Source organism: Strix aluco, chromosome 3 (assembly GCF_031877795.1).
Source record: "Strix aluco isolate bStrAlu1 chromosome 3, bStrAlu1.hap1, whole genome shotgun sequence".
Lineage (NCBI taxonomy): Eukaryota > Metazoa > Chordata > Aves > Strigiformes > Strigidae > Strix > Strix aluco.
The window spans coordinates 21,818,683-21,922,353 of record NC_133933.1 but is presented as its reverse complement, the minus strand read 5'-3'; the positions used below and the strand labels follow the sequence as shown (position 1 = coordinate 21,922,353).

Genomic DNA, 103,671 nt, shown 5'->3' with positions numbered 1-103,671 from the left:
TACCCCTGTCCAAGTACCCTCTTTTTTTGCAACTTCTCTACCTTCCTGTCACTTCTTTGCAGTGTGACTGTGCTGCCAACCAGCTCATCTTCCTCTGCATGCCTAATAGTGATAGCTCCATTTGGAAGAAGCAGTCCTACAGCTGAGTGCCACAAAATCAGAAGAAAACTATTTTCCTTATTATTATTGTTGTTGTTTCTATTTTTCTTCTGCTATCTCTGATGTCCAAGTGAAACTGCCAGGGGTTTTTAAAGAGAATTTTATGCCACAAGACCAGAAAATTGTCATGGGTAACAGGAGAACAAGTCTGGGGATCATCTTGCTCAGATGGTTTAAACAGAGCAGAGATTGCTTCTGTTGAGTTCCCTGGAGAAACAAGAAGCACGCTGATGTGGTGTTAAACACACATGTAGCACCATGGGTGTGAATAAGGCAGCAACCAAAGGAAGATAGACAGTTTTAATTCTACTGCTGGGGTAACAAAGGCAGTTATTAAAATGGGAAGCTATGTTCCAAAACATAAACCAAACCATTTCAGTCTCATCCTTCAAACAAGTATAGTCTCAAGGACTGGTCTCCCAGAGGTCTTAGCTGGAGTTGCAGGCCTCCACCCTCAAGGGTACGTGTAAAGAGGCTGCTAAGAGGTGCTCACTGGAAAGGTGGCTGGGCGATTGAAGGTTCTCCTGTGCTTGGAGGGTGCTACAGCTGGGAAGTAGGCACTGCTTGTACTTTAACGATCCCATCTTCCATCTGCAGGAGCAGGAGGACACCTCCCGTTGCCCAGGCGAGTCATGTCTCAAGCAGCCCTCCTGGCCCCCTTGCAGGGGAAAGCTCTTTGTCATGGGTGCAAGCCCAGGGCACGGCTATGCAGACACTGTCTGACTCTGTGCAAGCCACCTGGCTTCCCCAAGCCTTTTATTCTGTGCCTGTGAAATGGGGACCAAAGCACTTGTAGGCCCTCGTGGGCCGCCGAGAAGGCCTCGAGATGGGACTTGTGAACACCCAAATATACATTAAAGCCTCCTAGCAGTGCCAGAAATGTAGAGCTGGGAGCAAATGATGTACCATTAAGCTCAGTTGTGTTCATGGTGTGTATTTTTTCTGCATTTGATTATTCACGGCTGTTTGGACACACACTTGTGATGTCACACAGTAGTACTGCTTCTTCTGCTTAACTGAGTTGAATATTTATGGTGGGAGAACTCTAAAAAGTGTCATTCTTTTAAATCAAAATGCCATGGGAAACTTGGGAAAGTGACTTCAGTAAAAGCTTCCACTGATGGAGCATCTTCCAACCCTAATTGGTTTGGAATTCCTTGGTCATTTTTAAGTTAAATTGCTGTTCATTTATCCATGCCTCTCTCACATAACCAATGAAACAGCTATCTAGATGTCTGCTCAGAAACCTGAGCTGTTATTTAAAGCAATAATGGAGCCTGCTTTTTTAATAATTCACTGCATAGACTTATCTTTTTAAAAAAATCTCACTTGAGCTGATCACTTAATTCATTTTTTTAAAGACTGCCAATCCCAAGTTATTAACCATAGTGAACTAGATACTCAAAATGATGACTTTAAAAAAAATAAATCTGTTCCTGCATGCCTCCAGGGTTGCAGGCTGGTGTTGTGGATATATGGAATTTTACCTAGAGTTGTGAATGCTATAAACTTATCACTTCTCTGGAGGAAAGCTGAGAGCGTAAAGCAGTGCCAGCTGCTGCAAAGTTGAGAAAAAAATATTTAAATATTAATTAGATATAAGAATTGGCAACACACAACTTTAATTGTGCACTACTGTTTGAAATGGAAAAGTAGAAAACAATATTTCTATTTGGAAAGGAAAAGAAAATATTGGCATCCAGAGTATATAGAGTCAGTTTTGTGCATAGAACTCTTTTCTGAGGGAACTGTCTCCCCATAAGAGACTTGTCAGCTTTAAATGACAAATATATTTTGCATAAAACATAACTTTTTCCATTATAACTATTCTGGAACACCTTTGCATTTGAACAGAAACCTGAAAAAATAAAAAAGGCAGTGTTTAGGAAATCTTCCAAGGCAAAAGTTCTTACTCTTTTTTTTTTTTTTTTCTTTTTCCTTCAGAAGATTTCATTTAGGTTTAAGCGGAAAAGAATTGGACAAGGAAATGAGGGAATTCCATCATGAAAAGTATTGCAAGGCACTGATACAATATTGATTTGTTATGAGTGGTCACCCTCCCTTTTCCCTACATTGCTTTCATATCTCTTTGCCGCAGGTTACTCCCCATATGCTGCACAGGCTGAACACGTTGGCCTCTTAGCTCTGCTGGTGTTTTTCTCCAAGAAAACACTGACAAAGGCTAAGTTTAGGATGTTTAGACTACTGTTAGTTTCAAATCATAAATCCATCTTCTGAGCTATAGAAGTGCATTGGTAGTTGAGGGAAAAATTCCTGAGTAGTGCTGCGTTATGGACACCTGTGCATGCATCAATGAGCACTGTGATAGAATAAGATAGGATTAAAATTGTCCAGTGCTTTTTGGAGGGAAAATGGAGACTTGGTCTGTACAAAAGTCCGTAAAAACAGAGTTTCTCTGGAAAACATTTTTAAAATCCCAGTTTATATTTAAAATAACAACACTTAGATTTCTCACTACTATGCAATAACCTGTGCGCTGCTTCTTGAAGTAGCTACCAGCTTCCTTGGTGCCTGTTTCCAAGTGAATGACATTGGATAGTGCGTGACTGGAATCATGTAGGGCATTGACAGGATTTTCAATCAAAAAAGCATTTATGTACTCTCTCGTTTTGCCATCTTTTCAAAGATCTGGTGAATTTCAAAAAGATAATTCTGATGGGAGGTGATCTCTTTCCTATCTATGAATGGAACTCCATGACTTCTACCCTTGGGAATCCAGTGCTGTATTGTTCTAGTCATTCCTAGGGAGATTAAAAAAAAAAAAAAAGTAAAACTTCTTTTTACTGACTTCTTGAAGAACTTCTGAGAGATGAGATTAAACATGTCCTCTTTAGCTTCAGTCCACTAATTGCATTTGTGTTAGTTCTGTGCAGAGAACTCTTTTCTCAGAGAGCTGTCCCTGCATAAGTGTCTGGTGAGCTTCAAATGATAAATATTTTGTGCATAAAAGATGACTTCTTCCAAGTGGCCTCATTCCAACTATGTTTTAGTTTAAGGCCTCCAAACCAGTTAAACCCTGTGTCTGTGGGCTGCAGTATTCAGCTGCGTTACCTGTGGGGAAAGAAGCACAGTTATTCAGGAGAGCGACTATTAAATCATCTAGACTGTTAAGAGGATTATATATTCACACAAGCTTAAACATAACCAAGTGACTTAGCATTTACATATACAGCTTCTAATTGAATTTTGTCACTAAACATTACAAACACAAACTCAAGAACCATTTGACTTTGTTTTATCCCAAAGTGCAGCCTCTGCAACAACAGCATTTTGAGAAAATAGGCTTTGCCTTCAAACAGAAAGTTAAACAGTATTCCAGAAAGAGATCCGTAAGTGGTAAAGAGCTATTTACAGCTTTCTTGTGCTGGAAACTCACTGTGGTCATCTGCAGCCTGTATCTGGACTGCCTGCATCTAACCGACGCATGCTGCCCGGAGCCTGCAGAAGCTCCTCATGAAAAAACATCCAGGTTTTCTTTTTCAGAGCACAGTATAGCATAATGCCAAGGAGCGTTTTTTTTTAAAGATGAGACACCGACACGTGCGTCTGGTGTTCACAATACTAGATATCCCATGCTGAACACGACAAGAGCTGTTCACAATTACCAGATGGGTTTAAAAATGGGAAGCAGTGTAGCTCTGTGCCTGGCGTGATCTGCCATTAAAGGTGGCACCGGGCTTCTGCTGTTATAGCGCCGCTGGGCACTGGTGTTTCTAGTGCAGCACTGCACGGGACCTTTGTGCCCTGACCTCTTGGCAGTCTCCAACCTACTCATCCTCCCGATCACTGCCCAATGTCAGGCAACGATGACATTCCCCCTTTTGAAGCGCTGGAATTGAGACACAGAGCCTTGTCCCAGGGAAAAGTCGGGGACCGAATATAGATTGTGGAGGTCTCAAGGTGGCATCTTAACAGGGGTTTTGTGCTTTCATTCAAGGGGCATTTCAATCTGAAAGGGCAGAAGCACAAATAGCTTTGGTGGGGTGCATTAATCCTCTTAAAAATGGAAAGATAAAACAAGTTTCAGTGGAAGGTTTGTAAAAAAACCTCATCAGTTGAAAGCTACGGCCACTTTTAAGATTTTGAGCTTTGACAGAAGGGGTGTTTATGTGCAGTTTTATATGAGAGAAAGTAATGAACATAGTTGATGGAAGGCAATAGGAGAACGCATGACCACCTTTAACACAGCAATGTGTAAGAAGTGACATGCAGGTTATACAGATAAAGGAGTTTAAGTAAAAAATTATTGCGTGAAAGAGAATTTTAAGCAGTTCTGTCTAGAATATAAAGTAGGATAATTATTTCCCCACTAAACTGGTTTCTGACAAATCTTTTGGAGTCGATTTCTGCTGAGAAACAATGACCAGTTGTCAGATTTAATGGGACCAGCCTATTCCATTTCAGTCTTTCAGAGGACTAAATGCCCCTTGACACATGGCCTACCACTGCCTCCAGGTAGAGCATGCTGCACGCTGTCTTCATCCATCCCCTTCTCTAATGTGCAACATCCCTGTGGATGGAGATCCAGCCACCAAAAAACAGTGAATTTTCAACTCCTCAACAAGAGGCACAAGGAAATGCCTTAGCTCTGGTAGAAATACTGAGAATGCTGTTTTCTTTTATTGTATAATCTGAAATACATTAAAATTATGTCAATTAAGAAATAGGTCAGACCTTGATTTCACAGCAACCATCCTTTTATGCAGCAGTTTGAGAGCGTACACATCCTGTTCCTGCTTCATTGAAAGCACGTTGGTAGGTCTGTTACTTCCCACGGGGTGGCTCTGTCCTTGTTGTGGTGTGCATTATGCAACTTTCCAAAATCTAGGTGTATTGTTTCTGGCTGAGTGACCCACAGTCAGGATGTAAATTGCTTTGCCTATCCTTGTTTTCAAATTTAGAAACCCAGGTGGACTGGTATAGGTGGTATTCAAGGACAAGGAGGGGGTGCCAGCTAGGTCTTGACTCGCTGGCTGAGAATGCCAGAAACCTCAGAGTGGTGTTTGTGCATCACAGATGTAGGTAGCACTGTGCCTTCTAACGGTAACTGGAAAAACATCACTCCTGTTGTACTGCTTAAGTGTGACCTTGAGTTTTCTTTTGATGGGAACGGCAGAAAATTTACATGTCTCATTCTGTCTTCCTCTGTTCTGTCTTCCTTTCGCTGAAAGCTTTCGGTGTAAAGACTCTGCTGTCTCACTTGAGGGCTGGAAGCACAGGGTGTGGTATGACAAAGAGGTACCTTGAATAGCCCTGTGTCCAAATTGATTGAGTGATACTGGAGCCAGGTTGTTCCTCCTGCCGTGTGTTTGGCTGTGTTCACAGTTGGTCATTACCAGTGTTTTGCTTGCATTGGGCTGTACAGGTGCTGTGCGTAGGTAGAGGAGGAGTCTAATGGAGCAGTCACTTGAGCTACTGAAGCACAACAGCACTAGACGATTATTCCCATAGGTGGACTGTGGCATGCCTATGGCTTTCCCCAGAAAACATAGATCCAAGCCCAACTGCATTAAATGCAAGTAACTTCTGGTGCTATCTTGCAATGCTATTATCATTGCTTACTCTCAAAAAGTTCTTGGGTAGCTGACTCCCACTGAAGGCAGTGAGCATGGGGTTCCTAATTATCTTCAGAGGATATAGGCCCTCGTTAGTAATTCATTCTCTCACAACATTTAATGCTGAGAGGCAAAACAGTGGATAACTCTGTACTTATGTGCAAACACATCTTCCCGGGCCTTTTTTGCTAGCACATGCTTGCAAATCTTGAAGTTGTGTGCATGCTGTGGAAGCAAAGTAAGTCTTTTTCAAGACGTGATGTGATTGTCTAGCCGGGCACCTGGGAAGATAAACCATGGCCAAATTGTTCTTTTCAAAAGCATTCATGTTTAAAAATTAATTAAAAATGGATAGCCAGGACAGTCTTTCATTAGCACTATAATGACAAATGCCTACCCATTCTCTTTCTCATGCATCCAGACCAAAATCATTGTCAAAATTTAAAAGCTATAATGAACAGCATGTGACCTAGATGGACAGCTGCATCAGAAATTAAATTAGAGGAGAGGAACAGAGCATTTGATGAAGTGAAGCTATTGCTTGAGGCTCAAAAATATCTTGGGAGAAAACTGGGCCAAGTATCCTGTATAGGCCTTTATTTCTGTGGGTGTCTGTTTTGAGGCATGATCGTTATTCGCTAAGGGGGAAGATTTTTTGAAAGCCAAGAACAGAATAGGTACTTGGATTTTATGAAAATCCATAGAAGTGTGATTCCTAGATGACACCAATGCCTTTGAAGTCTACCTTTCATCTCTCCAGCCCTGTATTTGTAGCACGGATTTTTAATGCTTTAGGAAAAAGAGTAGGCAAGAGTTAAGACATCGTCACTAGATATGTTTATTAAGGTTTACTCTCATCTAGTATCCGATGGTATGCGTAAGTCCAGCCAGAAGCCCTGTTTCTCATACTACTAGTCCTATATTCTCCTGTTTCTCACATAATACTTTCGGACTGCTTTTGGAATAAATTTCTTTCCCTAAGTAATTTTTCATGGTTTGTTAAACTCTGACCTTCAGGTGTCAAGCTCAAGTCTGGCCCTTCAATTCAATCTGCTTTTATGCAGAAATCAGGCTGATGCTATATCTACTGACCAGGAAGGGTGGGACAAGGTCCAGCGCACCCAGCACTGCCTCTTGCAGGGACAGAGCTGCCGGCGCTGCATGTTTGTGGGCAGGCCTGTGAGCGTGATGCACCTTGTGCCCTGCGTCCTGCTGCATGCTGAGATGTCTTCAGTTCACAGCCACGTTTACCATGTACACCATCCCGCTTCAAAGTCCCTGAGTGCTGTACACAACCGCCTCGTGCAAAATCCACCTCTGCAAGCGGAGAGGAGCACTCCTCCACCTCTCACGTACCTGGGAGACGTTCGTGCTGTCTGCTAGTTACCGTGACACTTCTCATGACACCACGAATAGCTAAAGGTAGAAATACAAATTTCACTTGCAAGAATTAAACCAGACACCAAAGAAAATAGATCAGAAACCACCACATGGAAAGAAAAGCCCTGCTTCTGTCTGTGCATGCTTCCCAGCAGCTCCTGAGACGTTGGAGAGGTCTCTCACGCTGTCACCCACCTAACAGCCTGTCTTTTCAGCAGTCTGTGGCTGGGGTCCAGCCTCTGAGTAAAAAAACCTTGAGTTCAGCGTTTAGTGAAGAAGATCTTGACTTAAACACAATTGCACCCTTAAATGCCTAGCTCACACCCACGGTTAAAAAGCTTCCTTCCTCTCAGTTATTCCTGTGACTCATCACTTCATTAAGTGAACAATTTAAATGTTCCTTTTAAAGGATTACTGAATTACTCTGCCCAGCCTAGAGACACTGCTCTTCCCTGAACACAGCTGGGTAGAGCCGCCTTCTGTCTAGAGGTAAGCAGACTAGTTAGTGGTCTCGCTACTTAATGGAACTCCAGTTTAATGATTAAGCTATGTTGTGGTAAGCACTCCCTCTGAGTTGGACACATATTGTTGTGTGCAGTATTTGTACATTGTATGACTGTATAGTCTGAAACCCACAAGGAAAAAGGAATGGAAATAGTGCGGTCTTGTTTGAGGCCAGAAGTGATGATAACCAATCTCTTTAGACTAGCAGAGATTTTGGGGTGAACATGCTTGGGAGGGTTGGCCACAGTGCAGGTTGCATTTGTGTCTGATCCAGGTTGGAATCAGGCTGGTCCTAGATCTGGCACTTGCAGTGGATCTTCCTGCTCTTTCCAAAGGTAGTAATGGTGGAAAAAGCCTGGTGGTCCTTGTGTTCCTGGGTAGTGTGACAGGGACTGAGTTACTGCTGGAAGATGCTGAGTGAGAGATGTGGCTCAGCCCTGCCGTGCAGTGGCAACCAGATGTTAGATGAGAGGGGGAAGCATGGTAGAGGTTGTTCTCAGCTGCTGCAGACCTCTCAAAAGAATCACAGAATACAGAAAGGGTGGTGGGAAAGCAACAGGAGTGAAAATGGTTGTGTTTAGCCCTGGAAGGTGACAAATCCTATGGTGTTACAAAGAGAAAGTACTTTCTGGCTGCAGGCATTGGTTTTGAAAAGCAAACCACAGAGGCAAAAACCCAGCAGATCTCTCCCCAGAAGTACCCCAACAAATGAGCTTGGAAAGGCTCTGGAGAGACAAGACAACAGCTGGGTTAATGGCATTGTGGTTTCTACAGCTGTGCACCCTGAGGTCAAAAACCAGCTAAACCTAACCAGCTAAACCCAACCCAACTGAACCATCATTGTACTTTCTCTCAGAAGTAGTGCTGGTAGGATTCAGCTTAGAAGATGACACTTCCCTTACCAAAGTTCTCCTGGTACAGTGACTGTGCAGTTTTAGGAGAATGTGAGTGCACAGGGTATATGCAAAGAGGGACATTTGAGCATGTGCCTCTTGCCTCCCCAAGCTCATTCTCCTTCTCTCTTCTCCTCTGGTGGTATTTCTGCATTTCTTCTCTTGCTCCACCTTTGCCCTGGAGTAGAGATGTTGTACAAAATATCTCTGTTGGCCAAATGAGAAGTGAAATGCCAGCCTGCATGAGGTGAAAGCTGGAGGACTTTTCTTTCTTGTTAAAGGCTGGGACTGGTAGAAATCATGCAGTACCTGCCAAACACTTTACACCAATGCTTGCCTCTGGCTCAGATACCCCTGCTCCTTGTCCCTGCCACCTTGACAGCCTTCCCAGTAGTGAGATTGCCCTGGCTGATGTCAGACAACAAGAGAACCCAGAGCAGAGCAGAAGTGTCAGTAGGTGGGCAGAGAGAAGGAATGGAGGCAGGCTGAGGGCATTGGACCTGCAGCAAAACCAGCTTCCCGACCAGTGCCAACAAGGCCCTGGGGCTCCGGGGGCCCATGGCCGTGCCCCCCAGCAGGCGGGGGCCACCACGGTGGGGTGCAGAGGAGAGGGAAAGGCACCGGGAGAGGGGGGAGAAAGCAGCACCCAGAGACAGGGTCAAAGAAATAGGAATTTATTGTCTTTTCCTTGAAAAAAGACTTGCTGCAGCCCTGCTAGTGCTGCCGGCGGGGCGGCCTCTTGCAGGGCTGGGGAGAGTCCTGGGGGCCGGGGGACCTCCTCTTTGGGGGGCGCCGGGACCCCCCAGTTGAGCGGTCCCTGCTGTGGTCGGGAGCAGAGGGGCTGTGGCTGCAGCCCTGGGCAGAGGGACCTGCCACCGCCGCCTGCCCCGGCTCCTCCTGGGGCTGCTGCTGCTCTGCCGGGACAGGAGTAGATGGGGGGCGGCTGGGACCCCCGCGGAGGGCGGCCTCCGAGGTGCCGGCTTGCTCCTCCCCATCGGAGCTTTCAGGGCTGGTGGAGGAGGCTGGGCTGGAGCCAGGAGATCCACCGTGGGAGGTGCTGGGGCTGGGGCTGGGGCTGGATGCGGGGCCGTCGTGCTCCCCTCTGGCAGTGGCAGCATGGGGGTCCTGCTGGCCCACGTGCTGGCGGATCTCCATGGCACACAGGCGCACGGCGGCATCGAAGAGCTGGCCGACAAATGTTGGTGTATTTTCTCCCAGGCAGTTCTGCATGTTCCGCACTAGCACTGCTTCGTCCAGCCCCCAGAGGCAGAGGTGGCTCACAATGAGTCCCTCTGCCGTACCTGCCTCCCACCACTGGCCCTCGAAGAGCCGCAGGAGCTCCCGTCCCATCCACGGCAGCAGGGGCCTGATGTTATTTCGGTGGCTCCTGAAAAAATCTGCCCAGACCTCTGGAGGGAAGCCACCCACCTGAGCCCTGGGCAGTGGCCCCGCAGCCCCCTGTTCGTCCTGGTGGTCCTCAGCCACTGACTCGGTGGGGCCTGGGACGTCGAATGTCAAATAATCATTTTCTGACCAGACCGAGAACTTGATGGCTGTTGTGGCTGACTTGCAGAGGGGGCAGCGTAGGTTCTGCTGTGCCTGGCGCACTGCACAGCCTATGCAAAATTGGTGGAGACATGGCAACACGTAAGCGACATCTTCTTGATTGTCACAGCAGGTGGGACACCTCCACTCGCTCTCGGCAGCCATGCTATATGAGGCGCTGTGGCGCGCTGAGGACGAGGAGCTGCTGCTCCCCCTCGCTGGTGTCACACGCTGCAAAATGGAGAGAGGCCCCGGTCACTCACCGTCCCAGCAAGGGGAAGGGGAGGAAGAAATGCCCAGGCCCTTGGCGAAGGACACCCTCTGGCTCCCCGAGCCCCTTCGCCCGCCCCAGGCCACCCCGGGGGGACGCTTCCCCGCACAGCTCACCTCCGCTGTCGCAAGTGCGCCCGGCGGTGCCCGGCTGCCTGACCCAGGCAGGGCCGGGGAAACACAGGGGATGGCTCCGGGATGGGTACCGAGAGCTGCTGACGGCAGCCCCCAAAGCACCACCCAGCACCAGGAGCAGCCTCGCTCGACCCTCCAGACCTCGCAGGCACGCTCGGCAGGAGTTCAGGCACGAGCCAGACTGGGCTGGGCTGGGTCTCGCCTGGCCCTTGTGGGCAGCGAGGGACGTGAGGTCACAGTCCATCACTCGCTGATGTCACAGTCCACTGCTCGGCAACGTCAGCCTCTGCCCCTCGGTGATGTCACAGTGGGCCTCCCACCCCTGCAGGAGCACGGCATCAGCTGTAGCTGGGGAGTTCAGGCCCGAGACCAGGGGGCACCTTTCCTCCATGACAACAGTCTGGCAGTGGGGCAGGTTTCCCAGAAAGACTTTTGCCATCTCTGTGCTTGGGGGTTTCAATCCCCAGCTGGACAAACCCTGAGCATCTGCTCTGACCCCAGGGTTGACCCTGCTTTGGTCAGGAGGTTGGACCAGAAACTGCCCCAACGTCTGCTCCACCCACATCCATTCTGGGATTGTACCCTAATCCTGAGAGAAGAACCAAGTTTAAGATGGTCATCAGCAGAGTCTGTATCAACATCTTTACAGGAGGAAAAAGAAAATACCATTTTTTGTTTTCATGTTCTATATTTCTGTGGCATTCACCAGTTTAGCATCTGATGACTGTGCCAAGTGTAAAGTTTTCTAGTTGTACAACCTTGTTCCATGGTACGGTGCCATACTCCTGGCAGTGCAGCAGAACGGATCAGCTAAAACTCAGTTCAAAGTACATCCCTCTGGATCAATGAATGGAGAAACTACAGTCGTGAGTGATGTTTGCAGAAGACTAATTGCCTAGACCCAAGGCTTTCTGATAGTCTGGGCAGTGAATTCTGCCCACTTAACTGTGTTGGTAAGAACAGTTCAAAGAAACTTTGTATCTTCATCGCAAAATATTTAATTGTATTGTCTTTGTTTACGCTGTGCTCCATTCAGCGGTACAGAGAGAACGCTGTTCAGAAGAAGCTTTTGGAAGGAAAGTATTTCCTTAATAATTTACTTTTGAGAGAGATCAGCCTCTCCACAGGCAGCGAGGGCTGGACTCTCAGGAACATTTCTGCTGCACAGTGCAAGCTCATGACAGTCTGGCTCTGAATGTTCTCAACACAACTAGGAAGTCTTTTTTTCTGGCCTTGGAGAGTGTAGCACTGGGTGCTGTTTGTGGAAGACAGTGTACTTGATCCATGGCAATGTCAGAATGAGGCTCAGAAGAAGGACTTCATGAAGAGACTGAAATAAGCAAATAAAATGAAAATAAGAGACAAGAAAACTTATTAGCATTTTCTTGTAGAGGTTTTTCTAACAGCACTTTTCATTCTATTAATTTAGTCATTTTACTCCCGTTTTTTAAGTTCCAAGCCTGTAAAATCATATGTTATGATTAACCTCAAGCTCGAATTCTTCCCTGTCTACCCTTTTCTTCAGTGAACTCTCAGTCGCTCATTTTTTTTTTCCCTTTTGAGAAAAGAAACTGGACATATAAAAGTCCTCTGTCACAGGGCATCAAACAGACCCATCTCTTGCTGTTTCAAAAGCACGGGGATAGAACGATTTTTCTTCTGGGCCCATTAATTGTAAAACATTTGTGGATGCTGAGGGGTAAGTAATCAGCAGCATCCGTTTTCTATTTATTGGACACATACCTTCCAAGAAAATACGCAAGGCAACGACAAAGGTTTTTTTCCCCTGGGTCCATAATCTCAAGCACGGCACTCTGGGGGGAGGACTGAGCTCATACTTCTGTGACTCCTATCACATCCACTCCACTGCACGGTCATTTCTGAGCAAAGCTTAGCCTCTGATGGGTTTATGCAGATTCCTTAGTAGGTGGCCGGGCTCCAAAGCAGCTTTCTACTACTGCTGCTGGGGCAGCTGACAAACTCCTGAAAGAGAATAAACATTTTTATTTTAAGGTGCGGAAATAAAAAATGTAGCTCTGCAGGAAAAACATGAGCAGTGGGATTGTCATTTCCCAGGCATTTCTTACTTCTCCAAGTATTTTAACACTGAAAACTTTTCTGTCATAACTTCTTGCTTCATTTGGCTGTACTCTGCCATATGCCCCCGTCACTGGTGGAGTGAGAAGGGGCAGCGTTGGTAGTTGGGTCCTCTGGTGTTTCCTTATCTGGTAGGAAGGTGGAGGGTAAATCGTAAGGCACTGACTTTCTTTGTATTTTGATCAAATAACTGTGTTGCTGATCTGCCCATCTGGTTTGAAAGAGCACAGCAGCATTTCATACCAGCTGATACTCTTCAGGCTTTGGGTGAGCCAGGAGCTAAAACGCATCTGACTTGATGTTAATGAGCGGCCTTACTGCCTTCAAGATTTACTACAACTGACACATGCTTAAGTGTTGAGCTGCACTGTGCCCCTGCACAAGCTACTGACTCCCAGGTTAGCCAGCTATCTAAAACTTCATTGTCATGACTGGTAGTAGATACCTTTGATTCTCCTGTGCGTGCAGGCTGTCTGTGGCACTGACAAGCTGTCTAGGCTGTAAAATTCCCCTGAGCATTGCTCTATTTTCTACTGACCTCCATTTCTTTTGAATGCAAACTTGCCCACAGCTTTGCCATATGTTCAGGTGGCTGCAGTTCTTATCTAAGAATCCTGTATGCGTATGTAAGTAGATTTATATAATGCATATGTGTCTGCTTGTTAGACTGTAAGGGACTTTATGTATTTGCATCTTCTGTGACATCTTCTCTCGTTTTGGGAAGAAAAAGAAAAGGGGATGATGGTGTATTGTAAATAAATTCCTTTGTATTTGAGAAGCCGTACATTAAATGGAACGTGCTAGAAGTTCATCCTATAGTTTTTATGTTCTATTTGGAGTCTAACTGACTCAGATGCAAGCCAGGTTTTCCCAAAAGATTAGTTCCTCTTCAGAGTCTAAAAAGAGCTGGATTTTTTGAAGTTCACATATCCTAGGCAGAAGAATTTATGGCCAGGCTAGCCCAGGTCCTCAGAGATGATCATGAGCTAGAACCCACTAGAGTGACAATGGCAGTTTAAAACTCTCTGCCTCCACCCTTTTAGCTCAGTTGCTGAGGAGAGGGGCTCTGAAGCGGAGGATAGTGGTGAGGGACCCTTCTGAAAGCCTCAAAAAACCTGCAGCAAAACCACAAGCCGAGAAGGCAGGAGCCCACGGAAGGGGGAGTGCCTCAAGCCGCCTCCCTTTGAGCGGGAAGAGTGAGCCGTAACAGGGGCAGTGGGGACTTGGGGTGGGTGCAGACTGGAGTGACGATGCCCAGCGCCCCTCACGGAGAAGAGCAGACCCCAGGGAGCGCGAGCGACCAGGATCGCAGCACAGCAGTTTGCGCAGCATTTTGCATGGGCAGTTCGCGCGGGTAAGGCGTGCGGAGGACAGGGCATAGTCCCTCTCCTGGCTCTAGAGCTTATCTTAGCTAGTTGTCATCTCATCGTCCTCCACAAGTAGACTGAGCTATGGTCTCCACTCGGGTCAAAACCACCACCAGAAAGAACGTGGTGACCCAGACAGAGCTGCCACGCAAACATGCAGCGGTCCAGGACCCGGGCTGCAGGGAGTGCCTGAGGCAGTGTCAGTGCTGGTGTTGGTGCCGGTGTCGGTGCAGGTATCGGTGTCGGTGTTGGAGGCGGTGTCAGTGTTGGTGTCAGTGCTGGTTTTCAAAGTTCAGAGTTGTTCCAGTGGAAGCAGGTTCCTTCCATCTCCATTTGTGTTCCCTTGCAGGTGCTTTATAACGAATAATTCAACAAGTCAGACTGTTACTGAGGCTTCAAAAGTGCAAAAAAGTTCCAGGTACTTACCCACCTTAAGGTGTAGTTGTTTCCAGTCTCGGCCACTGCAAACCCTGTCTAGCGTAGCGTACCGCTTCGGTCACGCTGCTGTTCAGTGCCAGAGCGCATGTCACAGTGCTGAGTTCAGCAAAAAACTCTGGAAAAAGGGGAGGGAGGGAGAAAACATCCGGCTGGTTTCACACAACAGGCACATCTGACAGGCGAGGGTGCAGCCAGGAGCGACAGTAGCAGCACCCTGTCAGTCAGCAAGTCCCACTAAACACATCGTTAATGCAGAGAGCTCAGCAACAGTCGAAGGCTGGGAAGCGTAACAAGCTCAGAGGGCAGGGCACGTGGGAGGAAAACGCACTCACACAGGCACACACACACTGAACCGCCTCCCCAGGCTCTGGCTTTGAAAGGACATCGAGACGGCACGGTAGGTGGGCAGAAGTTTGGGTGTTCATGCTCCAGTCCCTACCGCGTGGCTCCCTCAGGTTTTAAACTGGCCAAATTTGGTGTCTTTCTGCGTGATGCCTGGCAGCACACACCACTGTCGCCAGGGTGGTCCCTTTGCTTCATCCATCCTCAGACCTTGGAGACATCAGGATTTCTCAGCTGAACAGGTTTCAAAAATCTGTCCAGCTTGCCAGGCGATACAGCTTTGGTTTGGGTTGCTCACTGCTGGGCACGTCAGGCAGATTGAAGAGAGCCCTTCTCTCCTGCTGCCAGCTCCAGGCGCCGCGCTCCTCCTCCCACCCAGCAGGAGATGGTTTTTGCGGGTACATCTGGACCTGCCGGGAGGTGCCAGCAGGCTGCATGCCCTGCTCTGTGCTGGCATCCCCTGTGCAGGTGACAGCCAGGTGTGGGAAATGCTCAACCTATTCCTTTCCAAGACATTCCTGCATGACCCGCCTTCCTGCGACATGGGCTCATCCCAGTCCCTCAGGGCCTCCAGCCTCCACCGTGCTGCCAGGTCCCTTTTCAGGAACTGGCCATTCTCAGGTCTAAACCTAACTGCTTTCCACTAATTTTCAACTTCCCTCTTTAAGGGAACTCAATAGCTGAAGGCTAGTCCTATATTCCTATTCCTGAGGCTATTCCTCCTCCTCTTATACCCTATGAATTGAGAAAAGAATCAAGGATGTGGCCTTCTTCATTTTAGTTTGATGTACTCAAATGTCACGCAGTCTGCAGCAATCCTGCATGCGCCAACTCTACATGTGGGCTAGAGCTGAAGGTCACGACCAGTCTGCTGAGACACAAAGGAAAAAAGAAGAACAGCAACAATACAGCTACTCTCCACATTTGCGGGCAGTTTGGCCAGATGTCTCCTGGCATCTCAATGAATTAGTTTTATTTTTTTCCCAACCCATTAGGGGAAGTAGTCCATCAAAGGTGATCATGAACAAACTTCCAGGGATGCTAAAAAGTTCTGAAAGTGGTTTGGGTTTTTTGTTGTGTTTTGCTCTAAGAATTGTGGACGACAGATGTATTTCCTTTAGAGGTAAGAGGATACTGCAAGGAAACGCTACCTAGATCTTCTTTTAAATCTGATTTAACTGTTTGTAGTAACAAGGACTGCCTTTTTCACCTGCGCTTGATGGTAAATAAAATGCAGCACCATAAAAGAACATTGCAACTACTGAAGTTCTATCTAGGATCAAGGAAGAACAGTGAAACTTTAAACGAGGCATACTTCCACCACGATAGACAAAGCCAGTTTCCCCAAACCAGGGTTTCAACAAATTGTTAAATAGCCCAGCTAAAGACAATCCACTTTAATAATTTTAATGCTTGAATTAGCTGAGGAGTTAAGAGATGTCAAGTTTTCATTTGCAGGACTGGTTCATTTTCAGCTTCTATACACATCCTCAATCTCCCTGTCAAGCTATTTGAAAAGAGCTCTTTTAGTGAGAGAAGCAGCACTAAAATTAATATTGCTTCCCAAACCACCCCACTGAAGGAACAGGCTGGCCCCTCTCTGCCAGCCGGGTTAAAGATGCATCATCGAGAATGAGCTTGGCATGTCCCCTTTTAAAAGAAGGGCTGCTTCCATCCCAGCACAGCCAGGTGCTAACTTCGGTGCTGTAGTCAGGAATGAAAGCCATCTGGGAAACCCTTGCATGCTCTGTAAAGCTGAATGCTTAATTTGAGCACACAGATGCACCGGGGTTTCAACTTCTAACAGTATCAAGTTATTTTATCCACCAACTTAAACTTTTCTGTTGGAGCAATTCATTTATTAGTTGGCACGCCTTCCTACCCTTGGAAAACTTCTGTAGTGATCATACATCAACATCTTACACTGAGATTCAAATCCCAAGAAGTTTTCTTCTGAGAGAAAACATAACATGACAGGGAAAAGAATAAATATATTAATGAAAAGTAGAAATGCATATATATACACTATTAAAAAAAGCTATAGAAATTTAATCTTCACCCCACTTTGCAACTAGCTCACATTATTAGAATATCAGTTGGGGTTTTTAGAAAGTCCACATGAAAAGTTATTTTCCTTTGTTTGTTTTTTAAAATAAAAATAAAGGCAACACTTTTAGAAAACTTTTCCTTGGGCAATTGCAGAAAGGTATACCATGCGATTGCTTTAAAATTTCAGCCCCGGTTTTCAGAGTTTTCGTAGCTGAAGCTTTACTAACCCTCACAGGCTTCAAAACGATATGCAGAAGAGATCGGATTCAGTTTGTATTCCTTAGAATTTACATCAGTTGAATGCATTATTAGCAGTATGAATAGCACTAAGTGTGACAAGATGTTAAGTAGCCACAGATTAAAAGAAAAAAATGTTCAGTCTGGTGCATTAACAGTTGGGGTTTTTTCTTCAGTTTCGTTTTGTTTTTAACACAGTCGCCATAATCACAAAACAGCCATGTTTCTATTGCTGAAAATTCCCTGCATTGAAATTTTCTGAGAAAAATCAGACTGATAAAATGAATCTTTGGAATCATCAAGTAAACCAAATTTTAATTCATTCCTGGTTCTTTTAAGTAACGGCACAGTAGAGATGGGAAATGTGTCTGGTTACTGACAATGTTCTTGGTTGAGAACAAGGCAATGCCTTTGCAGGTGCATCAAACCGTTCTGTAAATCAAAAAGGAATCAGTTGGGTTTATTTACCTCACTTCGGCAAAGATAAGGAGTGAGGGACGTGAGGTCACAGTAGAAAGGTGTACCATAGGAGAGAGGTGCTCACGATGTGGCCATCGGTCGCCTCCCCCAGCAGTCCCCCGAAGGTGATGACAGGGGACATGCAGGCACAGTAGAGGAAGAGGAAGGACGCCAGACGCTGCAGCCTCAGACAATCCCAAAAGTCGCTCCAGAGAACCACGGGGCTTTCCTTTCACATCCCAGATCAAACCTCCAAAGAGCCTGGAGAAATGGACAATAAAAACAGACTGTTCTCGAGGAAGAACACATGGAGTTTGCTCTGCTGCAGAAGGGCCCTCACAAACACTGCTCCACAGAAGCACTTGCCTCCTCCCATTTCATACCCAGGAGAAACAGGCCCACAAACACACCCCTCCAACCAAAAGAAAAAGGACCCAACCTGAGAGCCTCTCCCCTCTTATTGCAACAGTCCCTTGCTTTGGGAAGCAGCAGAGCTCTACCTGGAGGCACTTACACATCTGCTTCCACCCCAAATCAGGAAAACCTGTGTGCAGTGATGCTGTGGCTGAGCCCAGCTGCCCAGATCTCCCACCTGCCCAGCCCAGGGGACCAAGCTGGTAACGTGGAGCCCCTTCACTCAACCAACTAACCCCAGAAACCTGCTAGAAGGGAAGGTGCCTGCTCAGATTTGAGAGGCAAACAGAAAAAAACCCCAAACTGTTAAAGCTCACACCTTCCCGTTCGCTCCAGTTCAGGACCGCTGTGTTTCTCTGGCTTGCTGTGAGAAGCACTGTCATCGGGAGCTCCTGGCATCTTCCTTTTTTGCTGTTGAAATGGAAATAGGATAAAGATATGGATTTGCAAGCCCTGGTTTGCCTTGCTTCTGCTCTGGGAATGTGACTGTGTCAAACCAGACCCTGGGAATTCAGGCCCCTGAACAGCATCCCCAGCCGGGCTGCCATCCTGCCTGTCCCCCTCGCACCTCCCTGCGCCGCAGCACCCACCTGCGAAGGGATGTTTTTCGGGGGCTCGATTCGGATCGATGGATCCCACTCTCCTGGCGGCAAGACCGTGACCTGATTCAGGAACTCGTCGATGCCGGCCACAAGGTCAGCCCGGTTCTGGGCTTTATAGGCCACGTCGTGGAAAACCTGCCAACAGGAGACAAGCTGGTGAGAGGACAACCCATCTCGGATGGCCTGAGCAGCGCAATAAGCTCTTGGCTAAATGCAAGATCATTTTTCCCACGTTTCCTGCTGCAAATGGCAGGAAATACTCCCCCAAAAGGAAAAATCTGTGCATCCGGGTATCTGCAATCATCTGCATGAGGCTCCGTCCCCCATGGCACACCACAGCCTCTTCCTTCGAGAGCAAGGCAAGTTTTCCTGGCCCCCACAATGCCAGCACTGGGGACAGCTTGATGGGGACCCCGGGGAGAAGGACGAGGTGCAGGATGCACCCCGGGTGGGATTTCAGCCTCCACGATGTGGGCTGATGCAAATGTGCGTGTTTGCTTTGGGCTGAGAACCAGGGGTGGGCTATTTGGAGAGCTGAGGGCAGCTGGGACAGCAAATCCTCTTCCTCACTACTACAGAGACAGGGAGAGGTGTAGAAAGCCAAAAATGACCCAGAGATCTCTCTTATCTCATCGCACCTCATCCGTCATGACAGTAGCCATGGACCTGCCAATCTCATGGTACTGATGGCCTTTTCCTTCTGGTCCGAGCAAAACAAACAGGAACCTGGGCAAGAAAAACAACATGAGAGAGAAGGACGTGCCCTTGCTCAAAGGGCACCCAAGGAAATTCCTGGAAGCTCCTAACCCAGAGCACAGCTCGACAGGGGACTCATAGGCTCACTGACTCTGTGGTGAACTTGAAATTCACCAAAACTGATCCCAAATCTAACTTTTGGGCCAACTTTCATTAAAATTGGCCAGTGGGTTTAAAACATACAGCAGGGAAAGGAGAAACAATGGTGAGGAGATGTGCAGGGGAGAAACGTGCTTGCTCCCGCTGGCCTTGTGCCCTTGGGACACCAAACTGATGCACACAATCTGATGTTCTTTTGCTGGTTCTTTTCTTTAAAATAAAAATTCTGTGCTTCTCATTCAGACCTTGTCGGGAAGGGAACTTCTGTCATGCCAGAGAGGAGGACAGCCGGGGTCAGGCGGACAAATGCCACGATGGGCTGCTGAAGGAAATCCAGCTCTCCTATGAGCACGTTGGAGCGCCGGCGGGAATTTTCTTCAGGAAGTGCAGCTCCACCTGGGCACAACAAGCAATTTTCAGGCAATTACCCCAAAAACAAAGCTCACAGAACTCTGCAGCCAAGTTTGCAAGAGCAGATCTGGCCCCAAAAGTGTAAGAAAGCTACGAGTGTCTCACCTTGCTTAAACCCATTGTGTCAGTCTCTTGGTTCACCCCATTTTTAGCTTCTGCAGCTGTGGGAGAAGGAAGACGGGTGAGTGTTTGGGCTGGTAGGAAAAAGAAAAACTGTCAGAAAGACAGACACAGAGCAACTGGGATGCTTCCCCTTTACCAGGAATAGTCTAATCGGGTCGAAGCCCTGCAGGAACCCTCACGTGGCTTGTCGAGGACATGCAGGTCTGGCGGCTCCTTGCTCTCATCAGCAAAGAAGTGGACAATGTCAAAAAGCTTGTTCCCTTTGTTCTCGTCCTGATGGTGATGGTTCTTCATGAGAACTTCTTGAACCTTCACCTGCATTTGCTCGTCAAACTCCGTGAACTGTTCTTGCTGGCCCAGGATCATGTCTGGGGATGGCAAAGGGAAATGAAGCCATCAGAGCAGAAACTCCATCAAGTCCTGACCCCCGAAGCCCCCAGAGAGGGATGAGCCACACAGGATACCCTAACGCAGGCTCAGCCTTGCTTAGCAAGACATTTTAACACAGTTCAGCCTTTGCAGCCACAGAAAGAATTTTCTTTTGCTAAAAAACATCATCAAAGTGCTCATTCATCATTCCGCTAAGGTAATTATTTCCCATTCTAAATAATGTAATTCTCTTGCCCCGTCTGGCCGTTCTGACTCTATACAGTTAACCAACTTATAAGCAATCTACAGCACAGACTTTGCCAGAGTTTTCTTGGCCAATCGACTGCAACTTGCCATGCCCACGGTACCTGTGATCTCTTCCATGCTGTTGGCACAAATGTCCAGCAGCACCATGCCATTGAGGATGCAGCTCCTCAGGTCAAGGAGGCTGCGCAAGGACAGCGTGGCTACGTAGGGCTTGCTCCAGCGCTCGCTGCCATCTTCCACGTCCTCCTCGAACTTCAGCCACCTGCAGACATCGGGCACCGTCAGCCCCATTGCAAGAAAACAGCCCCAGCTCTGCAGCCCCTGGGATCAAGCTGTGGGGTGCTGAGAGCAGAAGGCTCCTCACAGCAGCACCTGCAGCTGCAAAAGCCTCACCTCCCACAGAGCAGAAAGCAGAGCCCGCGGGCACTGTCAGCACAGGGACTCCTCACCTACAGCAGCCGGGAGCAGAGACTTACCTTGTTGTTTCCTTCCACTCAGCACCTTCACCCTCTTTCACGCAGATCTCATCCAGCTCGGTGAACAAGTCGTGGCAGACGTGCTGCTCGTCCTCCTCGGTCCCCAGGATGAACTGCACCCGCTGGGACAAGGTGTCTGGGGGCAGAAGACAAATGCCCGTCCCGTTACCGCGCTTGAATACAGCCCGTCACACTCACGTGCAAAGTGGGCATCGGATCAGCACCAGTTCAGCCACAACTATTGGGCTGGGCCTTCTCCCCTGGCTCTGGCCAGGCTTGCACAGAGCCTTGGAGGAGGAGAAGCATCGATTCCACCTCTGCATAGGGATGGGCAGCTTTCCTTCCCCACATTTACATTCTTAAAGCCAGGATCCCTCTAAGGAAGTCAAGCCTAACTGCATTATGCATTTAACTGCCTTAAAGAGAAAAAAATCTGAGAAAAGTTTGGAAAAAGGGGGTCCTGCTAAATAAGGCCTCTTTCCCTCAGAAGAACAGCAAGTCACTCCAGCTAGCCACATGGACCCCAGTGCCCACGTAGCCCCGAGGAGTTTAGTGCAGGCCATGGCGGGACTTACAGGGGTAGCCTGGCTCCGTCGGGCCAGAGTCCTTCTCCCGCTCCTGTTCCTGATGCTTCTGGCTATGGGGTAGGTGATGCCGGTGGCTCTGCCTCACCAGCGGCATCCGCATGCCCACGGACAGGAGCCGGTGACCTGAGAAAATGCAGCATTTGGAGCGCTCTCACTATTGTGGGATGGTTGACGCAGACACCACGGTTAAATCCGTGCAGCTATCCCAGGAGGAAACACCTGTGGGGTTTTTTGTGGTTTTCACTGGATCCCTGAACATCATAGATCGGCCCTTTTATCGAGGTTTATTTTACTCGAGCTTTGCAACAACTGAGCAACAACAAACAATGGCTCTGGGACATTTAAAACTCACACCATGGCCTCCGTGGCAGCTTTTTTCCCTTTGTTAAAAAAGCCATAATAGTAACCTATGTGAAAAGAACTGTGCTGCTTTATTCAGAAGCACGACACATGCAGAGACTCACCTTCCAAATCCTCCCTCTCACAGTGAATACTGACAATGTTGCTCACGCTTCCCCGGTCAATCGCTGATTCTTCGTCATGTCTCTGGTTAGCAATGAGAAGAAGGTAAGAGTTGGGGCTGGGTGTGTAGAGCTCCCTTTCATCCTCCCACCCATCATCCACCCCTGCCTCCATGCGAGTCCACGAGGCCTCTGCGTGCCTCCTCCTCCAGGCACGGCCCTAAAAACGAAGACTTGTAGGAGCCTTTTCTTCCCATACCCAAATAAAACAGCTCATAACATCACCCATATTGTACACAACGTGAATCAGAAAGTATTTACTACAGGGGGAGAGAGCTGAGGGTTTCAGACCAGAAAAACAAATCTCCTGCTTCCTTCTTGTCGTTCCTTTCTAAAAACAAACAAAGAGGGATTGCCAAACTGGGGAAAAAAGCCCCCAAACCCTGCACTTTTTATCACAGCAAGTTTCAGTCTCCAAACGCGATACCTGCAGGACTCACTAGATGGCACTTGGCCACAGGACATGGCCACCAACAACATCCAAAGGCTCTCAAGAGCGTGCAAGGGCAAAGCTTCATCTTCAGCCCTACAAGACTCCAGCTTCCCTTGGTGCAAGGGCTCTTTCCACCAAACACACCATTTTTCTCCTTGCCAAGGACTGAGAGCTAATGCCCTCCTCGCCTGAAGTACCACTGCCGGCGCTGCATGAAGAGCAGTTGTGCCTTGAAAGCCGAAGCAGAACTACAGGGGAAAACAGAAATAGGTCCTTTGGCTTCTCTTTTCCCCTTGCCACCAGGGCTGGGGAAGGGCATTGCCAGGGTTACCATGTTCAAAGCAAGAAAATCCCAGCCACGTCTCACACTCAGGTCACAACTGTGACTTTGAAAGGGCCTCCTGGAAGCACTTGATGGCACCGGTTAACTTGATCGGCAACAGGAACAAACACTCCTGTCTGGAGATGAGTTTGCTGGTCCCCGAGTACTAATTTCAGAGCTGATGTTTGTCGCTACCTCCCCGCCAGCTCCCGGGACTTGCCCATGTTACCCAGCACCTGGATTATCATGTGCCTGTGGCTTTCCCTTCCTCTCTCCGATGACAGCCTCCACTACCCTCCGTCCCTTCTGAGCAACGCCCAGTGCCCTTGTGCAGGGGCTGGCACGGGGCTAAGGGGAGGTCAGGCCTTGCTGAGCTTTGCTCAAATCCCTCATGTTCATATCAAGGCCAGAGATGCTTCTGCAACTAGGAAAACAGGACAGCTTACTCGCCACCACTACACCGGGTGGACATTGTGATGTGGTTATTTCACTCTATTTTCTCATCTAGATTAAGATCCATCAAGATCTTCTAGATGTTGCATAAAGTTTAGGCAGGTTTGGTTTTTTTCCTGGACACGTTCACTCCAAAGTAAAGCAGAGTTCACAGTACAGGAGAAGCCTGGGATAGGGCAGCTCAAACATACTGGACAGGGAGAAACGTATGCTGAAATATTTTTATGCACATGCCTTGACTCCAAAGCCTTTTTCTTCTTGGCTCCTCTTCTCACATCCCAATTTCCATACATTCCACTCTTATTTCAACTCCAGGCAAATCACCTGCTATTGCCAGACCCCGGGCTGGACATATCCAGGAGGGCAACTACACCAGCACACACAGCAACATGGTTTATCCCTGTGGAAATTCCAAATCACATCACTGAAGAGGTCACCACTTGGTAAGAGCACCCCAGGACAGTCTGCAGGCACTAACTTCAGCCACCCAGGCCGGAGAAGCCCAGCACCCACAGGGCCCCAGCTCTGTCCCTGCCTCAGACAGGCTCCTCAGTCTCCCTGCAGCACCCGTCGCTAGAGGCAGAGCCTGGGTAACCCCTGCAAAACCTGCTCCCAGCCCGGAGGGAGGCAAAGCCCCTTGGCCAGGGCCTGATACACCCAGGCAAAACCCTCCTCGGCAGCAGGGAAGAGCTGAGGCATCCCCGTGAAAGGGGAGCTACAGAGACCCTGCGGATCAAGCAGAACGGCACCGGTGCTCCCTGCAAAAAGCAGCTTTACTGGATTCTCTCTTGGCTTTGGCACGCAAAGCCCTCGAGGGGCTCTGGTGTTTTGCAAAACACAGACGTTCTGCCAAAGATGCTTAATTTCTGATGGCAGGGAAGATGAACACCATAGATCATTACTTTTTCTAGCTAACAGGGACCTTGAGGGATAGGAACACACTGCATCCCCAGACAGCCCCGTGGGGAGATGTCTCTGCAGGTGGATGCTGCCAGCCAGACTGCTGGCAGCTGAGCAGAGGGAGGCCACAGCCAGCTTGTCCTGTAGCTTCTTCACCATAACCATGGCTCTCAATGGCTACAGACACCAGGCAGCCCTGTCAAGCTGCCAGCTTGGAACAGCCATGGACCTGAAATTAAAATCAGTACAGGTGTACAGACTTTGCAAGCTGACACACACAGTTCAGAGTGCCCTGCAGGATGGACTACAGCCACCGCTTGCTGACCCAGTCCTGGGCCTCACCATGCTTGGAGATGGAAAAGCCTAAGACAGACCCCTCTCTCACAGAGCTCCCTGCCCAGGTACACGGGTGTAGCTGAGACAGGGAAGTGGAGGGAGGACCAAGTCTCTTCCAGGCTTCTTCCCGAGGATGGGACTTACCGGTTCAAAGAAGGCTTGCAAGCCAGCCACAAAATGAAGCATCAGCCATCTTCCCCAGGGGAGACCTACGCTTTCAAAAAGAGAGCCCAGACGCTGAAATCCACACCACCCCACATGCTCAGGACCATGGACTCAGAGGAGCTATGGGGTTTATATCGCTGCCCCCTCTCCATTCCTGGGGTTGTACACACCCATCTCTGCTCCCTCAGGGACCAACAAGCCCCTCTTGCTTTGCCAACACTCTCTCTGCCCCATGAGCTCCCCTCTGTTTTCCTGTACAATATCCAACTGTCACCAGTAAGTTCAGCTTGGAGCCATCATTCCCAATTCACACTTGGCTCTCAGCTGGCTGCCTGCGTTTCTGACCCCAAGAGGACACATGTCAAGCAGCCCAGGGCGTGGAGAGGGGATCACACTGGCACACAGCCCAGCACAGAAGCAAACCAGCCACCTCAGCACTTCAGACAAGCCACCCTTCTCCATCCTAGCAGGGTCTGACCAAAGCAGGCTGTTGGCCCTGCTCTCTTCAGAGGCACAGGGAACTGTTGGTTCATGCAGGGAGCCGCTCTAAGGGCTGAAAATCCTTCCCCCATCCCCTGGGAAATGCTGCTGACACAGCTCTCATCCTCCTGCAGAAACAAACAAGCATACAGCCAAGGGCAGCAGCAGGCATGCGGCATTATTAACCTCTCTCTTGCTGCAGTGCCAGAAGGACACAGAGCACTATCAGCCTGCATCCCCCGAAAGCCCTGCTGCAGGCTCCGAGACAAAGCCCACAGCACAGGCACTGCCCAGCTTCTGACCACCAGGACCAGAGCCCCTGGGGGTTTGACACAGGCACATCAGAAACATCTTTCCTGGCATCAGTGCTGCACTCACCAGATCGAACCCACAGAATAACTGGGCACATCTGGTGTCTTGCAGAGGACACAGAGCTGCAGCAAAGGCAAAGACAAGGGCTGCAGTGAGGCCCCAGGGAGAGGAGGGCAGTGCTGGCACAGACAGCTTACACCATTCGATGGGAGCATTCCCTTCCCCCATTTTAACCCATGAAGGAAGAACTCCAGCACTCAACAAAGGGACTGACTGCAACACTCAAACCATTTTAGGTGCTATCAAAACATTTTCTACTAAATAACTGCAGTGAGATCACTTACCCAGCTGCATCATCATGAAGTCCCAATCATGAATTCCCAAACAGGCAGCCCATAATCCTCTCTAATCCAAGCAGCGTTCGTACTTGTTTTCTTCCGAGACAGAAGGAAAATCAAGTTGGCTCCTTTTAGCCCTGTTTCCCCTGCCTTTCTCTGAGCAATGCAATTCCACATTGCAGGGGAGAATATGAAATTTTTTGGTAGCACACACATCAAAGCGCAGCCCTGGGTCTGCTTTATTCCTTTTTATTCCCATGTTTGGAATCAATTTTTTTCCTCACTTTCTGTTTATTTTACATCTCACTTCCTAACCCTAAGCTGCGTCTCTACTCCTTTTCTAAATCAAGACAATAACTCAAATGCCTACATTTTGGACACCCTGACATTAGTGGTGTGGCCATGAAATCCAAAAAGAATAAATTGGGTTTTCCTCACTTTTTGAAACAAAGCAAAGTCCTTGGCCCCAGCAAGTGTAATGCCTCCTTGGCCCCGGCAAGTGTAATGCCTCCTAGGTTTTCTTTTTCCATAATATTATGAAACCGTTTAATCCAGCCAGCTGTCTTTGTGTAAATGCAGAGGAAAATTTACAAGCCTCAAGAAGTTAATCACAGCTCAAGGGGAACCTCTGACATGGAAGGTAGCAAGGCAGTAACTGTGAGGCTGTGATTGCCAGGAGACAATGCCACAGGAAGATGGGTAGATTTTGGATGGAGGTTCAGGCCTGACTCAGCAAGGTACTGCCTTTAGGCATCTCAGCCTAAACAAGAAAGTGGACAGATGTCAAGGGCGTTCATCACCTACTGTAAGAGTCAGTCAGAAGATCAGCATTGTCTCAACATTGTCCTCAGGGACATGGACAGGAAGGTACCCGACAACGGCCTGTTTGGAACACAGTTGCGGATCCCAAGAGTGGAACGCGGTGCAAAGGCTCCTGAATACAGAACTGTGTGGTACAACGAGTGCAGTGCTGTTGTTCGGAATACTGGACCATGTGGTACAAAGAGTGCAGTGCTATTCTTCAGAATACTGGACCGTGTGGTACAAAGAGTGCAGTGCTATTCTTCGTACCCGAGCCGTGTGGTACAGAGTGCTGTTCAGTACCTGAGCCTAACTGGAGCTGTTAGAGATGACCGCATAGCTACTGTCAAAAAAGCTGGATCGAAACTGTTGCCATAACATTGATGAAGAAATCATGAACTTCAGATGAACTTTGCTTCATTATAATACCAAAACACACCTCCTGGTTGAAGGCTACCCACCTCTAAGACCGACCATGCCTCGGACACTCCCCCTCGTGCATGCGTGGTAGCCTCGCTCGAGAAGGGCGGAGATCCCTGAGGCAGAGGAGGAGCAAGGTGTGTTACTAAGCATAAGATGACTTTTGGGCAACAAAGCTTTGAAGCTTCCCCGCCAAGGATCACGACGATCGACAACGGAGCGCTGGCTGGACCCAGGACTGTTAGGACATCTTGAGATCAGTGGTGGTAGCTATAACCTCTCTTTCTCTTCTTTCTAAACTTCACTTCACTTTCCCCCTTTCTTTCACCCATCTCTAACTATCACGTGCCGCTTCACAAGCAACACAATAAAGTTGCACTGTTTGATTGATACAATCTCCTTTGGTGTTGGTCGCTTTCATTTTGCACTTTCAAGATCGTAGTAAACGAACCATCACGAGTCCACCGAGTGGACCGTGACACCTACACAGTTACAGGATGCTTTGATAGTTGTTCCTGGGGCTCACAGTACCTTAATCCCAACTCTCCTGGCCTTGTGTTTCCTCTAACAGCTAAAAACCACCTAAGTCCCCACCATATTGAGGGCAGAAACAAGCTGCAGCACCAGCACACTGGAGGAGCAGGGCTTAGTGGCCTTTCACAGTCACAGAAGCAGAGCAGGGTCAGTCTCTCCTCCTCCACACCCAACTCTTCTCCTCAGCTGGCAGGGTCCTGACAGGGCATTCTCCATCCCACCCAGTGCCATGGGGCACCACAGGCTGGGGAGCACCAGGCCCTCCTCTCCTCCACCCAAGGAGGGCACAGAGCCTTCTTCAGAGGCCAAGCACATGGCAGTTCTCTACTACTGGGCATCACTCGCATTTAAAACCATGGCAATACCTGAGCACCCACAGCCCAGCAAGATCCTCCCACGGTCAGCTCCAAGGATCACACTAAATGCCACAAGTGGTCCTTCCCTCCAACTTCTTCAGGCCAAGAAAAAAAAAACCCTAATGTGCTTTACCTGGTCCACAACATCTTGGTTGGCATTTGCAGCTTCTGGCATCACTTGGCAGCTCCATTTGCAGTGGGACAGGTCTCCTTGGCTCCTGGCTTCACAGCAAATCGGTCATCCAAAGCCCCAGCAGGTCCAGTACCTCTCCTGCAGGGCACTTTCAAACACCAACATCTGGGTCTGTGATTTGAAGCAAGGGAGAGGATGATTAGAAAAAACAACAGCTGTAAGTGGGATACAGGGAAGGGACAAACACAGCCCGTGACATGCATTTCAGCCTCAGTCCACAGGAGCCCCTGGTGCAATCATGGCAGCTACAAAGCACCACAGCGTCTTCAGAAGCAGTGGTGGGAAAGGAGCAGCTTGCTTCATTTATCCTTTGTGAAGCACTGAAGGGACAAGCTGGTCTCCTTGCCACTGCCAGGCTAGCGAGGGCAGTTTCCTGCAGCACACGGGCTGTGCCAAGAGGTGCTGGGGCAGCCTGAAGGCACCAGCTCTGCTGGGCGAGGAGGTTACAATGTGAACAAGCATCAAGAAAAAAAGACAAAGTGGAATGTGGCTTTACCTGCTCTGGGCAGTTGCCTTCACAGGTTTAATACAACCGTGCAACAGCCACAATTGCTGAGTTTGAACTCCAGCAAAATCCCAAAGCAATTGCTGATTTCCTTAAGAAGAGACTACTGGATTAGTCAGTATTTGACTGCATTTGTATCCGAAAGTCTTTTGCCAAAAAGACTGGGCGTTTTATTAAAGAACAGCCATGCAGAGGCTGTCCTGAGCTGGAACCTCAGCCAGAGCTTTATGATTTTTAAACAGGCCACCTAGTGCACCTCTTAAAAGAGCCTCTGCTCTCTGCCGTGGAAGTACTGTCAGACTCTACAGCTTTTACGTGATCGAGGCCTCCATGCTGACTCCCAGCACATCACATTTTGGCCACGGCAGCAGAAGGGCAGATTTTCATTTTCCACATAGAGATCTTCAAGCTGAACTGTTAAACAAGCTCCTCAGGTTCTTCCTTTGAACCTCTTCCCATCCTTCACACATCCCAAGAACTACCATGAATCAAAGAGTCAGCAACAAAACCAGCCCCAAACATCTGCAGATTCGTCTTGACAGAAATCTTCCCACTCATGAAAAAACAGCTTTGTAATAAGCATATGGCCTCAAAAGCAGAGTGGAAAACCCTTCAAAACACAAAGCAGGAGTGGAGCCACTCATGAAATTAGACTGGTTGATCAGAAACACTGATCGGTCTGTGCAGGGAGCACCAAAGGCCTGAAAGAATGAATCTGTCAAGTCACTGATATCGTTTAAAACAGCTGGGATTTTAGAAGACAAGACAGTAGCCACATTAAAAAAACAAAAATGAGGATAAAAAATTAAAAGATAGGCACCCCAGTGGGTCCAGAAACAGCCAGGTTTGCGTGTCAGTGGCCATCAGCACAAACACCTGAGTTTCAAGGCTTGGCAGCGCAGGACAGACCCATCCAACCCGGAGCTGTCAGCCTCACGGCAGAGCTTTTGTTTCCCATTACCAGGTCTGTTATAGGAGCAGCTCAAGAGGGTGCAGGTTTGATTTGAGCAGACTCTCTCTGACAAGGATGAAAACAAGGACCCGAGTACCCCATTTGTGACTTCCTCTCACATTGAAAAGTCTTCCTAGTGCACCCTGGCACCTGATCTCATTAAAAAGGAAGAGGGGAAACAGATGGAAACAAAAAGCAGCTGTCAGCTGCCAACCACTGACCCCATCCGACTCCATCCCTCTCCCCACTGCGGCAGCACCACAGCTGGCTGCTCCTGGAAGGACAACAACAAGGCCAGCAGGAGACAAGGAGGATTTCAGGTGGGCAATAAACAGCAGGAGCAGATGAAGTCTTGGTAAATAAGAGCTCCTTTTGTCAGGAAGGAATTCATCTGCAATCAGGAAAGTCAACACGTGAGGACTGTGCCACGTCCAGGACCATCCTGTCCCCGCAAACAGTGAGGCCTGGTGTGCTGGCTGGAACAGACACGATGTCTCAAGCCTCCCCAGCATGTCTCTGCCTCCAGGCACCAGCAAACCCAGCAGCAAAGTCCCAGTACATGAGCTGGGATCCCCGGCAGGGCCTGCAGGAATCACACTCCTATCTCACAGCCTCTAGTTCAGATATTCAAGCATTCTAGGAAGCCTCAGCAGACCCAGGTGATGTCCTGTAAGCAAGAGCATAAGAGAAGGTACGTATATCCACCATCCTTCCTTTCAAGGTGTTTGCTTCATTCCTATCCCCAGAGCATACCCCGTGGGCTCCACCACAGAGACAGTCCTGACACTTTCCCTTACAAAACTGCACAGGGACTCCCACGACAAGCACCCACAGAGAATAGACCTTCTCCATTTCCTTAACCAACCCAGAACTTTTTCCTCTTTCCTATAGATAGACAAAATAAAAAATCCCCTCCATGCCAGAGGCAGCACATACGATGGACCAAGGGTGACACTGAAGGTCACAAATTTGCACTCATCTAATTACAGCTCTGCCAGGGACCAAGCAAGGTGTTTGATCTCACAGACACTCAACTTTCCTACCTGCCAGGCAAGTCCAGCAATACAGATTTGGGAAAAGGAAAAGTCACAAGGGCTAGCAAACAACTCACATTCAACACGGTGCTGTGAATGCTATGGAGAGGCTTATCTATCCTCTCTCTGTAATTAGCCTCTCTGAGCAGCCTAGTGTTTTTCACAACATACAGAATAAACTTTCTTAGTAGAAAATGGTATCTTTTACCAGACTAACTTGACGGGAATAGAAAGTTTTACTGACAAACCTTACCTTCTCCATACCCTTACAGCATGTTGGCTAGATCAGCACTCCTTAAAATATGTTCCTACAGCAGTCCTGAAAGGCAGGGAAAAAAGCATCTCAGCTTTGCAGATAGAACTGCAATGCAGATGATACTGCACAGGAGAATTAAGGTATAAGTTTATTATGCATCAGCTTTTCTCCAGCAACTGCCTACAGGCAGGGTCCTGTCCCACAGAAGACACAAGGTGTCATACTCCCCATTTGCTGTGGGCTTCGATGCCCGGCACATCTGCAGTCAGGTTACAGCTGCCTGCCTCCCGACTTGGCCACCCACCTAAAAACCTTGAAGAGGGAAATGGAAGAGCACCGGGCATCCAGCTGGTGCCTTCAGCCCTCAGCATTCTCTATGTCTTTAGAAAAACAGAGCAGGGCAAGCAAAATCATGTGGGAGACATCGGCCTGTCAGCCTTGCACAGCCTCTGAATCAACAGCTAGGCTTTGATGAGAAACAGGCCTTGGGAGAAAGATAAGAAACTGCCGAGTTGTGCCAAGGTGGCAGGGAAAAACAACGGACAGCTGCAGCACTGAACTGGGAAAAGTTACCGCCGCGTGAACAGCGCGTGAACGAGAAGGTGATTGGTCTGCACAGCGCGTGTTAGAGTGGTCTGATGCTGATAGGAGAAAAAGTAGATAGCTGCCTAATTGCTGATTTGCTAATTATGAAGTAAGAGCTTTAACCAGAGCAGAAGTATGTACTATTAGAAAAATAAACGGCTTTGCTTGATATAACTCTCATACGAGTTGTGCAGGTCCAATATCCTCCCGCAACAAACGCTGCCCCTGATGTCCCAGGACGGAGCGCAGAAGACACCGCAGGAGGATCCCCGATTGGAGGTACTGTCTACAGCGGGGCTGTGGCAGGGAGGTAGGAGAACAGTTGATCGACGGAAAATCACCCGGGAGAGGTGATCAATCGGGGGCAGCATGGGGCAGAACATGTCTGCAGAGGAGACGGCCACTGTCAGACTCCTGCTGCATATACTCTCTAAGAGTAACTTCTCTAACACGAAACTTCTGTACAAAGGTTACTTAAATGGTGCAGAAACAACAGCTATACTGCCGATACCCTCACATAAGCTGTCCTGCCCTCCCCAATATTCAAAGTAGTTCAGGAGGTACATGTCCAATATAGTTGATTAATATTTTGGGGGTGGGAGGGTAGAGGACATGAAAGAATTATCAGGCATACACACAGGCAAAAAATGTGCTGAAAGACATATGATACCAATGTATTTTGAGCTTGACCAGGGATACACTTTTAAAAGATAATTGTTTGTTGTAAGAAGTCATTATCACTTGCAAACTACCAATTTATTCTTTGGAGAATTCAGTTGGCTTGAACTGAATTGGTGAGCATCCCTTCCCATCTGGGGAAGGCAGGACAGCTGCTGGGGATGTCCCTTCGCATCAGGGGAAGGCAGGAGCTCGATGGAAGCCAGGCCCTCTCCTCCCCTCTCCCTCGGGGCTCAGTACAGAAGAGATGGCACCTCTTCACAAGGGGCAGTGGCAGGGGATGGGAAAGAAGGGCCCACACAACCTTGACCATCAACCAAACAACTGCTTATTGGTGGGAGATGTTGCAGGTGAGCCTGCGGGAAGTCCACAGAGTTTGTTCTCGGTTAAACAGGGCTTTCCCCTTGTGAACCTGGCTTGGCTATGACCAATGATGGCACTGTCTCTCAAATGTTTTTCAATAACTCCGAGAACAACCTCCACATGATGTTACCTGGCACTGAAGTGAGACTGATAATTTGAAACAATACATTCGTAGGGTTCAACGCCTTTGTTATGATAATTTTACTCCATTGAAAAAAAAAAGTAGTATCAAGTTATTGATGTTAAAAAACGTAAGGCATCGCCAAAGCACGAAGGTGGGCACAGAAATGGAAAGTTTCCGAAAAAGAGCCTCCTACTAAAAGGCAGAGGCCAGGAGAGGTAACAGGAGTGCAGATGCAGTCGCCTAAGTGCCAAATAAGAGAGGATTTTTATTCTGTTGTTGTTTATTGAGGTGGATCCACCTCCATGGGCTCGACACCATCCTCTGGCGCGCCGCCACGCCTGGGCAGCTGGTAGGAAGCCAGTGGATCCACCTCCATGGGCTGCACGCTGTCCTTTGGTGCACTGTCACGCCTGGGCAGCTGGTAGGGAACCGGTGGATCCAGCTCCATGGGCTCCACGCCATTGTTTGGTGCGCTGTCACGCCTGGGCCTCACACCATGTCTCAGCAGATAGTCACAGTGGGGCCCCATGCTGTTCCCCCATGTGTCCACAGCTGTGTGATGGCCAACGCGGGTTGCATGAGAGCAGACAGTGGTTCTCATGGCACGAAGGCTGGTGTTCCTCCTCCTCCTCCACTGAAGGTCCTCTTTCAGACTCCTGGGAGGTGCCTTCCTCTTTGGTGGTGGTGGGAAGCTTCCCTCTGCTGCCACTGACAAAGGTGGGCGGCCACCTGCCTCACTGCTCTGGTTGCTCCCTGACAGGCACACACGCTTGGGCCCCACGCTGTTCTCCGGTGGGCCTGCATCCAGGTGCCGCTTGCCGCCAGCACGAGTAGCGGGGTCGATCACACCCGTGGCATGAGGGGTGATGATGCTCCTCCTCCACTGCCACTGCTTCCTCATCCAGGGAGGTTGTGGGACGCAGCTCTGTGCTGCCCCTGACAAAGGTGGGCGGCCACCTGCCTCGCTGCTCTGGTTGCTCCCTGACAGGCACACACGCTTGGGCCCCACGCTGTTCTCCGGTGGGCCTGCATCCAGGTGCCGCTTGCTGCCAGCGCGAGTAGCGGGGTCGATCACATCCGTGGCACGAGGGGTGATGATGCTCCTCCTCCACTGCCACTGCCTCCTCATCCAGGGAGGTTGCGGGACGCGGCTCTGTGCTGCCCCTGACAAAGGTGGGCGGCTACCTCCTTCGCTGCTCTGGCTGCTCCCTGGCAGGCACACATGCTTGGGCCCCACGCCATACCCTGGTGGGCCTGCAGCCAGGTGCCGCTTGCTGTCAGTGCGAGTAGCAGGGTCGATCGCACCTGTGGCATGAGGGATGATGATGTTCCTCCTCCACTGCCACTGCCTCCTCATCCAGGGAGGTTGCGGGACACAGCTCTGTGCTGCCCCCGACAAAGGTGGGCAGCCATCTGCCTGGCTGCTCCAGCTGCTCACTGGCAGGTACACACGTTTGGGCCCCACGCCATACCCTGGTGGGCCTGCAGCCAGGTGCCACTTGCTGTCAGTGCGAGTAGCGGGGTCGATCGCACCCGTAGCACGAGGGGTGATGATGTTCCTCCTCCACTGCCACTGCCTCCTCATCCAGGGAGGTTGCGGGATGCGGCTCTGACGCAAAGGTGGGCAGCCATCTGCCTCGCTGAACACACTCCCCCACTGACTGCCCTCCTTCAGGCTCCTGGCAGGTGCCTCCCTCTTTGGCGGCGGTGGGATCGGTCTCTGTGCCGTCCCACGCAAAGGTGGGCAGCCATCTGCCTTGCTGCTCTGGCTCCTCTCCTGTCCAAGCATGCTTGGCTTCTGAGAGCCTGTAAGCTCGGCAACTGGTGGGCCAGCTGCAGGGTCCCTGTTTTTATAGGGCCCCGTGAGGTGGCTGGTGACAGAAGCCATTGTGATGTCAATTGTGACGGTGGCCAATGGGTGTGGCCAACTGTGGCGGGGCTGGGCATGGCAGGCCTGTGGCCCGAGAGATGCCCAAATGTGGGAGAAGGTGAGCCGGCAGGGCGCACTGAAGCCAGTGCCATCAGGTCACCCTGAAATCCAACTCCACACCCTGCCCAGCTCTCTCCCAAGCACGACAGTGAGATTTATCTCCATATTATGAAGAAAGAGACAGTTTTCTTTTTCCCCCTTAGCAGAGAGGAACCTCAGGATGCAGCTTTCTTGACAGCTGTGGTTTATGCTTGGGACTCTTGTTCACATGAAGAGTTCTTCAGGCTTTTCTGTTTCCATACATTCATTTTTCAGATATAATTCTTTTTCCTTTTATCACAATGTTTAAGTAAAGAAATTACAAGAAAATGGAGCTTTAGAAATCCAGCTTGTTATTCATGTATTTGCATTGTTTCAACAGTGAAATCAGAATCACTACTTAATTTCAAGTAGCATCGAATTCGGTATTTATCCACACCAATTTTTAAAATTGTATTCTATAGGTAGCTGCTTCCTTTTCTGACCAGTTCTCCAAAAAGGAAAGTCAAGTTTTACCTCTGCCTATTTGCCACAGAACGCTTATCCAGTCTGTAAGTGACATCAATCAACATACCACAAACAAAATCAGCTTTGACTAAAAGTACAGAATACAAAATCGGAGGAAATAAAAGAGCTCTCTTTCAAAACGTGCCTTATCCTGTTGTCCCAATTCACGGACCATCTTTGCAGAGCCCTCCTGTCAAAGTCTACCTAATCTACTGACTCCATACAGTACACAGTGACAAACCTCGCTTTTCTTTTGGAAAAAAACCTCCTTTTTGAAACCAATTATTCTATTTTACTTCAACATTTTTAGGACAAATTAACAGTGTTGATCAGCTACCAAAACAGTTGAAACGGAGCACCACATACCACATAGTATTTTGTAACACAGGAGGTAAGGCACAAAACTTACTTTACTGAAGTATTCATACAGAGAGCTTTTACTTGGTGTGTTTGAGGAAGCGAAACTAAAGTCCTGCTTACATGAATAAGGCTTCCCACTTGTATGTGATCATCCACATGTGATCTGTAGTTTAGAAAGTTCTTAAACTGTCGATTTCCCAAATCTCTCTAATAGGAAGTTACACTGGGAAAGGACCAACCCATGTTATATATTCTTACACCCTCTCTCTATGCATCTGCTGCTGATACTGTCAAAAACAAGACATGGAGCTGCGTGTCATTTTGTCTGAACCAGTCAGCCCTTCTTACAGTTTACTGTAAGGTCTAGAGTTGGGAAACACAACATTCACAACATTTCCATTAGTCGATCTAAATTGCTTTAAGTGCACTTCAACCACGGTGAAGCGGCCATTTCAGAAGTAACAGTTTCTGCTTCTTTGCCAGAAGTTATTGCCCATTTCTATTACTCCATCAGGTAAAATTTGGAAGTGACTAAACACTATTCACAAGTTTCCACACAAAGTCAGCCATATATGCCCTTAACCTGTCACTAGTTTCAGCTTGTCTTGACTTTGCAGTGCAGCAGGAAAGGATTTTGCACAGTATCCAGCCACCTATCAGATAGCACAGGGAGAGGGACAGTCACCTCCAGCAAAGGCACAGTAATACCCTGAACAGGCATTTGACAATATCATCACAACCCTAAGTTTGCTGGAGACAGTTAAAGGACTTACAGAAGAATCTGCATCGGAATAAATGCACTGAACTGAACAGTTACAATTTTCTTGAATGGATGGAACCAATTTTAAAAAACTCACAGCCTCATACAGTCAGCAATTAAAGAGTGACTTCAGTTCTGACCTTATGCCGCAAAGATTCATTTTCTTCTTGTATGAGACTGCTCCTGAGACATTCAGCTTCAAAGTTCAAAATGACTGGAACTGGTGAAGAATGTTAAAGAAAACCAAGGCAAGAACTCGTATGCACCTGGCTTAATTCTAAAAGCCAGCACTCCACACCGGCCATTTGCCTGAAAGCTGTGCAGTCCATATTACCAGCAAGAAGCCTGTGCGAGGCCAGAAGGCTAGTAACAGCTTAGTTACCTAAGCCAACTTTGTACTTGCTTTGTCCTTTACTGTTGCACAAACTATTTCACATGAGTTTTGCAAGGATTTTTAGATTCTTCCTTTTTACATGTCAGAAGTGGAGGACAGGACAGGTTATGTTACTGCATTAGTGTACACTGAAGAAACAGTTCAGAATGAGATCTGCACAAGATTTCTAGTCACTAGTATAGGGATGAGTTCAGCATTAGCAACAACCACCATCGTTTGTGCCCAGGGAATATAACACATCATCAGATACTTGAACAATAACTATTCCAACATCCTCTGGTAAACACCAGCTTCCTATTAAGTCTTGGCCCTAAGCAACCACCTGAAAGCAGCAAGTTCTGTAATACTATATTCCTGGCACCGCTGTTAATAGTAAGCATAACAGGGCAAGGGAGATTTAACTATTAGTTGCCAAAAGGATATGCATGCCCTGAAATAAGACGCTCAGGAAGTTGTGCAGAGACACAATAATCGTATCTGTCCACTGGCGTGAGAAATAGGTGGCAAAGGTGGGGTTGGAGTCTGGGGCAGGGAGGAAGAGCAGGACAAACCAATCTTTCCACTCCGCCTGGTTCTGGAGCTCGGAAGCCTGCTTGAGGAAAAACTCCTGTGCCTTGTCATTGCGGCAGGTCTGAAACACAGCAAGAACAGGGCTCACACTTCCATTAATGCCACCACACGGGTTCTAGGAATATTCGCTCTGTGTTATTAACGTACTAACAACTACTTTCACCACCCAACAGAGCAAGTGGTTAGAGTTAACAGATTCATCAGAGCAAAAAAATCTCAAATACACTAGGAGAAGCTCACAAAGGCACTTAACACGACCTTCTTTCTAGTCATCACCACAGTCTTGTTTAAAGGCTGAGGCAACTTGAACTAATCACTTACACTGATTTCCAGCTAAACCAGTGTAGTTTGTGCACTGACCCAAGACATGAGCATTCATACACAGGACCAAAGTATACTTCAAATTACTCAAGTCTACAGCAGATGTGACTTTCCTGTCTGAATCAGGTGGAAACGTTTTCAGGCTATATCTCAGGGTAAGCAATGGGCAAAACAAAACATGAAAAAAATGCACTCGCAGAAGTGTGCATTAGATTTTGACTCCTCCACTAACACCCATCATTAAAGATTTTCAGTCAGAGAATGGAATCAAGGAGGAAACATTGCTTCTAAATGGTAAGAAATGAAACATGAATTCCTGACAGGTATTGTCTGCTTGCCAAAGCCCACCCTGTGTAATACATTCCATTGACTTTCTTAGGGTTTCAACAAGATGTCTGCTCCATTTTAAGCTCATTATTTTCTGTTTTATTTAAAGCAAACAAAAAACATTCATTCATTCATTTTCTCTCCCACATTACCTTGTACAGATTTGAAGCCCACTTCTCCCCTCTTTCATAAACTAAACCTCAGCTCCACCAACTTCAAGCCACCTTGTTTTCTTCTGGACTCTCCAACTCCCTTGATGCTTTAAGAACTGTGGTGCGTGAAGGACTGGCTGAGCCCTGCCAGCAGGTTAGAGTGGAAAGAATACAGACAATCCTGCCTGTTGATCACCAGTACTGCAGTAAGGTCCTTCCTTGCACTGCTGCTGCCTGCTCAATTGTTCCTTATTCTGCACTGGAGCAGCTGACTACCACTACCTACATACAGGTGCTTGAGGCTTTCTTCTGTCAGTTTCTTCAATTTAGGAAGAGTGCTCTGAGCACTGCTCTTGTCCTCCTCTGTTCTCATGGCAGTGCCCCATGAGGAGATCTTTACAAACCTTGTGATCTCTCCCAGTATCCAGGTTACTAACACAGGCTGAGCTAGCAGCACAACCATCCTGAGTGAGACCTACCTTCATGTCCAAGTGTGAATACCTTGCTCCCAGTTAACTGTACTTCCTCTCACCTGAGCTTCCTATCCTGATTACAATCTTGTCATGTGAGTCTGCATCAAACTCCTTACTACACTCCTGATACATGACACACAAATTGCTTGTCCCTTACCCACCAGGCCTGTCAGAGGCTCACAAGGGTATTTTATTGTTCTGGTTTCAGAGACCAGGATCTTTTCAAAACAGAAGCCTAAAAATCAAACACTACCTGAACAGCATGGACGAGGTAGTATCGGAATAAGCTGGTCTTCAGTCTGTTCACTGTTGGCCTGTACACATCCTCCAGACAGCTGAAAAGGCGTTGGTCCAGATAACTCCAGTAATCCCTCAGGGCAGGCAGATCATAGCTCTGAACAAACTGCTGCAGCTGGTCCACTATCTTATCCACCTAAAGAGGGCAAACCAGGGAAGACTGCAGTCACATGAGGGCTCTTCCGGCACAAGAGACTTTCTGTAACTTAATGCTGAGAAGCTTTAACTGCACAAACAAGACTACAATCCAGCACTTACGCGTTAGCTATTTTCCTAATCCTGGAAACACTCTGCGTTTTGTATTAGCATTCTCCCACTCTGCGGCACCTTTCAAATAAAAAAAGAAAGAAACATGAAAGCACATAGATTTTGACAAAAAGATCACATTTTGTTAAACACAGTTGGTGGGGGTTTTTTGCAAGTAAGCAAAACTTTCCACTTCTTTTAAAAGAAGTCAGGTGATAATGAAGAAACAGGAACAATGTGATTAACTGTTGAAAACTCAAAGGCAGCATCTGGAAAATAGTATTATTTTTAAACTGAAAGGAAAAAACTGTAGCCAACAGAAAGAGAAAGAAAGACCCATTGTACTGCAATTTTTGAAGTACCTTTATCTTTAATAACATCATTTACTAACAAGACAGGCATAAAAGTTTGCAACAGATTTTTTTTTGTCATTATGCCTCTTTGAAAGTAATTTCTGCAATATGAATAAGGCAGAGTAGTGGTGTGGGAATAGAACTTTAGTTCAGTGATTTCTGATGGACAAGACAAGCATCAAGAAAAAAAAAAATCTACACTCTACACAAAACCCAACTACCAAAGTTGTTTGAATATGTGGTTTGATCCTCCCTCATCAGTTAATGTCTTAGGACATCACCCATCCTCTAACTCTGTGGTTTCCTACAGATATAGGCAATAGAAGTCTGTGACCCCAGTAGAGTCCCTCCTTGGACAACATAATTAAATCAACTGTTTGCTGACCTCTAAACATTAGCAAAGTGCTTATGTTTTAAAAATAAAAGCAACATGCCTTAGGAGTGATAAAGGAGTGGTTACACTGCTGGTTGAAGAAAAATCTGACCGTTCAAAACACTACTTCAGTGCCCATAACTGCCGCTACAGGAACAGAAAGCTCGACGGGCTGAAACTGTATTTTCGAGGCTGGCAAATGCTGCACCAACATCCACACATCTAGCAAGGTAGCTGGTGCTTAAGACATCCCAACTAAGGAGTGGAGCTGTAAAGCCACTGGATAAAAAAATCTCACCACCACGCAAATAGATGTCCTCCAGCCGCTGCCCTCTCGTAGACGCATCTTCTCCGTTCCTCTCGGCACGATGCTGAAAGTTCTCTGGTGGTTTACAGGTCGGGCGTAGGGTCAGTAGACGGCGGTTTCGGACAGGCCGAGCAGACCGCCGGGCCGGGAACGGCAGCCGCTGGCTGCGGAGGGAGCCAGGCGAGGGGCTGGAGCCCGTCGCCCACCGCTGCTGCCCTACGCTAACGCCGCTTCGGAGCCAAGCGGGAGGAAAGCCTTCGCCCGGCCAATACCCCCGCGCCGGGAGGCTGCGCCTACACAAACGGCGGCAGGGCCGGGCGGCGGCCCCCGCCACCGGGATGCGGGGGGTCCCGCCTGCTCGGCCGGCCGGACCCCGGCGCCCGACCCAGGGAGGGCGGGGCGAGAGCGGCCGCCCCGGAGACGAGCTGCCCCCGCGAGGAAGCGCAGGGGCTCCAAGAGGTGCCCCGCCGCCACCCAGCTCACTCCCCTCGCCCGGCCCGGGGAGCGGGTGTGCGGAGGGGCGCCCGCGGCCTGCCCGGGGACCGCGTCCTCCCCGGGGGGCACCCGCACCCAGCGCCCCGCCGAGAGGGGGGACACGGCCGCCACCCACCCGGAAGCCCTTCTCCCGGTCCGCCTTGACCTCCGCGTCCAGCTGCTTCAGGGCGGCGGCAAAGCCGCGGAAGAGCAGATACTCCCGCACCAGCTCATCCGTCCGCTCCGCCACCGCCGCCATGGGGGCCCCGCGGCGCTGCCGGCTCCGCCCGCCCACGGGCGGGGAAGGGGGAGCCCGGCCCCGAGCGAAATGGCCCGGCCCAGCGCCGTGGGGACTACAACTCCCAGCATACCTTGCCGCGCCCACCCAGCGCAAGGCACGCCGGGGCTTGTGGTCTCCGCCGTTGCACATGCGCACGGCCGGCCTCACCCCGCCTACTCCCTCCCTGCCGGCGCCTAAAGCCCGCCTTTTTTCCGCTTTCTTATTGGCCGCCGCCGGGCGCTGGCTGCGTCCTGATTGGCCCTCCGCCACATGCGGCTTAGGTATGGGCGCTGGCGGGCAGAAGCGCGGCGGCGGGGCTATGGGAGGGGGCGGGGCGGGGCGGGGCGGGGCGGGGCGAGGCCAGGCCGGGCCGGGCCGGGCCGGGCCGGGCCGGGCCGGGCGGGGCGGGGCTGGACTGGCCCGGGCAGGGTGGGGAGCGATCGGTCGATCCCCGGAGGCGTCCGGTGTGGGCCCCCACGGACTTCCCTGGGCCGGCCTTTCCCCTCCCGGCTGCAGAAGAAACAGTAGGGCCAGGCTGTCCTGCCTCTAGGCAGTACTTGCGGTCGGTAACGGGGCGGGGGGCATCAGTCGGGCGGCCGGGAGGGGCTTCCCCAGGCAGGCACCCAGGGCTCCGTCAGGCCGGCGGGTGGCTGCAGCGGGCCCGACTGGCTGTGGATCTGGCCCTCTCGCACATCTGTATGTCAGGTATCATTGCCTGCTCCGATGTCACAGTTAATGGAGAAAAAAATTCCAATGCTGTGAAAAAGTCTGTCTTTTAGTAACGGCGGTAGGAGCTGAGGAGCCTCAGCACTTCGTGAAGCTGAGCCCTGGATATCCCATGGAAATGAAGCATCAAATCATTGCAGGGAAGTGTGCAGGAGATGGGAGCTTGTTTCAGCTGTGTTTCATGCCATGCAGTTTATCGTTAGTGGTAAATTAGGTTTTAGTACTTAGAGGTACCATCCCTCAAGGCAAAGAGATTTCAACTCCATGACTTCCTATGGAAAAATGAGCTGGAGTGCTCTGCCAGTCACCCAGACATTTCCTTTTTTGTCTGTCCCCTACGCAGGCTGTAAGATTTTTCTTCGCTGACATATTTATTCAGTATAAATTAATGTTGCATTGTAGCTTTTGATGGAGACAGCTGGAGACTGTAGGAAGACAGATGCGAGAGTGAGTCCCAATCCCCTGACACACCTGCAAGAGATAGAACCCTGCGTGGCAAAGCGGCGCTTGTCACAGGCATGCCACCGGGCTACGCTGGCAAGACTCTTAGGCAGCTTGCGGGGAGCTGATTTATCCCAGTCAGACAACTCGGCCTCAAAGGTGCGAAGCAGTGACTATTTCTCTATGCATCGCTACTGTACGTGGGTATGTTTAAATTTAACCAGGTTTATTAGGATGACCACTGTATCTTTACACATGCCAGTGTGTGTCTAATTTCACTGTGTGCAGCTTTCCTGGATCTCTTTTACTTTAAAACTGCCAGCTCAACATAAGCAAATTGTTCACTTTGCAGTCTCTGGGTCATGAGTTTATCATGTGCCTTATGTGCACTTCTCTTACGGGGTTTTTGCAGCCTGTGGCTTTGCAGCTTCTTTATAGTGTTTTGGAAACAAACCAAGGGATCCCATGATGAAATTACCTTGATTTCACTGCATTTTGCTGTGAAATTGGGCTAGTAAGTTTAGGGACAGAAGAAGTTATAGGGGAGGGAGTAATTCATTCAGCCTTATGAGGTGCACTCTATCTTCAAGACACTGGAAAAATAAGTCAGGAAAAAAACAACCACCAGTACTGGTTATTGGTCTCTTCTAAACTAAGAAAATATTTAATCAAAACAAAATTGTTTCTAAAGATGAAATTGACCCAAAATGCTACCAAAAAAGATGGATATTACCATGCTCATGGCAGAGGAATAAACATCAGGAGTTCTTTTATCCTCAACTCTGCCACCAGTTCATTTAGTTAGATTGGTTACTTTCAGTTTTCCAGTTTAAAATGGAGAGGGTAATGACTGTTTAGGACAGGAATTGTCCTTGTAGAGGGAGGCTCTGAACATGCAAACTGTTGCTATCTGGGGCTTGTGCCTGCTGAGCCCTTTACCTCTCATGCAGGTTGAGGTAAGAGTTCAGTTTGACATGTTCTGAACAAGATGCCAATTAAGCTGAAGTCACTGTGATCTCCGAAGCCAAGACTAAACAGGTACTTGTTTTGTCTAGTCTAAGGGGACTATCTTCACATACCAGTTCTTAAAATTGCTTTTTCATAGTATCAGGTGCCCCTTGTGTCACTTTTGGGGGCCGAGGAAGTTCAATATTTTCCAAGAACCTAAATACAGAAGTTCACTTGTAATCCTAGTGCTTAGTGTCTGGCTAAAATATCCGGCGTGAAAGCTTTGCAAGGTATTCATCCTGTCTAAGGCGATTGTGGATCGTCTCACCAATCACATAAATCTTGAAATATTTTTGAGATGTGTATGTTTAAATGCATTTGCCATACGTTCTCAGTTATGTGCGCTATAAATGATGAAAGAGTGATATGCAGCACTGAAGTTATTACAGTTTACATCAGTGTAGCTGAGAGTAGATTACGGCAAAGGCTTCTCCTAGCAAAATTCCCCTAGGAAATGATTAGTAAAGTCTTATGCCTAAAGTTGGTAGACATCCAACAAGACTCCACAGCATCGTATTTCTGGACATGCTCCAAGAAGAGAATGATCCAAACAAGACCGTTTGCTGATGAAAGAAGATCAGAGTTAAGTAGCAAATGTCTATGTGACTGGGTGTTATGTGTATGTATTGCATATCATATACCCAAATATTTATATTCTGTATTTAAGTTTGCTCTGGTATTAGTTCTTTCCCTTTTTCACATGGATAAGGGTAGCTGGTGAAACAATGCAGTTGTTTTCACAGAGACAGCAAGATAACTGAAGGTCAAAGTGAAGGAAAAGTGAAGAAAGCAACCAAGGCATGTTAAAACATGAATCTAGTCAGAGCAGAGAGCAATCAGTTCTGATTTCTTCTTATGTTTAGTATCAGGTTTTGCGTAAGACTAAGAAATCTATCCAGAAGCTGGAGCGAACCTTGGGTTCTTTGCTAAAGATGAAAGGTAACTGTATGCAAGTATTTGCCTTGAACAGAGTGTCTGGGCTTGCTTTTATTTATTTGTTAAATAGAAACAGATAAGTATGTGGCTGAGCCCAATAAAGCCTTAGAGCCAGCTGTGGCTCTAGTTGTAGCAATAAGCAAAGGATAGTGAAAAGTGTCGACCCAAAGCAATGCACCTCAGAAGTCCCTCTCTGACTCTCAGTTGTTCCTACCCCTTCCCCAGCCTAGGTGAGGGAAAGAAGGAAACAAGTAATTCCTGCTGTCCCATGGCAGCAGGCAGTTCAGGCAGTGTCCTTGTCACCCTGCTGCCAATTCACCCATCCTCCCAGATGCTTGGGGCAGCGCTGCGCCTGCAGCAACCTCCACTTACTTAAGATGTGGCTTAAGCAGACACCCAGGAGATGGTGAAATCTTCTAATCAATCACTACACGTACACGAATCACCACACAACACATTAATTCTCATTTTGGGGACAGAGAGACATCTTCTAGATTTTCAGCACATCACTGAACTTCAGAGACCCTTGCCTACTGGTACTCTGCTCGTTACCAATAGCATTGCTTTGGTGTGTGCCTTCTGTGCTCGTTCCCTGAGGAAAAGAAGGGAACCACTTGTGGTGGGTTGATCTCAGCCAGATGCCCGGCAGCCAGAAAAAGCCAGACCTGGGGATGGAACAGCTGATTTCAGCGGCAGCCTTTGAAGCAAGGACAGAGGTGGTCCGGGCCATGGGAAAGGAGACAGGGAGGAGGGGTTGTGGAGACCACCAGAAGGAGACAGAGAAGAGAGGGGGGCACTAAACATCTTAAGTGTAACCACTGCAAACGTAAATTCAAGAACAAACTTCATCTGTTTGTTACTGAGCAGAGATGGAACCAAGGGGTAACATTCCCCAACACAGTGCTGCCCGGATGCTCATAGACACAGGATTTCTTAAAACAAGCCCATTTATTGGATATTTAGATGCAGAGGCTATATGCAGATGCAGAGGCTACATGGAAAGCAGGGACCTGCCTTGTGTTGAGCTCGTCATGGGGCAGAGGAGGAAGCACAGCACGTTCCCCATCAGGTGCTCCCCGGGGATGCAGGAGTGCCTCGCTGGCAGATCTCCCACGGTGCCCAGCTCTGGTGGAAGACGTGCCCGAGGGGTGGTCTCAGGGGCACCAGCTGGAGCTTCCCCGCTCGCTGCTGCTGTCAGAGTCAGCGCTCCTCCACCTGCGCAGCCAGTAGAGCCCAAGGAGCGGGAGCAGGGTTTCGGCAGAGGCCCAAAACCACCAGTGCTGGCAGGCAGCGAGGAGCACGCCTTCCAGAGTGAGGCCGCACAGCTCCTGGCTCCTCTGATCCATCTGCTCCAGCAGCCAGGTCATCTCTTGCCTCTCCTGCTCCTCACTCTGCCACAGGAGGTCTTGTGTGGCCGTGTCCACCCGGTCACCCACTCGCAGAGCATATTGCACGATGCTCAGCACCATCAGGACGCGGGTGATGCCCACAGCCATGGTCTAGAGGAGGAGGGAGAGAAGAGGTCAGTGGGGCTGGGTAGGAGCGAGATGGTGGCTGGGGGAGCAGGGGAGAATATGCAGGGGCCCGGGATGGGTGGGAGAGGGGGTGAGAGAATTTTCAGACAATAAGGGGGAGGGTGGTGAGCACTGCAGGGACAGGGACATATCCCCACAGCCCCCGGGCACTGGCTGTGGCTGGCAGCCCTGGGCACCCCTGCGTCCAGCCCTGAGGTGGCACCTGCCCTGCCCCAGGCGCTCCCCACAGTGGCTGCGCCCTCGCCCCAGCTGTAGAAACCTCCCTCAGGGGCCAGAGCTTTTGCCCTGGCCCTCATCCAGCCCAGCCTTCCCCTCGCCTGCCTCACCGCTGGCCTGAGCCGTACTGCAGCGTGGTGCTGCTGGCTGGCACCCTTGGTGACACCCCTTGGTGACTTCTCTGTAAGAAGTCACAGGCACCAGAGCCCCACGGGAACACCCACCCGTTGGGCCACGGCCACTGCCCCTGGCTCTGCAGTCCCTGCAGCGTGCAAAGCACAACCCCCCTGGCAGGACAGAGCTCCCAGGGCCCCTAAACCTCCCCAGACAGAGCAGCGGGGCAGCACGAGGCTGTCCCTGGCTTGCACAGGGAGCTCCACATCCCCAGCTGAGCCCTGGGGTCGGGCTCCCAGCTCCCCCCATGGCACCAGCACCACCAGCAGCAGCAGGGAGGAGTCTTTGGGGAGAAGTTATTTCTCAGCTGTCACACGTGTGCGTGTAGCACACACACCCACACTTCTGTTACTCCAACCTGCGTTGGATTGTTATACACCCGCATTGCACCCAGAGACTTTTGACTGCCCGGCCTGTCAGGAAATCAGATACCCCCTGATCAGGAGAGTGACGGAGGCCTCTCTGTTAGTGGCCGTATTCCCACTGTCTAGCAAGGGAGAAAAGTAATGTGTGAAAAAAAATCTTTCTCCCACAGCAGCAACTTCCCTTCTTTTTAACATTGTTTAGGCAGGGATAAACCAGCATGAAAGGAATAAATAAATAAGTAAAGAAATGTTCATGTCTTAGAGCAGGGGAAGGGCTTCTCAATTATTTTTCATTTACAGAAAAATTCTCCCAATATAACACTTGAACTTCAAAGAACTCTGCTATTATAAAGGCATTTCTGTCTTCTCTAGCTTCATTTTTAGGTCTTTATACAGGCAGTCTCTGGGTTTGGAAAGGGATCTCTAGGTGAACTCAGGATGCTAGCGCTCATACTAATTATCCTTCATCATCCCAAGTGAACTTCGTTACGGTGCCGGCACAGCGTTGCCTCCTGTGCGTCCCCCTCTGTGATGGGCACCTGGCAGGCAGAAGACAATTCTGCCCGTGCAGGCAGGTTGCCGGCTTGGGCAGCCCTCAGAGGTCGGCGTCACGGACTGAGTCAAAGGGCTGGTGTGGACAAGGAAGGACACTTGGACATTCATTCTGAATTAGTTATTAAAGTGATGTGGTTAATCTGGGTTGAGCCCCTGATTGGACAGTCTCACAGAAAAATGTAATGACCTTAATTTGATTTGGCTTGATTTACTTTGGAAGTGATTTAAACTCATTGATTTAAACCCCGTTCAATTTTCATTGAGGCTTTCACACAGGGATTTTATCCAGTTTAACTAAAGCACCTGTTGTTTACGCAGTGTGTGAACTTGAATTAAGTATCTTGACTTACCCTGTTTAGAGGATATGTAAGTAAAGTCAGAAGAATTGGTTAGAATTGCTTTCTTCATTGGTACTGACTTCAGCTGTCTGCAGACACAACACCCCCAAACGTACACATGCACATACCTGCACAGAGATAAGTAAAGATGCCTGGTTGCTTTTGGACTGACAATTCTGCAAAAGGAATTCTCCATAATTTACAAAAAAAAATTTAATAAAAAGCATTTCCAAATTTGGTGAAAATATTACTTTTGTCTAATCTTAATTGAAGAATTATTTTTCTCAAGAAAGTTTGATCTTGGGTCTACATGTGTTTAATAAGAAAGTATTTGAAACCCTGATAACGATGCTCATACTCTAGATTTTTATTACCCAGCGTGAAAGAAATTCAAGTTAAACATAAATCCAAGGTATGTATGCTTTTCTTTAATTTTCTTGGTGACAATCTGAAATATGACAACGATCACAGACAAGGATTATCTGCTTCCTCTTGAAATACTGTTTAACTTTGAATCTTCAGTTTTCTGCAGTGCTGAAATTAGTCTATTCTCACTTTTCTCTCAAAGTCTCGCTGTTGGGGGGGGTGTGTGTGCGTGTGTGCGTGCACGTGCATATGCATGACTAAATCGCTAAAATATTGTCAGGACAGGATTATTACACTCTACTGGAATATTCTATATTATGGAATTTCCCAGCAATCATGTTTTCTGTTCAAGTCATTATTTGTATTATCAGCTCATGTTTACAAAGGAACAGTTTTAAACCCATGTACTTGTTGTCATTTGGTTGCTTTGTTTATTTTTCTTCATTTAATTAAGGCTTTTGATGATGGCAGAATTATTGGTCCTGAAATCACGTGTGAGACTGCCTGAAGAAACTGCACCAAACGGCTGTTGTGAGGCGCTGCTGACCAAGCCTCTAAGCAAAGCACTAGCATTGTACAACTCCTGGCTATCGCTTTTATGTTTCTGCAGTTACGTGAAGTTTGGAATCTGATGCAGGAGACATTCAGATCTATAAAGCAGAGAGGACTTAAAAACTGCTTAGTGGAAAAATGCAAGGAAGTTGGCACAATATATCACTGCCCTCCCCCTGACAGGTGCACCCTTAATAAGGACCATCTTTCACACCTCTGATGGGCTGCTTATAGCAAAGGTTTAACATGAAAAAACAACCACCATATTGTAATCTGTTATGGTTACCCTTGCTAATTAAAACTGCATCAAACACACATATTTTGAGGCAACTTTCTTTTTGCAGCATCAAAAATATTTGTGCCAGGACCTCAAGTTTAGTCTAACAGACAAGACTTCATGATGCTCAGCTCTGCCAGCTCAGCATGTCGTACATCTGCAACCACACTGGTGAAGGCTGTTAAAGATTTTCTGTCACTGCCACTTCCACTCAGGAAGAAGGAGAGGAACTGTCACACTTGGTCGTTGTAGGAAGCCTGCAGCTCCCACAGAAGAGGAATCTATTCACACAGCAAGGAACATAAGAATTAGGGATGTCCCTGCCAGATGATGTCCCAGGGGTTAGAAACAGACAAAGCAATTCAGCTGCCTACAGAAAATACAGGGATGTATAAGTAGACAGGAATGTATAATTCTACAGGAAGTTTACACAGGATCAGGAAGATTCTAAGCACAAAAGTGTGTCTATATATAAGGATGATGGAAAACAGGATTTAAAGAACATTTTGTTGTCAACATTTTTTTCAGTTACACTGTGGACATTAACTGACACAGGATAACTTAAGCTTTGCTTGTCTCTGAAGTGGCAAGCTGTTGAAAACACATTTTCCCCACTCTTCTGTGATTCTCTTCAGTGGTACTCAGAGGAACATTGTGCTCTTCCTTTCTTTTGGAGTATGGTCAACTCCCTGTTTTGAATAAAGAGAAATATTTTCAGTTGTAAAGAAACTGGTAATATGCATGTGGAAAATCTGTTTTGTAAAACTGGTGTTTAGAGACAAATTACTTCAGACATATCATACACACAGAGCAGGGGTGTGGTGGTGTGATCCCTCCCACCCTCTCCTTGCTGGGCTGCTGGGTGCTCAGTGTGATTCCACCCTGCTCCTGGGCCACGCACCAGCCGAAGGCGGTGTGGGCTGCAGACGGCAGTGAAGAGAGCGCTAAGGCTCCCTTTGATGAGCCTGGCTCCTGCTCTCCCCGTCCCGTGGGAACGGCTGTACCAGTCCATCCCCTCCTGACAGCCTGCTGTACCGACGCCTGTAGCTGATGCCTGCAAGCAGTTGGTGCTCATTGCTGTAAGGGGCCTCAGACACGAATGCACCCAAAGACATAATTTTTGTCGCTGTGATGGGTACATCCCGAGGAGGGCAGAGAAACCAGCACACACCTGTGGAGGCCAAAGATAAGAAAGCTGAGAAACTTTACAGACAGAGCAATGAGCCAACACAGGACCTTATATGAAAGAAAGACTCAGTTCTTGGAAAGGACACTAAGAGACACCTCTTCAACAGCCACTAGGGACCACCACAGACCACTGAAAACCCCCATGGAAGCCCCTCAGAGACCCTTGCCCAAATTCTAGTGCGCTCGCACAATGTATTAACATATGCATTAGATCCTTCTTGGAAAATACACGAATATTCATTTCTTTCATTGTATAGAATAAGTGTGCCTTTGTCTTTCAGCATGGCTGTTAGGTGGAGTGATGCCCCGTGCATCCAGCGCTGCAATACAGAATGCCTGCCTTCTAAAAACATCAAACTAAGTCTTAGAGGGTTCTTTTGAGACAGGATTTACAGTAACATTTTGGCACCCCAGATGGGACACTGCTGCTGAATCTTGGCAGATCCGTGGGATTGCAGGATCTCAAGTCGGCACCGAGGATTTCTCAGGGAGAACCTCCGATGCCCAGACCGAAGAGCTCGGTGCAAGTCACCTGGTAAGATTAAAGGCATTCTTCTGGGATTTCTGGTTGCCTGCCTGTAAGATGTGCTGAAAGCCTCGCGAGGTTGGGCTATAAGGGTACCCGAGGGGTTCGAGTCCCCTCTTGGATAAGTTCTACCAGATGAAAGTTTGGAGAACACCCGGGTTGTTGGCTTGGGGTTAGAGTCCCCCTGAAAGAGCTACAGGGGTTCGAGTGCCCCTACTCCATACACTTGACATAAAAAGGCCTGAACCATAGGCCTCAAACCAAAGCCTGAACCACAGGCCCTGAACCTAGGAGTTGACTTCTGAGTGAACCTCCCAACCAGCATCATATCAGCATGAAATGTGACCATGGTAATATCCTTGGAAAACTATAGGTAAAGAATATATATTTTTGGACCCTACAGCAGCTGTTTGCTAGAAGACAGGAACTCCTCAGATGCACCCGGGATCCTGGACAAATCTGGGATGCACCCAAATGAAGTGAAGCCAATCTACCAGATGTTTCCGTGCCCCTTTTTTAATGTGATTTGTTTGTTAAACGGTATAAAAAGCAGGACCCTTACACAGTGAAGATGGAGACCTCACCTATGACTGGCTGCACTGCGTAGGACTTCCCAATTGCCGGAAGCAGTTCTCCGATCCTTCACTGTGACAGGGCTCCCCAGCTGAAGCACAGATCTGGATGATGGTAAAGTACTGGGGCAACTGGTGATGTATCTGTCTGAATCACTATAGCTAACTCTACGTGGTAATGATCAGGTGCATTACCTTGCTTATTCTTTCTGCTGCTTTAAACTAAAGTAAAATAAGCTTATCTTTTTAACTTGGTGTCTGTGTCCTTTCGTTGACCCTGTCAATTGGCAAAACAAATTTGGCATCACAGACAGGATTCCAACAAAATGTCACTTTTTAAATCTAAGTGTAATGAATCTGCTTGGTCTGAAATTCCTGGATGGAAAAGCACTCCCCATAGTTCACTGCTCTCAAGTGGGCTAAGGTCGGAGAACTGTGCGAGCAATGGGAAGGACGGTTGAAAGAAGCCGAACGGCTGGATGTATAAAATACATCCAAAAATTGCCTATTCAAAAAGGAAAAGAAATTGTGGGTCCAGGAAGACGGATGGATTTTGTTAGCAGCACATCGGAAACAGCACCAACAGAAAGAACAATTGTTTTCCCACATGGAGTGACAACTGTGTGATTTGCAGAGTCAAACTGTAATGTTACAGCGCCAAAATAAGTTGCTTGCCAATAAGTTGGACACTTATCAGACTGTAGCTGAAAGAGCTGCAGTACGGGTTGCACAGTATAAGAAAAGAAGGGGACGGGTGAATTGTAAGAAAGCACATGCAGTGATTGCAGAAGCGGGTGTACAGCGGGATCCTGATAGATGGGATGGAAATATCTGGGATTCTACGGATTCTGATGAGGCTGGTCCCTCAGATGAAATAGTGGATGTGAAACCAGCGTGGAGATGGAAAATAGAATTAGATGTTAATGGGCAACAAGGAAGGAAGGATGTGGTAGATTATACTCAGCATGATGTAAATGATATAACTGAAAGATTTAAACAGAGACCGGGGGGAACCCCTGCTCTCTTGGGTGGTGCGTTTGCACAATCAGGGAATGGCATGGATAACCCTAGATCCATGGGATTCCAAGAAATTTTTGATTTATGTTCAGATTCTTTTGTGCAAGATGCATTTCAGAATAATCAGCAGGATACAAATTGATTGGCTTTGGCAGCTCAGGGATGTCATACTAAGTAACCTACGGAGAATGACTGGCCAAACGGAGAACGTCCGTGGTATACTTTGTGAGACTGTAAACAACGGATGAAGGAGGAAGGGATGAAAATGGCAATCTTTGTAGGAGACCCTGATGTGATCATGCTTGGTGCTTTAACGGTTACTCACAGGAATTGATTAGTTAAGACTGACCCACTGGCATATAAAAATGTAATCATGACTCTTTTGATTAATGAGACAGAAAATCCCCTTTGTGATGCAAGAGAAAGAATACAGCAGCTGGGTGACCTTGGAGAGTGGGGCCCCCAAGGGAGTGCAGGGAATCGAGATACTCGAGACAGCCCTAAAGGCAGTGAAAACAGGATTTCTCATAAGGAAATGTTTTCGGCTTTGTTACAAGACGGCATGTCTCATGAAAAAATTGACTGTGTTCCAACTAAGGAGCTGTGGCAAATATATAAACAGAGAGGCCTGAGTAAACCTAGCAAGACAGTGCAGAGTTCTAAAACTAAGGATCCAGGGGTAACTCAGCCTACAACACCTCTTCTTGAGCCTCAACAGGATACCACATCTGTACGCAGTGGGCCCTCTGCGGGCAGATCAGCTGTTCCAGGGAGAAGGAGGACTGGGAGCTGTATTCTGATTTATACCCATGGAAAGAGACAAGGGAAATGGGCCGGTGTGATAAACAAGAATGAAGCGATGGCCAAGCTCCAGTGCAATGCATGCGGAAGGAGCTCCAAATATTTTGGAAAAAACAGTCCTTGCAAAATGTAAAAACCTTAATTGACACAGGAGTGGAGGCCTCCTTAATATATGGGAATCCCAAGAAATTTAAAGGACAACCTGTAATTATTACAGGTTTGGGAGGAAAACAGATGGGAGCTGTACAAACACAAACAGAAATGGAAACAGGAAACCTCCCAGAATGATTGTATTCAGTCAGGATTGTCCCCGTTCCTGAACACATAACAGGAATAGACATTTTGAAGGGACTAACTTTGAATCTCCCAGGTGGTCAGTATCGGTTTGGGGTGAAAAATCGTTCCAGTACTGATTTTAGTAGGGAAGGTGAAAATGCCTCCTGTACAGATTCCAGCTGCTACTAAACTAGTGACTATGAAGCAATATAGAATTCCGGGAGGGCATGCTGAGATATCACAGACAATTAAAGATCTATTGGGTGCAGGGGTACTGAAATCAGTTACCACAGCTTGGAACAATCCGGTATGGCCTGTCAAGTGATGGGTCATGGAGAATGACAGTCGGTTTTAGGGAACTGAATAAACACACCCTGCCTCTTACAGCAGCCCTACCAATACTATTACTTTAATAGAAAAGGTCCAGAAGCATCCAGGAACTTGGTATGCTGTAGTAGATTTGGCTAATGCATTTTTCACCATCCCGATTGCAGAGGAGCACTGGGACCGATTTGCCTTCACGTGGCAGGGATGACAGCATACGTTTATCAGATTGCCTCAGGGATGGTTGCATAGCACAACCATTTCTCATGGTGGCTGAGCACCTGGATGAGATAAAACTGACCCCTCATATACAAATAGTTCATTATACAGATGACATTTTGATTCAAGGAAACAATGAGGAGGAAGTGCAACAAATACTCAAACTGATGGTGGACCCTATGAGGCACAAAGGTTGGGAAATTAATCTTAACAGGATTCAAGGACCATCCCAAATGGTAAAATTTTTAGGAATTCAATGGCATTGTGGGCATCGGGAAATATTACCCAAAGCTCGACAGAAAATTTTTGATTTTGCAGTACCACAAAAGAAGAATGAGGCACAGAGATTTATTGGACTGTTTGGCTTTTGGCAGCAACATATTCCCCATTTAGGACAGATTTTGACTCCTTCGTATAAGATAACCTGGAAAAAATATGAATTTGAATGGGGGAATGAACAGCAAGCTGCTTGTGAGTCAGCAAAGGAAGATATTCAAAAGGCTCTAGATTTGTGGCCCGTGCAGGATGGAGAAGTGGAGTTGAATGTGTCAGTAAATGGATTATAGGCCAGCTGGAGCCTATGGCAAAAACAGGGAAAGGTTCCCTTGGGTTTCTGGGGACAAAAGTTGCCAGAGGCAGGAAACAATTATACATCTTTTGAGAAACAGATGTTAACATGTTATTGGGCATTGGTAGAAACAGAACAGCTTACAATAGGGCATGAAGTGGCTCTTCATCCTGAAATTCCTATTATGCAATGGGTTAAAACTTCTCCAAAAACCCATCGAATTGGGCATGCTCAGGAATCAAGTATCGTAAAGTGGAAATGGTGTAATATTCAGGATAGAGCCAAGCTAGGAGTTGGCAGGGTAGCTACCCTCCATGAGCGAGCAGCTACTGCCCCCACAAGTGAGCAAGGAATAAACCCCGATGTTACAGCAAAGGGGAATCAATCCCCAGTGCGATGGGGAAAAACTAGATTAATTAACGCCGTTTGAAAAAGAACATGCTTGGTTCACTGATGGGTCAGCTAAGTATATAGGAGGGAAAAGGTTTTGGAAAGCGGTAGCTTACCATCCTCATTCAGAGGAATTTTTAGAAGCAACGGGAGAAGGGAAAAGCAGCCAATATGCTGAATTATATGCAGTTATATGGCCTTGAAACAAGAAGATCTAGGAGAATGCCATTTATATACTGATTCTGGCTCAGTGGCTAATGGATTTGCTATCTGGCTGCCAACATGGGTAGCCAAAGACTGGAAAATATATTCCAAGGAAGTCTGGGGAAAGGAACTTTGGAAAGATATTTGGGAAATAGTACAAAGGACTAAAGTAACTGTGTTTCACGTTGATGCTCATAGTAATACAGACACTTTAGAATGACTTTATAACTCTGTTCAGACAATTGGGCAAAAATTTCTCAAGTTGGACTGAAATTCCCTCAGAAGGAGGATCATGAAGGCTTGGTGAAATGGGCACACCAAAAGCATGGGCATCTTGGAGAAAAAGCCACTTACAGGTGGGCTCAAGAGTGTGGTATAACAATGTCACTTGATATGATCAAAGCTATAACTGCCCAATGTCCCGTGTGCCAACACATTCACAAACACCTGGTGCCAAATATTGTGAAAAGACAACTGGGGAGAGGAAAATAGCCAGGACAAATTTGACAAGTAGATTATAGTGGATCTCTACCCCAGGACTGAGGGTGTAAATATATCTGTACTGCTGTAGATACATATTCTGGGTACTTGATTGCCCATCTTTGTAAGAAAGCTACTCAGCATAGTGCTATCTGTACTACAGACAAAATAACTTTGTACTACGGAATTCCTTTGCAGATTCAAACTGACAACGGGTCTCATTTTCAAAACAGGGAACTGCTCATTAAGCATCATTCTGCCGATCTCTGCACACCGGGGCACCCTGCGACCTTGGAGACGTCTGTGTGAGTTAAGCACAGGGGTGTCCTGCTGGTGGTCCCAGCCCGCCTGCCAGCTCCTCCACACAGGGCAGCAAACCAGTCCTGGCCATTTGAACTCTTTCCACCCGCTCCAAAAAATGGAACCAGCAGGGATTGCCTGGGCAGAGCACAACGGGCGCTGCTCCATCCCAACACCCCCGCGTTCGCAAGCTGTCTGGATTTGCACTTCACACGTGATAGGGAGAAATCTTACAGAAATATTTCATGAAAGGTTCATTTAGATAGATGAGTATGATATTTTTAAAATTTGCATATAGTTTTAGTGATATAAAAGGTTGGGCAAGAGTGTTTAAGAAAAAAAAGCATCACAGGTAATACTGTCTCCTTCTTCCTACAAAAAATAAGGTCATGATCTGGAAAGGCACCTGCTGAGCTGACAGGTTATTACAAAGAGAAAACAGTGATAAGAGCAAAAGGATAAGGTTAACTGGTTAGAAGTACTGCTGTTAACTACCATACACCCAAGAGCAAAAGGATAAGGTTAACTGGTTAGAAGTACTGCTGTTAACTACCATACACCCAAGAGCAAAAGGATAAGGTTAACTGGTTAGAAGTACTGCTGTTAACTACCATACACCCAGTTGTCTCCTCCTCCACTTCACCCAACGCCTTTTCTGGCTTACCTGACTGTATCTCCCACACTTGTTATGAAGAAACAACAAAAAAATACCAGTCGGCTGATCTGGCATATTCATAACTTTTGTTCTCCAACTACAGCATGTTTTTTTCTTTCCCATATCACAGTTCTCATCTGTGTTAGTGCTGCCCAAGAGCATAGTGTTACCCAAATTTTTTTAACACTCATACTACCGATACTGCATGTCTTAGCTGCAAGACCTTACACAGCAGTTTATCTCTGAACTAGCAGCACTTGCACTATCCAGCAAAAATTGCATTACTTACTTGCGAGAAAAAGACGACCTTGTGCTTCCAGAAGCAGACGCGTGGACTCCAGGCACTAAAACACTGCCCTTGCTCCTTGAAGAGCTAAAACTGTCTTCACTCCCTGGAAAGGAAGAGTCAAAACATGATGGAAATTAGAACTCAAAGACTGTTTTCAAAGTAACAGTGAACCACAAGCATCCTTCCTTTGTCCATCCTGTGTGAACTTTAGAAGTTGTGTGAATTTTCAAACATCTCTGAGGACAAGCACTGGATTTGTTCCAGATTTTCCACATTTCTTCACAAATGGCACTTCAACAAGAGCAGAAAAAACATTTCGACACAAAGCCCTCACGCTACAGAAGCCGTGTTAGGACTTGGCTGGGACATTTGTTGTGACAACCTGTTTGCTTTCTCACAGCCACCAATGTGTGAATGAGGCTGCTCCGGCGGCTCCTTCGGGAGCACACGGCTGTAACTGCAGGTTTCTCTTGCTTTAAACCACATGAAAACGCTACACGCGGGGAGGAAAGCTGCTTCCCTTTTGGTTTCTGAGCTGATGTACGCCTTGGCTAACAGGCTATATGCATATGTACACACATACGCAGGTTTTCAGGGGGCCCAGAAGCACAGTAAGGCCATTCCAATGGCCTTTAAATAATCCAATAATCACACGTGGCTCTCAAGTGCTTCTTGGTGGTTAGGCCATCTATCCGATTACTGACTTTCTATGGATCACAGCTTTTATTTCCCAAGCTCTGGCACATACAAGGAAAACTGCTCTTGTTTTGCTGAGGTCAGCACTAGGTAGGTGTACTGAGAAAATCTTCTCATCTGGAAAAAAACATCCTAAAGTGAGGATTTTTTTCAGTCTATCACTCAAAAGGCACACATCCCAAGCCATCTCCAGGTCTTACACTGCAGCCCCAACTGTGTATGATGACTTTATCTGAGGGGCTGGAAATAAGGTTCCAACATGCTCTGAACAGCTGGTCAGGGGTGAAGCATCTCTCACCTGGGAATGTCTGGGCTCCATCCCATGCACAGACAGCCCCGGCCAGCGGCTGCAGACGTACCAGGAACCCCATTTTTGCCATCATTCCCATGAGGGGAGATGCTGCTGCAGCTACTGTCATCCCCAATGGGGCAGATAAACCTTCAGGTGCACAATCTCTCTGAAATCCTTCACAGAGCTGATAGTGATGGGCACGTCTTGCACCCCTGAATGCCCAGGACTGGGAAAAGGCCTTGTTGGCCCATGTCTTCACAGCCTTAAAGAGGATGAGACATCCAGCAACCACCCTGACCATCCGGCAACTGTGGGCAACCGGTCTGAGGATCAGCCGTGTTCGGATTTAACCCAACACTTTCCCAGCCTCACCGAGTCCCAGCGTCGCGATCAGCCCCCATTTCTCTGTGCCTCTGGTTCAGCCCAGCCCAGACATTCCTCAGCCTGATTTCCAAAGCACTGAATTGCACACCCCAGCTCTTGCAAGGGGTGATCCCAGGGCCCAGCTGCATCACCTCTAACCAACTCCATACCAGTACAACACCCCTGATGATCAGACCTGAGTCACCACAGCTGTAACCAAATCAGAGCAGCGTGCAAGTTTGCAAGGGAAGGGAGGGAGAGCAGCAAAGCTGCTTTGTTTCACAGAGCATTCTTGTCATATCTACAGATGCAGATGTCAGTGACTCTCTCCTCAGGGAAACAAAATGGCCATGGGACACAATGTCTGAAGCTGCAACAGACTTTTCCTGATAAACAAAACTCTCCCGTCTAAGAGACTAAGATACCAAATGCTGTCTTGGTGTCACGCTCGTCCCAAATCTACTTTTCCAAGTAAGACCTGAACAGGTAAACACGTTGTACAGCTTTCATGCCTCACACGACTGGAGTGCAGCAATTGATGGCTACAAGCTCTTCAGGAGGGATAGGCAGGGAAGGAGAGGTGGTGGAGTGGCCCTATATGTAAGACAATGCTATGATAGCTCGGAAATCAAGTATAGTGATAACGGGGTTGAGAGTGTGTGGATCAGGTTAAGGGCCAATAAAGCAGATCTTGCTGTGGGAGTCTGCTATAGACCTCCCACCCAAAGCAGTGAGGTGGGTGAAGCTTTCTACAAACAGTTGGGAGAAATCTCGCGGTCACTCGCCATTGTTCTTGTGGGGGACTTTAACCTCCTGGGTATCTGCTGGGATGACAACACAGCGGAGAAGGAACAATCCAGGAGGTTCCTGGAATGTATGGAGGATAACTTCCTCACACAGCTGGTGAGTGAACCGACCAGGGAAGGTGCCCTCCTGGACCTGCTTCTTGTGAACAGGGAAGAGCTTGTGGGGGAGGTAAAAGTTGGAGGCTGTCTAGGGTGCAGTGATCATGAGATGATCGAATTTTTGATCCTTCGAGAAACAAAGAGAGGGGTTAGTAAAACTGCCACCTTAGACTTCCAGAGGGCTAACTTCGACCTGTTCAAGAGACTGGTTAACCAAATCGCCTGGGAGGCTGCCTTGAAGGATATGGGAGTCCAGGAAGGCTGGACATACTTCAAGAGCAAAGTCTTAAAGGCACAGGAGCAGGCTGTTCCCACATGCCGAAAAACAAGCAGGAGGGGAATGAGACCGGCCTGGCTAAACAGGGACATTTGGCTGGATCTCAAGAACAAAAGGAGAATCTATCACCTTTGGAAGAGGGGCCAGGTCTCTCATGAAGACTATACAGTCGTAGTGAAGTTATGCAGGGAGAACATTAGGAGAGCCAAAGCGCAGCTAGAGCTCAACTTGGCTGCAGCTGTTAAGGATAACAAAAGATCTTTCTATAAATTCGTCAACAGCAAGAGGAGGATTAGAGAAAATCTCCCTCCCCTACTGGATGCAGAGGGAAACATGGTAACTAAGGATGAGGAAAAGGCTGAGGTACTCAACGCCTACTTTGCTTCAGTCTTCAGCAGTGGAACTGGCTGTTCCCTGGACACCCAGCCTCATGAGCTGAGAGATGGGGAGGGGAAGCAGATTGAGGTCAGCACAGTTGAAGAGGAGGTGGTCAGAGACCTGCTACACCGCTTGGATGCACACAAGTCTGTGGGACCAGATGGGTTACACCCAAGGGTGCTGAGGGAGTTGGCAGATGTGCTCGCCAAGCCGCTTTCCGTGATTTACCTGAAGTCATGGCTAACTGGGGAGGTCCCATTGGACTGGAGAGTGGCAAATGTGACACCCATCTACAAGAAAGGCAGGAAGGAGGATCCAGGTAACTATAGACCTGTCAGTCTGACCTCGGTGCCAGGGAAGGTCATGGAGCAGGTCCTCTCGGGTGCCATTAAGAGTCATATAATGGACAACCAGGGGATCAGGCCTAGTCAGCATGGGTTTATGAAAGGCAGGTCCTGCCTGACAAACCTGATCTCCTTCTACGACAGGGTGACCCGCTTATTGGATGAGGGAAAGGCTGTGGATGTTGTCTACCTTGACTTTAGTAAGGCCTTTGACACCGTTTCCTACAGCATTCTCCTGGCAAAACTGACTACTCGCAGCTTGGATGGGCACACACTTCGGTGGGTAAAAAACTGGCTGGATGGCCGGGCCCAAAGAGTTGTGGTGAATGGAGCTAAATCCGATTGGCGGCCGGTCACGAGTGGTGTCCCCCAAGGCTCGGTTTTGGGGCCACTCCTGTTTAACATCTTTATTGATGATCTAGACGAGGGGATCGAGTGCACCCTCAGTAAGTTTGCAGATGACACCAAATTGGGTGGGAGTGTTGATCTGCTCGAGGGTAGGGAGGCTCTGCAGAGAGACCTGGACAGGCTGGAGCGATGGGCTAAGGCCAACTGGATGAGTTTTAATAAGGTCAAATGCCGGGTGCTGCACTTCGGCCACAACAACCCCCAGCAGCGCTACAGGCTTGGGGAGGAGTGGCTGGAGAGCTGCCAGTCAGAGAGGGACCTGGGGGTGTTGATTGACAGCCGGCTGAACATGAGCCAGCAGTGTGCCCAGGTGGCCAAGAGGGCCAGTGGCATCCTGGCTTGTATCAGAAATAGTGTGGCCAGCAGGGACAGGGAAGGGATCTTACCCCTGTACTCGGCACTGGTGAGGCCGCACCTCGATGACTGCGTTCAGTTTTGGGCCCCTCACTACAAAAAGGACATTGAATCACTTGAGTGTGTCCAAAGAAGGGCAACAAAGCTGGTGAAGGGTCTGGAGCACAGGTCGTACGAGGAGCGGCTGAGGGAACTGGGGTTGTTTAGTCTGGAGAAGAGGAGGCTGAGGGGAGACCTCATCGCCCTCTACAGCTACCTGAAAGGAGGTTGCAGAGAGCTGGGGATGAGCCTCTTTAACAAAGTGACAAGTGATAGGACAAGAGGGAATGGCCTCAAGTTGCGCCAGGGAAGGTTTAGACTGGATATTAGGAAGCATTTCTTTACAGAACGGGTAGTCAGGCGTTGGAATGGGCTGCCCAGGGAGGTGGTGGAGTCCCCATCCCTGGAGGTGTTTAAGAGTAAAGTTGACTTAGCGCTTAGAGATATGCTGTAGTTGGGAGCTGTAGGTGTTAGGTCAATGGTTGGACTGGATGATCTTCTAGGTCTTTTCCAACCTAGATGATTCTGTGATTCTGTGTTCAGGTTCCCAAAACACTCCTGCCCTTGCAAGACACTGGCAGCTTTCTAAAGCCAAGTCCTGGCTGTGGCACAGGGAACAGGACCCCTAGCCGAGGCTCGTCTCAGCTTAAGTAAACCACATCATAATCAGGTATCACTATCAAAAGCATTTTTAGGAAGCAAGGCTTAATAATAGCCTCTCCCTGACCCGCCTGGCTTGGAGTGTAGCGCTGGGAAGGGCTGCCGGTAAGAGTTAGCAGAGCCTGAAAATGGAACCACCTTGAAGGCTGAGCTTTCTGAGAGTGTGAACTGCAGCTGAGAGCAGGTACCGTGTCTGCAAATACAACTTAACTTGTCTGGCCCCAATTCTGATAACGGCTACACACAAGTTTAACACCCAGCACAGGAGACTACTTATGCTGAAAATTAGGCATGTGGCTATTACAGCATCACCAAGAACATTTTCAAAATTAAAGGGGTCACTGCTAGTATCGGTTCCAAGTGTGTTAGTTATGCTCAAGCCAGCTCTGCAGGTAGCAGAGCTTGACAGCAATGTTACTAGGAGACTTTAGAAAATACTTTCTCCCATTTGATAAACATCTCTAAGCCAAACAACATGGCATCTGTCCATAAAATATCAACCGCAACATATTCTCCTGGGTACACTCCTTACACAGAGCCACACAATAACCACACATGCACGCCTGGGGTATGGCATCCCAGTCTGCTCTTGCTCGCCATTACAGATGGTTGGACACCTTGCTGTATGGTCTTGCTGTTTCATAACCACCAAGGAATAGAAACCACAGGACTTAACTTACTCATCTTCTTACTGTATAAACATGACCTTTTTATGTATATATACATACATATATGTCAGTCTTGATGCTAGGTTTTGCATAGTCATGCAGTGAAACAGAGCTGTAAGTAAACCAGTGCTGACACAGACAGCTTGTCCTAAAATCATAAAGCACTTAATTTGCTGAGCTTCCTCGCCTTCAAAAGCATCCTGTCATATAGCAAAGAGACTAAAATATGAACATGTATGTTCACCACTCTGGTGCAGCAACCAGAGGAATAAGTGGCACGTTGTCTCTGTAGATGGCTTTATTTAGAGACCCCAGGGGAAGAGAGAGCACCTGACTGTGTAAAAAGTTCCAGCAAAGCCATTAGAAGCAACTGGAAAAGTAGAGAGAATTCAGTTGTAATGCCCACTATTGAAAGGACCTGTATCTTGTAAGAGATTTATCTTAATTCCTCTTAAAACCTTTAACTCACAGCTACATCTCTAGTTCCAATCTTTACCAGCATAAGCAGTATATTTCCAGGAATCACTAAAGCTGCTTCTTTTCTGTTTAATATGGGGTTGTTCCTGAAAGATTGTTTTTGTACACCATCTAGGAAAGAAAACCACACTGCTCACATGCACTGACAAACGTAAGAAACTGCAAAGAAGTGATGGAGTCTTGCTTTAGCATTTCAGGCTTTTCTTCAGCTAACACCCCTAAAAAAGACCCAATTTGAGGGCAAAGTCTCCCAGTAGGAAACATGCTCGATCCACAGTGTCATGCCCACAGCTGGTTTTGGACTCCGGTCCTTGACCTTTGACTTCTTATTTACTATGACTATACATGAGACATGAAGCCTTAGACTTTCTATATATTTTGCATCAAACAGTAACTGGGTGAAGGTGAATATAATCCTGCAAGCAAGGAACAGGACCCAGCACTCTCCTCTACATGGACTGCTCTGTTCTTTGGGTGGCAGAAGTGGCTCCCACATGCTCTCCCTCTGCCCATGTCTCATACTCACCACTACCATGAGGTCTAAAGTCAGTGGAGGAAGCTGAGGATGCTCCGCAGGTCGCAGTGGGTCAGGAACTCTTAGGAGAGGTTTGAACTCCTTTGGTCCAAGGAGGGCACTGAACTCAGATCTTTTCCCTGAGCTCTAACTGCTCAGCTGCCACACAAAACAGGGGGGTAGCACTAGCACAGGCCATATTTCAAAGGAATGAAACGCGCTGGTTGCCTGCACTCACAGAGAAGGTCTGGCTCCAGTTCAGAGTGAAGCCGAGACACGCACGTGGGCACGCTCTGGACTACAATAGGTGGCCAAGTCTGGGAGACAGGCACTCCTCTGGCATCTCCTGGGGACAGGTGGGGGTGTGTTGCTGCCTGGCCCGCTCTCTGCTGTGGATCTCGGATTGCAGTACCTAACCAACCCCTCTTATTTTTGATGCGCTTCAGTCATCAAGCTCAGAGGTGGGAGCTCTGCTCCCAGAATGCCGGTGAGAAGCCGAGCACAGCAATGTCCTGGCATCACCAACCCTAAGGGTACCAACAGGCAGCCCCTCCCCGTCCCACTGCGCTGTCCAGTGAAGCAATTGCTCCCCACTCGTGGGTGGACGTCCACCCGACTGCATGCCTGTGCTCCCTCATCAGACAGAGCTGTTAATCACGGCTCAGCTGATTGCACGGCACAGTAACAGCTCGTAACTCGGGCAGCTGGCAAAGATGCAGTCAGAGGAGACGTGGAGCAAAACTTCCAGTGTGAGTCTCCATCAGTTGTTCGAACCTGCTGGGTGAAGAGAGTTCCAGCTCAATACCAGACAGAAGACTTTGGGGAAGAACTGCAGTGTGGATCCTGCTTCCCTGCCTTTAGATCTAAACTTGATTTTACTCTTTCCCCTCAATTCATATTGCTGGTTGTCTGATCCAAACTAATTCTTCATCCTGATTTTCGCTCATCTAGCTTGCTTACTCTTCTCACTTTAGAAGAAGGGTTGTTATCAAATAGTCAAAATTTAGCTCATGAAGCAGTTTTCTGATCTCATCTAAATACTATCGTTTCGGTAGTAATGGGAACTGCATTAATGCAAATTATAGGCACTGCAGATCTCAAAATAAATATGGAATGTGACTAGGCTGAGAGCCGTCATATAGATTCTGCATATCACAATCAGCTGAGCTTGTGTGTTTCTTATTTGATTTCAATTCATGGATTTGTAGAGCAGCCACAAGTGGATGCTGGAACAAAGAGCATTACAAGTACTTTTGTTTACTGCCTTACAGACCTTGAGGAGATTCTTCATACAGAAAACAGCTCAACCTAAATATTTTTCTGTGCTTCCACTCGCAGTTGGAGCTGTTCCAACACCACCTTACAACTGGCTCCCACCAATTGTCTCTCCTCAGCCTGAAATGACCTTTGTCAGGGGGAACACATATTCAGAATAGAAGGGAACAGTCTGGGTGACTTATCTTCCTCTTCAAACAAAAAGGCTCTTTCGATCAGAGACGGAAGGATGCTACTCTGCTACACCAACCCCATCAGGATCATTGAAACTGGAGGTTCAAGAAATACAGATAGTCATATAACATGATACTCAACTTGCATATGACAGCTTTATAAAACAGATGTGTAAATCCACCTACGGACTTATCTTACTTAGAACAGATACTTATCTTTTCTAAGGAAGCACGTAGTGTCACCTCAGAAGATTTTTCCTATACCTGGCACTACTATTTGTTCTGCTTGAAGGGAAATGGATGGCAATATATTTCAAGTGCCTTGGGGAAGCGACGTACGCCTTGCAGTAGCGGGAGGCTGGATTTACAAAAGGATGCCAGGTCCCCAGCTCCAAAGGGAGAATTTTGGAACTAGCACTCTCCCTGTCTGCCACCTCACTTGGGAAATCCCTGTCTCAATCCACAAAGGATCTCAGCTGTGGGAAACGCTTGTTCCTGGGCATGCCTAGAAGCAGGCTGGCTTTAAAAGTGCTGAACAGCTCGGTGCCTGGCTCCTCTCTAAAGTCTGGGGTGAGTGTTTCACACTACCCCAAGGACATTAGGGTCCACACAAAAGCAGCCCAAGGAAAGCTCTCTTCTGCCGTCTGCTTCACTGGGGAAGGGATCCACCTGGGATTTGCAGGGCCACATTTAGCTTTGAACTGGGAGGAGGCTGCACATCATCTCCCCATCACACCACTTGGGACAGGCACAGCATCCAGTAGTAAGAACCAGATGAAGAAACGGGGTTCCCAGCCTCTCAGCTTATCATGGCCCTCTCCAGCTCCTCCGTAAACCCACCCCATTTAGGACGCCTGCCTGTCGTCACTACCTGCTGCTACATGGTGGGATCCCAACAGGCCTGAATTTCCCACAGCTCCCACCTCCATCAGGAGGCCCCCTACCCAACCCCTGCAGCCAACACACCTGAGAAAACTAAGCTCTACAACCCAAAGTTTTGGGCAAAGTTGGGCAGCATCTATCTAGTTGCTCTTCCAGATGCTGGTTTCCGTTTTATTTGCTTCATTGTGGTTTATTTATTGGAACAGGGACTGGATGTGCATTTCTCCCTTCTCCTAGCTACAATTGTAAAGGAATAAAAAAAGTTTCCTTTTAGCACATAATACTACGGAACGGGACTGTCAAGTCTGTTTTATGGCTATTCTGCCTGTTACATTGCTACATTCACATATGAAAAAGAAAAAATAACACAAACCTCTCTCGGTGGGGTCATTAGAAGAGTTGCTCTCACAAACGATGTGCAAGGACGAGTCAAAAAGCTCAGCCAAGACCTGCTCAGTAAATGCCCAAGCTGCCGTCTTTGAGGAGGGCTCCTCCTGTGCCTGCAGCGGTGGCGTCTGCCGGCCTTCACACGGTTCCTGCCAAGAGAATGCCACCTGTCAAACATTCAGGCTTTAGCTGCCACTTCTCTGATCTGGAAGAACGACTCAGCAGACAACACAACGACTGAGGACATCGGTATTTGCAACATCTGGTCCCTCCAGCCTCTACTTCTGCAAAAAGCATTCACAGGAGAAAGTGCTGGAAAGCAGGCGTGCATTCAACCTGTGCAGTAGCAAACCCCCACAGGCTGGAGGGGAACTTCCTCCTCGATGTACTGGTTTTCTTTTTTGGTAAATCTGAAAGGCAAGTGTCTTGTGACTGGCCAGACTAAGCTGCCTCAGCATGCCCTGATCTCCAGACACGTGGCTTTACTGGGATTGCAAATAAAGATGACAGTTAGCTGTGGGACAAGCAGAAGATGCTCCAGGATTTTCTGCACTTTCCAGCATTCCTATTTTCTACCCTGTTTGTTATAACAAACAGGATCTCCTGTTATATCCTTATTAGGCAAGAATGAAAAAACAAATGTATAAGGTTGAGTTACAATGAATAATATAGGTTTACCTTTCCAGCTTACTGTTGATGGGGAATTACTCATATCATCCATTGACTACTTGGAAATCAAGGGTGCATTGCGCTGCTACTTAGGTTATAAGGTAGGAGGATGATTTTTTGAATTTCGGAGCCTTGCAAGTATTTGTTTAGGGCATTACCATCATGAACACACCTAAGCTAACTGCTTGACTTACAACTGTACGAGGTACAGAAAAAGCTTGCTCTCAGGCTTGTCCTCTTGATGAGTCATCTAACAAGGCAAAGTCCCAGAGCACAACTACTTCAAAGAAAGCAGTCTGCTGCCTCGGTTTTGCCCCAGAAACTGCAGATACATATGGGTTGTTTTGCTAGGGTTTGTGAGCCTGGTTTTGCCTCATACCTCTCTTCAGCTTGCCTGGCCATGGCTCCTCCTCCCTCTGCCAGGCTGCAGAGCAAAGAGGGTGGTCACTCAAGGTGCACGTCTGCCTGACATACCATCTCCACCTTTATTCCATGGTCCCCAGGCTCATCCAAACACAACTCTGGAAAGCAAAGGCATAAAGAATGACACGTGTTGGGGTCTGCTGAGCTTTAAAAGTCATGACTCTGCCTGTTGATTCAGTAGGACAAACTACATCCCAAGACTGTGCCGCAGAATGACTCCTGTGAAGCAAGATGGCAAAAACCTACACCCCAACTGAAGAGGGACATGGTTGTGATTGTCGACCCTCTGATGCCCTCTGTGCTCTGCAAGCCCTGCTGCCCTCCTTGGGAAGGACTCCTGGCAGCAGGTGTCACTCAGCAGATGTCAGACGTCGCAGCCCAGAGCACCGGGTCTCACCGTGAAGAGCACGCACGTTCTCTTCCTACCTCTGCCAGAAGAGCCCTGGAGGTAACAGCACATCTGAAATGTGGACACTTGGTCTGAATTGTACCTGTCTCCTACAGGAGAGCTAAGAGACCTTGCTCAGAAAAGAAGGGCTACAGAGAACACAACACAATCTGCATTAGTCAGGCGGTAAGAGAACAAAACTTCCACCGCAGACCACCTCGTTCTGGGTGAAATGCTATGCTAACGGAGAAGAGCCTCAGTGCCACTGGGCAGCAGGGCAGCAGGCTCAGCAGGGCCCAGCAGTGGCACCGTTCAAAAACCTCAGGCCACATCTGATGAGCATCTGGAAAGGCCAAAGAAAGAAGCCCTGGCTTGTGTGCCAGGATATGCGCTGAAACCTGAAGAAACGTCAGTTAACCTCTGGAAAAGGTCAACCTAATTCACCCTGTTTGTTAACGTTCAAAGCAGTGAATTCCAGGATGTTATAAGGGCAATGGCCACAGAACCACCACCCAAGGTGATGCTCCCAACTGCACCATGAACTGCCTCTTCCAGGTGTATCTGGACCAATGGGCTTTGAGTTGAACATGAAATTAAGACCTTTACAGCATCCTACCTGTCTGCACATCAGCGTGTGCTCTGCCATCCTCAGGCTCAGGCACTTTTGGCTCCAGCTGCTCCTGCACTTGCTGCTCGGCCAGGGCTCTCCTGTGGATTTCTCCATGCCTTGGACTCTGAGAACAGTGATGTGGGATACTCTGGCAGGTGGGAGGAAAAAAAAAAATCCATCCCAGATTACTTTCTATATGTAAGTGGTACTCCTTCCGCCCAAAGGTAAATGAAGATGATCACCTCTCACCCCACAGACTTGCAGTTCAGGGCCCTGACCCCGAGGAGGGAGTCGTGGGCTCTGTGCCCCATGGGGGTGTTTGCTCCAAAGGCTTGTGCTGCACCCACCTCCTCGGGACCTGCCCCACAGGGCACTGCCCCAGCACCCTTCCTGGCTGCCGTGTGGTCCAGAAAAGCCACAGCCAGGCACAGGGCACCAGAGTGGAGCACAGGGAACACAGGCTGCCCATCTGTGCTCTCCACCGGCACTGGCAATTTCCACCCCAACTCCTCCAGGGAGAAAGAGGCCTGTGTCTTGATGGCTTCCCATGCCAGAAAGGCTGACCTTCCTCTCCTAAGGCCTCTCCCACCCCATACACAATGCCAAGGAGGAGAAATGTAGCCACTGCTTACTTTTGCCTGGCACTGAACCAAAGCCTTGATGCTCTGGGCAGTTAACGTCACTGGCTAGAAAAGAGAACAAAGGCCAAGTGGGAGAAACTCCTCTGATGGTCCATGCTAGAAAGCAGAGTCACTCCCTTGACCCAGCTGGAACAACAAAGACACTTACAGATCCACCGAGGCCCAAGATGTTCACAAGAAGATGAATCGAGGGCAATGTGCTCGCTTGCATTTCCTGAGCTCTGCTCCTTTGCCTGTGCACAGGGAATAGACAAAGAAAGAGCTCTGTATCACTGAACCCGACTTTGCTCTCTCCCCCGCCAGCCCGCCCAGCACCATTTACATCAGAAGAAGTCCAGGCACAAAAGGAGCAAGTGGTGACAGCCAGATCGGCTTGGTGTTACTTTACCAACGCAAGGCTGCCCCGCAGCTGCCCCAGCAGTGTGGGTACCTCTCCCCCAGCTCTCGAGCTGCCTTTCAGCTGAGCTGGAGCATCTCACCAACTGCCACACTGGCGCCAGAGGTTTGCTACTGCAGCGGGGCTTACCTGAGGATGGCGTCCAGCCAGAGCTCTCTCCTCTCTTGCGAGCTGCAGAAGAAAGGAGAACCAGTATCACACCCCGCTGCCACCAACTAGGTGTTGGGCTGCTTCCCCACCCCGCAGTGCTAAAACCCAGACCTCTGGGGTCAGGTTCGCTTCTCAACATGGAAAGCGGTTTTCTAGCAGAAGCAGAAGGCATCAGGCTGATGCCTCTGCTTCCTCCCACTCCCAAGGGCCCCTTTCTGTAGCTGTGCTCCAGTCCCAGCAGCTGGAGTACACAGACAGCAGGGCTGTCCCCCCCTGATCAGCTGGAAGAGGGGCTGGAGGCAAAGACCAGGACCTCAGGCCACTCTGACACCAGGAGGACCTGTCCAAAAAGCAGCTCTCCCCTTGTTCTTGGGCCTTCCCAAAAAGAGGCTCCCACTGCACCCAGGAGCTCAGAGACTGACAGGGGCTGAGCAGGGGGAGTAGGAAAAAGCAAGTCTTTCTGCTCTCCCTGGACAGATGGAGAACAGAGAAGGTCAAAGCCAAGGAGGCTCTGCTCATCACCGAGCTGCATCTCTCCAGGAGCCCCTTTTGATCCTGCAGCTCTACAGCCTTTGGGATCCCCCTGGGCTGAGGAGCACTGTCGCAGACACGGGGCTTCTCCAGAGCAGGGAGCGACAGCCCAGCTCTGCCAGAACTGCACTTGGGGCTTCCTGGGACCAAACGGGATCAACTGTCTACACACAGCCGCCCCCTCAGCCCACGCTTTGCCTCACTCCTTTGACAGTGCACAGCTTGTGCAAGGGCTGTTTCCAGAGGGTAGAGGGCCAGCTCAGAAAATAAGCCAAGTTGCAAAACGCTGCACAAGCAAAGCGGTGCCTCTGCTTCCCACCCCACCCCGTGACGTGAGCCTGAGGAGCCAGCTGGGCTCTGAGGGAGAGCACTGGCCCAGACAGCCCAATGCCTGGGTGCACGTCACTGTCACTCACCAGAAAGTGACCTCACGGAAGCTGATGGGCCAGACAAGGACGAGGGTCCTGCAGCAGTCCAGGCCCAACGCTGTATCTTCTTGTGCACACCCGCATGCTGCCTTCTCACTGCACAGCACCCACAGCTCGCTGAGACGCACCCTGCGCTGCAGCCAGAAGCTGGTGCCACATCTGCAGCCAGGAAGAGCAGGAGCTGATGGTGAGGTTGCCTTCTGGGGAGGCAACTATGGCAGACTCGCCCCCGGCTGCCTACCAGCCCCAGGTGGCTGCACCCCACCAAGCAGGCCACCACCCGCCAGCACTAGGACTGCCCTTAGGAAGGGGCTCAGCCCCGCTGACCCCCAGCGCTGGGGAACTGCTCCGACGGGGACCTCACCCTGCACCTTCTGCAGGACAGAGCTGGAAAGCTCCCACCAGCATGGCGGGACAGCAACGCTGCTTCCCAAAGGAAAGATACAGGGCGGGGTTTCCCCCCTTCCATTTTTCCTCCTTTCCTGGTCCTGTGGCTGCCCAAGGTGCAGCCAGACAAGGGGAGAAGAGTCCCTGACTGGCCACCAGCTCCCTCCCTCAACATCATTGGGGTGATTTGGAGTTATATTGCTGTGGCGTTGAGGCAAAGCCGGGTGCTGGAGCTGAGCGCAGCGGGACCCAAGGAAGGGCACGACTGGCTTGAGGCTTTGGAGTGCTTTGCACCGAGCTCTGTCCCCACCGGAGGGGACACTGCTCAAGACAAAGGCATTGCAGCCCTTGTTGTCATGTGTGTCCATGTCGCCCCCCAGCCCCCCAAGGTCCGTCCTTGTTCCAGGCGCTCCATGCTGCTTTCTGCGTGGGGCTCTGTCCGTGAGTCCTGCAGGGACCCGTCCTTCCTGGCTCCCCTATCAAAGGGGCCAGGGGAGTGTCCCCCCCCTCCCACTGCTGCCCCACTGGCACTGACTCGACCCTGGGGGTAGCTCAGTTCCCTCTGGGGCTCACTGGCCCTGATCTGGGGCTCAGTGGGGCCAGTGCCCCCTGTGCTGCTTCCTCCTCTCATACAGGCACGGAGCAGTTCTGGAGAAATGGCTTTTAGTGGGGAAAAAAAAAAAAAGACCAAACATGCCATGAAATCTGTTCTAAGGCACACTCACACACACCCCCCACCCCCCTGCAACTGCACCGGGGGCCAGTCTCATCTCATCCCTGCTGGGGTCTATTGCCACCCTCCCACCCCAGCGCTGGCTGCCAGAGCCCTGCACTTACTGGGTGGTTTGGCCAGGTGCTCTTCTGCTTTTTCCTCCTCCTTTCTGACATGCCAGGCTGGGGTGGGGGCAGGTCCATCCCCACATCCTACCGTCGCTCCTGGGGCCCCATCCTGACGGTGCTGAACTGCTCCAGGCTCAGGATGGCATTGGCGGGCTCGGGGACACTGTAGTCAGGGGCGAGCAGCTCCATGGGCAGCGAGAGAGTGCCGATGCCACAGCGGGGGATGGCTCTGCTGGTGCTACCAGGGTCCCCAGGAACAGGGAGGCTCCTGAGACCGTCCTGGCTGGGCAGGGAGCAAACAAGAAGCATCTCCTCAGGCAGTGCAAGGTCGCCTGCCGGGGCCCCAACCCCTTGGTTGTGGGGGGGCAGCACAGGGGCTGGTGGTTCTTGCTCTGCGTAGGCACTATTTTCTGGCAATACACTATTTTAAACAGGTAAAGCACAGCAGAACACACTGTTTACAACCTGCTGAGAATCATCCCCCAGGCATAGCAGGAACGAGGGCAAAGCTTGTCTATTTAAGATGCATTTGACTTACAGTGCCATTAAACATTCACCACCATCAGACATTTCACTAGACTGAAAGTTGGCAGCAGCGTACCAGTGTCCTTTCTGGACATCCCTGGGTAGAAATTCTAGACTTTCTTTAAGGACAGAAATCCAAAGAGCTACAAAAAGCTTTTTAAATTAAGCACAGCAAATATAAATCAAACAAACAAAAATCATCAGGTAAATCCCCAAGGCACTAGTGAGGAACAAAAAGTCTCCCACTAAGTCCACTACCCCTCACAAAACAGAAAAATGACTTAAAGAGATTTCTGCAAAGAAACTGCAGATGGAAGATAACCCTGATAACTGCAGCATGAGTGACCAATATGGAAATGGCAGCACTGACCCTTCTCCTGCTCCTCCTACGAGCTCCTCACCAGTTACATGAAGAGGCAAAACCAAGGATGACTGAAAAGATCTGAGCAGAATTTGCCACCCCCAAATTCAAAATGATCAAGAAGTCTATTTGAAATACAGATTCACACCCACTATCATGGGTGATGAACCTCACCCTAAGCACACGTTGTGCCTTGAGACAGGAGCTAAGGACAGTCTGAAGTCACCACCATGAGCAGACAATCAAAACCAAAGCATCCAGAAGACAGACAAACCTCCACCATTTTTTCAGCGATATTTCAAGTCCCACAATACTCAATACAGGACTTCACAAAATGCCACTAAACTTAACGACAGCAACCTCTTTGTAGGTTTCTTACTCAAAAGCAAAAAGCCACATAACCTCGGGGAAACCCTTGTCCTCCTGTGTGGCTGATGTCTTCCCATGGCTCTTCCCCAAGGCAGAAGAAATGACCATCTATCTGGAAGTCTACACAAATTCAGAAGTACACTCAGCCTTCTGACAGTCATTACCTGTGGGCCAGAAGTCCTCCCACACCCCAGAAGTGCCTGTTCATCATCTGGCAGTCATTCTGCATGAACTTATCTAATCTAAAACAGTCCAACCCTCACCACAAATGAGTTGACTGCAGCAGAAGTGACACTGGCTGACCTGGACAGGTGTATTAGACCAGAAAGGGTGGTTACAAGACAAAAAATGCAAAATAACCACCAGAAGAGCAAAAAAAAAATCAACTAGAAAACACATCATATACAAACCAGAGGCCCCTATCCAAACCCTAAAAAGAAAATAACCTAAAATAGGACTCTCCAAAAACCACCCAGAACATAAGCCAAGGCAAGAGACCTCCAAATGACCCAGGAATCCAGGACCAAAAAGCCCAGATTCTGTCCCTAAAAATAACACACTTTAATGCTATCCCACCTACACTCTGGCACCCCGTAACCCTAACACCCCATAACCCTAGCTCACTGTAAGCCTATAACCCCATAACCCTGGCACCCAATACCACTGGCTCTCCCTAAAACTAGTGTATGATAACCCTGGAAAACCGTTACCCCAGCACTGCATAACCCTGGCACCCCAACTACCGCGAAGCCCCGAGGACAAAGGCAATCAGCAGCTGCTCCCCCCGAGCAGCCAAGAAGCCCTGTTTTCATTGGGTGGGGGCACCTGCCCCAGGCATCACCACTGGCGGAGGCCAGTCCGGTGTCACCGCCAGGATCTGACAGCTTCTGACCAGCAGACCCGCTGCTGGTGTCCCTGCTCACCCAGCCAGGACACTGCTATTGAGCCTGGTTTTCTCATGACACAGCTCACCTGTGAAAGTATAAATTCCAGGAAACAACAGTATCAGCTGAAGCCTGCTCATTATCACCTTCTCCTGATAAAAACAACCACCAAAAGACCAAAAAACAACAAAAACAAAAGCACACACACCACCAGCGATGTGCCTGTCCAAGAATACTGCTGTGCAAAACAGCGGCCATTTACAGCATTTTAAGGAGTACGTGAATACACAAAACAAATCCAAACTTGGCAGGAGATGGCGACTGCAAACCCTAAATGGAACTTACAGCCCCAGCAGAAAATAGATCATTGCTGCTCTTCTTCCCCTTAAAAAGCCGATCTGAACATGTGATGGTTAACTGTGACCCAAGGCAGACATGACCTTCAAGCATTCTGGAGGTGCAGGTGGGACCGAACAGGGTGTGGGCATTCGGAACAGACACGCTCACCCAGGCAGGCTGGGTACGGTTACCCCCACGTCCCTCCACCAGCACTTGCTAATGCTGTTCCACTGGGGTATCCAGAGCTGCAGGCAGGGAACGGGAAAGCATCTCCTCCTAACACCAGCGTTAAGCCAAGAACTCTGCCTCCCCAGCACAGAAACGGGAGAAAACTCAAACTGTGCCCCTCTTCTCCTCACACCGGGTGAGACTTTGGGACGGCAACTGGATGCCACAGTGTGGAAAAGCTCCAAGCACACAGCCTAAGGACACTGGAGCTCCCCGGGTCTCAGAGTAATTCTAGAGCTAAAGTTAGGACAGACATCAACTCCAGATCAGATAATACATGCCAGCGCTCATCCCTGACCCGGGAAGGCAACCTCCTCCCGGCCCACCCAAGGGTTTCCAATCCAGCTCACTATATTCCCAAAGCAGGACGCTGCCTTATTTCGTTGTGACGCCACTCACCCGTTCCTGGAGACGGGACCAGAGGGACATGGCACAAGCCATCAAGCCGCCGTCTGGGAGCGCCAGAGCCTTCGGGTACTGTTCTTCACCATGGTGCCCGTGAGAAAGAAAACAAGAGACAGAAGAGATGGTGAGACATTTCACCTACGGTGGAGCTAGCTATGGGCAACAAGTAACATTGAGACTAAGTCCTTTTGCTCTGGGGAAAAGCGCACACCAAACAAATACTCGCTGAACAGAAATCTCAAGTTCAACAGAAAAAAAAAAAAAGCAGATTTGAGGAGCACAACATAGGAACAGACTCCCACAAGACTTCTTTTGTATGGTACTAAAGCGTAAACGCACTACACGTATAGAAAAATTATTACGCAACTGTTTATTTCATATAATTGCTCCATCATCATTTAAACATAAATTAATACACAGCAATTTATATTTCTGTGCAAATGAGGAGAATGAAAGCCTTTCCTCTTCCTCTGGCCATAGGCACCTTTCACCTCAACATACACCGAGAAGCATTTGGAAAACCCAAAAGCAATTGTCTACAAAATCCCAGTAAAACCCGTAGCTAAGAAACATTTGGAGAAGACTGCTGCAAAATTCACGATGAACGCAGACAACATCACCAGTTAAGGAGCATCAGAAGCACAGCGTTCCCAAATCTGACAGCTTCTGTAGCAGACGAATCTGAACAGTTCTGCCCGTTGCAGTTTTTTCCCCGGAAGGTACCGAGTTCGCTTTTGTCCCTGAGACAGTTCTCGCTGCATTTCCTCCCTCCCCGCCCCTGCCGAGGCCACACGCACCAAGCTCAGCGCCCGAGCAGGAGGCACCAATTCCCCCCCGACCACCCACCGGTTCTTCCCCCGGCACCCGAACGCCCGCTCAGCCCCGCTGCCGGGTCCCCCGCCCCGCTGGGACGAGCGGCCGGGCTCGACGCCCCCCCCCCCCCCCCCGTGTCCAGGCGCCGGCGGCCCCGGCCGGGCCCTTCCCGCGCCACGCGGTACCTGCACGCGCCGCCGCCGCCGCCGGAAAGAGCGTCACGAGGCGGCGCGGGCAAGAGGCAGCTCCGGCAAGGACCCCTCTAGAGGTGACTATCCCAGCGCCTGACCCGCGCTTGCGGGCTGCGGCGGCGCCGCGGGTGGGCAGCAGCCGGCGGTCAGGCGGGACGCCCTGGGACGGGAAGGACCCCGCCCGGGAGCCGGCTTGGCCCGCCGCGCTCGCCGCGGCTCTGAGGAGGGGTCGGTGCTGGAGCCGGCCCTGGGGCAGGGCAGTGCCACCGCGCTTCCTCTCGGAAATAAACCCTTTTTCCTCATGAAACTGATGAGACTGCGTGCGGTGCGAGTTACTAGTGTTGGATCCTGCAGATGTGAGCTGTGCCACGCGGAAACACTGTTTGGAGAGTATACAAGGAACAGTTTGTGTAATGCTGGCTGGCACAGAACAATAGGAAAGAAGGTCTCTTTATTTTTTTTGGAGGGGGTGGGGGGTGGTATTTGGGGGGGAGCTCTGGGGGAGGGGTTTAAGGCGGTGGGGGGGGGGTGCGTTGGGTTTTTTGAGGGGTTTTCAAGGGTGGGGGGGGTTTGGTGTTTTTTTTAAAATACAGCCAATACTTGTTTGGTGTGTCTCAGTATTGATCTTCCCGCGGGTAACTCAGGTGGCAGTTTACAGCCATGAAGCGCTTCGTTAAGCAGTTCAGGCTTTCCACCTGGCAACAGGATTTGTACCGTCCGGTGCTACGTTCAGAGCGGGGGTGCCAGGGACCGTGGTGAAGCGAGGGCGTTTCGGTGAGAGGCTGCAAACGAATTCCCCGAAGGGTTCAGGTGGGAAGGGGTCTCTGGAGGTCATCGAGTCCACCCCCCCTGCTCAGGCAGAGCCAGTTATGCAGGATCATGTCCGGTGGGATTTTGAGTACCTCCAAGGATGGAGACTCCACAACCTATTTGTGCGGCCTTGTGCCAGTGTTTGACCCACCCTCACAGTAAAAAAAAGTGTTTTCTTGTGTTCAGGGGTTTTATGTGTTTAATCTGTGCCCATTGCCTCTTGCCCTGTTGGTGGGTGCTACTGAGGAGTGCCTGACTCCCTCTGCTTCCTTCCATCCCATCGGGTGTTGGTGCATCATAAATCTGAAAAGAAAAATTACAATGATGTTAGCTGGTCATTTTAAAAAATATTTTGACAGATCTTTCCACACTCGTCAACCTTCATAGCACTAATCCAGTGTGGATTAGGATGTGCTAAAAGTTTTGCATCTTCTTTGAGTAGCCTTTCAAGGCCATCGCAAATGTTCCCTTTCATCAATTTATTCCCACTGCTTCCTCTTAACTAGTATTTTCTTCAATACAGTATTTCTCTTTCTATTTCTTTTGGTTTTTTAACCATGTATTCTTGCATTTTTCTCTAGAAACATTCTGCATCTTCCCTCTGTTCTATTTGGCTTGCTGACAGCAAAGCACGTGTGTAGGTCGAATGCCATCTGCTCCACAGGTACGGTGCAACGGGATTCAGGGGCAACGCAGTTTTGGGGTTTCAATGTTTCACTTCCCAGTTCTGCTAAAACTTGCTTTGGCGGATTGCTCCAATGCATGCAAATTCCCTTTCTCTGTAGTCACAACATAGGGATAATCTTCCCAAGCACTTTACAAAACTTTTAAAAAATGAAGACGCTGTAACCTGTGGTTCCATTAGTTTTTTGGTTCAGAGGAAATGGTTCATTCTCAGAGTGAATTCTCTGCCTGCTGCTGCTTACCCCATGTTTAAATTATTTGCTGATGAAGACAGCCATGAAACTCAAGTGTAAAGACATCAGAACCCACAACCTTCCTCAGTAACCACGAGAAAGGGTTTGGTTTATCAGCCAATGGCAGTAGTTTCAAGCCTCACTGACAATTATAGAAGGGAAGTTTTCCAAATTTGAGAAACTAACTTGGAGTTTCTGTCATAGTAGCTTGGATTTGTAGCTGGACAGAAACACAGCGCAAAGCATGGCCACGTAAGAATGTTACCAGTAAACACAGCAGCAGAATTGTCTCATGCTGAGAAATATCAAATACATGGAAGAAACAAAGTTTCTGTACATGAAACAAATGGCCAAAAGCATGCACCATCTGGAACTGGGCAGCAATATAGGGAAGCATAATCAGGAGACAGGGATGAAATGACTGTAAAGGCAAAAGCCTTTCCTGCATTCGTTTAGTACTAATCTGATTAATTTGAACTTTTTTTAAAAAAAAAAAAAAAAAGTCTACCTAGCCATGCACACATGATGGATCAGTGTAATGGAAAATCTAAATAACTGGGATCCTGTAAAACCAGTCTCAACTTTCAAATAAACTTTTAACCCCCCCACCCTCTTTCTCTGGAAAAGCACAGAACCTGCCAGGAAAAAAGCCCAGTCTTAAGAAAGTTCAATTACTCCTTGCTTTCCTCACTTGCAGGAGTGCAATTTGGAGTAAGAACCTTCAGATTCCAAACCAGTAGTTTTCTGTCCTTAGAGAAAAATTCTTGGCTAGTGAGAATAGTTTTAATTTTCAAGTTGGCTCCCTAGAATCTGAAGTATACCAGCTGTTAGAACTGACATCACAGATTGTGGCAATTGAGGCACAGACTCTCCATGAAGTGCAGAAGGAAAGACCCTTTATTATTACAATAGTACGTACTTATGCTCTGGTTAAAGCTCTTACTTCGTAATTAGCAAATCAGCAATTAGGCAGCTATCTACCTTTTCCCCTACCAGCATCAGACCACTCTAACACGCGCTGTGCAGACCAATCAACTTCTCGTTCACGCGCTGTTCACGCGGCGGTAACTTTTCCCAGTTCAGTGTTGCAGCTGTCCATTGTTTTTCCCTGCCACCTTGGCACAACTCGGCAGTTTCTTATCTTTCTCCCAAGGCCTGTTTCTCATCAAAGCCTTGCTGCTTCTCAGGGGCTGCGCAGAGCTAACAGGCTGACGTCAAGTTGCCTGTCTCCCACAACAGATCACAATCCACATATTGTATTTGTACTCTTTGACCATACGAATGCACGTTTACTGTAACGACCAGCGGTTAGTTTCTTATCACAGGGGAGGGACACCCCAATTTCAGCCCCTTGCCCCCCCCCCATCTTTGAACGCAGAGAGGGGGCAGGTGTACGACCTGCGGCTGGATGTGACCCACTTGGCCCTGTGCCACATCAGCCTCCGCCAGCCCATCCACACCACGGTCACCGACCACAGTGTTGTATTCCTCACCAGTACTGCCCCCTAAATCCCCCAAATTCACCCAAAACCCCACCCCTCCTACAGGTGTGAGCCTGGCGGTGCCCTGCCCACCCAGTGCCTGTGCCCCTGCCCGTCAAGGTAAACATGAGGGTCCCGAGGGAGTCCCTGCCATTTTTCAGGCCCACAGGTTCACTTTCAGCATCTAAACCCTCACTTTTAGGGCAGAAAGCATCAGTTTAGGGTCCAAAGCCTCACTGATAGTGTCCAAAGCCTCAATTTTCCTTTCCTAAGTCTTAGTTTTGGTTTCCAAAGCCTCATTTTTACAGTCCAAAGGCTCAACTGTAGTTTGCAAAGTCTCCTTTCTAGAGTCCAAAGCCGCATTTTGACTCTCCAATATCTTATTGTCAGGCTCCAAAGCAGCATTTTTAGGATGCAGCCAGCCATTCTGAGGGTCCAAGCTGCATCTTGAGTGTCCAAAACCCTCCTTTTTATGCTCCAAACCCCTCTCATGGAACCCAAAGCCTCATTTTTTGGGTACAAACCCTCAATTATATGTTCCAAACCCCAGCTTTTAAAGGCCAAAGACTGGTTTCAGGGGTCCAGAGCATCATTTGGAAAGCCCAAAGTCTGACTTTGAAGGTCCAAAGCCTCAATTTTAGAAGGCAGACCCTTATTTCTAGGGTCCCAACTTGTCTTATTACCCAGAGCCTTTTTGTAGAGCCCAGACTTTCATTTTTAGCATCTAAACCCTCACTTCTTGGGCAGAGCACAGCCATTTAGGGTCCAAAGCTCCACTGACAGCGTCCAAAGCCTCACTTTTCCTTTCCTAAGTGTTAGCTCTGGCTTCCAAAGCCTCATTTTGGTGGTCCAAAGGCTCAACTGTTGTCTGCAGTATCTCCTGTGAAGGAGTTTGTGTGTGCCCCCATGGGAGGTGCGTTCTACGAGCGCACGCGTCGCTGGGTGCACGCTGTGAGCTTGCAGGTCGGCGCAGGGGTGGGTGCACACGGGGTGCGTGCGTGCGGGGCGTGTGGGTGGGTGCATTCCACGTGCGTGCGTGCTGCAGCGTGTGCACGCGCTGCCTGTGCGCGTGTTGTGTGTGTGCGCACGCACACTCGGGGGGGGGGTGTGTGTGAACACTGCGCGTTGCGCTCTGTGTTCCAGACGTGTGTCTTGGAGTAGGGGTGTGTGCACGCTCCGGGCATGCATTGCACCTTCTCTTTGTACCCCACGTGTGTCTCCCGGGAGTGTGTGTGCGCGCACGTGCCCCAAAGCTGTCTGCATGTGGCATGGATTTTTCCTATCCTCTTTCTGGCCCCGATGTGCCAGTCTTCTCCATGCTGTGGTGGCTCTGAGCACCCTCCTCTCCGACCAGGCTCAGGTTCAGCCCTTTGGAGTGACTCTTTGCCTTTGTGCCCGACGTGGCTGCCTGCAGCCTCATTTTGCAGGTGGCAGGCATGGAAGTCCTTGCCTTGCACAGGAGACTGAATTGGACTGCAGCGTGGTTAGCTGTGAAAATTGGAACCTTTATTTCAAGAAGTAAGTCATCTTGAGCGTTTGTGTGCGCTCAGAGGAGTGTGGGCAGGACGGAGCAGGCCTTTGACACTGAGGCAGCCTTTGGGTCCGCAGGCAGTGAGTACCCCAGCAGGAGATGGCCCTGGTACACTGCAGCCTGCGCTGGATCCTGTTCCTCCTGCTGCTCAAGCCTTTTTTCCCTTTAGGATCTGCAGGAGCTCCTGCAGCCGGGTAAAGAATTGCAGCAGCTTCTGGAGTGGAAAGGGGCAGGAGCTAAACCAGACCGACTGTGCTGGTGTTGGGCTGGGCCTCTGAAAAGGGGTTGAGGCGGTGAGAAAAGGACTCCATGGCCGTGATGTTGGAGCAGCCCTTGCTGTGGAGTACAGTCCCATCTGTACCAGGATCCAGTCGTAGAAGTGCTGAGTGGAGGTGTAGATTCCGGGCCGTTTTGCTCTGGCACAGCCTCTCCCCCAGCTGGTGACCCCAACAAGCCAGAAGTAGTCAGCACTCTTGTCTTTGCAGACGAGAGGACCACCGCTGTCACCCTGCAGTGGAGGAATGAGGGTCAAGGTGGTGTCGGGTGGCCGCTGGCAGCACTAGGGCCGGCTCCTTCTCTCTGCCAGCACCTGCCAGAGCTGTATGCGCTGCACAGAGAGGCTCTGCTCAGGTGCTGGGGCCTACAGGACCTTGTCTGAGAGGGGGTCATGGGCCTGTGGGGTAGGACTCGTGCTCATCTCTGCACAGCGATGTTGGCTATGTGGAAGAGGGATGTTCCAGGACTGGGAGCTGGACCTCGGTGCTGCCAGGAGCGCTGGATGGGCTTTCTGGGCAGAGTCCTGGGTCTCTGGGGCAAGTGGGGCCCTGGGCAAGGACCTGCAGCTGGGGAAGGGAAGCCCCAGCAGCGATGGGGACCCAGGGGCGGGAGGGCAACTTGCTAGGCAAACCCCACGCCGGGGTGTGTTTGGGCGGCTGTGCCGGGGCTGCCTGTGCCGCTGGGCGCTGCCTTGTCGCAGGCTCCTACCTGGCAGGTGTCGATGCCGCCCTGCGGATAGCCAGCGCACAGGTTGTGGGGGTGGACGGCCCCTCGGTACCACCGGCTGCTGTTGCAGAGGTTGGGGTCGATGAGGTGGACCTTGGCCTCCTGCAGGACATCCGTTGTTCCTGCAGCTGCAAGGACAGAAAGGAATTAACGCCCGACAGCTCGTTGCCAGGTCTCCTGCCCTGTCTGGGTGAACCCCTTCGCTGGGGCTTGGCTTTGCATAGTGAGAGACATTGTACTGGTGTTGCCCTTCTGTCTCGCCTTGGGCCCTGGGCCAGGCCCATCTCTCTATGGGCATATGTCCCCACAGCCGGACTCTGGCTCTCGCCTCTGCTGTCAGGAAGCCCAGCCCGCCTCCCCCATGTGCCGAGCTTGTGCTCAGGACGCGAGCGCTCTTTGGGAACTCACATCTCGCCGTTGTGGCCCCCCAGCCACTGATGTAGCAGTTTGTCAGCTCTGACACTCTCAGCGAGGCGTCAGGCACGCAGGCAAGCTGTACATAGTAGCCGCACTGCACAGGCTGGTCCAACTCCAGCAGCGCAATGTCGTTCCTCTTGGTGATGTTGCTGTAGCGTGGGTGAACCAGCAGCCGCTTAATACTGTGTACTTGGGCCTCCGGGCCCAGCTGAGTCAAGTGGTTGGCCCCAACCACCACGCGCCACATGGTGATGTGCCTGGAAGGCAGATGGGGAGAGGGCTCAGAGGGAGCTGAGCCACGTGCTGCAGCAGTCCAGCAGTTCCCTGCCCTCTGCTTCACGCAGGAGAGCGGAAAGCAGCGCTACGGAGGGTGCGACTGCCCTAGCATGCCTTGGGCTCAAGGCGTGTCGAGCTGGAGGCTGCTAGGCAGCCGTGGCAGGAGCCCAGCCCTCTCCCGAGCAGCCTCTCAGCTGGGCTCTGCAGTGCCCAGGCACTGGGTGTACCGCAAGGAAAGGGGACAGGAGTAGCACGTGGTGCTGCGGATGGGGCACCTGTGAGTGCTGGGGGGATATCCCCGTTCCCGGCCCTCCTTACCTGGCCTCGAGGAAGCAGTGGGCTGCTGTGAGGACCCACTGTGGGCTGATGAGGGACCCTCCGCACACATGCCCCGTGCCTGCTTCCCAGGGATCCTGGATGCTGACGATCCAGGGCCAGGCCCCTGGCTGGGCGCCTGTGCCACCCACAACGCGTGACATGCCGTAGTAAGCGCCGTAGTAAGCAGCCATGGGCCGGAGCCCGCAGGTCCTGTAACCAGAAACTCGTCACCATCCTGCTCGATGGCTCACTGCTGTTCCGGCTGAAGGTCAGCCGTCTGCCCTCCCCACAAGGTGCTGCATGGACAGCGAGGCCAGGGGACCCTGTGGGGTGGGCGGGTGTCCGCCCCCATTTCTGCTGTAGCCCCGCAGGCGAGTTGTGCCAGCAGCCCGGGTGCTGCAAGGAACCGAGGCTCCTGCGTGGGGCTGGGGAAGCCGTGGTGTGGCCACAGGGGACAAGCAGGCACCCTCCAGGGAACCCCATCAGGTTGCCCAAGCTCCCTCCCAGAGCCTCGGCCCACTTACCCACAGCTGTCCCATGCGCCGTGCACAGGCCAGCACAGGGCCAGCAGGATGAGGAGGAGGAGTAGATGCATCGTTGCCAGTGGCATGTGCCAGCTGCAAGAACCAAGGGCTTGCTGCCACCAGCGCAGCAGCTGACAGAGTGCCCGCAGTGCTCACGTTGCCCACGGTGCCCTTGGCAACGAGGCTGATGTCACAGAGTCACAGTTGGTTCCAGGTGCTGGGCACGGTGGCCTCTCGGCGGGGGGACACAACATGGGGGTTTCCAAGCGGGAGGGGAGGCAGAAGCTGGGATCGGACACCCCCGACAGACCCCCGCTGAATGCTCTGCTTGGGGGACGGGGGTGTGCAGGCCCTGTGGCAGGCAGCAGCACCCAGCCCCCTGCACTGCCTGCCAACGGCGAGCAGGAAAAAACCCAGTGTGGCACCACAGCCTCTTTGGGGAGTTCAGCGCCCCCCTGCTCTCCACAGCTCTGTGCCACCAGGTCCTTCCCAAAAAACGTACGCCAGAGAACATGACTGCTGCGGCACTCCCTAAATTCGCAAGCACGGCGTGTTCGTGGGTCCCTTCAATATGAGCATGGGAGTTCAGTTCTGTTCAGATCTTGCTGCATGCTCCTACCTGGCAGGTGTCGATGCTGCCCTGCACAGCCAGTGAGTCCTGTGCTGGCAAAGAATGTACCTGTGGCTCTTTAGGGACTAGTGAACAAATGAAATGATTTCCATTTTTTAATGAGGGAGTGTAGGGATAAGCCATAAGCATTTACAGATACGCATGTTTTATGGCTGTGTTGTGTCAAGGTCCTGGCTTAAGGCCTAAGCTAGGGAGGTGACGGGTGTTGTAAGAGGCAAGGACTAGAAATAATAAACAGGACTAGAAATAATAAACAGAATCTCCACAAAAAAAAGCAAATCTGTCTTTAAACTACAATTTGTAAAATTGTACATTGGCTTCAGTCTTATAACCCTTACCTAAAAGGCAATTGGCCACTTGCTGCTTAATTCTCTAAATATCTAGTACTGCTTACTTTGTAAGCAGTTTTCATTGCGGGGGCAGCAGCTCCCGCTGGGGGAGGACAGGTACCCCTGGGACCCCCAGGGACCCCAAATCCCCCCTGCAACCCACCCAAACCCCATTTGCCACCCTTGGGTCCCTTCAAAACACCCTTAGCCCCCCCCAACTCCCCCCAAACCTCATTAGTGCCCCCCCGAGCCTATTGGCCCCCAAGTTCTCCATTTCCCCTCCCCCCCCAAAAAACCCCAGATAGCTCCCTGGGACCCTACCAGCCCACCCCCAGCACTCCTCTAATCCCCATTATCCCCCCCCAGGATGCCAATATCTGCCCCAAGATCCCCCCCCAGGACCTCATTAGCCCCCTCCAGACCCTTCTTGCACCCCATTACCGTGCCCTCCGGACCCCAATATCTCCCCCATAACCCCCCCCAGGAGCCCTTTAGACCCTGCCCCAGACCCTAATAACCCCCCAACTCCCCCACGACCCCACTAACACCCCTTCTTTGTTTCGCAGCTGCACCTGCAAGACTTGTTTCAAAGCTTTATCAATTAAGGTTTAGACAAACTTCAAAAAACACAGTATACATAAAATAATTCTACAAAAGGCTAAACATAATACAGCAGTACAGTTACTAGTTGAAAAGAGTAAGCTGGTTTCACTGCCGATAATTCAAGGATATGACTAAATACTACAAAATAAACAGTAAGGAAAATACGGAATAGCACACTTACTTAATGGGGTACTAATATTCAGATCCACAATTGCTGGGGAACCCTGATTGCAGCGAGGATTCGGAGTACCTTTCCCTGCAAACTGGAAATCCTACGTGATGCATCCACCCATAGGTGAGGCATCCAAAGTCGCTGCAAGCAGGTCCAGCCTCATATATGGAAATCAGCAGGCCAAAAGAACTGGCACTTTTCTTTGAGCGGAAACATCTGATTTCATCCTCCTGTTGGGTTCGACCCAGAGCCTGGCCACCACTCAAGGGGGGAAAACCAAGGGAGTCTAATGAGGTTAAAGGCTTGAGCTCTTAATTCTTAATATTGCTAGACAAAGAAAGTTGAATACACACATTCTTACAGCATTTCATCCTTATTAATAAGTACATTTTGTCTAAGCTACATCTTTCACTAGTGACTAGTAAGCCTATATATTTCATTAAGGAGTTGCAATTACTGTCAGCATTTTCTCTTAAAAGAGTTGGCAACTGTAGTGTGATTAAGGACAGAGATAGTGTATTTTGTCCTATTGCAGCAGCAAGCATTACCCATACATTCTGCTTAAATGATCAGTCGAAGAGACCGCAAACTGTCGGCACAGGGGCACCCACAGCACCCACAGCCGGCTCCTGAGCGTCCACCAAAAGCTGCCTCTCACGCCTCAGGTGTGGTCGCACACACCTTGCTGGTAACCACCGGGGACCGTGACCTGTGGAGACACAAGCATAACCTCTTCCCCAGGTTATTAAAGGATCTGGTCCTTCCCAGTTACCACTTTCCAGGTTTCTTGCTAACACTTGAGCCTTGCCCTGGACTTCTTGTTGATCTGGTATCTGTGACGAGAAGTGATGCAATATTGGTGGCACCTGTGAGACAGGGGAAATGTTTAAAAAGTTCATGACATATAATACCTTATTTAGCCTTCCGTGAGGTGTAGATTGATACCCTCCCTCTCCCCCTTTTTGTTGTTGTAATAGACGCTTTAGCGTGCCGTGCGTACGCTCCACAACGGCCCGTCCGGTCGGTGAGTGGGGAATGCCGGTCAGATGCTTGACTCCCCACTGTTGAAAGAAAGAAAAAAGAGAAACAGAAACATAAGCAGGCCTGTTGTCTGTCTTAATCTGTTGTGGCACGCCCAAGGAAGCAAATGCAGCTAAAAAGTGTCTTCGCACATCGCATGCTTTTTCACCTGTATGGCAGGACGCAAACACTGCTCCAGAAAAGGTATCAACAGACACAAGTACATATTTTAACATTCCAAATGCAGCGAAGTGAGTGACGTCGGATTGCCATAATTCTAAGGAGGCGAGTCCCCGAGGGTTGACACCACTAGCTGCTGAAGAGAGGGAGTCCTTCTGGCACTCAGGGAAGTGGCAATGATGTCTTCAGCCTGACGCCTTGATAAAGAAAACTGGTTTTGTATTGCCCTGGTGTTTTGGTGGGAAAATGCACGTGTGAAGTGCTAAGGCTTGGACAATAGGCCCAAGCCAGAGTTGACCTATAGATGAATCCTGTATATTTTATAACTGATAACCATTGTGCTAACAGGTATTATACTAAGTTATAACAAACCACCTGTTCTGATGTAAAAGGTGGAAGTGTTGAAGCCTGAGCAACAGGCCCTGAACTGAAACTGTTAACTCAGTATGTAATCATTAATGAAATCTGCGTGGAGGATGGAGCTATGGTGAATGTATCTTTCCCTTCCTTTGTATGTGAATAGAGTAACAAAGTCATGGAGGCAGGTGTCTGTCTCCAAGACCTGATGTGAGACCTTGTGCATAATCTGATCAGATAAGCAGAGAAATTCCCTTAGTTTCTTCCTTGAGCCCTGGCCAGGCTCTGGGGGGAACATAATGTGAAATTTAAACCAGATATTTCCACTTAAAACAAAGGTGCCAGCTATTCTGGCTTGCTGATTTTTAGCATATAAGGCTGGACCCGCTCACAGCGACTTTGGAAGCCTCACCTACGGGTGGACGCACCGCGTAGGATTTCCCACTTGCCGGGAAAGGCTCTCCAAATCCTCGCTGTAACCGGGGCTGCCCAGCCACTGCGGATCCGGATGATGGTAAAGTATGCAAGTGGTGATGGATCTTTCTTAATCCCTATTCTCTCTCTCAGGTAGTAATGATTTGATGCATGACCCTGTATTTTCCTATTTGTTTAAGTGCGCTATTGTGTCTTTTCTTACTGTATGTTTTCTGTATTATTCTGTTATATTATTTTGTTATTTTTAGTAAAATACACTTGCTCTTTTCACTCTGGTGTCTGAGTTTAATTGATATCCCTGATCAGCAGAACATAAATTGGTGTCAGCAGTTGCAAAACAATTTGAAAGCCGAGCTTGCTCAAAGACATTAGGTACCACCTGTGTCACCAGAGTCGACGCGTCTGCTTGTCGACTGCCTTCAGCCAAAGGTCCAGGTAGTGCAGTATGCGCTCGGATATGTACAATAAAATAAGAAGTCTTGCGATTATTTAATGATCGTAAAAGAGTGTGCATTAATGAATATAACAGTGGATTATTAACGTCCTTCAAACACAAATTCTTGGCAGATTTGCAACATAAGCAGAATCAGTAACAATGTTAATTGGGGTGTCCCAGTGTTGAAATACACGGACTGCTGCAGCTAGCTCAACGATCTGTGGCGATCCCGGGGACTGAGTAATCTCTGATTGCCAAATTTGAGTATGTGGGTCTTGCCATACTATGACTGACTTTCCCGTTTTTCCAGATCCATCAGTAAACACAGTTAAGGCTTGCAACGGTACGTCGCTGACAAGGGACGCCGCATCCCAGTGTCAGCACCTTCTGTAAAAAACTGCCGCTTTTGGTGTTCGGGGCGGGGGGTGGGTGGGCGCGGGCCGAGAGCACGGTGCCAGGCTTGGCCACAGGCGGTCCCCCCGCAGTGGGGGGCTCGGGGAGGCCCGGGGCCACCGCCACCAACTCCGCGCTTGCAGGTGGGGGGGCGCGAATGCTGAGTACAGAGATCCACACACTCGGTTTTCCAGATAGAACACTGTGCCAGCGTTAATACCGTTTTTAAAAGTGCCAGCCAATCCCATGGGATCAATTGATATCCATGAGCGATTGCCTCCAGTATACCTGTTGTAAATGAGTTTCGAAGCCCATCCCCACTAATGCTTTTCTGCAGTTCCTTAACAACAGAAAAATGCAGTCCTTCCCAACATGGCTGACGTCCCAGCTCACAAATTCCAGGAGCAACAATCTTTCTCGCCATGTCCATATCCCCTTGCGCCAAGGTTTCTTGCCTTGCTTTTACCCACAGATCATCCCCAGCTAAGGGAGGACACAGGCCAGGTTCTCTTTTAGGATTTACAGTGTCAGGGTCTAAAAGATTATCACAGTCAAAAGACCCAGCACATAAAGCTTGCTGCAGGGGTTCAGGACATGTGTCCTCGCCCTCTGTGTCCTCATCCTCTGTCTTAACAGACTGGCCGCGTTCCTTATCTTGTCTTTTTATTATCTCAAAAAGAGTTCTCCATGTCAGTAAGAGTTCTGCCGCAACCCGATTCCCTCGCGTTGCACACTCCCACAGTCTTCCTCCTGCTTTATCCCATATCGGAACAGTGAATATAGTAACTGCGGCTGCTACCCACTTTAAAATTCTCTTCAAGGCATGCGAGCTTTATGTTTAGCTAACAGTCTTTCCATCAGTGCAATCACTGACTTTTCTTCCGAGGGTATTGACCTACCCATCGCTTCCCCACAGCTCACCTTGCTCACCCTGCAACGGTGATTGATGCCGGCTCCTGCTTCCTCACAGCAGCTCTGAAGTTCTGAGGCGTTTGCCACCGGAGTGATCCAAGCAGGTCACACTAATCGCCCTCCTCACACGGGGCACCATTTGTGGCAACTGAGGCACGGACTCTCCATGTAGTGCAGAAGGAAAAAGATTTTATTGTTACAATGGTACATACTTATGCTCTCGGATGCTGTCGGTAAAGCTCTTACTTCATAGTTAACAAATCAGCAATTAGGCAGCTACCAACCTTTTCTCCTATCAGCATCAGACCACTCTAACACGCGCTGTGCAGAGCAATCACCTTCTCGTTCATGCGCTGTTCACGCGGCGGTAACTTTTCCCAGTTCAGTGCTGCAGCTGTCCGTTGTTTTTCCCTGCCACCTTGGCACAACTCGGCAGTTTCTTATCTTTCTCCCAAGGCCTGTTTCTCATCAAAGCCTAGCTGTTGATTCAGAGGCTGTGCAAGGCTGACAGGCCGATGTCTCCCACACGCTTCGATACTTTTGGGAAGCTGAAAAGAACATGAAATCTATTTAATATTTGTAGATGAACCACCAATATTTGAATGCTAGTGAAAGGCTGTTTTAGAGCATTCAGAAACAATCAGGCTATGAGCCGCATGTTGTGTTCTCTTAAAGGAAAAACATCTAGTTGCTTCCAGAGCTGACATGAGTCATTGTTTGTTTTCTGTTAGAGTAACACCTAAGAGTCCTCAGCAGTGACTCTGGAAGTGAGTTAGTTCCCTTGTGTTTCTGTCCAGTTGTCTGCATGCTGTCCAGATTTATAAAAGGCAGTATCTGTCTCAAAGTACTTGAAGTCTTACTAGGCAGGACAGCAAAGTTCTGGAAGTACAGATGAGGAGTGAAATGAGTAGCCAACACCACATAACACCTAGGAGCAGAATTTCTGAGTCCTAAAGAAATGTCCTACCTGTCAAAACATGGTCTGCCTTTTAAGACACAGAATCTGTTTGACTAGTTGAAGCTATTCAGAATAATGATACAAAGGAATCAAAGGCGATAAAATGTTGTGCCTTAGGATAATTATGATGGTGTTAATGATACCTTAATGACCTATTTGATTTTTAGACAACATATTTGTTGAAAATTATTAAATCTTATATTAAGACCTAGAAGTAGAATGTGATTCTTTAAGATACATGTAAAAAAGAAATTATGTAAATATGAAATTATTTCCTCTGCTGAGTGGTTTTCCACCTGATATAACATAGATGTTCTATTAATAATCATAATAAACAGAACCAATGGCATCAAATGCTCATCACTTCTACACATTTAGGGCATCGTAGTCTGTGTATGTGTGTGTGTTTTTTCTCTCCTAAATGACGGCACAATGTAGAAGAATGAGGCAGCATCCTTTAAAAGAGTGTTCATATTTTCCGATGCTGCAGTTTTCAGAAGCCACCAGAAAACAGCCAGAACAGCTGGATGCAGGAATGTCAGATGGCTTGAAATAGTTGTATACATGTTGTAAGGACAGTCCTGTTGTACCTGTCAGTGTCCACGAGATTTTTCAATGTTTTTGTTTCCCTACAAGGCTAAAGGTGTAATGAGAAAGACCCTTAATGAAGGAATGACCATGAAGTATTTCTGCAGTGTTTTTTCTGTAGAATATGGGGGCTGGGTGAAGCAAATTTGTGAACTATTATGAACTGGCACTTGGACTGGCCGTTAGGAGGTGCAGCTATCCTAGGCTCATCCTGTACTTTTTTAATGCATGGTTACATGTCCTCTCTACCTCCTAGTGATGGATAATTACACGGAAATTATAGAGATCTCTAAAATAAATCTTCCAAAACTATCTACTTGATTTCAGATATTTCAAGATTAATCAGAGTTTTAAGCAAGACTCAATAAATTTCCTGCATTGGTGCCTGCAGTTTTGGGAACTTTGGTCCAAATATAGAGCATCATATTAGTAATGAATATTGCTCAATTTGCATTATAGGTATCCATAATTCAGGTCATCATAAATACTATATTTCCAAAGAAGGATATAATTTCACCTGGGCATTTTGTTTTCATCCCCGACTTGTTTTTTTGGGGTCTCACAAATGAGGAACTGAGTGATGCTTTTCCTATGGTGGGATCGGTTGTCAAGCTTCTCTTCCACACTTTGTGTCTGATGATCCCATTGGATTAATTCTGCACTCATTCATTACACACAGCAAGGGCAGTTGTCTTTCCCTCCACCAGATGCCCAATGGATGGATGTCTTCAAAATGTGCTATCTTTTGCAGTTCCTGCCCCTTTTCTTGTGTTTGAAGAGCCATTGGCAGGACAAGGGGAAAAAAAGATTGATTCTGTTGGTGTTTATAGACATCAGGAAATAATTTAACAAAGAAAGAGCAGCTCAGCAGATGATAGAAATATTTGGTGCTGCAATCATTACAACTACACTTTGGTGCTGCAGTCCTTACAAACAACTACACTGCATGCAGTTCAGGTTTTATTTCAAGCTGGGTTTAGTCTAGCCTCCTCAGTTAAGCATCTAGATTCTTGTGAATCAAAGCAGTCACAAGCAAAAGTCATTGGTGCAAACCCTTATGTCCCTGTTAAGGTCTAGAGTGCATTTGCTGTAAACCAGAGCAGAGATTTGGAACAGTTTTTCTCCAAAAGGAATCCACATATCTCTAAACCACTGTGCATACTGAACCAATGCTCAGAAAGGGGGAATTACTGTGGATTTCTCTTTGTAACTGCACCACTGTTTCAAATAAAAAATGTTAATACACCTGTAGCCTTACATGGGGATAGTCCAGGAAACATTATAGTTGTTTGCTGCAATGACACCATGGTCAATGCTGCAGTGCACCGACACCAGTCCTGCTAGTGGCAAGGACCATTCCTATCTGTAGGTACTGCATCTTACAGCAAGCGTTCACAGAACTGCCTTTTTAAAGTGTAGCCCCCTGCATTTCATGGAGGCTAGTATGATAGGAAAATGTATATATTCTTTCTGTTTGTAGTGCTTCTTATTGCAGGCAACACTCTTCAGCTGGCTTTGGTCTCTCTGTCTTGCAGATTTAGTCACAGAAAAGAAGTGCAGGTTTTGAAATCTGGTATATTAGTCATTGGTCTATTTTACCATGCTGTGAGAAGTACATGTGGAGTCATTAAGAGCTGGTCTCCTAAAGTCTGCTGTACCAAAAGATGATTGGTGCGCATTCAACATTTTGAGTCTTGGCTTCATATGCAGTTACTGAAATGGTGATCGAAAAGTTTCAAAACCAGCAATGATGTAGAGCAAGAGTTCCGGTCCATGATTAGTCTGTTTTTATGTTTTTGAAAAGTACATTTTATTAACCTGATAAAAATGAGCAAAATGGTACATATGAAATAGATTAATAACAGTAGCTGTAGAAAGAACAAAAACAGTCTTGCCCTAAGTATGAATATAATTCTGATAGCATGACTTCTTCAGAAGCTCTCTGGTGCTGTCTGAAAGATAGACACAGTTTAAGTACTTAGGAGACTATAGAAAATTGAAGAAAAGCAGAGGTGATACTGATCAGTGTCAGCTGCAGAGCTTTGCAAATGAAAAGGCTGATCACACACCAGACCTGACCTGGCATCTGCATGAGAAGGGATGGGATAGCAATCAGTGAAACATACTCATGAGGTGTGGACAGTGCCAGGACGGACAGACCTGTCCTGAATGAAGAAACTCTGTCTCAAAACCACCATCTGCTCTTACAAATCTGAGTATTTTAGTAAACAGGGCTGCTAAAAAAACTGCAACAACATCCTTCAAATGCACACATCATATATTCAGACTATGCTGTCATCAAATAATAAAGCTATGACTAAAACAGAACAGGAGGCAGTGAAAACCACCAATTACACCTAAAGGAACAAATGCTTACATAGTGAGGGCAGCTTTCCTAGATTACACCGATGTTCACAGATGTTTGTGAACCCTACAAATAAACATGTTTATATCTTTCCACTGATGCAGATTGAGAGAGTTTTTATGTGACACAAGTTTAGCAGAACATCATAGTGATGAATGCCTTGGACATAAAATTAGGTAAATTAAGGTTTGCCTACCTTGCAGTTGTTCAGTATATGTATTCCTCTCCTGATATTCTAGACCGTCTATTCTAGATCAGGAGTGTGACCAGATGAAATGGACCTGGTCCTCAGTGAGCCAGGTATCAGTTACACAGTCTGGAGTAAAGAGTGGAGCATTAGAGAGTTAATCTTGGATAGGTGGTCCTCTTCAATTGATACCATTAAATAACCCAGACTGACCTCCCCTATGTAGACAGTCCTTCAGAAAGTGAGGCTGGCACATTGTATTCGGTAGGTCATATGATCCATCACTTCAGTTTAGAGCTGGGATTCGGTGAGAGGCCTTCCAGGCTGCACATGCTAAGTAATGGTTTGAATTATGGTAAGAGTGCAACAAAGGTATTTAGCACCAGCTATTTATGTAAACATAACTGTTACAATACTCTTATTTGCACTCCTCCAAAGTAGATTAACTTGAACAGCTCAAAGGCATTTTTTCTGTGAAATTAGATAACCCATACAAAGAGTTAGGGAAGAATAATGATGGCACGTTAAATTCACACCTGAGTTTATTTGATAATAAATTCCCTGTGTTGACAGGTCCCGAGAGCACAGAGCTCGTAAATGGATTGTACACGTAAACTGTGGTGGTGTTGCAGTAGATGTGATAGATAGTAAACTATTTATTCATCAAATTCAGTTAAAACAATGGAAAAGTAAATCACCACATGAGCTATGTAAAGCTAATATTGCTACATTGTGTAAAACTAACCAACTAACAGCAAGCACTTAGCTGAACTAACATCATATATCAAGGCTGTGTAGGGGGTAGGCAGAAGACATAGTGGTGCGTCCTTCTCAGAGCTTGAACAGAGACATGTAGAGACAAGAGGCATGCAGAGACATGTCAGAGAACTACGGAGGCTGCGCAGAACCTTGGGGTGAAAAGTTCAACGGCGAGGAAGAGGAGATACTTCATCTCTGCGACCTACTCAGGACTCTGCGACCACCGCCCAGAACTGTTGAAGTTTACTGCGCAGGCGCAAGTAGGAGGAAACCTCATTAAAATATGAAGCGGGGGTAGACGGGGATAGATTATGAATATATATGAGAGTTTCATTAATATACATCACTTTGTAACACATAAGCAAGACGAAAAACTTCGAAGGTGCGCGCCGTTGGTGGAGTTGAACTCCCTGGCCGCCCAGCGCTGTTTTGCTTGTTGTCGCTTGCTAAATAAACAATTGGAATTTTTATTGGCCTTGTCTCACATCAATTTGAGAATTTACATATAACAAATTGGTGCCGTGACTCGGATAGAGGCAATCTGGTCAGAAGCCTCATACAGGGAGGCGCCCCGCTGAGTTCAGCGGCCCCGGCTGAGTGCTATCCTATCACGCCTCTACTGACGAACTCCAAAACTCGGCAATAAGCAAAAGAACACCGGTAACCCCATAATCTTTGTGCACGAAGCCCCAGACGAAGACGCAGGGTTGTGTGAGTATAGGCCGGTTATCCGTTCGGTTGGGGTTGGGTTTCCCGGAGCGTGGTGTGTGAGACGCCCAGCAGGGCGAAGCGAGTGTGGACCCCTCGGTAGTGCAGTTCCCATATCCCGCGAGGGACTGGGTCATGAAAAGGGGGAAAAAGAATTGTGTGAGTGTGTGAAGGCGCTCTGGAAGATGGGACAGAAGAAGAGCAAGCCTTCTGATCCCATGGGTGGTGTGGGACCCAAGGTGAGGTACCCCCAAATACCACCAGATAGCCCTTTAGGCTTAATGTTAAACCATTGGGAAGATTACCCCTCTAGGTGGGGTAAGGACAAAGTAAAAATGATTTATTATTGTATGGAGGTTTGGGGAGGGAAACAAATCAGGGGCGATCATCTCTATTGGCCTATTTTTGGGTCCTTTGAAGAATGGGTCTGCCAAGCCCTAAACATTTATGTCAACTCAAAGGAACCCTTTAATTTGGAGGAGAGTGGATATGCACAGGTATGGATAGTATCAGATACCCGAGTAAATCTATATCCTCTAAAAGAAAAAGTTAAGAAAAAGAAGGTACGTGATGAGGACGAACCTCCTACCTCTCCTCCTCCTTACATACCTCCACCCCCACCTCCAGCGCCTTCACCTCCTCCGACTGCGCCGGAGGACCCAGAGGATTCAGAATCCCCACCTGAATCCCCGAAAGATCCAAAACGAATAACCTGTAGTCAAACTAGAATGGGGCGGGGTGACAGCAGCTTGTACCCCCTAAGGGAGGTTGTGATGGGAGGACCCCAGCCTGGCATGGGATATGTGACTGTCCCTCTTAATTCAGGGGACGTCAGAGAATTTAAAAAAGAGATGGGGAGTCTATTGGAGGATCCTCTGGGTGTGGCAGAGCGGGTAGATCAGTTTTTAGGACCAAATACCTATACCTGGGATGAAATACAAGCCATAACAGCTACACTATTCACTGCCGAAGAAAGGGACATGATCAGGAGAGCAGGAATGAGAATTTGGGACCAACAGCATCAGCAGGGTCCGGCAGCAGACGTAAAATGGCCTCTAAATCGACCTAACTGGAATAATCAAAATGAAATTGATAGAGGCCATATGCAAGACCTGAGGACGATTGTAATCCAGGGTATAAGAGAATCAGTCCCTAGAGGACAAAATATAAACAAAGCCTTTAGTGAACATCAGAAAAAGGATGAAACCCCTACTGAGTGGTTAGAGAGACTGAGAAAAAAATCTTCAGCTTTACTCAGGACTGGATCCTAATACACCAGTGGGACAGGCATTGTTAAAGACACAATTTGTGGCAAAAGCATGGACAGATATTAGAAAGAAGTTAGAAAAAATAGAAGACTGGCAGGATCGGGGATTGGATGAATTACTGAGGGAAGCACAGAAAGTATATGTCCGAAGGGAGGACGAGACTCAAAAAAGACATACCAGAATGATGGTAGCTGCGATAAGGGAAGGACAGAGAGCGAACAGTGCTGGGAGAAAACAGGAAGGTCAAAGACCAGGCTATGGATCACAGGGACTGGAGAGGGGGAGAGAGAGAGGGAGTATTGTCTGCTTTTATTGCGGAGGAAAAGGTCACACAAAGAAAAGCTGCAGAAGGAGAATGATGGATGAAAGAATGTTTAAAGAAGATTAGGGGTGTCAGGGGCTCTATCTGCTGGGGACCCGAGAACGAACTGAGCCCTTGATAAAGTTAAAAGTAGGTCCCTGGCAACAGGAGGTAGAATTTTTAGTAGATTCAGGAGCGGAGAGATCTACCGTTCAATCATTGCCCCAAGGGTGTAAGATTTCATCAGAAAAAGTACAAGTAGTTGGGGCAAAAGGAGAACCATTCGGAGTACCGGTAATTAAAGATGTACTCCTTGAAACAGATTCTAAATTGGGGATGGGATCCTTGTTGTTAGTACCTGAGGCAGATCATAACCTACTGGGGAGAGATCTAATGATTGAATTAGGAATTAGTTTGGAAGTAACAGAACGCAAACTTGAAATCAAACTGTGCCCCCTACGGGTTGAAGATGAGACTAGAATCAACCCTGCAGTATGGTACACTCCAGATACGGTGGGAAAATTGAATGTTGAACCTTTTATGGTAACCATCCGGGATCCTGAGGTACCGGTGAGGATTAAGCAATACCCCATACCTCAGGAGGGAAGGCAAGGATTGAAACCAGAAATTCAGAGATTAATAAAGCAGGGATTATTGGAGCCCTACATGTCCCCTTTTAACACTCCCATTTTACCCATCAAGAAGGCGGATGGGGGGTACAGATTAGTCCATGACCTAAGGGAAATTAACAAAAGGACTGTAACTAGATTCCCCGTAGTAGCTAACCCACACACTCTCTTAAATCAATTAGGCCCGAACGACCGGTGGTACAGTGTAATAGACTTGAAGGATGCTTTCTGGGCATGCCCCCTAAAAGAGGAATGCAGAAACTATTTTGCTTTTGAGTGGGAGGACCCAGATACCTACAGGAAAACTCAACTCCGATGGATGGTCCTACCCCAAGGTTTCACCGAATCCCCAAACCTGTTCGGGCAAGCTTTAGAACAAATTTTACAGGATTACCAGATAGGAGATACCCTTACCCTAGTTCAGTATGTAGATGATCTTTTAATAGCAGGGGAAGATGAGGAAATAGTACGGGAAGAAAGTATCAAATTGTTAAATTTCCTGAGCTTGAAGGGACTAAAAGTGTCAAAATCCAAATTGCAATTTGTTGAAAAGGAAGTTAAATACTTAGGACATCGATTAAGTCAAGGAACTAAGAAATTGGATCCGGAAAGAGTTAAAGGGATCCTTTCCCTACCAAGTCCAAAAACCAAGAAACAAGTCCGGCAGCTACTAGGGCTATTTGGATATTGTAGGCAGTGGATCGAAGGGTACAGTGGAAAGGTAAAGTTTTTATACACCAAAATAACTAAAGATGGATTATTAAAATGGACTCAGGAAGATGACCAACGGTTAAAAGAACTAAAAACTGAATTAGTAAATGCTCCCGTTCTGAGCTTGCCCGACCTAAAAAGACCATTCTTCTTATTTGTCAACATAGAGGAAGGAACTGCATTTGGAGTATTAGCCCAGGAATGGGCAGGAAAGAAGAAACCAGTAGCATATATTTCAAAATTACTGGACCCCGTAAGTCGAGGATGGCCTACGTGCCTACAAGTCGTGGTGGCAGCCGCTTTGTCAATTGAGGAAGCACATAAAATAACTTTTGGTAGTGAGTTAAAGGTACTATCACCCCATAATATCAGAGGTGTGTTACAACAAAAAGCAGAAAAATGGATAACCAATGCTAGACTGGTAAAATATGAGGCAATCCTTATTGCATCTCCCCACCTGACCCTTGAAACAACATCGTTACAAAATCCAGCCCAATTTTTGTATGGAGAACCTAGTCAAAATCGTTTTCATGATTGCCTCCGTAACATTGAGGAACAAACTAAGATAAGACCAGATTTGGAAGAAGAAGAATTAGGGAAAGGAGAAAAGTTATTTGTAGATGGATCCTATCGGGTGGTAGAAGGAAAAAGAAAATCAGGATATGCCATAATTGATGGAAAAACTTTTAAGGTGATAGAATCAGGACCCTTGAGTCCCAGCTGGTCAGCACAGGCATGTGAATTATATGCAGTATTCAAGGCTTTACAATTACTAAAAGGAAAAGTGGGAACTATATACACCGATTCTAGATATGCCTTCGGAGTAGTACATACCTTTGGGAAAATATGGGAAGAGAGAGGCCTAATCAATTCTCGGGGGAAGGACCTAGTACATCAGGAGTTAATATTACAAATTTTACAAGCGATAGGAGGGCCCAGCGAAATTACGGTAGTACACTTAAAGGGACACCAGAGGGGGCTAAATCCTTTACTACGGGGGAATAACCTTGCTGATCAAGAGGCAAAGAGAGCAGAGCTATTAGCACTGCACTTGGATGATCCGATAGAAGCCAGACAGCGGTGTGTTAATTGTGGAAATAATTACCTCCCCTGTTATGCTTGCTGGGACGATTTCGGAGTAGACGGCATAGAATGTGTATGTGAAAGACCAGGTTTTAAGTGGTGCTTTTTCCATGGAAAATCCTATGAAATTTTAAGCTTTACTGTTCAAGAACAAGCAAAATTAAATCAAATGGGGATTGAACAGAAAGCTAATGGAAAATGGGAACTCCCGGATGGCCAAGAAGTTCTCCCAAAACCCATAGCTACCAAGATAATACAGCAATTCCATAAAAACACTCATTGGGGAACGCAGGCATTAGTGGATCAATTTGCAACTAAATACATGTGCATTGGGATATATGATATAGCCAAACGAGTGATAGGAGAATGTCTCCTTTGTCAAAAAGTAAATAAACATCAAATAAGAAAACAAGTATATGGGGGGCGAGAATTGGCTCATAGACCTTTTGCAAGAATACAAATAGACTTCACCGAATTACCAAAGGTGGGGAGGTATAAATACTTATTAGTAATTATAAATCATTTAACCCAATTTATAGAAGCCTTTCCCACAGCTCGAGCCACAGCTCACACGGTAACAAGGATATTACTTGAAGAAATTATACCTCGGTATGGAGCAATAGAAGCAATAGACTCAGATAGGGGTCCACACTTTGTATCCAGAGTAGCCAGAGAGACTTTGGCTGCCCTAGGTACCCAGTGGCAATACCACACCCCATGGCACCCACAGAGCTCAGGAAAAGTTGAACGTATGAACGGAGAAATAAAAAAGCAGCTTACCAAGTTAATGTTGGAAACCAAAATGTCATGGGTAAAATGTCTCCCCTTAGCTTTGTTAAACATCAGGACCCAGCCCCGGACCGATGTAGGGATCTCTCCCTTTGAAATGCTATATGGGATGCCCTATGATTTGGAGATACCCCCAGATCACCCCCAACTCAAAGAATTAAGAATAAAATCCTACTTGATACAACTAATGGCAAGGAGAAAACAATTGCAGGCCCGGGGGATGGTAGTACAAAGGCCTCCCTTAGATATAGCAATGCATCGAATTCAACCAGGAGATAAAGTATTAATTAAATCATGGAAAGAATCCTCTTTGACTCCCCACTGGGAAGGACCCTATGTCGTTCTTATCACTACAGAGACTGCTGTTCGGACTGCTGAGAAAGGGTGGACACATGCAAGCCGTGTGAAAGGACCCATACAAGATCCTTCCTGGAAGGTGACCAGCTCTCCCGCAGATCTACGAGTCACCCTTCGAAAGACCTGAATGAACACTGTAAACATCACAGTACAGGATTTCCCAAAAGGACTCGATGAGTGAGACCTTAATATTTTGCCCAATTGAAACCTGTATTTATTTCCGTTTGTATACGTAGAGTGTAACATATGTAAAGAAGGTTGGTGGGTCCACAACACATTTGGGGTAAATCTCCGATCTAGTTGTAACCAGTGTTACCTACAGGAACAGAGACTAACCAATCAGACCTTAAAAATTGGAGTAAAAACGGGGAAAATAATTGAAGACTCCAAAACTTGGTAGGAAATATTTACGAGGGGAATAAATCCCGAAAGGGAGTGCACTCACCCTAACTGGCCCACAGAATACCAACCTCGGATTCTAAGAGCAGTCTGCAGAAAGCAGATCCCTTGGATTCCCTGTCAGGGGCCTGAGGTTAAAGCTAAGAATTGGGAGGCCTATATATATCTCGGAGTAGAGGTAAACGTACCCCTGAAGAATACGACTGCTGCCGAGAAGATGGCACACCCTGCTGCTCTAAGCAACAGAGTAGGCAGAGGAGGCAGAGACGTACAAAGGTGGGAAAAGACTCTCTACCCTACTCTAAAGGGAAAGAGACCCCTGAGAAATAAAGGCCAGAAAAGAGTGCAGAGCACACTGACACCAAAGAAACAAGGTCCCCCTTATATAAAAACTATGAAAACTTTCAGAGTCCTACCAACCTTCTATTGGATTTATTGGACTATCTGGATAACAAAGAAATGGAGTTTCCACCCTTCTCAATACATTCTGAGCGTACTACTCATAATACATATGCCACAAGCATGGGCTGGACTGAACCACCAGCCCCATCAACCTTTTGAATGGACCTTAACTATTGAAGGGGGTAACCAGAAGCAAATACAGACTATAATAACGTCAGGGGCACCATCATTTATGAGTCCCCTGTGTACCCTAATACCCGTAATACCTTGTATACAGGACACAGGATTTTATATCTGTCCCGGTTCCAGTCCAGGAAGAAACTATTGTAGCTATCCTGACCACTATTATTGTGGCCATTGGGGATGTGAAACTATAGCCTCAGACTGGGAACCACAAATTAAGGACAAATTTTTGAAATCAGGATGGGTACCATGTCCAAAACACAATAAAAAGAGAACAGTAGCGAGAGGTAATCGAGTTGGAGTTTCCGCGCTCCCTGAACACTGCACAGACATTTATTTAAATGTAACCAATCCCCAAGATCCTAGTTGGCTTGTGGGAAAAAGTTGGGGAATCCGACTTTATGAGTCGGGACGGGATAGGGGCAGTTTTATTCAAATAAAAAAAGAAACCAGTCCCGAATGATCCAATACAGGTGGGGCCCAATCTGATATTAACTGATGAATTGACTAAGAGAATAGAGGAAATCACAACAACAATTCCAAAGATAAATAATAGCCTAATTCCAAAGATGAATAGTAACCTGATCACCCAAATTCCTAACAAAAATCTTGGGGATACTTCCCTCTGGAAACTGATGCAAGCTAGCTATCTAGTATTGAACAAAACTAACCCAAACCTCACTGAACATTGTTGGCTGTGTTATGGAATAAACCCACCCTTTTATGAAGCTGTAGGAGTAACGAAAAAACCCAGACGTGTGAATGGCACTAACCCAGCGCAGTGTATATGGGGCACAGAGAAACAAGGAATTACATTGACCCAAGTAACAGGAAAGGGCCTGTGTGTAGGAAAAGTTCCAGAAAACAAGAAACAATTATGTACCAATAACGATAGGAAGAAATCAAAGGGACCTGAAAGACCTGCAAGGTGGCTATTACCTGCTAATGGCACCAAGTGGGTCTGTTCTACTATAGGAGTTAGACCCTGCCTGTCAGAACATTTCAATGAATCCTCAGACTATTGTATTCAGGTAGCTATTGTCCCTAAAATCTTTTACCACCCCGAAGAGTTTGTCTTCAATTCACAAATCACCCAGGAACACCATCTGTCTAAACGAGAACCCTTTACAGCACTAACAGTAGCTACTCTAATGATTTTGGGAGGTGAGGGAGTAGGCACTGGAGTAGCCTCATTAGTACAACAAAGCAAAGAATTTAAGGCATTAAGAATAGCTGTAGATGAGGACCTACTAAGAATTGAGCCATCAATAACTGCTTTAGAAAAATCAGTCAGATCCTTATCAGAAGTAGTACTACAAAACAGAAGGGGGTTAGACTTAATGTTTTTACAACAGGGAGGATTACGCGCTGCACTCGGAGAAGAATGTTGTGTATATTCACTGGAATAGTGAGAGATACCATGACCAAGTTACGGGAAGGACTAGAGAAAAGAAAGAAAGAACGGGAAATGCAACAGAGTTGGTATGAATCCTGGTTTAACCGTTCACCGTGGCTCACCACCCTGCTATCTACGATAGCTGGACCCCTAATCTTGGTAATTTTAGGTTTGACTTTCGGCCCTTGTATTTTCAATAAGATATTAGAGATTGTAAAGAACAGGTTAGAAGCGACCCATCTAATGCTTATCAAAGCCAAATATGAACCACTAGACAACAACCCTGAATTAGAAGGAACCTTCATTTTAAGCCAAGAATTACGACGATTTGATGAACAAAATGATAAAAAGAAAAAGGGGGGATTGTGATAGATAGTAAACTATTTGTTCATCAAATTCAGTTAAAAACAATGGATAAGTAAATCACCACATGAGCTATGTAAAGCTAATATTGCTATATTGTGTAAAACTGACCGACTAACAGCAAGCGCTTAGCTGAACTAACATCATATATCAAGGCTGTGTAGGGGGTAGGCAGAAGACATAGTGGTGCGTCCTTCTCAGAGCTTGAACAGAGACATGTAGAGACAAGAGGCATGCAGAGACATGTCAGAGAACTACGGAGGCTGCGCAGAACCTTGGGGTGAAAAGTTCAATGGCGAGGAAGAGGAGATACTTCATCTCTGCGACCTACTCAGGACTCTGCGACCACCGCCCAGAACTGTTGAAGTTTACTGCGCAGGCGCAAGTAGGAGGAAATCTCATTAAAATACGAAGCGGGGGTAGGCGGGGATGGGTTATGAATATGTATGAGAGTCTCATTAATATACATCACTTTGTAACACATAAGCAAGATGAAACAATTTCGGAAGTGCGCGCCGTTGGTGGAGTTGAACTCCCCGGCCGCCCAGCGCTGTTTTGCTTATTGCCGCTTGCTAAAATAAATAATTGGAATTTTTATTGGCCTTGTCTCACATCAATTTGAGAATTCACTTATAACACAGGTAATAAAGCTCTCAAGTTTTAAAGCAAAACACCATCTATTGACACAGATATTTGTTTAGAAAAACAAGCTTTGGTTGAAATGTTTGTGAATAAATTAGCTGACAAATAGAGCTCATTTTGCTATCTACAAACCAATACTGACTTTTATGCAGAAATTGATTATTAGAAAATATTTTCCAAATAGCTCACAGAAGCAACATTCAGCTGAGTAATTATTCTTGGAACAATTTGCCACACTACTGCCTCTGCGCTCGGGTACATGCGCAAGTGGGTGCCCAAGCCATATGGCATTGTTTCTGCTTCCCAAGTAATTGAAGCGGGCAAAAAACAGAAACAAAATGAACCCTAAATTACAGCTGCTTTTCAGTTTGAATTTTGAACAAGCAATTATATGTACTAAAATTCTCGAATCTTTGCCGTTTCTGAATATTTCACTGAACAAACCAGTAGCTAAGCAAAAAAGCTCCTGCAATGACAACCACAGCACAGCTTTTCACAGAAGATATCACAACATGATCGTGCATTTTATTCATAAAAACACAAACCAACCTTTCTTTGACCCATTCAGCCTGCTGTATTAGTTTTTCATCATAGGACTCTTGGTGAGTCTGAAGTTCTGGACAAAGTAGTCATTTGCTGCAAAAGAAGGTATAGCTGTGTTAAAGTATAAGTTTTTTCTGCGTGTGTCCTACTAGACAGATATTCAGGGGCTCTGCAACTGCTTGGATAACACTGGAGAAGGCATTTCTGTTTCCCGCGCCCCCAGTGTCCGGAAGGACATAAGACCACACAGTTCCACAGCCCCAAATCTCCACCAGCTTCCCCTGGCACCCAGCCCACCCCCTGCTACCTCCACAGGGAAACTTTTCTGCTCACAAGCCCCAAACAACTGCGTATCTCAGCAGTAGAGCTGAAGGAGTAAATCGACGCCTGTCCATTATTGCATTATTTGGGTTTTGCTTTGACATATTAGGAGGCTTACATGAAGATAGACCAGATCCTGAATAGGAGGCAGCATCACCATATGACCCATCCACTATATTTTGAGGAAGGGAGTGAGAGAAGAGCAAGAACCACCATGCAGGAGTGTGGTTTGCCTGCTCATCACAAAACCTTTATAACACATCTAACATACCAGCAGTCTCCTGACCAAAAACTGCAAAACCTCTAGACTCCTGCCTGGCACTTAAATAGTTAAATATATTTCAGTGCAAAAGCCCCTATCTCCTCTTTCCAAGTAGGAGTCAATGTCTTATCCTCTTTTCACATCTGGCCATCACTTCATTTATTTTTTTTAAGCTGTCTAATTAAGAGCTTATATAAAGTTGATTTAAAGAGAGGCTGCACTCTGGATGACTCCACTGAGAGCGAGGTAAAAGAGCCTTGACAGGTCGGGGTTGGCTTCATTTGCTTTGTTTCCTCGAATATCTGAAGTTTCAAGGAGGGGTCCTAGGGAGTGCAAAGGATCTGAACAGAGGTGTGACTTGGAAACCAGATCCCTTGGGGATCTTCAGTTCTTGTCTACTTCCTAAATTTCCCAACAGCTCACATGAAGCACTCTGAAGCAGAGATCAGGGCTGGGTTTATGCCCTCTGTTAGGATGAAATAGCCTATCTGCCCACAGCAGGGCTCTCCTGCCTTGCTCCAAAAATACCAAGGCCAGGACTGGCAGAGATGGGACAGTTCCCTCCCACACAAAGAAGGGTGAATACAGTACCAGGCCCTTGTTTCATCACAAGACAGCCTAAACTGCAACTTGGCATATAGCTTGATAGCCATGTCGATAATTTTCACGTGCAATTTTCAAATGTCTACATGCTGATGTTCCCAGTAATCAGGAATTTTCTAAGAATTAGTTGTGCATCCTAGATTTTTCCTTCTTTTCTCCCTTTCCATGTCCTCCTCCTCCACCCTCTCTCCAACGGCATGCTGTGCTTTTGCTTGCTTCTTCTTAACCAAGGTCATTGAGATAGTTGTTTTGCGACAGAGAAGCCATTAGCAGAAGTAATTGAAAGGATGAACCAAAAAAACCTTTTGTTTTTTTAAATGACTTCCCATAGCATGCAGGGAGACCAAAAGCAAAACATCCAT

The 103,671-nt window shown here is 48.1% G+C and overlaps 5 protein-coding genes, 1 long non-coding RNA gene and 1 other non-coding gene across 17 annotated transcripts; 1 reads left to right on the top strand and 6 right to left on the bottom strand.

Annotated features, from left to right (window-relative positions):
* Positions 1-9,170: 9,170 nt before the first annotated feature.
* Positions 9,171-15,459, bottom strand: LOC141920635 (uncharacterized). Its single transcript, XM_074817718.1, has 4 exons — positions 12,550-15,459; positions 12,206-12,445; positions 10,445-11,792; positions 9,171-10,288 (listed from the first exon to the last, which is right to left on the bottom strand). The coding sequence occupies exon 4, from the start codon at positions 10,220-10,222 to the stop codon at positions 9,227-9,229; it is 996 nt and encodes a 331-aa protein (XP_074673819.1). The 5' UTR covers positions 10,223-10,288; positions 10,445-11,792; positions 12,206-12,445; positions 12,550-15,459; the 3' UTR covers positions 9,171-9,226.
* Positions 15,460-17,280: 1,821 nt separating this feature from the next.
* LOC141920634 (electroneutral sodium bicarbonate exchanger 1-like) lies at positions 17,281-28,226 on the bottom strand. Its single transcript, XM_074817717.1, is given in 17 exon segments — positions 17,281-17,424; positions 17,517-17,662; positions 17,665-17,684; positions 17,687-17,712; positions 18,185-18,276; positions 18,456-18,602; positions 19,106-19,193; positions 19,568-19,682; positions 19,685-19,718; positions 19,839-19,927; positions 20,036-20,224; positions 20,594-20,754; positions 20,969-21,104; positions 21,544-21,678; positions 22,020-22,101; positions 27,078-27,152; positions 28,060-28,226. Coding segments are annotated over 17 exon segments (1,578 nt in total). The 5' UTR covers positions 28,102-28,226; the 3' UTR covers positions 17,281-17,423.
* A 1,682-nt stretch (positions 28,227-29,908) lies between these two features.
* On the bottom strand, positions 29,909-40,832 carry LOC141920636 (WD repeat-containing protein 91-like). Of its 5 annotated transcripts, none has more exons than XM_074817723.1 (6): positions 40,636-40,832; positions 38,703-38,882; positions 37,031-37,237; positions 36,353-36,436; positions 30,864-30,929; positions 29,909-29,967 (listed from the first exon to the last, which is right to left on the bottom strand). In XM_074817723.1, exons 1-5 carry the CDS (start codon positions 40,756-40,758, stop codon positions 30,906-30,908), a joined length of 618 nt encoding a protein of 205 aa, XP_074673824.1. In that variant the 5' UTR covers positions 40,759-40,832; the 3' UTR covers positions 29,909-29,967; positions 30,864-30,905. The 5 variants fall into 5 exon arrangements, with proteins under 5 accessions (XP_074673824.1, XP_074673823.1, XP_074673822.1 ...); XM_074817722.1 differs by lacking the exon at positions 29,909-29,967 and adding an exon at positions 29,976-30,243; XM_074817721.1 differs by lacking the exons at positions 29,909-29,967; positions 30,864-30,929 and adding an exon at positions 34,797-34,876.
* Positions 40,833-44,819: 3,987 nt separating this feature from the next.
* Positions 44,820-74,756, bottom strand: LOC141920632 (uncharacterized). Of its 7 annotated transcripts, none has more exons than XM_074817710.1 (13): positions 73,739-74,570; positions 70,631-70,916; positions 69,395-69,565; positions 68,427-68,468; positions 68,049-68,133; positions 67,892-67,945; positions 67,266-67,407; positions 66,218-66,359; positions 65,156-65,318; positions 56,078-56,180; positions 48,360-48,957; positions 47,086-47,201; positions 44,820-45,389 (listed from the first exon to the last, which is right to left on the bottom strand). In XM_074817710.1, exons 2-8 carry the CDS (start codon positions 70,714-70,716, stop codon positions 66,283-66,285), a joined length of 657 nt encoding a protein of 218 aa, XP_074673811.1. In that variant the 5' UTR covers positions 70,717-70,916; positions 73,739-74,570; the 3' UTR covers positions 44,820-45,389; positions 47,086-47,201; positions 48,360-48,957; positions 56,078-56,180; positions 65,156-65,318; positions 66,218-66,282. The 7 variants fall into 7 exon arrangements, with proteins under 7 accessions (XP_074673811.1, XP_074673812.1, XP_074673810.1 ...); XM_074817711.1 differs by having other exon boundaries at positions 48,820-48,957; XM_074817709.1 differs by lacking the exons at positions 44,820-45,389; positions 47,086-47,201 and adding an exon at positions 74,743-74,756 and having other exon boundaries at positions 47,480-48,957; positions 73,739-73,816.
* LOC141921957 (small nucleolar RNA SNORD45) lies at positions 73,554-73,638 on the bottom strand. Its single transcript, XR_012622840.1, has one exon. It is a non-coding gene; the product is annotated as a small nucleolar RNA SNORD45 (small nucleolar RNA).
* Positions 74,757-74,914: 158 nt separating the features above from the next.
* LOC141920631 (uncharacterized) lies at positions 74,915-77,622 on the top strand. The gene is made up of 3 exons (XR_012622407.1): positions 74,915-75,193; positions 75,393-75,522; positions 76,140-77,622. It is a non-coding gene; the product is annotated as an uncharacterized LOC141920631 (long non-coding RNA).
* Positions 77,623-79,635: 2,013 nt separating this feature from the next.
* LOC141920630 (acrosin-like) lies at positions 79,636-82,802 on the bottom strand. The gene is made up of 5 exons (XM_074817708.1): positions 82,025-82,802; positions 81,501-81,710; positions 80,898-81,163; positions 80,472-80,617; positions 79,636-79,995 (listed from the first exon to the last, which is right to left on the bottom strand). The coding sequence occupies exons 1-5, from the start codon at positions 82,108-82,110 to the stop codon at positions 79,636-79,638; spliced, it is 1,068 nt and encodes a 355-aa protein (XP_074673809.1). The 5' UTR covers positions 82,111-82,802.
* Positions 82,803-103,671: the final 20,869 nt, after the last annotated feature.

Excerpts from the sequence above, each read along its gene's own strand:
- LOC141920636 (XM_074817719.1), bottom strand. The coding sequence starts at position 40,758 with ATGGCGGCGGTGGCGGAGCGGACGGATGAGCTGGTGCGGGAGTATCTG. Across the intron at positions 39,074-40,016 it reads GGACATCTATTTGCGTGGTG|GTGCCGCAGAGTGGGAGAAT; the intron begins GTGAGATTTTTT and ends TTTATTTGAAAG.
- LOC141920630 (XM_074817708.1), bottom strand. The coding sequence starts at position 82,110 with ATGCCACTGGCAACGATGCATCTACTCCTCCTCCTCATCCTGCTGGCC. Across the intron at positions 81,164-81,500 it reads CACTGCTTCCTCGAGGCCAG|GCACATCACCATGTGGCGCG; the intron begins GTAAGGAGGGCC and ends TCTGCCTTCCAG. Across the intron at positions 80,618-80,897 it reads GGGGGCCACAACGGCGAGAT|CTGCAGGAACAACGGATGTC; the intron begins GTGAGTTCCCAA and ends CTGTCCTTGCAG.
- LOC141920632 (XM_074817709.1), bottom strand. The coding sequence starts at position 70,716 with ATGTGGGGATGGACCTGCCCCCACCCCAGCCTGGCATGTCAGAAAGGA. Across the intron at positions 69,566-70,630 it reads GCACCTGGCCAAACCACCCA|ATGTGGCACCAGCTTCTGGC; the intron begins GTAAGTGCAGGG and ends TCCTGGCTGCAG. Across the intron at positions 67,946-68,048 it reads TCTTGGGCCTCGGTGGATCT|CCAGTGACGTTAACTGCCCA; the intron begins GTAAGTGTCTTT and ends TCTCTTTTCTAG.
- LOC141920635 (XM_074817718.1), bottom strand. The coding sequence starts at position 10,222 with ATGGCTGCCGAGAGCGAGTGGAGGTGTCCCACCTGCTGTGACAATCAA.